General features: G+C 38.3%; 1 protein-coding gene and 1 long non-coding RNA gene across 3 annotated transcripts; both read right to left on the reverse strand.

Moving 5' to 3' along the window:
- Positions 1-6,415: 6,415 nt before the first annotated feature.
- LOC135310581 (uncharacterized) lies at positions 6,416-17,416 on the reverse strand. The gene is made up of 3 exons (XR_010370670.1): positions 16,774-17,416; positions 13,297-13,394; positions 6,416-9,515 (listed from the first exon to the last, which is right to left on the reverse strand). It is a non-coding gene; the product is annotated as an uncharacterized LOC135310581 (long non-coding RNA).
- Positions 17,417-35,198: 17,782 nt separating this feature from the next.
- Positions 35,199-108,884, reverse strand: CSNK1G3 (casein kinase 1 gamma 3). Of its 2 annotated transcripts, XM_064437956.1 has the most exons (14): positions 108,629-108,884; positions 89,817-90,163; positions 86,014-86,054; positions 79,169-79,238; positions 69,050-69,198; positions 67,573-67,807; positions 56,442-56,527; positions 56,226-56,310; positions 51,133-51,281; positions 50,016-50,111; positions 49,246-49,341; positions 42,312-42,418; positions 41,913-41,936; positions 35,199-35,385 (listed from the first exon to the last, which is right to left on the reverse strand). In XM_064437956.1, exons 2-14 carry the CDS (start codon positions 89,989-89,991, stop codon positions 35,331-35,333), a joined length of 1,368 nt encoding a protein of 455 aa, XP_064294026.1. In that variant the 5' UTR covers positions 89,992-90,163; positions 108,629-108,884; the 3' UTR covers positions 35,199-35,330. The 2 variants fall into 2 exon arrangements, with proteins under 2 accessions (XP_064294026.1, XP_064294027.1); XM_064437957.1 differs by lacking the exon at positions 41,913-41,936.
- Positions 108,885-140,053: the final 31,169 nt, after the last annotated feature.

Below are 140,053 nucleotides of genomic sequence, written 5' to 3' on the forward strand. Positions count from 1 at the left end.
ACAGGCTCGAGTTGTGCCACGGGAGGTTTAGGCTGGGTGTTAGGAAAAATTTCCTCGCTGCAAGGGTTCTCAACAGGCTGCCCAGGGAAGTGGTTGAGTCACCACCCCTGGAGGTGTTTAAAAGATGTGTACATGTGGCTCTTAGGGATATGGTTTTGTGGTGAATTTGGCAGTGCAAGGTTAACAGTTGGACTTGACGATCTTAAAGGTATTTTTCAACCCAGACAATTCTATGATTCTATAATTTCTGAAAGAGATGTCTTGCAAAGCTATCACTTTGTTATGCCCCGTAAAACAGTCTGAGAACTGCACTGTGAGGGTATTCCATCTTTCTCAGTGATAAAAAAGAAGGCATAAGAGCAATACATACCAGGGTGGGGTGGAGTGGATGGGGAGAGAAGAAAGACTGTGTAAATAGCAGCAAAAAGTATACTTGTAGGCACAACTAGCGGTCTCTAGCAAATTTAAAGGGCAAGCTGCCATCAGTATGTCTTGGAGGGATGTCAGAGGGGTGGGGGTGGAGATGAGACAAGATGGGATGGAATCTACATCCTTGGAGAGATTAAGGCTGACCAGTTATTTACTAACAAAAATACGTTAAAATATAACAAGGGCTTAGCTTTTGCAGGATACGCTAATCATCATTTTCAACTTCCACAGTTACAGCCTGGTAGTTATATAGTATGTTTTGTTGAAGAATAACTACAAAAATTTGTAGATATATACTTTAAGCAAAACTATGGTGCATAAATTGGTTTTTTTCTTACACAATAACTAACACTAAGAAAAAGATAGCCTGAGGTAGGAAGGGCAGTGGTGTTATAGGGAGTAAAAGGTCACAAACCTTGCCCTTCTCAGAAGAAGGGTAGGGATGAAGTTGGGGCAAGGCCCAGAATTAAATGCCTTGTGCTAGACTATGGATTCCATCAGGATATATCTTTGTTTCCCCCTCCCCCCAACTCTCCTTTGGGAAATATTCCAGCCACTTCCTTTTTTAACTCTTAATCAATGCATCCACGAGACACCTAGCCCCATGAATAGAGCATACAATGTATCGTGATATCCCATACTGTGTACCTATTTCTACTACTTATTATGAAAGTTATAAACAAATTAGATATGCTACTTTGATAGTGATGTCACCCTACATGCAAATATTGTAAAATTCTGGCCTTCTTATCAATGTGTTTATTCTTCCTGTCACACTTTTAATGAACTAGTATTTTACCATTATTTTACAGACCCATAGAATTGCAGAGATAAAAAATAAAACTACTGTTCTACATACAGTCCTCATTCTTTGTGCACTTCTGTTCTGCGGTTTCTGAACCTCAAGTGTTTGTGTGTGTGCGTGTATGCATTTATATATATTTGTGGCTTTAGCATTACTCTTTTAGTTCTTTTTAAGGGAAATTACATTAAAATTGAAGGCACACAAAACAAACATGTGTTCTGGACATGCAAATACAACACAGGTAATGCTTGTCAAGTGTGGAAAGGTAGGTACAACCAAAATATATATGAATACAAAAAGGATGCTTCCTGTTTTGCACTCCTTTTCAACTTCCTGATCTTGGACATTCTGCTCAAGACTCAAGACCATTTACAGTAGTTCCAAAATGCTGACTTTGTTAATGCACAGAACTCAGCAGGACAAGGAGTGCTGAGGATGATTGATTGAAATTCAGAACATCTTACAAAATGATTTGTTTGACATAGCCAGTAGGGAACTCTTGTTTGTTGAACTTATTCTTTATTCATGTATTCATGAAAAAAAATACAGTAAAAGCATAATCTCTCCATAGTGCCTGAATGATCACATTGAAATGAACCCAGAGCTTTGCAGTGCTAAGCAAGGTCTTTACTTTGCAAAAGAACAGTTTTATATTGCAGTATCGTTAGCTGAGCCTAGAGTTTACATTATATTTATAAATCAGCAAGGGAAATTTAACCTGCATTGTAATCTAGAGGCTATGCTGAAAATCAGATATTAAAAATACACATGCATAATAACAACTGCTTATGCGACTTTTTTGTCTTCTTCCTAAATGATTTAGCAATTTTTGTATTGAAATGTAACTAAGACTGTGAATCTGTCTGTATTTTCACAATTAAAATATGGGTAAAAAGAAATACAGAAATAACAAATAGGGTTTGGTGATTTGAAAGAAGTTCCTACAGTAAACCAGTATCATAGGAAAAAAAATGTTACTTGAAAAAAATTACTGACAAGATTTAACTCAAACTTTCCTGGGTTCAAAATATTGAAAAAATAAAGGACAACAATTTAAGGGAAAAAATCCTTATCATAAGCTCCAGCACTGAATAGTGTTTACATTCACAAATGTGAATGGCATATATATAATTTTTGCTGTACAGTACAATACCAAACAATGCTTGATTTTCCATTCCTTACTGAACTTTCCTGCTGCTCCTTTTTCTAAACCAAACTTTTGGATTATTCTATTCAGCTTGTGCTAGTTTTATGTTATATATTCACACCCTGAATTATCTTGAAAAGAAATATATTTACTCACTATGGACACCAGGTTTTGCATTACTAATCTCTGTAATTTGTCATTTATTTTCAACCACAGTAGATGCAGAGCCACTTGGCAACTTACTGTTACTGTATCTGACCTTGGTGTTGTCAAACCATTGCGCTAAACCAAGAGGACTTCTGGAAATCATCTTGACTAATTGTTTCTGCTTGCTTCAAAAAGAATCTCCCCTCCTCTCTGCTAAATGTTTGTAACTTGTGAGAGAAGGATAAGGAGTCCTCCCCAACTTTAAAAGGTCTGAGTCAGCTTTCCATTGAATACTTTCTATCAGTTTTGATCAGTCAGACCAAAAAGGTGAAATAGCCTTGAGTTAACAAAGTATATCTGACTGTGTAAAAAATTAATTAGTTTTTGGAAGGGATAAGTAAAATAATTAGGCCCAAATGCAGACTTTCAAAGCTAAGACTAACCAGAAGAGTAGGCACTCATCTCAGTTCTCACTAAGAAAGTTGCAGAACTCCTGTTACGCGACACCTACACTCATTGTCTTCCAAAAAAAACCTGCCTTCCCTTGCACTAATCTCTGTTCAGCTGGGCAAAAGACTTTGGTCATTAAAGGTGGTGTGGTTGCTCTGTTCTCTGTATGCAAAGAACTTTGACGAGTACCAAACCACATAAGAAGTTTTCAGGCACGGAAGACTTCCTCTCCATTCCTGTGATCTAAGCACAGGATATTTGCATGATGTCATCCCAGCAAAGGGAAAGGCAGGAATTTTCATCTCTGAATTGATGTACTTAGACAAAGTAGGACAGCTAAGCCTGTAACCAAGAAAAATTTCGGTCTTTCTGAATAAACAGGACCTTAGTACTTGAACAGAGAAGATCACTTAAGGTTGGCTTCAAAATAACATGCCAAAGACATTCTAACACCATGCATGGTCTCACTCTGTGTTGTAAAAAGTGTGGGATTTTTTTACTTGAAAAGTTTTAGATATTTCCTTTTATTTACAGTCAATGCCTCAACCTGCTGCGACTTCTGGTAAGCAATTTGCTGTGTTCATACACAGAGAGATTAATATTGAAGCCTAGAAGACAATAGTGCTATTTTTTAGGTAATGGTGAAATGACAGCCTTTTAACGAAACATTTTTATCAACTGGGAAACAGTGCCAATTTGTTATCAGCTTGTCATCACTTCACCAACTACTTCTGAAATAACTTACAATTTTTTGCATTCTTTTCTTCTGCATGTTATTAATGGTATGAACTATAAATCAAGAGGAAGCCTAAATGTATTACAAGCAACTATACGCCAGTTAACAAGACATTCTGCTAACAAGTCATTTAACAAAAAAGCTTCCAATGCATTGGGGACATCTAAAAATGTCATTTCATATGCAATATCATATAGTTCAAATGGTGACTCTGATTTGAGCCAAATTTGAAATTTTAAGAAAAGTACATCTGGTTAACAAGCTCATAAATTGCAGAGTTAAATTACAAATAGATTATTTCAGTCAAGTAAAAATTGGAAGGTGCTTGCATTAGAATTAAATGGTCAATAAAACAGGTAAAACTCAGTTTTCAGAAACATGTATAACCTCTTAGGAGCATCTGTTAACAGAATACAAGCTCTTTGCGTGACGGAATGGGAGAGCCCTTCTTCAGTTCGGCAGTAAAAAAAAAGTGCATGGCCTCTCCTTCCTCATCTGTTCAGAGGTAGGGGTCTACAACAAGGGGGTCTACAAGTGTCTCTGTCTTCACTCTACACTCAGCACCTTAAGGAGTTCCCCCATTGCTTTGCTAGTCCTACAGTAGTTTCAATTAGAAAAATACAATTTAAGTTCTCAACCTTCAGTCTCATGAGAAGGTTCTCTTCTTATCAAGGGCATTCAATTTTTCAGGCCAGTGTGTACCATGCAAAAATACACTCACACACAAGCCTACTGTGTCTACAATGCAGAGAATACTGCTAGGCACAGACAGTATCTCAGTTTGCAGTAGTATACTTGCATTCACCCTGAGAAGCAGATTAACTGGTTCAATACTACTGATTAAATAGCATTAATAGATGCAGCTATACAGCTTTCAGGACTTCGATTAGCTCATTTACCTTTGCATAACACCACACTGAACTGCACATCATAACCTCAGAGTCACAAACATGCAATATATACACACACTTACCAGAGACTTTCTACCAGTCCTTCTCCTTCAGCTAAAGCTCTTACAAGCAGCAGCTACCCAGAGCTTTTATTTGAAGGAATTACTTCCCTTTATTCTTAGGCTGCCTAAGCAGGCTTTTTGAAGTATCACTTTCTTAAAAGCTGGATCCCTCTCTCCTGTCTTAAAAGATGGACAATATCCATATAAGGAATCAGATGCAAGCTTGTCATCTAAGCCAAATAAGACCCCAAAAAATTAATCTTACTGCCAACTTCACACTGAAGCTGTTTTTTCTAATCCTTGCCTCTGGTAAGCTCCAGCTTTTCCCTCACACCTCATGTCATGTGGTCATTTTGATTTCACTTAATCTAAGTAAAGAGAAATTGACCTAATCAGCCTGTAAATGTTAATTATATATATTAAATGATTGCTTAATTTCTTATCCTATTCCATCTTCAATGGTTATTTTATACAATTTCCTCTGTCAAATCCTAGCACAGGAAATACTACACCTCCTATGACAGTTAAGAACAAGTGATAGGTCAACATCCCAGACAGTAACTGTCGCCTTTACAAACCCTCCAAAGTTTAGCATGCAGTCACTTCTTATTATGTACACACACACACCACCCCATCACTCATTTACTAGATTTCTAAACTTGTTAGAAAATTATTCCTAAAAAGTCTTCTGATGACCTTAGTGCAGAGAGATTAACGTTAAAGTATTTGTGAGCAGCAGTCTTTCCTGCATATGCCTGGGTGTTTCACCAGCTGATTTCAACAGGGTGTGAAAATGCCAGTGATTCAGCATGTGTAAGCCCCTGTTCTCATGTGAAGTTCATTTTAAGATCAAGGCATCAGTCAGTGTAGCCATAGCAATGGCCATTTTTCTGTAACCCACTAATATCCAAACTGTTACCATGGAACCGAGTTGCAAAGACTTGGACAATCAATTCTGATTATAACAGTTAAATGGTCATGACTTAAATCCTACAAATGGTAGTTTTCATACACATATTTGAATAAAATATTTCTGTTCATTGAGAACAGAACAAGTTGTGCTTAGCATTGTAATACCAGTGTAGGTCATTCAGAATAAAATTTGCCCTGATATTCAGACAAACTTATTTCATATTTTTTTAAAACCTTCAGTCAAGTATCATTCAAAAAGATAAACTCCTGCTGTCTTTGGAGATCAAAGAAAATCACAGAAATTACTTCCAACCTGATCATGAGCAACAAAACATTCAGCTTTCAATATTTCAAAAAGAAAACACATCAGCCCCAACTGGAATTGGCTTTTGCAAAGTAATTTTTTATCCTGTAGTTAAATAAAAGTACAATTAAATTTCCCTGTGAGCTGATTTTGGAATAAAGCAGAAGAAGGAGAAAAAGAATAGAACAGGATGACCCAAAGAAATTTTAAAATATAGATTATTAGTAGTAGTATTTTAGAAAGAACAAGAATAAAAGGCAATTTTTTTTTTCCTGATTGGTGGAAGAAGCAAGGAGAAGAACAGAATGAAAGAGCAGACTAAGCAAAATAAGTCCCCTTGTAACAGATGACACTGAATGCTTTAACAGCACATACCAAAACGTACTGTCTAGTGGCCAGAGAACCAAGTATCACTGCTAAGCTGGGAGCATAGCTGTTTTCTGGATTCTGATAGGAAAACAAGCATTCAGAATACTCACTTCAGCAGAACGAGTGCAGCTTTCTCCACTCACAGTCCAAGATACTTTGGGGACTAAACATAAGCTACACCTATTGCTCATCTGGACAAAAAGTCAAAGCACACAGAAATCAAAACAGCAGGTTGTTTATTTTGTGCCATCTGCCACCAACATGACATAAACTTGACAGCATAATCCATTACTGTTTGTGCAACAATAGCATGAAGGTGTTTACTGGTAGCAAGTTTTTTGTTGAGGAAGTGGATGTATTTTGCAATAGTTCAAAGAAGATTCCAACTTGCTTACATAATTTCTTGGAGGAATGCCATGTCAGTTGAGTGCTTAAAGTCCTATTCACCTGGAAAATCTAATGTCTGATAGGAAAAAAACCCCATGCAGCAGCATGACCATTATGCCTCTGCAAAGCAAAAAAATGCCTGCAGTAAAAACCACCACACTGATTTAAGCACTGCTGTCAACATTTGCTTCTTTTAGGCCCTAAGGACCAATAGACTCTTACAAGGAAGCAAATCTGGGTCTTACAGGCAGGCAAAACTCCTAGTACTGATTATTCACAGTCAGGTCCCCAGAAACTCTTACCACATTTCATATTTTTCAATTTGAAAGAATGCACTACTTATCTTGAAACCTCCTTTTCCCAGGAATGTGATCCATCAATAGAAATGTACCATCAGCACAAAAAAAACCCTGCACAACTGATGTTTCCCTCTGATTTTTCCTTAAGTGTTCAATAAATTAATATGACTACCCACCTCAAAAATCATTATCCAACAGTATTGTCCATAACCATAAAATAATACTATTCACTGATGTGAATCTAAGTTGGAAGCCTCTATAACTAGCCATAGCGGTGATAGCCATCACTGTCATGGCCTCCTTTTCCTAATTGCATGTGCATTCTTGCTTCTGGATTAAGCAAACGACACAAAGGAACTGAGTTTCATGGTTATGTTATTGTTACATAACCATAGCTAACCATTCACTGCCTCTAGCTGCTTTTTTTCTTTCCTTGAACTGTAAAATGAAAAGTCGCACCTTAAAAGTTAATTTTACACTGAGGTGAGAGAAAAAAGATGAGCAGGGTAGAAAAGAAATAGCACTGGCTCAGGAGAGACCTGAAAATTCAGAAACCTGGTTCAGAGACCTGCAAATGTTGACACACTCATATCTACGCTATTACAGTGAATTACCTTTATTGCCCTTCCTTTGTGATTAACATCAATGTTTATGATACATAAGAGCAACAAACCATGAAAAGCTACTCAAACAGCAAAGAGGACAGCAAAGCAATATTTACAATAATAATTGTTTCTCAAATCTAAAGAATTCAGACAGAACTTGAAAGAACTTCATTGATGCTTCTGATTTGTACAAAAAAAAAAAAACCCATGAAAGAGTTACTACATTTCTCTTCATATTACGGCACATAAAATTTCACTTCCCTAACTAATCTCTTCCTTAATTTCTCTTCACCACCTGTGACCATAATATAAAATATTCAAGAACTTCCCTTTATCTAAGCTTTCAAAAACAGGTTAAAACCATGACTGTTCACCAAGCCAGTAAGGTACATGGATACAGTTCGGTTTCTTTTCTGGACAGTGGCTCTATCTGGCTGTGGATTCCTAAATACTGACTCTACTGTTTATTCTGTCCAGCCAAGACACAGCCTTTATTCAAGCTTCTCTCTTTAACAATGTGAAAATTATCTGCAGAGACTTTTTTGTAGATATACATCTCGGTATATCAGGTAGGATGTCAGAAGACCTTAAAACATAATAGAGCATAGAGCCTTCAGACTACACCACATTATTCTTCAAGCAGATTGAAATGCAGACAGAACAAGAGATGGCTCCTTCCTGTAGATGTAGGTGCAAATATCTTATATAAAGATGCAAATGAAAAACCACGAAGAAAGTTCTTCTTCATAATGCTGCATCTTTAAAACTCAAGAACTTGGACTGAATAGAGGGGATGTGTAAAGAGGGGAAAGATGGGTATGCTGTTTGCATGTGACCTTATTTTTTTGGTGCAGAGTATTTTTAAATGGACATTGGTTAAAGTTAAACTGAAAAACATCAAGTAGCCTTGTAAAGACCAAAACTTTTGAGGCTTTGTTTCCTACAGTTTTCTCTGATCTTTCTTTACCAACAGTCCTGACCTTCATTCCAGTCCCTGTGTTTTAACTCTAGTAGTGAGGAGTGCGTGCTTGCTGAGGCTGGTGCCAAATGAATGGCTAATGGTTGACCTCTGCCTGCTGTTCCTGCCACTGCTCTCTTTCCATTGATTATCATGAATCTTGAAAGAATGTCATTATCTTTAAGAATTCAACCTTCTTTCAAATTTGTTTGACCAATTTTTGGAGGGGATGAAGGGAACTGACAAATAGATGGCATTATTCTACCATCTAGGCCTTTTAACAGTCACTCATGCACATAATGAAATGATAGAGAAGTATGGGTGTTAGCTTTTTTGCTTATCTGTTCTTGGCTTCCCGGTTTGTTAGAGTGTTCAAAATACCTAGGCTGGTACCTACTTTAAGATACAACTTTTACTGCTACTACTTGGAGGGATTAAGTTATTAATTTAGTTTGTCCTGACTTTTAATTCAAAATCAGACATCCTATTTTAAGAATATATTTTTAAACAACATCTCCATAGCTCCATAGAGATACACAAAGGCTATGGTCCAACTGCATTATGTGCACTAAAAACAACAAAAAAAATCCACTAGTTTGCATAATAGTGTTCAGTTCATGTTTGTAGGTTTAAAAATATTTGCATAGTACTAAGTGTTCAGGTGTTCTTGACATATTTGATATATTCAAAGACCATATTTTGGAGAATAAAATCTCAAGGGCAGTACTCTCTGAAAGAACTATTAACAGACATAGTTCATATATTTAATCTGGAAAGGAAGTACGACAACACCACAATAAATGATCAAAAGAAAGATATGAAAAATGTATCTCAATTTAGTCTTTCTCTAAACTGGCAAGGCTGAGAAAAAAAGCATCACATTCTCAAACACATACAATTAGGCATACTTAATTCCATCGAAGCAGTTGTTCTAATCCTGTACATACCAGTAGCAAGTGGACTGATTTGCTGTCCATTCTGTAGATTCAAATGCATATTCACATGCACAAAAAACCTGGGAAAGCAAAGAGATTCTATGGAGAGGATCCAAATAAATTGACAAGAAAAAATTAAATAATAGTGATTCATCAACTTCAGGCAATGCCAAATCCTTCTCAGCAGAATGATTTATCTTCCAATATCTTACTTTGTTATGGTTTCTTATACATCGTAAGAAAGGCCTTTAGTTTTATGAACAATAAATATTTTCCATACCATGAACAGTGAATTTAAATGCAAGTGTTTTATTATGAAAGATAAAGAAAACTGTTAAAAATTAGCCCAACTAAAGAAAAGTAAGCTAAAGAAAAACAAACATTTATTTTACTATGACAGATCAGATGCTGTGTTTGGGTCCGATCAAGTTGCATGGTCAGAGATATTTTCTTATATTGAAGGGCAGTAAAAATGACCTAACATACTCCATGGGTTCCTTAACTTTTTGGACCCTAGACCCATTTCAGCTCTCAAAATTGTTTCTTTTTTTTTTTTTTTAAAAATCATTAAAACAATATTGATGCAAGATGTTTCCTGGGATGAACTGAAGCCTGCCTTGAAGACCAGCTGTACATACATGTCCCTGAAGACCACTAGTGTTTTTTTGTATTAACAATGACTACAAGGAAAGAAAACCAAGTTTAGGAAGATAGTAACCATGCTCACATTAGATACAGACCATAGTTTGAAGCTGAATCAAAAATATGATCACATTTGGATTTGATAACACTGTAATCACAAGACTGTCAGTCAAAGCTGCAAAACTATTTTCAGATTTCAAGAGTTTCTTTTGACTACTTTCACCTTGAGGTGAAATGGCAGAAGGATATTTGGGTTTTCTGGTAATTTTGGCAATTGAATTAGTAATAAAGAAATAAACAACTTATATATGAAAGTACCTCTAACAAAAAATACTAATTTAATTAGGCTTTCAAGTTCAATATTTACCTCTAAAAAGTTCAGTTTTCCCAAAATAAAGTCTTTCTGCTGAAATGGCAGCATGCAGATACCATTTCAGTCCACAAATACAACTATTGCATAATAAGCTTACTTCATTCATTCAAAAAAACCTAAAACCACGAAAAACAAACCTGGTCTGAGTCAAATTTTCACTGAAATTATTTGTACCTCAGAATAACAAAGACATTAGCAAAATATTTCAGTCATACCTTCCAAATCTCAGTACTCTAAGTTGCTCCAACTTAACCACATTTTAAAAAAAATAAAACTCAGCAACTACAGTCTAAATCATACACTTACCAGTCTTTTTCCCACAAGCCTTGAAGCCTAAAAGTTACCATGGAAACAAATTCTACATTTCCACAAATTGGAAGAGCCAGTTAGAAACAAAACAAAACAAAACTAAAAAAGGATTAACTCATTGCTAACTATGCCTTATTCAAGGTATAAAGATGGCAATGGCTAACCAGCTTGTAAGCTGACAGAAATTTAATATAAAAATAATATATGTTTATATATATTTATATAAAAATAATAAAATAATCAGTGATCCAAAGTACCATGGCTATCATAAGACCTTCTTAAAAAAAAACTTAAAAATTACACTGCTTCTTCCAAAGAAGGATTTTTACAGTGTATTTACAATATGCCATTGTAACAGTTAATGTGTAATAAGAGTACCACTAAACCACAAATTATCCTTTAACCTAAGTGGAGGCAGAACTGCTGGCTGAAGCTTTAGATTGAAGTAGTGTATTCTCCAAGTGTTGCCTACATCAGAGAATTACAGAGAGATCTAATCTCTCACAGCTTTGGTTTCCTATCTATAAAATGGGGGTGGCAATGCTTGCAACAGCAGATAATACTTGGGAAGGGTACTGCTTGTGTTTATCTGCATGGCTGCCTAATCATGCAACATCCTAACATTGCCATATTGTGCTCTATTTATATTCCGTGATGGTTATCTGTGACCTTGAACAATACAAAGAAGCTGTAACTCCCAAGGTCATCTGTCTATAGAGTTGAACAGATACAACTCCTGATACCTATTTTATATCAAGTTTGATACGTTTCAGATTACACATGATCTAAAAGCATATGAAAAATCAAAACACAAGGGCTAGAAGCCAAACATGCACAACTGGGGATTAGTTACCCCTGTTTGACCGTAGTCCATGGAATTTCTACAATTAGATGAAATAGGACTGGAATTCTTCTTACTCCAGAAGTACTTTTTTTACCATAGAACATAAAAATATTCAGAAATAGTTCTGATATGGGAATTTGCTTGTAAAGTCTCCTGCTTCTGGGTGATATTATTCTCAAAATATCTAAGGTCGGGGGGCATCATCCTTCCATTCAGTTTGACATCTAATTTATCCTCTAAATCCTCATCATTCATTTCAACCTTGTTTAATCACTATATTGATCTTAAACACTGCGTCTTCTGGGAATGCCGACGAGTGTGGCAGTCCTGATAATGGCTTATGTCATGTGAGCCCCTGTCAATTATAAACCAGTTTCAAAGCACTAATGACACTGAAGTACATCAGATAGTGACTGTTCCTAACCTAAACCAGATTTGAAAACACAACGTAGAACAGTTTTTCACCTTTTTTTTGGTAGGTATTTCTAAGAGATCTTTGAAAGGTGGCGAGCCATTCATCAGGGGTTTTGAACTTGTACAGTAGAAAGTCACATAAACTGAAAAAGATTAAAATCAGGAGTTGACTAGGTATCAACAGATATTTGGAATGCATTACAGAGCTATCCTGACTGCATCAGAAAAAATATATGGGAAAAAATCCCCCATCTCATTTCAGCTTCATTTTTTTTACTATTGTTAAATTCTCATAGTTTAGAATGTTTCTTATGAAACAAGTGTTTCTTCAGCCTCAGTCATAAAAAAATAAAGCTACACAGCAAATATCTAAAGACAGCAAATATCTAAAGACTCTGTACATTTATTTAAAATAAAAAATAATAAATATTAAGGGGGCTAAATTTGTTTACTTTAAATTGTGCATTAGAGGCAGACTAATTTTTTCCAGTTCTCCTCAAAAATATGGCTACAATGGGAGGTCTTAAATCCTCAGTATTATTCCTCCATGCTCTTCCAGTGCAAACAGTGAAACTATTTCTAGAAATTCAAACCACTGTTATAGTGGCAGTAAGTAAAATCAAGCCTACTGTTAAATACTGTTTTATTCTTCTTTTGTCCTAAAAAAATTTCCCCTAATGAAAACCAACAAGGATTGTGCTAATATTGCTCTAAAATTGCTATATGTTATTTTTGGCTTTGTAAAGACCAACTATATTAATAAAGTTCATCAAATTTCCTAGCACTGTAAGCACTGGATAAACATTTGCTTCTCTCACTTAGAGATACACTTTAACAGTTTCAGATGAGAAAAACTAGGTGTTCATGTGGCTTTAAGAGATTCTCCCAGTTTCAGACTAGCTACTCTCTCTGGTCATTGAAGAAAGATCAGGGACAGGGCTTATAAGTAAAAGCCTTTTAGCATAATAAAAGAAAAACAAGAATAGATACTGAAGGAAGAGGGGAGAGACAGCAACAGAGAATTGCATGTTTCTCAATAGATATGGCACAGAGGACACTGGTTAACCAATACCATCAAAATCAGAATATTCTAAGGGTGTTACAAGTCAACCAAAGCTTTAAGGAACAAAATAACTTTACTTCTTTCTCTACTAAAAAGGTATATGGCAATCATGAAAAAAACCAAAACTAAGCAAAAACAAAAAACAAAAACCCTAACAAAAGAAAAAAAACCCACTCTCTGATACAATCTTCTTTGTTTTATAAAATTTTAAAGTACCTCTGTATTGCTCTTCTCAAGTCCATTCTCCTGTTATGGTTTGATCACCTGTAACCCTGTTCTCCCTCTGAGGCTGAAGACTCAACATCTATTTTTGACTACACATTTTGTCAAAGAGAAAAGAAATAGGAAAATCTTCAATGATTTATAAAGCGACTACTGTACTACTTAGAAAGCATTATTACTGTTTTTTCAAACAGCAATAGGGTGCGCACACACTTGACAGAACATTAAAAGTCATATGCTTTAGCAATTTAAGTCATTTATTTTGTGTCCCCTTATCTGCCATGACAATTGATGTACTGTCTAGCAATCAGTATACGTACTAGTTTACAATGCTATTTCTGTTGCTTTAGAAAAATCATCTAGAGTCAACATAGCTTTTGATTTTCTAACACACAAATCTCTGCCGTTTTTGGACTACAGTCTTGAAGTTACCTCACACTGATCTTCATATATAATATCATCATCAGTCTGCAACTTCATGGTTTTTCTTGACAGTTTGCTTCACCTTTGCTTCAAACTCATTTACTTACCCAGTAGAAATCATGTCTCCACTAAGATTAACGCATGCTAATTTTACCACAAATTTTATCAAGAAACATTTCACAGTGACTTCAAATAGTCAATTACAAGACATACTTTGATGCACAAGGAGTTAACAAAGTTTCCATTTAGGGTACTATAAGCATTATTTTACTGCTGACCCTTGAACACTTTCTAGAAATAATTCTTCTTTATTATACAGGAAATAGAAAAATGTCTTACTCCGTAAGTAATTCTTATTTATCTTTAAACAAAAGCTACAAAACTGTTTGTTTTCTTTCTAATATATTAACTTGACTGGAAGTGTATTTTTTGATCTGTGTTCTCTTGCTGCCACGAGTGTTCTTCACACAGATCCTTACACAGTAACCCTGTTTGCAAAGTGTAGATTTGTCCTTACAGAAGTCACTAACACTCTCCTTATGTCCATAGTACATTAACACAGACAATGGTATGTTGCCTTGTTTCCTTAGTTCAAGGCTTGTCTGATTATGTTCTGTAACAAGGAAAATTCCTATGCATTTTTAAGTTTAAAACAAGATGTTCTAACATCTTGCATATGTAAAAATATTGCACATCTGTCATACCATTCTAGTCTGTTAAGAATGGGAAAACTCTGAGGAGTTTACGGTTTTCATGTTTTGTGACTCATCTCCCTCTTTGAAAGGTTTGTACATGGGAGATACTTTTTGTGGTCTCGTGTACAGCCTGTAAACATGTTCACTTAAGTGAACTGCTGTAGATTTCCATCTTCTGAAAACTGCCTTTTTAGTCAGGATGATCTTAAGCCAGATAACTTCCAGCCATATCCCTGTTTTCACCAGACATAAATAACTTTCACCAACATGTGGGACACACCATAGACTATAACATCTTCCAAACGCTCAGAAACCAGACAACAAATAAAGAGGACATTAGCATCAAGCAACAGTTTTACAGACATTGAGAGACTGAGCCATCACGTCTCTGAGAACAGCTGACAGTTTGCTCTCATTTAAAGAAGCATTAGCAATGCCTTCCAACAATAGGCCCAAGTCTATTCTGCCTCTTTTCCACAGCTATATAAAGGGAATAGATCCCATATTCAGCTGTCTGTGCAGATCTTCTTAGTACATCTGAGATTGCCAATCAAGACACAAGACAAAACTCAATCAGGGTAGGTTCCACATTGACATGTTCCTGTCCTCATATCATTAAATTGCTGTGGAAACCATTCTATAACCATTCAAACTGTATCTACAGAGAAAATTGAAAGAGTGTCTCTTCTTTGAATCTACTGTCTACTATCAGAATACCTGCTTTAAAATTATGTCCCTGCAGAAAGGCCTTCCACAGTTTAGTATTTCCTTCCTTTGAAAAGCATCTGTTAGACTTACAACACACACACATATTTTAATCACTAAAAATGTAATACAATTTGAGAAGAAATTGAACAAAAAAATTCTATAGGGAAAAATTGGGTAGGCAAAATCTAACAAATATAAATACAACCCTGCAGTTATAGATTGAACTAACTCTTTTTGTTGCTATCCTGTGAAACGTTTAACTAGTGCCAGATTATTACCTTTGCCTTTTTATTAATCTTATCTGCACTGCTGTGTTCCCAGGCTACAACAAACATTGCATAAAGCCTTGTCTGTATGGTAAATAAGCTCTGTCTGGTTACCTATGCATGACACAAACCATTTTCTATGAACTGAACAAAAAATTAAGCATCTAAAAATGCAGACCTTAGGGAAAAAGGTTTTCTGCTAGAATATATTATTTATATTTAACATTCATACTCCCCTGTCAAATTTTCAAGCAATGAAAGTGAACAATATTTAGTGTAATTTAATATTAAATACTATGCTAATTGTCAGTGGCCTTTGAACTTTCGAAGTAGTGCTACCATCCACATGGCAAATATAATTATGGAATTTGATTTCCTATATGTTGTAAGCAATGAAACTGCTTTAATTGACACTAATATATATTTGTAATAACTTCTGTGTAAATTAAAAATCAATGCCAATTTTAGCTCCCTGGATACTATTTTTATCGAACTGGTTATTTCTTTGGAATTGGAGATATGCAGAAGCAAACATTTTCCAGAATGTACAATATATGTTTTGAATCCCAGTGTAGTTTGCATGCATGCCATTTATGTTTAAAGCTTGCATATCTCACACTTATGTACACACTCATAAAGACAAATCCCATCAGGTCTAGGCTGCCTTCAGGAGATTTTGCTTCCAGCTGATTTTTGATTGATTGTCAAGCATGCTTCACCAAGACTAAGTGGGATATCATTGTATTATCTGGTATCAGTGCTGCAGTGCACTGTAGATATCCAAAACAGGGTTACAAAAGAAACTAAAAGTAGAGTTATTCACTTTACTTTTTTTTCCCAATTTTTATAGGGCAATCGAGATTTAGCAAACCTCTCAGCCCTGATGTGATTTCAGATAAATTCTTGGCAAACATTGCTAATTTGATTCTTTCTTATTTTACCATTTTTTTCTTTGTCCCCATACTCACTGATTAAATGTTGGCAAGCAAACTACAAATACAGATATCTAAAGCAAAGTTACAACTTCATACCATGGATGGTGTTTTTATTTGGCATCAACAAAAATATTTTGCCATCTGGGACAGATGTTTTTATGAATTAGGTAAATTTCAGACTAAGCTTTGAAAAAGTCACAATAGCTGCTGTGTGGAGTAGAAGGTGGTCTTTGTAGTTTCAGCCCTCAAAACCAGCATGCTGAATTGTATAAAATATTTATCTATTGTCATAAAAATCACAATAACTTACAATTTTTCTGTAAAACTAAAAATGCCAGAAGTATATGTTGGAATTACTTTTTATGGTTAAATGGAGTTAAACATATAAGCTACATACTAAATAAAGATGGATTGAGGAACAATGAAGAGAATAAGAACACTCACAGCTCAAAGGTCTTGCTCTCACACACAGCACAGGGCCACATCTGATCTCAGAGTGGTTTATCCTGCTGTGACTGCATAGACTTCATTAAGCTTCATCCTTTATATAAACACAAATGAATACATAAATAGAAAGCAAAGAGTTGCACAGATTTTACACTAGAAAAGGGTGTGTGGGTGTGTGTGTGTGGAATCTCAATCAGGAAGCACCCAGCTCCAGATCCAGTTCTGTTTTCAAAAGCTGTTTGTTCACATTGTACTCCTTAGCAAGAAAGCCAATTTACATCATAGCTGCAAAGCAGCAAAACTAGTGCAATATCACAAAATATTAGGGAATTTTTTCCTTTCAAAGAAACAGCATTTCTCATCAGTAATAGAAATGCAATGTGACCTAAATTAGGTCTTTAAATTAGAAGCATTAAGCTATACCAGCCTTTTATAATAATTTCCATTTGCTCCATGTCAGGTAAAGACTCCCTTCTTTCCTCGATCCTTTCCTAGCAGTACTAGTCAGTCATCAGGATATACCTAGGACTTCCATTCCACACTAAGAACCATTACCACTCCTCCCACTCCAGGCTTTTTTGAGCAAACTGCATTTGGGAAGAAGAGAAAACAGAAAAAAATCAGACAGCTTCAAAACATAATTAATTTCTGTTAACTTGCAAAAACAAGCACATTTTTGTAATCAATTATTTTATTGCAAGTAACTTTTCATTAACTAATTCCTTTTAAAAATAAAGGCATGACAAGAAAAATTATATAAGCTAGATTTTGTAAATGCCACAGAGGCCCAGCATAACCCAACATACCTGTAGTTGTATTTTACTAAGCAAACAAACCTTCAACTTGTAATTTGCTTCTGATATAGCCTAAAAGCACTTTATTATATTAAAGCTTATTGATGCCTGTAAGGCCCTTTTACCTACAGCTATTTCAAATGTAGTGAAATAATGCAACACTAATCTCTAAGACTTTTATTCCATAATAGATGTTTTTCTCACTAAATCAATTCAAAGGCTAATTGGGGTGGAAGGTGACTATCTCTAGTGGTTATAAATACATTTGCATTGCTATCAATCTTTTACACGACTGATGTTTAACGAGGCTGAACAAGAGCTCACTCTAGCCTTAGAACAGTAAAACTCCATTCCAACACGTAGTCAATGCTCCCATCAAGTGGCAAAACTAGAGGTTGCAATACTTACCAGTTTCCAGCTCAGGCTTTCTCACACATACTTCACAGTGAGCACACACCCAAGAGGAGGAGCACGAGAAAAAGAAGGCAGGGACGCAAGGTTCTTTTGCTCAACTCCATATTTGTCCTGTGGTTTCCAACATCCATGCAGCTCTTCCAGCATGCAGACATTCCCTCAGCTCTGCTGGGCACCTGAAACTCAACCCATTAGCATCTACCACAGTCAGGGTGTAACAAAAAGCAGCGAACACCCCATGACAGTTTAAACCAGACAAGCCTGCCTCAGGGTCTAGACGGATCAGAAAAGGTTGTTGATTCCTTCAGTGTATCTTGGACCATAGTCTATGTCCATACATTCTAAGTCACTCAAAACCTCTATAAGTACATTTCATCCTACTGTCCAATGAAGAATCTCTTGTCACTTTCTGAAAAAAAAGCCTGCTCACACACACAACCCAGGACAAAAAAGGTAAATACTTTGCAGTTGTATTGGGCACATAATTTAAGGTGTTACATATACCCCACAAGTTCCAAGTGTCAGAGAGAGACAAGGACCCACAATACTCATCTTCTAAAAAATTTACAGTCAAGGCTGTTCACAATATTTCTGTAAGCTATGTAGAAAAGGATATCCAAACTATAGAAGTCCAGTTTACTTCCCCCCCCAAAAAATGAATTTGTTTGAAACAGGTGATAAGGCTGCCCTTAGAAAATAAATTTAAATTAATATTTTTGGACTGAATCATCTTTAAAAGCATTTTTTACAGCTTTACCTAATAAGAAATATAGAGATATGGGGGGAAAAGCAGCTGTTTTTCTACCAGAAAAGTTATCTGGGGAAAGAGCTGTTTTGTTTACTTGGTTTGCCTGTGAAGCAGTCAGATTATCTAAGTGAGCTCAGCGACTCTTTCCTCTGTGCATCATTTCTGCATGGACAGTTTGAAATGACGTGTATCTTCCTCTTGAAGAAAGGGTGATCTAAAACAATTACTTTGCATAGACCTGCAACTTTTAGCCATCACCAGCCAGACTTTTTCAAGCATTATCCATGGAAGGATCATACAAAGTGAATGTCAAATATATAATAAGCAAGCAGCCAATACAACCTTTATGAAGTTACAGCATTACTAGGTGCTCTCTAGAGTTTACATTCAGAAAATTAAAGTAACTGATATGACAGAAGACCTGGTTTACTGAAGCCAACTATAATGATTCCAGGATTATGCTTTTGTGTTCCTAGTATTGCAGTAAACAGGTCGTAAGTGAAACAGTAAGTTACATTATTGGGGCAGCAGGCAAGAAACGTGTATTCTGTCCATTATTACTGAGCATTTGTATGTATAGTGTCAGAAGACAATATTTCCTCTGTAAATATTAATGCTGTAGCATGGTACTTCATATTGCAAGAACAAGTCTTTGTGCCAATGAATATACAGGCTGAGTACTGAAATAGAAGTAGAAGCCTAAGGGAAAATAGCATCATGAAGAAAACAAAAATTAACAAAATAAAGTTAGATCAGTTACAGACACATATGCATAATGGTAGCTAATAGCACTTTCTCTAAATACAGTGTAAATTTACACTCTTGCTTAAAAGGAATTAGGGGATATACTTGTCAGATGGTTGGAAAAAATATGTTTAAAAAGCCTTCTCAAGACTTAAGCCAAGAATTCACACTGAAAAAAAAAAAAAAAAAAAGAGAAAGAGTCCAGAATAAAAGTTCCATTTAGGAGGCCTGTGGCTAAATAGGGAATGAGCATTACAAACAAAACCAAACTCCCCTCAAATGTGATGCATATGCTGCAGCATTAGTATTGCTCCTTTCATGTGTTCCAAGATCACAACTGGTGTCACAATGACAATTTTAATTTCAGCCTCAAGTACTTGTAAACAGAGATGTATATAATTAGAAGACAACTGAAGAGACTACATCTTCTATTTATTAGTTGCTCAGAAATCAAGACCTTCACTGTTTATTGAAAGTTCCAAAACATGATCAGTTGAGGACAAATCTAAGAGGTTTGCATAGAGTAAGCAGATGTGAAAAAGGAGAAACTAAATACATATAAGATATGCAAGATGTCAAAACAGGCATTCCAAATAGAAAAAATACAGCAATTGTCCATTCCAGATTATTTTCCTTGACATTGTGAAATACTGCAATGTATTATCAACAACAACAACAAAACTAGAACAAAAATAAACATGATAAAGGATGCAGTACTGTATATTAGGGCTAGTTAATGTGCCAGTGAAACCAAGATTATAATCAGAACCTGCCAATTCAATTAATGTTGCAGCTGTTTCTGAATTTCCTTACCACTGCCATGACACAGCAATAGAGGGGAGATCTGTGAAATTAGGCTCTATCACTGTGACCAGTCACTGCTAAAGTTGTTCAGTGCCAGTATAAGGCAAGTTTCTAAAATCCTAGGAGCATCACTACACTAGCGCACCTTAAAGCTTTCACAGCTACTATGCAGGAACTGAACCTGTGATAAGCAAAGTTGGATGTTTTACAGGGAACAGAACTATCCCAGTCAAGTGGTAGCATTTTATGATCTTGCTTCCAAGTATCAGCCTCTGAAGCTCTACAATTATTGGAGAGTTGCCAGTTCTTTCATACAGCAGGCCTAATGTACACTTTCAGAAGTTAAAAAAAAAAAAAAAGACTAGGTTTTGGATAAACTCTGATTAAGTAATCTAGAAAGGTTAACAGCAAGATTTTCCAAGCCTCCAGTGTCTAACAGAGGTACACAGCAGTTAGCATGGTATAGAAAATGAAAGTTGGTATCAAAGATGCTCTGGATACATGTAGAAGTTCAAGTTCAGAAAGCAATCTGGCAACTTACTGGAAGATAAAGTAAAATTCACTGAGGTTATTAAACTGATAAATACTTCTTGTGACTGAGAAAGTTCCTAAACTGTGGAACACTGAAAGAGGTGACTGCTGAGGGAAGTATTACAATAAGCTTTCATTTTCTCATATTTTTTCTTGGATATCAGACAGTGATCACTATGGTGACAAACTATTCTATTAAATATAAATTCAGTCTGCTGCAACAAAGCTGTTCTTGTAATGTGACTTTCAAAACCTTATCTGTTTTCACTCTTAATTTGAATTAAGCATATTTTGAAAAACTACATTTGAAAAAAGTCACAGAAATTCATTATAAGTGTCCTTGTAATCACCTGTCTATGCTGAGATGCATGTGGTTTCTGATAAGCCATGTTAGTTTAAATATAGTTCATTAAAAGCTTCACAGCTGTTGAGTCAGACAATCTTGTATCCTCACATGAAACACTGACTGCAAATCATCTGCTGAGCTTCCATGCAAACTGATTCTGTACCTTTAGCTCTGAACCATCTTTCATAGGTTACGATGGCTCACTGCTACACTGCTCTTACATTAGTGTGCTTGCTGAAGGCAAGGTACAAACAAGCACAGCATCAGCAATGATGATAAACTAACATTTTACTTATGCTAATAGGGAATGTTTGAATTTAAATCACTAAAACACTCCAGCAACCATGAAGTTCAGTGTGTGAGTATTTTAAAGGTAAAAATTATAATAGCTGCCTATTTATCTGTTTTCTTTATTTTGTTTTTATTTAGGAGCAGCATTCATTTATAAAAAGAAAGACAGGTTTTGTTGCACAGTACGATCATCTACATGGAAGCAGATACAGTTTTTCTGCTGAATCAGGCCCTAATGTAGATCACATTTTATCCAGCAGAAATGCCCTAGTTTTGTTGTACTATGTTACCATCTATTAAAGCAAAATTGGAATCTTTTCAGTCCAACAGCTTTCCTTAAAAGACTCTTATTGGCAGGTTTGACCTTTACATTATGAATTTCGTTTCATTGTAAGCCCTTACATTTATATTACTGCTTAACATGAACTCTCACTGAAATGTGACCTGACAATTTCTATCTATATTTATTCATGCTAAGCTTTCTGCTTAACAACCATCAGGCTAAAAGTGTAGTACAGTTACTGTAGAAATAATATTTCCTGCTATTTCAGACAGTGAAGGTCATACTAGCTTCACATAAAAGGAAATGTAATTTTTCATGTTTTCCAATTGTGGCATACATTTTAAATTCCTTGTTATAATCACCTATAATAGAGTGGTTGCCAAAATTGCTTTTTTCCCCAACTCCCTTTTCTTACCATCAGCACTGCCCCACCTACAGGATAAAAAATACCAAACACACAGATTCAAACTTACTGATCAATACAGCTGAAAAAAACCCCAAACCAAAACAACCAGATTCAGGCCTGTCTGTGCCTGAATTTTATTCATGGATTTTTTTTTTCCGATTGGCAATAAAATTTTACCTTTCTGGAGTATGCATTCAAAGACAGAATCCCAAAGAAGTCTATAAGCTGTTAAGCTTCATGTTCTTATTAAATCAGATCAATAAGAATAACTGCACTAGTCTAGGTCCATGATGAAAGATTTGATTGATTTCTAATTCAGTTTTATCTGGACACTAGATAGAAATATGCAGATATCACTATTTGTGCTCTGTAAGTATGCTTCCATGCTCACAGAAAATGCTGTATTGTACAATTTAAAACAATATAATTTCAACAAGTTGTAAAATATATACATATTTATAAGATAGTCCTTAAAAAACAACAGTCTTTTTTGTAGGCTAATTACATGAGACACCTATTGAACATTCCCCATTTACAGCAGTTGAACATATTGGACACAAGATCAGTAGCTGGGTTGGGGGTTTTTTGTGCATTTTAGCTACAAAATGGAGCATTTTCTGAAGCACTTATTCCATTCCTGGTTAAAGTGTATAAAGTGTACTGACAAAGTGTATTTTATTTGGAAATAACTGATTATTTCCGTTACAAAGTGCATATAATAATTTTCAAATGTTCGCTCTATGTGGCACCATTGCAGCACAAATACAAACACAAATACAAACACAAATTGCGGAAATAAAGTGTTTTAGCACCCATAGCAGGAATTCAGGGGAGGGGGAAGAGAAACACAATGCCATGGAAAAACTAATTCAGTGCAATGTTAGTTTTGTGTCTGCACAAGTAGTACAAAATGTTTTGGTCCAGGGCTCCTTCTCTCCCTCCATAACTCCATGTCAGTGATCCAAGACAGCCCATATCCTGTCCCACAACAATCCTGTACTCTTCCCTTCCCACAGGGAATTAACTCTGTTAGGAGACTGGAAATCTACCTGCTATGCAGTTAGCTTGGGAAAGAGAGAGCAACATGAGTGTCTGGTGAGGGTGGTTATACAAATGCTTACTGTCCAGGTGTTACATTCATACAAGGATAGAGATTAGCTGAGGTAAATATTGTATCTGCGAAATACAGAACTTGATAGAAAACAACTCAACACTAACAGCATGTCAGCACTAAAACATGTCAGATGTATCCAACGAAATCCAGCAATGTCGATTTAATACACTGTAGTACGCTAACTGAAAAAAAGACATTATATGGAGACAGGGGTTGGGTCATGACCATTATTTTGACAAGAGACAGATACACAAATTGCAACTAGCTGCAGAACACCGTTGACCATTATTGCAGTCACATGCAATCTATAATTACGATAGGTCAAAATGTAGGGTATATAGTCCAGACTACTGAATGCATAGTATTTGCAGCCCATAATCAAGTTTTGAGACATTGATTCTATTACTAGGTCCCTCAAAAGTTGCATCTAAAAACCTGCTAGCATGCTAACTGTGGAACCCAATGCTAATAATGAGTGCCACACATCCAGGATGTGGATATTCACTGTTTTACATGTTATTTGTAGACTTCAATATTGAGAAGCAGTATTACAGAATGATTACAGTGTGCTACTAGGCAGGAATAGAGAAACAGCCACATGACAAAACAATCTGGCTGCCACTGACGTGTTTATTGGCAGGGTTAAATTCTGCTTCATGGATGAAATTCAACACAAACATTAATGTAATAACTTTTCTCGAGAATATGTCCCTCAAAAATGATTTGATTCTGGAAGAATGCAGTCCACTGTGTTCTATATGCTATCATTTGCACTGATGATCTGCAAGATAGCAATTCCAACATTAAAAAAAATATATCATTGTGAAGTACCTCTAAGATGCTTTCTGTATTAAAAATACAGCAGTTGCACATGACTCTTAGAACACCTTCCACATCAGCTGTTACAGTCACATGGATTGTACTTGTTTAGTGTGCCAATAACTCATCCGAGTTCATTTATGATAGGCATACCATAAAGAAAACCTTTGCAGCCAAAAGCCTGAATAAAATTATCTTCACCAGAACACAAAATTACCTATCAATAGAAATCACTCTAAAATGCTTGGCCTTTAATACTAGTCCTAAAATATGGTATTGAATTGGCTTAACTTTCTGGATCATTCAAATGAACACTGGAAAATATCGTATTTTTTTTGAAAACTACATATATAAGGATTGGATTTTTTCTTCTTTTAAATATCTCAAAGTCTAGAAGGCTTTTAACCTACTGCTTCTTAATTTTTCCCCTCATATTCCTTTACGCACACTATGCTTAACTCAACAAGTTTTATACAACAATCACACTCAAGGTTTGTGCAGGTTTTTTGCCCTTAAAGCACCAATAACTGTTTGTGTTATGTGCACAGACATATATGAATTCTAAAACCTGGCTTTGATCACAAAACAAAAAGGTTTGACACGTTCCTCTCTAAAGTATGACAGCAATGTAGGAGAGGAATGGATCACCTTCTTGTATTACACTCCGTGTTATAAAGTCATGACTTTCTAAGGTACTGGAATTATGAAATATAATTCAGATCTCAGACCTGACACATGCTATGGCTACCAATTCATCAACTATGCAGACAAGATACACTTTTTAATTAGGTAAAACTTGCCGATATAAATTTTGTATGTTTATGATGAATAAAAATGTTAAACTATTAGATTGACTAAAATTACCTTAATGCATCATTAAACATTCTCAGCAGGCTAAAGTTAAGACTGTATTGTCAAGTGTAATTTTGTGCAGGGCATGCAGGTAATGTAAGGCAATACAGAGCACATGTGGTAAGGACTAACTCAAGAATATGGCTTCTTTGCAGAGACTCAACTCTTCTCCAGAATGCCACCTCGACTGTGCCACAGTCTTCAGACTAATCCATGTAGTCTGAATTTGTTTATTGGATTTTGTAAGTATTATTCTTCATAAAAAGTGAGGAACACATGTCTCTGTTAGGAGAAAGAATCTAGCGCTCTAGCAATCTTTGAAATAAAATCATTAATCCAAGTATCTCTAATAACAGGACACACAAGTCTAAAAACATCCATCATACTTTTTATTCAATCGATTATTCACTAGTGCTTTCTAACAGCTCTAAGATTAAATGGATCACTTCCATGCTGATCAAATTAATCTAATCTAAGCAATTGCTAACTTTGGAACTAACCAAGCTGATCAATGAAGCAAATCAGAGCAACAGCAAAAGAAAACTGAAAAACTGCACACATTTTCTCTAAAAAAATCTGGTTTTCTTTAATACAGGCATAAACAACTCAAAGTGACACTGAAGTAAAATATCCACAAATCTTAATAGCAGGGTTCTTGTGTTATGTCAAAAAATATTTAAAAAGTCCAAATATCAATGCTGAATTTGCATTTTTTGTATTGTCTTTTCTTGGAAATGTTTTAAGTCAGATAAGCCTACTATTGGTCTCTATTGAATTTGATTTAATTATCCACAGCTATCAAGTAAAATGTATTAATACTACTCAGAGGTATTTGATTTAAAGTATATTTTTTAAAGCCATTGTATACAGAATGGTCCTCTGAGCAAACTAGACATAGAATCATACTACAGAGTCACAGAATTGTTAATGTTGGAAAAGACCTCTAAGATCATCAAAGTAAGCTGGTTTTGGCTGGGATAGAGTTAATTCTCTTCACTGTAACGCCTGTGGCAGTCAGGGACCTTTCCAGCTTCCCACGCTCTGCCACGTGGGCAGGAGGCTGGGAGGGGCGGGGCCACAGCCGAGGCAGCTGACCCCGACTGGCCAATGGGATGTTCCTTCCATGCCATGTGACACCATGACCAGCACATTAACGGGGCAGCTGGTGCATGGGGAGGGTGGGTGCGGCTCAGGGTCTGGTGGCAGTGGGTCGGTGGGCGGCTGCGCCACGTGCAGCTTGTTTTGGTATTTCATCCTCGCTTCCCCCCCACACCCTGGGTTTCACGCCTCTCTCATTGTTTTCCTTTCCATTGCATTATTGTTGCTGTTGTTGTTATTGTTTTATTTTAATTATTAAACTGTTCTTATCTCAACCCCTGAGCGTTTCCCTTCTGATTCTCTCCCCCATCCTGCCGGTGGGGGAGTGAGCGAGCGGCTGTGTGGGGCTGAGTTGCCAGCTGAACCACAACCCAAGTCCAACCATCAATCCAACACCCCAAGCCTCCTAAACCATGCCCTGAAGTGCTGCGTCTACATGTGTTTTAAACACCTGCAGGGATGGTGACTCCACCACTTCCCTGGGCAGCCTGTTCCAATCCCTGACCACTCTTTCAGTAAATAAATTTTTCCTAGTATCCAGTCTAAATGTCCCCTGATGCAGCTGGCTGTCGACCAGAACCCCCAGGTCCTCTCCACGGGGCGGCTCTCCAGCCTCTCATTCCCCAGCCTGTATGTACATCCAGGGTTGCCGTGCCCCAGCTGTAAAATCCTGCATTTGTCCTTGTTAAATTTCATATGGTTGGTGATTGCCCAGCAATCCAGACTGTCCAGATCTCTCTGCAGGTGGAGTTTTTCTGTGGACAGAACAAACTGTCTCAAATAAGAAGCCCTTTCTAGCTGTCCTGTTATTACAGCCGAACCCCAGATTGTGTTTATATTTCACCAGTCAAAGCAGGAGCAACTGATCCACAATCAATCACATGATTTCTTGCAACAATCAAATTCAGATTCTGAGAAATCCCAGACCTTTCATCTAATCTGAGAGCTTTCCAAGATTGCATAAAGTCATATAGAAGCAAAGCAAGGTGGGAACATGAGTTCAAGTAAGGTTCAGAGGTGGAAACACATCAAACGTATCCAACAACATAGTTAATCTTGAAAAAGCTAAACCAGAACTGCAGACATCATTTGTACCGAGCCAGGTGTTGAACACTTCAGGCTTTGTAATGTGGTCCCCTGCAGAGGACATGGAGATCGCGTCTTACTCCAGTTTTCTCAACCCACGGGCTACAGTGCAGGGTGCATGAATCCAAGCAGTGAGCAAAAATATCCCCTGAGGTATGGGAAGGAACTAGTAGAACTTATATCTATGTTTAGTTCATAACCAAAAAGACTAAGAAAGAAATTAAGCTTTACTAACATTTAACTTACAAATTGACACTGGTGTTCCCACTCACTTCATACATCAGATCATCCCGTGTCACATGTGGTACCAAGATCTCCTGGGAGAAGAGAGGGTGCCCACAGAACAGAGAGGTTCACAGGTGTGCCCTCCCTCATTTTCTCACTTCCAGTGTATCACCACATAGTGCGGTTCACGTGTACCCGCTTAAGTGGACTTAGGGACTCTATGGTCTCGTTTTAACTTAACCACCCTTCACAAAATGGACACGGACCTTAGAGAGCTTCCTGTAAAGGAATCACAGATTGAAGATAACCCTGATAATAAAAGTGAACAAGAACACAAGTACAAGAATAGGAGAAGCTTTAGCCAAAGCCTAGCCAAAGCCAGGAGACAACTTAATTACTTTTGCTGAATCAAAGGAATATGCTAAAGAAAATGTTACTATTTAATCACAGTGTACCATTTGACATTTAGGTGTTGTAGGTCCCTTAATGATGTACTACACAAAGCTGATGCTCAGCTAGGAACCAGAATTAAGACACTGAAATTCCCAATACTGGTCATTGACACAGGGCTCATTTCACCTGGAACATTTGGCTATTTCTGAGAAGACTATAAAAGTTTACCTTGTTTTTTCCAGAAATGGTATTTTTTGTAATTATTTTATAAAGCATTATAGCATAATCAGGCAATAGAATAAGATTTTTAAATTTAAGAAAATAAATCTTTACTATAGGAACAGTATCATTTTGTCCTGCATGCAGGGAGGTTTATCAATCAAATTGGAGTAATTTATGTATGCTTCACTATCATCTAACTAACACTTCACTTAGAACTTTGCCTCCAATTCCTCTTGATCAATGACAGAGGGCACTGTTGCTGAAAACAAATCTATCACAGGGATCCTCAGGCCAACCCTACCTGGCTGAATGGAGATAGTTAGTCACCTCTGGGCAACCTGTTCCTGTCTCACCACTCCCAGCCTACATGGCTGAATGCAGATAGTTTGTCTAATCAGCCAGTTGCCCCAGCCTGTCCAGATCCCTCTCCAAAGCCTTCCCACCCTCAAGCAGATCAATATTCCTGCCCAACCTCGTGACATCTGCAAACTTACTGAGGGTGCACTCTATCCTCTTGTCCAGATCACTGATTAAGATATTAAACAGAACTGGCCCCAACACTGAGGCCAGGGGAACCCCGCTTTTGACCAGCCACTAACTGGATTTAACTCCATTCACCATAACGCTGTTGAGCTTGCCCATCCAGACAGCTTATTACCTAGCGAAGAGTACACCAATAAAAAGTTGGACATGAGCGGGCAACATGTGCTCGCAGCCCGGAAAGCCAATTGTATCCTGGGCTGCATCAAAAGAAGGGCAGCCAGCAGGTCTAGGGAGGGGACTCTGCCCCTCTACTGCTGTGTCCAGCTCTGGGGTCCTCAGCACAAGAAACAATTGGACCTATTAGAGGGGTTCCAGACCAGGGCCACAAAAATTATCAGAGGGCTGGAACACCTCTGCTGTGAAGAAGGGATGAGAGAGTTGGGGTTGTTCAGCCCGGAAAAGAGAAGGCTGCGGGGAGACCTTATTGTGGCCTTTCTGTACTTAAAGGGGGACTGTAGGAAGGATGGAGAGAGGTGTTTTACCAAGACCTGTAGTGACAAAGCATGGGACAACGGTTTTAAACTGAAAGAGGGGAGATTTACATTAGCTGTAAGAAGGCTTTTTTTTACGTGGGGGTGGTGAGGCACCGCAACAGGTTGCCCAGAGAAGCTGTGGATGCCCCATCCCTGGAGCTGTTTGAGGCCAAGTTGAAAGATGTCCCTGCCCACGTCAGGGGCATTGGACTACATGTTCTTTAAAGGTCACTTACAAGCCAAAACAGTCTGTGATGCTATGAATTTCCTGGACTTCTTCAGATCTCCTGTATGACAGACCCAGTTAACAGCTGGGAAGTTGAAGCCACCCATAAAGACAAGGGCAACTGATCTGGAGATTTCCCTTAACTCCTTCCAGAATAATACAACGGTGCCATTGCCCTGGCTGGCTGATCTATAGTAGACTCCCACAACAATAGCTGCTTTATTAGCTTTTCCCTTAATCCTTACCAGAGGCTCTCAACCATGTCACCCCCAACCACAAGCACTGTACAGTCCAACCCCTCCTTTACATACAGCGCTACCCCCCTGCCTCGCCTGCCCCTCCTGTCTCTCCTGAAGAGCCTGTAACCGTCCATCACAGCACTCCAGTCACAGGACTTTTCCCACCAAGTCTCACTTAGGCCAGCGTCGTCGTACCTCTGGGACGGAGCCAAAGCTCCCAGTTCCTCTTGTTTTTCCCTTGTACTGCAGCTATTAGTGTACAAACGTTTCCAATGTGCTCCACTGCATTTGGCCTATCGTGGAGCAGACTGAAAGCCCTCACTAGCACGCCGTCACTCAAACCTCGTCATGCTGTCCCAGAGCTTATCACTAGTAAACCTGTCCTGCCTGGCACCTCCGCCGAGTCACCTTCCCAAGCCGTGGCCATGGCCTGGGCTTCTGCAGGAGAGGGCAGCCAGCGCCTCTGGCACGTGGAGGGCTGCTACGCTTCGGTGCAACGCTTGAAGCAACAGAGCGCAGCACATGCCACTGCACTGAAGCTTCGTGCTTGGACCCAGCTGAGACCTTCGTCCTTGGGGGGAAAGGCTGTGCTGAGAAGGCGGGCCAGCCCTTTGCTGACTGCCACCTTGCACCAAGCCGCAAAGATGGGGCGAGGCTCATGTTTGTGGCAGCTCCCACTTGCCCCCATTGCGCAAACACTGTCTTGAGCGGCCAAGACTGGAGAAGCTGTGGGGATGCCGCCTCCTTGTTTCCCCCTCTACTCCCCCGCAAGCTGCGAGTGGCACAGGAGGGGCAGAGCTGGGAGAGTGGAGGAGAAAGGGGGGCGAGTACGTGATGTGTAGCGCGGCTCTGCCCAAAACCCCAGATGCACCATGCAAGTGCCTAAGCAGACCTGGATGGGAAGAAACACGGGCATGTGGAGCACCAGGTGCTGAAGGCAGCTCTTAGTGCACCCTTGAGGCTGAGCTTGAGTGGCCAGGAGGCAGCGGCTGAACATGCCTTGCACTCTGGCTGCTGAGACACCCTGACCCAGGGCAGCCAAGCAACCCTCCCGGCTCTGCCAGGGCGCTGCCAGGCCTCTGGGCATCAGCGCACATGCCATTGCTGACAGCTCAGCGGCAGGACAAGGCTCCCAGCCAAGACCAGCGCGCACGAGACATGAATGCAGATCAAGGAGAAAACTGCACTTTTATTGCATTCAGGGGCCTCTGCAAAGTGTCAGCTCCTGAGAGATCCAGGGCGCTCGAGTGTCTTTGTCCTGCAAGAACAGCAGGCACTTACACAAAATGGCCCAGAGGAGCCCTGGCAAGGAGCCATGCACAATGCAGCCAAGCAGGGCAAGAAATCCCCAGGCACCAGTAACCCATCTGTCCCAGAGGGAAAAAATCAATCCCTCCTGACCCCAGACCCAGGGCACCAGTGGTGTCTTGGTGCTGCAAGAGCAGCAGGCAGTCACTTACCAAAAAGGGCCCGGGGAGCCCTGGCAAGGGGCTGTGCTCAGTGCTGCAGAAGGGAAAAAAAAACCCGGGGACCAGTGCCAATCTGTCCTGGCGGGAAAAATTCCTTCCTGACCCCAGAGCTGGCGATCGTTTGTTCCCTGAGCGCGTGAGCAAGACCTGCATCCCAGCCCCCCACGGGGTGGTCGCACCTAGCAGGGATGCCACCGCTGCCTGACTCCTTCCCTCCTGCAACCCAGAGCCATCTCAGGGGCTTCTGAGAGCGGCAAAAGCCCCCAGACAGATCAACCCTGGGGACGAGAATCCCTCCTGTGCCCAGCAGGACACCAGTGGGGAAGCACTGGGGAAGGTGCTGGCTCTGATAGCCCTTGCAACATCTCTGCAGCCCATTCCTTAGTGCCGCTGCCGCTGGCTCTGCAGGGGATGAGGACGGTGAGCTCTGCAGTGCTCCTCAAGCACCGAGAACACATTCCCATGGTCTTGGCAGGCCACCAAGCCAACCTGTGCCACTGCTATCCAGCTGAAAAGGCCCAACAGCTATAGGCACCTCCAGGTGTTTGTGGTGCTTCTCGTCTCCCCAGGAGCTTGTCTCCATTCCCCAAAGGAGGGATGAAGCAGGATTTCCATCCGGCAGATGCAGACTTGAACATGGCCCTGCCAGGAGCTGGGATTGTGGCAGAGAACCTCCAGCAGCCTCGAGCGGCCTTGAACCTTTCCTCCTCAGCCTCTCCAGTTAATCCCACTGACACCCCCCCCCGCAAAGAGGTCCTCTCCCATGCCATGGGGTGGCCCCTGGCCAGCTCTGTCCCGATGGCACAGCCTGGCAGGCCGGCTAAATACTCAAATGCACTTCAGCACACAAGAAAATATGCATGTACACTGAAAAAATACTTCCAACTTGAACTAGTCAAAGAAGTTGGAGTTCATTTTGTTTTGGGTTTGTGGTTTTTGTTTTGTTTGGGTTTCGGGGTTTTGGTGGTTTGTGTTTTTTTTTTTAACAGCACTTTTCAATTCAGTAGTCTTTAATGACATGAGAATAATATTTCCAAGTCAAGTTGTGTGAAGACGTAAGTACCTTAAACATCTGATGTTACCGTATGTGTCACTACAGGAAGACCCACCAATATTTAGTAAAGCTGTGTTTTGATTAAGATTGAAACAGGTGCAGTAACAAGATATGTAACAGTCTATATTACAAGAAAAATAAGAATTAAGCATCTGAGAACTGAATACATCCTTTAAACTGTAACGCCTCAGTTACTATCACTCATCCTGAATACTTAGATAAGAAGATATTCTTGGAAAATATACTATTTAGTTTGATAAAACAAACAATGAAGCTGTACAGTGGCTTAATTCTGACATAACTAATTCTGCAATCTTCATGTTTGAAATATCCTTCAAAAAACATACTAAACACCTCTAAAATGCTCCTGAAGCTTACTGAAGCTACGAATACATGGGGGTGTATTTTTAAAGCACTCAGATGTTAAAGTTCCAAGTCTCAGAAAGAAGTTCTGAGGAAAACTCAAATTGAAAAAAATTTTTTACTTGCAATAGTTCTGTAGATATGTAAGAGCACAAGCAAATTAAAACATCTGCTTATGAGGTAATGTGCTAGTAAACTTAATTAGAAGTCTAGCAATCAATTTTGCCTCATAACATTGTTTTCAAGTAAATATGCCCTTTTTTCTATCATATCAAATGCTCTACAGCTAGGAACAATCATCTCTACTGAGCAAAGGTTGTGACTGAAGAACTAACTATAGTTCTTCCTTTTCTAGATAGCTACCTGGCAAAATGAAAGACATTTATTGCATATGTCACAGTATCTGTAATGACTTTTCACAGACAGCAGACTTTAACCCACCGAGACACTGAATAGATTTCCTAGTTACAAACATGTGCACTGAAGTCTCTTCACTCTATTGTTATTAAGTGTATTAAAGCATATAAGAGTAACATCTGTCAACTAGGCAAATATAACAAACTGCAATGTTGAGGCAGGATTTTGAGTAACATGCTTTCAAATTCCTTGCTGTCCAAAAAGATTAAAACTTTTCATCAATTGTTAAAATAGCTTCCACTACTTCATCCAAGACTGTAGGAATGGGAGAAAAAAGTCATGTTTTGAAAAACTATCTTTATTTTTTTTTTTTGCCTTACATTTAAACAGTGATGTATTTCATTTTTAGACATCCAGCCAGTGTTGACTTCATTAATTTAGACAAGAAAAAAAAGGATATAAACGCAAGTCATATTAGCATAAACTGAAAATACTTGCTTTAGTACTGACTGCTTTGTCAGAAGAAAACCTTCAACATCAAAATCAAGCACTACAGAAAAAATACTGCTGAAAAGCAAATGCCTAGATAGTGGTAATTTCAACAAATAAACAGCTTTTTTATATTCAAATATTTTAAGTCCATGATATACACACTTTGTTTATGGAGTTCAAATTTTACAAACACTGTACAGATCAAAACCTCTGAGAATAAAACTAATCAGGTGTGTGAGAAATATACATACCACACATACTTACAAATCTTACAAAGCAACAAATTTGGTCAAGTACTACAAAGAAGGATGTGTTTTCTAATAAGAATGCTCAGGTAACTTCCTACCTTTTCAGCTCAAACAAAAACGAAGAAGTAGCTTCATGAGTTTGAGATAATCAATAACAGACTGCTGGAGTGGAAACTTACAACCTGTTATACAGTATGTTTTTGTAGCCCAAGTTCAGGTTGTTGTTTTGTTTTTTTTAAAAAAAAACCAAAAACTTAAGATCATGAATAGTAACAACGACACAGGTCAAAGTATACATATAACTAAATAATCCAAACAATAAAATATACTTTTGGCTGTCAAGGAAAGATAAATTACAAATGACAACTAAAATCCTTGTAAATGCAATAATGAATTCAAAGGTGTGCATTTATTTTAATACACATTTTAAATGCTACCACAAACAGATGAAAAATAAATAAGTATGCCAAAAGGCATGTGTGGATAGAAAAAACCTACTAATTAGGCCTAGAAGGATTATTAAAAATTATAATCTGAGTTTTGGTCAACAAATCTGTCTAGCCACTTCCATCTTTCACACCCCTTCTTCAACAACTGGTAGCTGAACATAACAAAAGCACACCTCTGCCATTATGGCTTTAAACAAAGCATATATTTTCTGAAGAAAATATAAGGTGGGCTGCCTTGTCTACAGAATTGCTGGTTTGTTCATACTGCAGGCACTTCGTTGGACTGTGGGAAGCACCTGACACATCCTTGCCATCTTACTATAGTAGTGAGATTACACTGAAAGACAAGAAATATCCAGGAAATTTTGGGTGCTATGGGCTAGAAGACAGAAGGCAGAAGTCTAACTCACTTCCATTGCTTTTTTTTTTTTTTTGTACATTGAAGAGTGAAATAGCTTACAAAGGGATCTCTAACACTAGATGGTACATCCATATTTTCAAGTTAGAGATTTGTCAATCATCAGTTACCTTAGCGAACATACAAGCTTTAATACTTATTCCCCTTTAACCAGATTCACATTTATTTATTCTTTTATAATTCCCTGTAGGTCCTCTTTGAAGGCATTTCAATCTTACTAACATTACTGGAAGCACAACTTAGATTATACAAACTCCTACATTCTTTGCACACTCTTGCCATTTCCACTGTACTGCAATTCCATTGTAGGCATAACAAAAGCAGGTTTTCAAACCAAGAGGCTACTGGAAATATTTTCTGTTCATTAGTATCGCCACCATTTAAACAACTGTCAACAGTCAATCAGCCTCCTCAGTATCTCTAGACGGTGACTGTACCACAATACCACAGACAGGGTTTAATGATGATAGTTTGACTACAGTATCATCAGCAATATTGGAAGAAAACAAAAACAAAAACAAAAATCAATGCAGGTGTTAGAAAGTCTTAAGATTGTTTTTTCTATATGGTTTTGGATCTATATTTTTCTTCTGCATTTTTGAGAAAAACAGCTTTTGATCTGCTGTTACAAACTCAAATGACAGATTTATTACTTCAGTCTTCAGCTAAGACACTGCTAGTACTTCCTAGGACAGAAAAAGTACTTTTCAAGTTTAGTTTTGCTGAAAATACTGTTCATTTGTACCATTTCATTGGTCCATTTGTTGATGGTCATGGAAGCACTCTTATCTGACAAAAACTTAAAGCTTTCAGAATAGATGAATTAAAGAAATAAGATGGATGCAGGAGAACCAAATCAAAGCACACAGGCATGACATGGTTTTTAAGGGACTCCTTCGAAAATGTGGTCATTGCAGAGGGTTTGGTTGGGTCTTAATTTTGCTGGGTTTTTAAAATTTTTTTTTGTTGGGTTTTGGTGTTTTGTTTTGTTTTTAAGATCACAAGACAGCAGTTGAACAAACAAGCAATTTCCCATGTTCTGCTTGGTTTTAGTCATGTGGGGCGCTGAATACCTTTCCTTCTCCTCCGCTTGGAAAAACAGCAGCACCTGCAGGTGTGACATGAATTACATATGATATAAAAAGAAATCACAAAATGAAACTCCATTTACTGTATTTGTTTCACTTGAAGTATGGCCAGCACCACAAGCAACACAATAAGTTCTATTGCAGGTGGTTGATATATCTCTCCTTCAGTTTCTTTCACTAATAATTGACACATTTCACCTTTTTTGGAAAAAAGTATTAAATGCAAAAAGCTATAATAAAAATAGCTATTAAGTTTAGAGCATTGTGTGAGGGTATCAAAGGCACGGGCATTATAGGCTGACTTAAAAATGTATTTGTAATAATAAGGAGTGTCCCATTATCTGAGTACTCTTTCACGTGAACTGGAAACATGTTAAATACAAGCATGAGCTTAAGATTTTATCACCTGAACTGTGTACTTAAGACACTACTGTTGCTAATACAAGAAAACAATTTGAGCTTCCTTTGTCAACCCGAATTTGGAAAGAAACTTCCCCCAGGCTACTCTCCAAAATATTTTAGAAGAAAGTGTTCATGAACAAGATTGTTTTGATTCAGTGCTGTGATATTACTACAGTGAAAAAATCACAGCCTTAAGTATGTTGAACTATACTGACATTCTTCTGCTTTACTCCTTACTAGATGAAAGAAACTAAAACTGACAATGCAAATTTCACTTAGCAAATAGAGACAATCTGAAAGTAACTGAAAAAACACTACACACAAAAAAAAGAATTGGAGACAGAGATACATTACACATAGGACTGCAAAAGTCCAGTAAGTATTTTTGGAAATAGACTAGAGAGGAAAGCAACCAATATACAAAGAAAACTCCTTCATTTGCATGTAATGTTAGCCTTATTTTAAGCAACTCCCAGCTCCTCACCTTTAAAATTAAATCTTCCCCCTAGTAAAGTATTCATGATTTGCAACCAAAAGTGAATATGCAAGCTGTCTTCCTTAACAGAGCTTGCCCCAGGGAGTTCTGCAGTTTGGTTATTGAATTCTCACTTGCAGTGCTATATGCCCAAGAGTCTTAAGTTTTGAAATACAATGTAAGTGAAAATATAATTGTATGGCATCAATAGCCTTAAGGACTTACTGATAGTTCACCAAGCATTTTATATCACTAAAATTCAAAAGGAATCCTGCTGATTTAGTTTGGAATATGGGAAATGGGGAAAGCACTTAAAAAACACGGAGACTCAGGGTCTAAAAATAAGGTTCTACAAGGGGTGAGAACAACATCCAAAGTAAGGGGGAAGACAGAAGTTACCTTCTCAAAATATCCAAGGGCACCCTGTCGTTCAGTCACTGAAAAAGTAGCAGTGGGCAGAGACAGACCAGAGCTGCTCTGAGAGTTACATAACTTTCAGTAGAAAAAAAAAAAAACATCGGTTATCACTGGAGAGGAAGCCCAAAATTAAAATTCAATAGGGGAAACTATGAAAATATTTTTACAGCTAGCAGAAGTATCATACGGCATTTATTAGCTTTAAATTACTTCTAAAAACACACATAATTGTTTTTGAAGGCTAGTAGCCAGCTGAAATTCCCCCCATAAATACTAACCATTTTTCTTAGCATCTGTCTACAACCACTAACATCCATTATCACTTAAGCTTTGAATTTATATGCAGACATATGGAGTCCGATTTAGTTTAATCCTTCTTTCACCCCAATCTTTTCCCAGGTATTTGAAATGTGTATATACAACAAACATCATGCCAAAATAAAAGCGTTTTTCAGTGGTCCCTCCCTTTCACTGTGAATTATCCTATGATTCTGTAAATGAGGAAATCATACCCTGGACTGTGATGGTAAACCACTTTTGTACCTGTTTCAGATTAGGAGGCCTCAAAGAAGGTTTACAGAAGAATTTTGTCTCAATTTGTAATTTTGGTACATATACAACGTGGGTTACATTAAATAAGTGCAGGAAAATGAAAGTGTGTCAGATAGCTAATTTATGTTCTAGAAACACAAACCAGAATTTTAACTCTTAACTGTTTAACTATGTTTTGATTATACAGAGTATGTCGCAAGGAACAGCAGGTCACACTTAAGTGTTTAGGACTGCTTGGATTCTCTGTGAAATTCAAAGACACTTTAGGTTTTCATGCTTTCATTCCCAGACTATTTTAACCCATCCTTGCTTCAAATCGTATTCTGTCCTTTATTCCTTTCTCCATAGCCTATTTAAGTTTGCTGCTTCTCTGTCAACCAGAGGTGAATCATACAGTCATAGAATGTCCTGAGTTGGAAGGGACCCACAACGATCATCAAGTCCACCTCCTGGACCTGCACAGGACAACTCCAAATTCACACCATGCGTCTGAAGGTGTTGTCCAAGTGCTTCTTGAATAGTGTCAGGTTTGGTGCTTTGACTGCCTCCCTGGGGAGCCTGTTCCAGGGCTCCACCACCCTCTGCGGGAAGAATCTTTTCCTAACATCCAGTCTGAACCTCCCCTGGCACATCTTCCTGCCATTCCCTCAGGTCCTGTCATCAGTCACCAGAGAGAAGAGATCAGTGCCTGCCCCTCCTCCTCCCCTTGTGAGGAAGCTGCAGACCGCCATGAGGTCTGCCCTCAGCGTCCTCTTCTCCAGGCCGAACAAACCAAGTGACTTCAGCTGCTCCTCATGTAACTTTTCCTCTAAACCTTTCACCAACTTTGTGGCCCTCCTCTGGACACTCTCCAGTAGCTTTACACCCCTAATGTACTGTGGTGCCCAAACCTGCCCACAGCACTGGAGGTGAGGCCGCCCCAGCGCAGAGCAGAGCGGGACAATCCCCTCCCTCGCCCGGCTGCAATGCAGGGCTTGATGCACCCAGGGCACGGTTGGCCCTCTTGGCTGCCAGGGCACGCTGTTGGCTCATGTTCAACTTGCTGTTGACCAGAACCCCCAGGTCCCTCTCTGTGGGGCTGCTCTCCAGCCTCTCGTTCCCCAAACTGTATGTACAGCCAGGGGTTGCCGTGCCCCAGGTGCAAAATCCAGCACTTGCCCTTGTTAAACTTCATATGGTTGGTGATTGCCCAGCTCTGCAGTCTGTTCGGATCCCTCTGCGGGGCCTCTCTGCCCTCAAGTGTCAACAGCTCCTCCCAGTTTTGTGTCATCAGCACCGTTAATGAGTTTGCATTTAATTAATTAATTATTGAAGAAAAGCATCATGCAATGGGGAATTACCGAGTTCTATCTTTAACCAACATAAAGCACTGCTTTTTTTAATCTCCTGGTCTTCTGGAGTTTGCATAATATTATTACAAAAAGCAAAACTTCTATTTGTTCTAAGAACTATTCGACTGTATTCTAGTTCAGGGAACTTCACTAAATACTGAAGACTTGTTTGGTGTGGGAAAATAAATCCTTTATTAATATATTATATATCTAAAAAGTATTAAAGGAATGCAAATTCTATAGAGCATTATAAACCACATAACTGGCTTGGAAACTTACTGAAATGTGTATTTATAAGCCTAGAATTGGTAGACCTGTCAAACTTTCAAAGGCCAAATAAATGTCATTTTAAAATATATGCACATTTACATAGGAATAAGACAGGTCAGACTACATTGCCTGATAATAAATTCTAATACCGAAATGCAACCCTGAAATCAGCGTTCCATAGTACATAATCTTTTGAAGAGTATAATTTATAATAGAAATGCAGACATGTTCTTAAGAGTATTATAACAAGAGAGTATCATTATCACTTTTATATATATATATATAAAATGTATTACATTGCTGGAAGCTATTTTTAAAGGAACAGATGGGGCATTATTAATATGTATTACACCACAAATTTATCATATTATTCCATATGCATGCAAAATGCATAGAATAGATATGCTTTGAAAATTTTTAATTCTAGGAAAGGAACTTTCTTTTTTAAGAAAGTGTTTAATGACTGTTAACCTCTTTCTCTGTAGGGTATAAAACATATCCTAGCAGACAGTCTAATACTGATTTATGAAACCTGAGAAAACTTACTTTCCCTGTACAATTTGAAGTGACCTTTGAGATATTATCTAAGGTAACAATCTCAGTATTATGGTTACAGACATTTCTTGCCCTACTTAAAACATTTATCTTACTTTTTCCTGTTAAATACCCTTTCCTCTACCATTTGAGCAAAACACACTAAAGCAAATTCAGTTCTCATTTGTGTTTAGATAGCTGTGGTTTTATATTTGTCATCCAGCATGTGGCAGCACTTTACTGCAGAATTATTAAGAGCTGTTTAAAGTGGCAAAACAAATGCAAGATGCAAAAAGTACAGATAACATCTTTTCCTGTTTGCCCTTATCTGTCCTCCCATGGCAGAGCCTTTTGGTTATGCAAATTACACACGCTTCACAGAAGCAATTGCTCACATAGCTAGCAGAGTTAAGGAAAGAAAGGCTAATTGCTCAGTGATAACTAGAACACCATCCGTAAAAGATAAGATCTACAAGTGCCAGGGGACAGAGTGATCAGTTTAGTTTTCCCCCTGCTTTACAACTTCAGTAAGTAACAACTGCAATAGGGCTGAAAGATACTTTTCTAAAAAAGTTTTCATATGTACTCACATATGCACCCATCTAGAACAAAGAATGAAGCGTTTCTAAAAAATATTCAGATTTGTCTCCTCAGAGCATGAGGAAATGTTACAGACAGAAGATATCAGCAAGAGAGGTTAACTTTGTTTATATTTTCAGATAGAGAAAACATCATGAAAGAGGCACAAAGTGAGAATCTTTTGATAAAACAATGTCTCCTTAAAAATAAAAATGTCTATATCAGACATGAAAGATATTGATACTTGCATTTCCTTACTCTTCAGTAGTCTAAACCCTATAAATGGATGATTAAATGTCTCACAGTGCCTTTGATATTAAGGTTGTAACTATCATATTAAAATGTAAGACTACCTAAACCTTATATATCTTTTGTCAGTAACAAAAATTTTAGACTTAGACATTGATGTCTGATAGCAATGCTGGGGAGAGGGTGTGTGTGTGGATTTAATTGCTATAATTTAGTTGATTTAATTACTTCCAAAATGTAAAACAACTTCTACCCCACCAAAAAAAAAAAGTGAATGAGGAAACTGCACTTTAAATAGACACTGCTGGAAAACGAATTTGGGTGTTTCATATTGAAAAAGAGTAGGATGTTGAGACTAGATATTTCATCTGTAACAAAACCAGTAAAGACTGGGCCAAAAAGGTCAAGGATAGCATCAATTATTAATACCAGTGGATGTGAACTTCAACACTTTTAAGGCAGCTGCAGCATCTTAGCTTCTGAGAATTCTCTTACTTTCTCTAGATAACTAAGCATAGGTTTAATTGTACTAAGCACTACTCAAAACTTTAGAAATTTAATCTTTACCTGTGTGTGCCTAAACTGGGCATAAGGAAGGTTATCACTGCACTTATCCAAAGGGAGGGGATAGGGAATTTATATGTGGCCCATCAACATCCTTATATATATTTAAAAAGAAAGACCCAGAATAAGAAAACTGAATCCTTGCCAGAAAAATAATACTATCGTACTCTGCAAAGATGGCAGATAAAGAACTGATCTTCTCGGTGCTCACAGAAAGCTAGTGCACAACTGTGGCACAACAGAAATTAATTCCATTCATAATTTTTAACTACACATGCACATAAATCTTACCTACCAAGACCAGAACTTGCAGAATAATCACTTCAAGAAAAAACTCTACTTTGAGACATTTACCCTTATCTAACAGTTAGCAAGAAGTTTTGTAGGGCCCAGATTCCTATTAAGAAATGCTTACTGGATTTTTCTGCTACTAATTGTATCCTTCACACTTGAGTGCCTCTATTTTATCATAATAGATCCATACCCTTGTAAAATCCTATTCCAAGCACAATTATAAAAGAGAACATGTTGAAAGTTACACTGCCTTTAGCTATCAAGAAAATTTTTCTGTACTATTTTGCAATTCTGACTTTACTACTCAAATATATATACATTAGTTGTCCACCCCATGTTAACAGATTTTAATATTTTCCCCTTTCATTACCCTGTAACTTTAAGGAACCATGATGTCATGTTTTAGCAATTCGTTAGCAGATTGTCAAGAACTAGTACTCCAGTAAATACTATGTTTACATAGGTAACAGGCAATGTTCAAACATTTGCTAGCATTTATTGCTTGCTTATATAAGTGTGTTATTTTCTAGATGTTAAAATACTAGCTGAGTGCTACGACATGTGAAAAGAATGCCTCCCCTTCTAAAACAGGAGAGCAAGTAAGAAAAAAAATATTCTACTACCCACTAAAAAGGATTAAATAAAGCACACTACAGACTATACAACTTAAAAGCAAGCAAGATTTGAAGCAGAGGCAGGCAAAATAGTTCCTGACCGTGGCTGTTTGTAAAAACAGTTAATTGCTTCACAGTATTAAAAATTGTTTTGTGATTTCCAAATTGAGTTGTTATTTTAAAGTTCTCCGAAACTAGTTTTAAACCAAACAAAAAAGGACAAAGCCTTGGGAGCTATTTCTGCCTGCCTGTACTGTAGAACTCACCACATGTTCAATACTTTCTGGCAGCTACACAGAAAGACATAAAGGATAAAAAGAGAATCAGAATACCATACAGAGGAAGAATTTTATGTATTTCATAAATAGCTTCTGGTAGTCAGAAGACGATCTTAAATATTTTCAAAATTAGCTGAAATATCAAAAATGCATGCACTTCTCTAGTACAGAGAGATACGTTATTGAGGGCTTAGCTTATGAAGAACAAGCTATAGAAAGTCTATGATTTAAATATTTAAAGCCAAAATTAAGTATAGCACTATAGTTTTGCCCCCCACCAGTGGCTATTCAGTTTAGACAATATTGTTTAAGTAAGTGTAAAAGAAAAAAAAACTTTGAAGTATTTGAGCACACAAGATCCGAAGAACATAAAAAAAATGGACATACTTAGTTTCATCCATTACTTCTACTCCTGCAGGAGCTGTGATGGGTGCATTTGAATGGCCTGCAGTTGGGTCATCTGTGTTCAGTTCTCCATTTGTTGAGCTTACTACCTGAAATCACCAGAAATACCTGAAATTATGTTAGTGCCAGACATATATTTGTCAATTCCTAAAGTTACAATACATCTTCAAAAATCAGACATTTTTGTTAGTTCCAACATTTTTTTATTCCAGTAACAGTACCTTTTCCAGATTTTATTCCTACATCCCCGTATTCCTGCCATTTTTCTTTCATATCTGCTAGTGGAACTGATATGTACACGACAGACTCAAAATGAGTGGACTAAGCAAAGCAATTTTGTTGACCAGAACCTTAAGGGAAGGCACTAATCCCCTTTCCTGGTATCCATTCAGTCAGTCTTACCCTATTCTCTGCTTCTTCAGTGTATTTAACTTCCTTAGTTTCCTTCTTTTGTATATCAAAGAGTCCTCAACAGAAGAGTGGAAAAGGAAGAGATTCTCTAGTCCTAAGAGCCTAGGTAGTGTTTGGGTTTCTCTCTTAAAGCATGAGAACACTTACTGCAGTAAAAAAAAATTAGGTTCATCTTCATTCCCACTACTTTACTCTAAAATTCCTTTGTAAATTCTTGAGCCACCGGGACAGCTCCGGTTCTCTGGGAATGTTTGTTTTGTCTTTAAACCAAATGGAACCCAGTATTCTCTCTCTCAAGTCCTATCAGCTTTCCCACATGACAAATGGAGATATTCCAGAGTCTTCTCCCTTACTCACCTCATAGAATCTGCCACAAAGATTGTTAACTAGATACAGACAAGTGCTTATCTGGTCAGGGCAGCTGACAATGCTAACTGACCCATTAAACTATCAAGAGGTCTACTCGCTACAATACAGCAGCAAATGTCTGGCCACACAACACTGCACAGAAATATCATTCTAGCCAAATAATATAAGTGTTTTACAGATGTTTTCTACAGACTATCAGCTACAGGAAATTGGACCAATAGTAGTTCATAGTCCAAGATTCTTACCAGATGTTGCCTGAAGGTCAGATATTGAAGTAGAAGAAAGCAGAGGGAAGGAAAGTCGTCATCATCATAACGTTACTATTCCCCTCACCCGTCCAAGCTCTCCTCTTAATGTAGCAATTATGTCTTATCTATTTATAACCAGAGCTAATAGCCCTGCCTATTGAGGTTTGCTTTGTGGTTCCTACTAGCATGAAGTCCAGACCTTCAGAAATTTGCTGAACTTAAGCCTTTTTCCTTGCCATATGCCTACATCTGGCTGAGTTTTCTTCTTTGCCAAGTTTCACTAAAGTGGGAACCACTGTGAAAAAAGCCCTGCAGGCCAATAACAAAACAAAAGGAAGGATATCAGAGATTGCAAGAATCTAATTACTTGAATTTTGGTCAATATAACTGAAGGAATTCTGGGAGATTGGACTTGATTTCTGTGATGACATGTAAGTCAGTGGAGTTTTAACCACGTGGCTTAAGCTTAGTTACACAGCATTGGGGATGACAGAAGCACTAAACATTCAGTGACAGAAATAGGTAGGAATTGTGCTCTGACAAATCATAAGATGGTGGGTTAGGCATCTTAAACTAAACACTCTGGGTCAGTGCATTTTTTTTTTCACAAGTATCTTAATATTTGTTGCCATCATTGTCCATGTTTACTGGTAAGCAGAAATAGCATGATCCCAATCATCTCACCAGGTATCTTACTGTGCAGATAATTCCATTGCTTCTTGTGAAATACCCAGTTGTAACAGCGATATGCAGAGTGGAAACATACGGTGTTTGCATGGGAAATACATGCTAAATAAGACAGGATCATTCATAAAAACATAAAGGTAAAAAAATTTGCTCAGCTTTTCCACCAAATGAGTTTTGGATCCAAAGGATCCAGACCCAAATCATAAGTACGTAACTAACCACAACTACAGCCTGCACTAATCCATATAAAGCAACAACACCCAGTTAAGTTTGTAGCCAACCTTGCATGCAGTCCTAATCATTTAGGATTTTGGCTCCACAATCTAGACTCAAAATGAACTTCTCTAAAGAGATCCTCAGACTTGTGCTCAAGGTTTAGTAACAATGGTAATCAGAAACAGAAGCCTTTATCTTCAGTTTACCCAAGTAAAGGTAGGGTACCTCAAGAAACAAGACAAGGTATATGCCCCTTTCTGGATGGGAAGTGAAGCAATACACCTTAGTATTCCCAACTGTTGTAAAGAACAGGTGACAGTTTGCACAGGTATTTGTAAGAACTCCTATTTTCTTCTCTTTCCTACAAAAAGGAAATGAAAGCATTTATGACCTATACTCAAATATCAAACACAATGCCTAACTCCAGCATCTATGGAGCTTTCACATGGCATTCTCTTCACACTTCTTTCCCAGGAGTGCCTGTTCATTCACCTCTATCATCTTGGACAGAAGATTCAAAAAAAGTGATCAAACTCAAGCATATACACATCCTTCACTTGAACTTGAAAACATGAAAGTAGATATCTAAAAGTCCTTCCTACATTGATAATCTAGTTATAATATTTTTAAACAATAGGTTGAAAAAATCCATCTTTCCCTTTTGATGGGTAAAAAAGTTAGGAGAAAATGAAGACTTGACAGGAACAAAACTGCATCTAAGCACATTTTCGTAGCTTGCTCTTGTATCACTGCTAGTGGAATTCTATTTTGGAGTGGCAGGCAGATCAGCAAAAAAGATTTGCTACTCAGGTTCAAGATTCATGGATGTTTACAGAGGCTGATAGGAACTAAGTCTCTTCTGGTCTCTTTGGAACCTCTTCTGGCAATCGTTAAGAAAAAAAATTCTAATACTTGAGCAACTAAAAACCAAAACACTACCTCCTGGTTTATGACAAGGTTTGTTTGAGGATTTTGTTGTTCTTGTTGCTTTAAAGCACAGTTATTTAAAGTCATACTAATCTAAGATTACTTCAGCTTTTAAGGAGCAATAACAATTTTCTGCATTGGGTCATTGCACTGACATATGGTAAAAAGAACAAAGCTTGTTTCACGGTTTCCCAACATGTTTATATGCTTATAAAAAGAGGAAGCAGAGAAGCTATAACAACCTGTTTAACAATTCTTTCCTTAAAATTCTTCAAAATTACTTCAAAACTCAAAAATATTTCTTGACAGTGGTTTCCTTTAGTGGGAGAAGTCTTTCGTTTCAAGACAGCATTGTCCTAAGGTATATTATTAATTTAAGACGACTGTTTTTTCTAAGAAACTTTGACACAAACTTTGTAGAAACCTTCACACCAGATAACAGAAGACTGTCCTGCCTCACTCTGGTTGCTTTCTATCAGAGATCGAGATCAAAGAGACCTCAGTCCCTCCCATAGACGTACACCAGACACATCCACCAAAATACACAGCCAAATACAATCAAGTAGAACAGCCTGTTGTATTGCTTAGTTTAGATAGGAGGAAAACGAAGATCATCTTTCTGGAAAGAATTGTGACCTCTGAAACCACAAATTAACCAAAGGGTATTGGTAGTCTGTAAAACAGCATCAGTCATATTTCTCCAGAATCACAAATGCCCTGAGTTCCACTCTAGTCTACTACTGCTGAGAACAGCTCTAGAAACCAAGAATCAATACACCTGCAATAGATCAAGATATTTACCTTCAAAAAAAAAACCTAACAAAGGCTCATTTAAAGGAGTGCAAGAGATAGGCAGGAGTGCTTCAGTTCCACTATCGGTAAGGCTGCAACTGTATGATCTTATAACCGTAAATTCTGTACTTTGCTGAAATAACCTTTAATGCCAGAAGTTAATTCCATCAGTAAAATATTTTTCAATCTGACCAAAAAGTGCATTTGGTAAAAGACCAATAATGCAGAATAAATGAAGCAGTGTTAACATTTATAGACTCCTGATCCTGGAGGACTTGGGCTTAAGTTAGACCAACCATAGGACTTTTCTGACTCTCTAGATGACTGCATGCTAATTGTCTCAAAAGTCAACAAAACACAGGTAGAAAGGTATGGGAATGTAACAAAATTGAATTAGAATAAGTCACCTGGAAGACAGCTTATGCACCGAAGGTGTAGTACACCAAATTCTGTAGCCAGGATGTACAATAAGGCACAAAGAACATTTGTCATAGTGGAGCCACATAAAAGCTAAAATTTTAGGAGAGGAGAGAGAAGAACCAATATACAAAACTAACAGTGCTTAAAGAGAAACTTTTAATTTCATTTCTCTACTTATGACTGGAGTTGGACTGATAAAAGGTGAATTGTGCCTCCCATTTTTCGACAGATTTGTATGACTGTAGTGAAAAAAATGTGGATATTGAAGTATGGTTTTGAGTCTAAAAATTCTGTTAACAAAAAGTACATGAACATTTTTCCATGAAATAGTACAGAATTAGGTTTCTGAAGACTAATATTTTAATCTAAGTTTCAAATTAGAAGTCTTGCAACGTTGAAGATTAACTTATGCTACCCACCTATATACAGGTGGGAGATTAACCACTAAACTGAAAAGTTAAAACAACTCTAAGCATTTTTATAACAGATCTTATACTGGTTTAAATTTAGTTCCTTCAAATTCAAGCAGTTCTTTAGAAGTTTGAAAAGCACATATATAAACAAGCATACGCGTCACATTGGCTGTTCCTTGCTACCCTGGATGCCATAAGGCAAACAAAATACTAGACCCACTACCTAATAATGAGACATATTAATTGTGGAACAGATTAGTTTCTTAAATATATGGCCCTTTAGAAGCTTGGTAAAAGCCAGTTATAATAAGACAAAGTTAAGGCTGAATACCAGTTCCCCAAACAGTAACAGTAAATCTTCAGGCTAGCCCCATGTTTTGTTTTGCATTAGTATGTAAACTAATCTTTTACTTGCTATGTACAAAAATCAGTATTAGAGGTGACTAATAAAGGTGACCTAAAAAAATTCTGTTGCCACATTAAAATAAAATTATCTGCCAGATTTTCATATCTTGCAGAAAAATTGATCATTCAGCATAAAACTGATCTCAAAGATGAGCAATGACTCACCAATGTCACAGAAAAAAACACTTTTTAATTTCATACTTTAGACAACTTTCCTTTGAGCAATTATCTGTGGCACTTTTAGAACTTGTTTTCTTGGGGGCAGTTAGGAATCCAGCTAAACTAGCTAGATAATCATCCAATTTAATACCATGATTCAGCTAGTATGACTGCAACAAAGGGGTATTTGACAATTGTCAGGGGCTCCAACTTCAAAACAAAAGTGAAGATACTATGTAGTTTTATAAGTTACTTTAATGAGGAATCATGGCCACTCCACATTAAAAAGCAACCTGATTAAGCTGCCTTGCAAATACCCTTCTGTACAACACTTCATCTTCAAAGACACTGTCTGCAGTTTGGCACACTGTTCTTTTTACATAGCAACTCTTAGTCTCAACTGATCCAGGTGATCTGAACTCAGAATGCCCATACCCTTTGAGAAAAATGGAAGAACACTACATTAACAGAAAGGAATACTACTGTTATTGCCTACAAAACATTCTCCCTGCCCGCAAAGGGTATTTAACATATATTACAATGGAATAAAGTCTCTTGTAATTGTTACATTTTACCTGAGAAAGAAAAAAGGTTTCTTATGTGGTAGAGTTGCCAAAAGAGAGATATGATATACAATTTGAAAGTTCTACTAACTGGAATTTAACAAGTTAAACAACTATTTTTCTAACCTAAAAAAATAGATATTATTTTGGAAGACAATTTCAAATCCAATTTTCATTCCACATTGCTAAACCATTCTCAAAAGATAAATTACTACCTTTAAAACTGATGTTATTGAGTGAACTCTTGCAATCAAGTTAAATATACAGGTAGAGTTTTCAAAATATTTGTTAATGGTAAGCATAGAACAACTTCTAAACTTTTTGGTGATAATCATAATCTAAAAGCTTTTCCTATATGATGTATGACAGTAGTTTGTAAAGCAGCGAAGCGTAGAAAATGTTAAGCTTGAATTGAGTTTCAAGGCACTTGAAGATATGGAATTATTATTGTTATTAAAGAAGATATGGTGAGACTACAGCACTATTTTCTTTACCCTCGACTTCTCATTCTTTCTTCTGGCATTTACAAATTTTTTCCAGAACAGAACTTCAGAAAAAATATATGTAACTTAGTCAGAATCAAAAACGTAGCAGATGCAAATATTTTTTTTAACTGCATTTTGAATCCTTCTATATTAAATTTAGGCTTCCTTATGTATTATTCCAACATCACCCCTAAACATATTAAAAAATGCAAGACACCGAAAAGTAAAATTAAGAGCAAACTAGGGAAAAAAGCTCTTTGAAGATGAAATAAACTAATAATGAAGAAAAAATTGTTGGTTTCTCCTCAGTTTTCCAATGATAAGTGTGAAGTACTGCCCTAGGAAACATCCTTCTAGTGAACTATTGTTTGAACGAAAGTAGTAAAGTTTAAGCCAGAAACACCACTCAACACTTCTATTTGAAGTTTGCTTTAGGAATAAAAAACATGACTTGAACAACACTGGATTCAGCCAATAGTGTTTTAGTTGCTAATACAACTAAATAACATATCAAGTGTCTAGACTTCAGTTGTTTGCACTGACTTGTACACACTTGCATATTCCCTCAAAAAGAGAGAGGTCTGTTGTTTCAGGCTTTCACTAAGAAAAATGTAGCAGAAATTCCACCTTCAAGAAAATCCATAGTTTTCTGCACCTGTTTTAATATCAGTTTGGCAATTGCGAAGTAGGGAATAATAGGAACATTCTGAACACTACTGGAAAGTGAGCTTAATATGAAGAACAGGAATCATATCATCACTACAGGAAAGTAGTATTATATAATGCAAAATGAATAAGTCATGCAAAGAAGCAAAAAATACCTGTACCGAGCCACCATGTCTGTCAGCTGTGAGGTGAGCCCTCAAACGATGTGGATTGGCTTGCTGTGAGTCCCAAGCTGCCCTATGGTCTGTTGACTATAATTTTTTAATGCATTAGGAATATATGCAAAAGAACAAATAAAAATTCAAAAAATAAACAATACATTAATTATTAGATATTATTTTTAAAAAGCACAGAAGCACTACATAGTTAACTCCTATATAGATTGTACATCAGCATTATCTGCATACTTACATACGCCTACACATACGTTTTCACAGAGACGTCAAGTAGCTAACACTCAGAATTCCTAGTAAGAAACAGTCCACCAACACAACCCTATAACTTAGCTTAGGTAAATGGACACAGATTTAAATTCCTAACATTTTTACCACCTTGGTCATTATCCTGGCTTAAAAAAAAAAAAAAAGATAAAATGTTATGCATATTCTTTAGAACCCAAATAGATGATACAGTATATGGGGAAGAGACAGTGATTAAAAAAAGAGAACTAGAAACAACATGTAAAGAAGCATCAGCAGAGAGAAAATTCACTACCGATGTAAGTTACATTGTATCTATAGCATCAAAGCAGCAACCTTTTAGGACATATTAAGGTCTACAGATGTAGAAATACATTAACAAACATTTATTTAAATCAAAGAAAACCTGTAGTCAATTTTGTTTTGGAATTCTAGTAAAAGCAACATAACACAAGTCATTAGACAAAACACAAAGTAATGCTGATAATCTTAGATGAGCACTTTACCTGATTTTTGGATTGATGTATTTTGTCTCTGGGCTGATATGCGTCTTTGTTTGATGACAGTGCAGGGTCTGAATGTACTGAACCCACCAGAGTAGGCTACAAATATAAATAATAGGTAGCAACTAGTAAAAAAAGTTTAGGTAAGTCTTACCAAAAGCTACTAGACTGTAATAGAAATTAATCTTTAAATCTGACAGTTTGCCATAACCCAAAATTAAATTAAAGCAAAAGCTTCACTAGATATTTACTAACAACAAAAAAAGTCAAACCAAAACTTAGACAATTTCATAAAGTAGCAATTCTGAGTATTATCAGACATGAATTTTCTGTAAGACTTTAGGTTGATATTTTCTGCAGTTAGCAGTTAGGACATTCTGATGAAAGTCTGAAGAAAGTCTGAAAGTAATTTTTAATGTTAAACACTGAAAAAAGATTTAGCAATAAAATACTATGATTATTCCAGAAAAAGTCACTCAAGGAACGTCAGGGTAAAATATATAATCCGAAGTTCTCCAACTTACACACACAACCCCTTCCCTACTTATTAAAAAGAAGCAAGAAAAAATTTGAGGTTCTGCAAAATTCATCTTTCACCCTTTCTTTAAAGAACACATATACAATATTTTTTGTAGTTTTAGATGCACTGTGATGGAAACTGATATTCTACATCATGCTTCTTTAAAACTGAAAATAAAGTATAGACTGTTTCTTCATAATAAACTGATAAATACCTGGACTATACCTCAGATGCTGAGGAGTACATTTTAAAAACTACTGGGAGGACGAAAGTCTCCAAAGAAAGAATATACATGTGACAATGACAATCACCTGCAAAGTTTTAAATTCCTTCAACTCAAGAGCCAATCTGAATTCTTACAACCTCATTTTGATTTGAACAGAGATTTGCTTTGATATTAAGAGTATATGTTTGGAAAGAGACTTCATATGAAAAATCTCAAGCCAAAAGATAATGTTTGAAAATGCATCTGAAAACAGGTTTGTAATAGCAGCTGTTCACAACTCAGAGTAGCTATGAAATAACGCATGTATTCTGAAACTCAAGACTAACACCGGCTCAAAACTGATCATGCAGAAAACCCAGCTTAATTCTACTCACCAAGTGTTTGCCAATCCAGTCATATTCATAATCAAATGTATAGCCTTTCCGATCAAGTAAGTCTGTGAAGAGCTTTCTTAAGTAGTCATAGTCTGGCTTGTCAAAAAAATCTAGCCTTCTTACATAATGTAGATATGTAGCCATTTCCTCTATATAATAAGAAAGTACATAATTGCCATACCTTTTTAAATGTCACTCAAACAGAACTATTACATTTTAAAGCAACTTCCACAAAATCTGAACAGTTGTTCACCATGAATTTGTGAATTACCAGAAGGGAAGGTTACCTAATAGTAATAATAGCCAAGATACACTGCCATATTCTAAACACATCCTACCACGTGACCCCCAAAACACACTGCTTTCCCTTTTGACAATCCCTGTCGAGATCTTCCATTCAACCTTCCAATCCTGATCCACAGTGTGCCAAGAAAGTGGGGAGAGAAATGACTGTACTTTTCAATTTATATTTTTTTTTCCAATTAATTGTTCAAAGACAAGCCTAAGGAAAGGTAAACAAGGACATATATAAAGTAGAGGGTGGACTACATCCCAAAGAACACCTGTTACTGGAATGTAACCTTCCTTTCTTTAAGAGAGGATCCACATGTATGGTCTAAGGACAATTGGAGTTGCCCACTTGACAAAAAACACTCAGTATAGGTTATGTGGAGCTGTAACTGTAGTGTGACTATGGAAGGCTGCAGCAGCACTGAACACTTCATGCATCATGTTACGTGAAGGTCTTGAACAGAAGTGGCAAATATCCTGAACAGAAGAAATACTGCAGAGAAGTATTGAGATTACCTGAGCTCTTGTAGAATGACTTCTGACCAGTGTCAGTTTAATATCAGTCTTTAAATACCATGTCAGCATACAAATGGAGGTTCATTTGAGTAGGTGTTACATGGAAATTATAAGATTCTCCCAGTAGCAGTGCAGACAACCAGGGAGATTTCTGAAAGAACCTGAACCTGTAAAGATAAAACTAAAGAGCTTTCCTAGTCGTTAAAGGGTACGAAGTACAGACTGCACTCTAGCAGCCAGAACCTTCTACTTAAGACAACAGTTCTAGCACAAACCTCCTGGCAGCTGAGTAGAGCATACAGAAGTCCCATTCTTGATAATGGGTATAAGCCATGAGAGGCTTCTGAGGCAACAGCTGTAAGGAACAAACATCCTTATGGACAGAAGACAACAAGAATCCAAGGGCTGAAAGGGAGGACCCACGAACATCTGAAGCCCAAGCTTCAAATCCCATTGAGAAACTGCTCAGCATGTGACTTCATTTGCAATAACTCCTTCAGGAGTCAGTGAAGTGAGTGGTATGTGGAAATACAACAGTATGAGAAAACAGCAGATGGTAAGAAGAGATAAATGTTAACAAGCTTTCACAAGAGACTGAGTCCTACAGGTCCTTCCACTCCAGCAGGTGTTATAAAAGAAAGAACTAATGTACCGGAAGAGTGAAGACAGCAACAACCTAACCATACTGAAATTCTTGTTAATTCAGGCTGCATCCATCCATACCTTCCTGTTATAGAAAGAAAAAAAAAAAAGGGGGGGGTGGGGCAGGGAAGAAATCCACTGCAGTGGTTTGGAATAGAGTAATGCAGAACTTCTCACAATCTGATATGGATCAGGTGAAGCACTTGACTTGAGTCCTGGGACATGAGTTCCAGGTAGATCGAGCTCTTAGAATCTAACTTGTTTAGGAACCTTTGTAGCTCATGAAGAATGAGAAACAACCCACTTGCAAGCCATTCTGAGAAAAGCAATGACTCCTCACTTTCAAGCCAAAAAGACTGTTCACATGGTCCCAAAGTACATGAGAGGTCACCTCTATATGACCAGAAAGTCAGAGGATGAAGGTTAAAAGTAGACACCATCAGCACTCAGTGATCCTATAAAGAGATATGTATGTCAGAAGCAGCACAACAGTATCACTGCATGCTCACCCTGACCCACACATCACATCCCAGTAAGTTTGGAAAAGCTGACATATTGGGGTACAAACAAGGTGCTGTAAGAAGCCTATCTTATGTCAGAAGATGGCTGAGAAGTGCAGAGGCAGTGCTAAGACTGAGCTACACTAAATTAAACTCTTTCAGAGATAGTGGGGTAGAGAGAGGGAGAAGAGAAAGTTTGCGAACAGCTTGATAATGAAAAGCTGTAAGGCAGCCTCATATTGGTCCTGTCAAGAACGCACCACAGGACAATGGTGCTGAGACATCCCAAATTACTCAGTTCTGGCAGTATTAAATGCTATGTTTTAGGCATGAGAAGATGGAGCAGTGGATAGGAGGAATTCCTTGGCACCTAAGGTCCAGCTCAGCAGACAAGCAACACTCTTCAACAGTACTAGCCAAGGAGATCAGTGTTTGAAGAAGGTAAAAAGAAATGTTGGCACTTTGCTAGGGACCTCTTTAATCATACCCTCCCAATGTAAACCAGAGCCCAAAGCACATAAGGCGTATCTTTAGAGGTATGAAGGCTGGATCTGAGCCATTTAATGCAGCTCAGTCTCTTACAATTGACTAACTCCAAAAAAATCAAATACCACCCTTATCATGCATTTGAAGAGAAATTCTAGGGTTCAAATCCTTCCTTGTATTTTATACGAGGTTTGAAACAGCAGTAGCGTTGCACACTCAAAGACAGTACAGTTCCACAGAATGTGGGATGAAAAATGTGTTTCATATGTGACAAAGACCAAAGTACCTTTCACTTATACTACAGAGTTCTCTTGCTTTATGGAACATCAACTAGCTCAGTCTGCAGTTGGACTGAAAAGAATTGAAATGATGGTGATGTACTTCTCATTCTATTCTATGTCTTAAGCAACAACAAGGACAATAAAAGGTAGAAAATGCTCAGATATTTGACATGCAAAGCCTTCCACATACAGGAATATATTTGTTATGAAAAGGTACATATGTACCACCAAAGAAGTTTATCTTTTGTGTTCTCCAAAGTCATATATCTTTTCCCCGTTCCACTTTCAGATCCAATCTCGTCAACAAGCATGTACTTCATTAAATTTGGTGGAAACAGTCCACTAGATATATGGAGCTACTTCATGCATAATTATTTCCAGGAATTGCACCATGTACTTAAATTAGATATTAATTTTTTTGAAAGGATTCTAACAACTACATAAAAATAAACATGCAAGACATGCATGCATTACTGGATGGAAAAGATTTACTCCAGAAAAGGTTCCCCCCCCCCCCCCCCATTTAATCTTTTGTCAATTCACTAAACGTATTATGTTCATACAGACCTTAGAGCAAATATCTGAAAAGTCAGTTTCATTTGGTTTTACTTTTTTTTTAATGCACAGAAGAAAAATGAAAAACATTAGTCCATTATCAATTTCTTATTTTTACCACAGGATTGGGAAAAATTTCAAAAGGCCATCCCGTACACCATCTTATCCCATAGCAAGTTGGTTATAGCCTTGTCTGCCTAGTTTTATTTCACATGACTGCAGTGAACGAAACTCCATAGTCTCTCAAGCAACAGCAATCCCTTCATGCTCTTTACTATATTTGAAACACGGGAGTTCAAATCTAAACTTAACTGTTAGGTATTACATCCATTACTTTGTCCTAGCTGCTGTGGCTGTAGCAAATAGATTCCTTTCATGACTGTAGTAGTCAAAAGGCACAGGAGAACTTCTTTCCCTCTCAATCTTGACTAAATCAATCTTTAGTGGTCTGCCTAGCATTTATAGTGTATAAGCACTCCCACTTCTTCATGAGATACCCTTAAAATAGGATACATTTTCTTGAAGTACGGTCCCCAAAGCTGAATGTACTGCTTCAGTTGTACAAAGAGGCTTTACAAAATAAGTAGAGTGGAAATGGCAATTCATGTGTCTTTCAGGCTATATCCTGTTTAGTAAAGGTATGTTTTTAAAAACAAGCAAACAAAAAATAGCAGCATTACACTGTTCACTTGCATTTACTTTGTGACCGACCGACTTTTAAGTCATTACCTAATGAGCCTTTCTGTACCCAACAATTCTTAATTTGGATTTGATCCTAACTTTGTATACTACCCTGAATATGACTTACTGAAGTGTAACTTATATTTTTAAGACTGTATTTGTAATCTGTCAAGATCCCTTCATTCCCACCCCACTGTCAAGCCTACAAATCTCAAACTTATCATTTGCAAGTTTAATAAACATTCAATTATACAAGGCACTCAAAAATACTGAACAGACCAAGCACAGATCTCTGTGGAATACCATTTTGTATTTCAAATCTGGCAACAACGTACTTAACTACTTCAAATCTTTTTTTACACTCTTCTTCCCATAGCAGATTCTTCTTTGATTATGTTTTTAAGATTACTTGCAAGAATATTTAAAATGAGCATCAAAAGCAAAAGCACTAAGTTTTCATGACATAAAACATGTACTTCCAGTCTACATGGCCTGCCTTGGACAGGATTTCCTTTCAGAAGAGGAAATCAAATCAGTTTATCATGAGCTATTCTCAGCAAATCCATTATGCCTATCAATGATATTGTGACTATTTTTTTAAGGTTTGTTTTTTCTTCCAAAATCCTGTCCATGTCATGTGCATGTCCCCTGTCCTGCACTGACTAGTCCAACTTTTAGAAAAATGTCATATTTGCTTCTCCCCAATTTTTCAATACCTCATTGACTGTCTGTGCACTTAAGGAGAACTAGAGTGACACCTGAAACTACTTGCAAATTATTTTAAATATTATTTCAAGTTGCTCCTAGTGCAGCTTGTTTTAAAAAGGCATTTGATATCTTATTTGAGCTGAAAAGGCTTACAAAATTTTATGTGTGAAAATACAAGCATAGATTAGTTGATCGCCATAAGAATATGATTCATAACTTTTTTAATGTTTCCTTTACAAGAATCTATCTTTGAAGAACACCAGCATTAGCTTAGTGCTGCTTCAAAGGATAGTGCTTTTATCTATTACCATAGTACATAATACATGTATTTGGAAGCATTATTTTATTTTTAAAAACAGATATTAAACAATTATCTATGCCATTTTCATTTTCTAAATCAATACACAACATTTTTGTTAACAGTAGACGTTACCTGGGAGGTTTTCACACAACAATTCTACAGACGTTACTCGTTTTGTGTCTCCAATTTTCTGATAACGTTCTTTTAATGTTTCAGCCTATGACACAAAAATAAAACAAGCTTCTGAAGTTATACAGTTTGCAGATAAACTCTCAGAAAGTAAAAGATAATGGCAAGAAAAGCTGGTTATCTGAAAACAGGACAGAGGAAGATATAAAAAGCCATTACCTTTAAACCTTGCCATGGAAGGCTTCCTCTGAGAAAATACATAAACATATGGCCTAAAGCTTCCATATCATCTCTTCTACTTTGCTCTGAAACAAAATTCAAATATTATGACAACATTCGATCTGCACAATTTTATATTATATTTAAAAGGTTAGCTTCAAAATTGCATTAAAAAATGGGAGGTATAAAGTACTTGAAATCAAACTGAGCATGTGGGTGGGGACTTGTGTATTATGGACTCCATTAATAAGACAGCTAAAGCAAAAAAAGCAGATTCAGAGTGCAGGTATATTAATTTCAACAGTACTTCACTTATCTCGCTATAAGAAATTGTTCTTATTTTAAAATACATTTTGACCTTTTACATACATAATCGCATTTTCATTATGGTATTTTTTTATCCATTAGTGGGGAACTTGAAACAATTTAAGAAAGCTTTATTTGAACACATTTTTCCACTGTAAAATCATGGAAAAGATGGTCTGTTTCTTGGGACCCCTTGAGGAATTTCGAGTAAGTTAGAGGTGGATTGAAGAAGGCTCAGAAGTCTTATTATCTGATCAGAAAGCAGCATGAAGAGGCATGTACATACAGTCTGCTCTCAAGTCCAGCTGACTTAAAAGCTAAGTTACAGAAGTCTATGTATGGCATGCCTACAATTTTTCATCAGTAGTAGCGCAGCAGCAGTCTTTGAAAAAGTTCACAGAAGGTTAAAAAGGAAAGTAACACGCAAAATGCAATGCAAATTTCAAAGTTCTCAAAGTACATTTCATATAATTTTTAAATAAAATCCATTATTCTTAGGAAAACTGAACATAACAGAATAGTAAAAGGCTTCAAATGACTAGTAGAAGAGAGATTTTTACATTTCCACCTGACTTCATTCTGTACTGCTGTTGAAACTTCTGTTACACAGTGTATTATGTGTTGTAGTAACAGGTATAGTTTACCTTAACTTTTATTTCCTCCCTGACATAAGGCAGAAAACCAGAATATTAGCATTGTTTCTACTCAGTATTTTCACAAAGGCAAAAATCACTATGCTTTGACAGCAAAAGAAACGGAGAAAAGTAAGTGAAAAAGTGTTTTAGATTTTGAACACAGGAAAGTTAAATCCAACCTGGCTTTGATCTGATCAACACAAAATATCGCCACAAATACACTGCATCTGAAAAACTCCTGACCTTCATTAAAAAAAAAAATTTACTTATTACTCTGTTTTCTTCAGCTATTTTCTAATTTGAACATTGATTAGACATATACTAGCAAATCCCTATGAAAATACAGAAAAAAAGTTTGGTAATTCAGAGCACAGGCTACATCTAGACCCTTCACGGCACATCTGCCAGCCATATGAGACTCAGTCATTTCTCTTTCACTTGTTTCCACATTTCCAATTCCCTTGCCAGCACTCTTCTTGTTTGTGTCCACTCCACCACTCTTTTTGTCCATTGCTGCCACTTTTCTCAGTGAGTACCCTCCAGCCAATCTGGTCTTTGAATTTCTCTGCCAACCCTGCAACATCCCATTTGCTGACCATGCGCTATCCTGATGCAACCATGCAGGTTAAGAAGAAAGCAGGAATAAGCAGTAGAGTTCTGTGCATGTCAGGTTTCAGTACATGCAGGAAACACTGATTCCAGTTGCCTGGAGAAGTCCTGTGCTCTTTACGAGACAGGGTAGATACGAAGATAATGAATACTTCATGAGCACTGCTCATGACAAATGCTTTCTGCAATGCAGTGTGTGTTTTATGCAAGACAGATCAGTGGTAAGAATACAAAAAAATGTTAGAAGTGCACAACAGATGGCCCATCTATGGGCAACACTAAGGTATGGCCCACAAAAAGGTATTGGAAAGTTCAATTTGGTCTCGCTAAGGAACAATAATTCCTCTCTTTTGCATTAACTTTTACATGTCATGCTGATAAAAAAAAATTAACCTCTTCTGAGTCCTGTGACTAGTGTGCCATGATGGATGGTTACAGACTCTTCAGGAGGGATAGGCAAGGCAAACAAGGTACAGGGGTGGCATTGTATGTAGTGGAGGAAATGGAAAGAATGGATCTTCCAGCTGAAGGTGGCACAGCCGAGAGCCTCTGGGTACCGATTAAGGGACAGATAAATAAAGCTGATCTTGTTATGGGAGTCTACAATAGGCCACCCAGCCAGGAGGATGACACCAATGATTTATTCTTTAAGGAACTAAGGGATACCTCTAAGTCATCTGCCCTTGTCCTTATAGGGGACTTCAACAGGCCAGATATCAAGTGGGAATACCACGCACTGGGACAAACAGGTCCAGATTGTTCCTACACTATCTGGACAATAACTTCTCGGTACAGATACTAAGGAAACCCACTAGGAAAGGTGCCTTCCTCAATTTATTACTCATTAACAGAGGATCTTGTGGGTGAAGTGGCAATTGGTGGCTGCCTTGACCACAGCGACCATGAAGCCATTAAGTTTAAAATCTATGGTAACAGCAGGAAAACTGCCAAGACAACTTCAACTCCAGATATGAGAAGAGTAGACTTAAGGTTGCTCAGGGAACTTAGTGAGGTCCCCTGCGAAAAAGTTTTTGAAGGTGCTGGGGTCCATCCATGATGGTCACTTTTTAAGTACCACCTCCTAAGAGCACAGGAGCAGGCAATTCTAAAATGTAGGGTATCAAGCAGGTTAGGAAGAAGGCCAGATTGGCTGAACAGTGATCTTCTAAAAACAAGTATATAGGCAGTGTAAGTAAGGTCAGGCAACATGGGACGACTACAGTGATGTTGTTTGCCACTGAAGGGAGGAAATTTGTGCAGCCAAAGCTCAATTAGAGTTGAAGCTGGCCAGTACTGTGATAGACAATAAAAAGGGATTTTTAAAATATGTTAATGGCAGAAGGCAGGCTAGAAATAACACTGGCCCGTTACTTGATGAGCATGATCACAAACAGGGACATAGAAGAAGCAAAGACATTTCGAGCTTTCTTCACCTCAGCCTTCAATACCAATGGTGGGCTCTGGGAACCCCAGAACCCTGGGCTAGAGAACCATGACTGTGGGAATGAAACTCCTAATCAACCCCAAACTACTGCAGGACTTGCTGCTCCAACTGAATCCTTATAAGTCAATGGGGCCTGATGATTCACCTGAGGGTACTTAAAGATCTGGCTGATGTCATAGCAAGACCTCTCTCAATGATTTTTTCAACTCTCTTGGGGATCTAGAGAGGTCCCAGTTGACTGGAAGCTGGCAAATGTTAACCCAGCCTTCAAGAAAGGCAAAAGGGATGAGCCCAGTAACTACAGGCCTGTCAGTCTCACTTCTGTGCCTGGTAAAATTATGGAGAAGATTATTCTGGGAGTTTTTGAAAAACACCTGAAAGACAACAGTCTTCTGCAGAATCATGGTTCTGGTCAACAGCAAGCTGAACATGAGCCAACAGCGTGCCCTGGCAGCCAAGAGGGCCAAACGTGCCCTGGGGTGCATCAAGCCCTGCATTGCAGCCAGGCGAGGGAGGGGATTGTCCCGCTCTGCTCTGCGCTGGGGCGGCCTCACCTCCAGTGCTGTGGGCAGGTTTGGGTGCCACAGTACATTAGGGGTGTAAAGCTACTGGAGAGTGTCCAGAGGAGGGCCACAAAGTTGGTGAAAGGTTTAGAGGAAAAGTTACATGAGGAGCGGCTAAAGTCACTTGGATTGTTCAGCCTGGAGAACAGACTGAGGGCAGACCTCATGGCGGTCTGCAGCTTCCTCACAAGGGGAGGAGGAGGGGCAGGCACTGATCTCTTCTCTCTGGTGACTGATGACAGGACCTGAGGGAATGGCAGGAAGATGTGCCAGGGGAGGTTCAGACTGGATGTTAGGAAAAGATTCTTCCCGCAGAGGGTGGTGGAGCCCTGGAACAGGCTCCCCAGGGAGGCAGTCAAAGCACCAAACCTGACACTATTCAAGAAGCACTTGGACAACACCTTCAGACGCATGGTGTGAATTTGGAGTTGTCCTGTGCAGGTCCAGGAGGTGGACTTGATGATCCTTGTGGGTCCCTTCCAACTCAGGGTATTCTATGATTTTATGATTCCTTTAAAGAAAAAAAAAAAAAAAACCACACACAACACAGACCTTGTTGAGGCAATTGCTCCTTCACTGATAGTCCTTTCTATGAAGGGAGGAACTTCCAATCTCTTTACCCTGAAATGATTTCAGATTAAGAGGAATTTTTTTTTAAATGAGCTTTGGACCACTGGAGATACTTCTGTAGGATAGTTCTGTGGGAACTACTTCTAGGATATACCAGCTGAATGTAGAATGCCCTCGAAAATCTGCTAAAGGGGTGGGGGTTTTTTTGTTTGGATTTTTTTAATTTTGGGGGAAGTGGATTGTTATCTAAAACCCACTTGAGCTCTTCACTGATCACTTTCGAGTAATTAAAAAAATAGTAATCAAATATCCTTTTCTATGGAATTCAAGATAAGCCTGAGAAACAGGAAAGTCAAAGATTGTATTGCTATTTTTAGAAGAAGGGCCTCTGAAAACTGGAAGAAATCTAGCAGCGCGCTAGCTGGAACACAAATGGATTTCAAGCATCAGCTGGAGGAAGGGCTCTTAATGTACACTGATCCTAGTGCATCACAATTTAATGAGATTGAGAGAATCTGTTGCTTAAAAGGCAGTATGATCATAAGATGACAAACACAAAGCTTTAGGGCACATGGCCTCCTCTCTCTCAAGGAGTTCACCTGAAGCTAGCTAAATTACTAAGAAACGAATAGCTGTTTAGTTCAGAAGCTATAGATAAATTAATCATCATGATTCAAATAGTTTGATTTTAACAAAAACTAGAGCATCATTCAGAAGACTATCTTTTTTTTAGCCCACAAGGAAAAGTAACCATAAGACAGGTCAAACAACAGACATTCAGTCTTCAGTAAGTGTGTATTATAAACAACTGCATTCCCCTCCAAAGAAAGCTCCACTGCTTGCTATAGGAATAATGCTAAAACAGTAGAAACATACTATTTGGATCAGAACACACAGTATTAGCTACCTAGATGATTGCAAGGTTTGATACACAGATTCATTACTGCAATCAAAGTAGATGGAAAGTGACAATCTACATATCCTGAACCGTCAGTCTATAAAATTTAGCAAAAATAAATTTTAAAGTGGCGACTGAAAGTTGCTAGGACTCCTGGAGGGCATTCACCACAAAGCACAGCCTGTAACTGCAGAAAACTTTTTTTTTTCTTTGTGTTTCTGGAAAAACTCCAGTATTTAAGCTAATACAATCTTAAGTCCAAACTTTTATTGTTATTACAGTAGGAAATGCATTTAAACCAATCAAATGTAGAATTATTTTTTGCTGGTTTAGATTACAAAAAGGTCTGCTCCCAAGAAAACCAATTTGAAATCTAGAACATATGACAGCTCCCATAACAGAGGAGATCTACTTTAAAAGGTAAGGGTAGGGTGGGTGGGTTTGGTTTTGTTTGAAGATAAGTACTGTTTAAAAAAATTTACATAATTTGGCCTTTCAATTAATATTAAAGAGCAGAGCTGTTTCATTCCCAAAAGTTTTCTTCAATGAATACCTGAGACCCTAACTTCTGCCTCTTCAACAGTTAAGCACTACCAAGAAAAGACCAATAGAACCAAGGATATTAGTTGTTTTCCCAGAGAACATTACAGATAGCCTTATTATAGCAATTACAACTTCCTGTGACTACATTTCCTGTAGCAAATAACTTAGACAACAATTCAGTGTGCTGCTTTCCTGAATTTAGGGAAATCCAAAATCAATTCCCAATTTAGATTTCCAGCAAATACAGGAAACTGTAGAACTTTTTACAGATGCAGGTTTGTCTTCCCTAAGCTTCCAGTCAGAATCTACATTCTCTGGGATCCCTCTCTCCCTTCCTGAAAATAAAGGAGACTAGAAAATAAGCATAGAGTAATTTTATCCCCCAGAGAAGTTACGCTTAAGAAGCAAGCGCACCAGTCACATGCTGATAAGGCCTGAAGAACATTTGTATTCCCTTCAAAGAGCTATCTGAATAAAGCCACATTATTTCTCACATAGGCAAAAAATATGTTCTATTCCAGCTTTGCACAAAACTACCAGAAAGCCCTGATCAAATGTATGTTTCTGGAACAAAGTATTATTGAATTAATTGTTACTGAACATCATGTAGCCTATATATCACCTTCTATATGCACCTCAGAAGAGTGGGCCTTGGTAGTTTTGTGCAAGTTTCAAGTAAACATATGCAAACATTTAAAGTCTTTCTAGTTACTATGTACTCGTTATGACACTTTAAAACACTGTGGATCCTAAAATGTACTTTTGATCAAAGAACAACATACTTTCTTCAAGTTACAGTTCAATAAATGCATACTTGAAATCAGCCTATAAGAGAATGTGAACCTGACAGGCTCCCACTTTACTGAAAACACACTTGTTTTTCACAAGGGTCAGCTGACACCTTGGATAGTCAAGAAGCAGTAATTCATGCATTAGTTTTGCTATCAGACCATTCAAGTTGCTAGGAAAATTGCCTACAGGCTAAAAATATTGCCCTAAAAAAGTATATCAGCATCAATATCCTCCATGCTGAATGTATTCTATATGCCACTGTCTCTGCAACCAAAGGGACAACAGAGCTTGAAAAGCTCCAGTGTTCTGTAAATCCCAATGCACCCATTAAAGGAACATTACGTTTTTAGAGGTGCAACACAGAATATACAGAAAAAACAAACTCTGCTTAAAGGATAGGCTATGAAATTAAGAGCACCAGTGTTTGTTAGACCTAAAAGATCATGATGAATAATTCTCTGTCACCCAAAGAAATGCATGCAAAATAATAAGGTCAAGAAGAACCACTGCTCTGAGTCTGAACTGAAGCAGAGTTATTACATGAGGTTGTGCTTCTTTGCTTAGCAACATTACTGCAAAGATTTCAGAAAGGCATTCTAAAACTTTTCCATCTGTGTTTAACAATAATGTATATATTTGGGAACCTCCTGTGACAAGGAGACTTCCTACAGTAAAGTGAGACAAGCTACTGAGTATTAGCTTTGTCACAGCTACCTTTTCAGAGGAGCCAGTATATAACTATCCACTCTTTCTTGTGGCTTTGCATCATGCTGAAGGCTACAGAACTATAGAATACACAAGTTAAATTTGGCAGAACTTTCACATGTATTAAACAAGTTACCATTACACAAAAATAAACCTGTCCAACCAGAGATCAAGGTTCTACTTAAGGACTGGAAAAGTCTCCCTTGAAGCAGAAGTGTCATTCTTGTGTTAATGTTGGACATGTAATCCCCTCAAAATCCAGTTACGTTCTTCAAGTAACTACCAGTTCTGCATTTTCTTTTATCTTCTTAAGTTTTATTGGTGGTGTGTGTCTCATTTAAGAATGACTGAAAGAGCTTATTTGATTTTAAAATTGGTTGTATCACTTTAAGCTAACACCAGCTTGATATACCATGCCTGAAAAATAAAGAGAATCATTCCTTTACTTGAGGAACTTGCATTCTAAGAATTATGTTTAGGAAGCTCCAACCCTGCTATCTAATCTTTAAAAATGTTCCCAGTGTTAAATATTCATGATACGATTAGGAAATACTAGTATTTCTACTATTGTTCTTTAAATAAGAAAAAATAATTTAATCTAACCTTACAGCTCTTTGGCCCTAATATGCCTTAACAATGCAGTTTCAGCCTTTACTTGGTGAAGAATAATAAATCCAGCAAACATGACATACTTAGAATAATTTGGTTGCTTTTTACACATCCTTTTACTATGTGAATGAATACAGAATTATGGTCAGCTTCATATACAATGCATTTTTGGATAGTTAAGTGGTATGGGGAGGCTTTCATGATATAATAATAACTTAAATATAAAGTTAATAATAGCATATATTTAATATGCTATTACAGCCTGCTTCTTATCAAGAATTTCAAAACCCACTGACATCAACAATGACAAAGCTTAGAGTCATGACAAATTTGTCAGTGTGGTCATAACTATAAAATATTGTAGCACTCTAGTAAGTGTTGCTATAAAGATAAAATTCTTCTTCCATTTTCAAACACTAAAGAACTGTTAAAAGAAAGCTGGTATATTTAATTTCTAACACAGGGGAAAGGCCAAAATGTACTAAAACAGTAACAACGTAGTGAGAAAGTAGGGAACTTTTTCTGTTCTGTATGCATTACAGGAACAGATATTACTGGCACAAAGAGGTGGTGGAGTCACCCTCCTTTGAGATATTCAAAAGCCATCTGGACATGGTCCTGGGCAACCATTTCTAGGTGGCCTGCTTGATCAGGAAGGTTGAACAAGGTGACCCCCACAGGTCCCTACCAACCTCAATCATTCTGTGATTAGTCCACTACTGGAATATTTCTTTACTTGTCAAGGGTCACCAGACACTTCTGTAATAAGGAAAGGAACCACAGTGGCCACTTTGCTATGGCAAATATGAATGCTAATACTTAACCTGTCCACTACTGAAACATGTAACTGGTACCTTCTAATTCTAAGACATTTCCCGAGACTAAAGCCAGCAGTTGAAGATGTACAGAACAGGATGAGCTCTTTCACAGCTGCTCTGTTACATATAAACCCACTTACTAAGCTTAGCCAAGCAAGCAGTATTCTAGGATGCTCACAGAGCCAAGAGTCTCAATTGCTGTTCACATGATTTGGTTATATCTAGGTATTAAGTGTGACTTAATATTGTTGGGAATTGTGCATTTCTGATGCATAGCTACAAAGAATTACACTGGTGCTTCATATACTTAGCAGAAACTTATCTCAAGTATCTTTTACTTACCTTAATTCCATACTTTCTACAGAAGCAATTCCAAAAAACTGAAAAGACAGGCACAAGAGGCCAATCTCCCACCTTTAAAGAGGGAAGCAACTATTATTTTGTCTTATTTTCAGAACTTCCCCCTAAAAGCATGCATATATAGAAGGTAGCCACCCTGCGAATGTTTCCAAGATGTGAGACTACCAATGACATTTTAAAAGCAACTCAAAAGGGTGCCTCCAAAATCAGGCATCAGATACAAAGGCAAGACAGTTACATGTTAAACAGCACTTTTTCCATCTCCCTAAGAAAATATGCAGTGTGTAAATATGTAAAAAGTTATTAAAATGTATGTGTACTGTACCTAAATATAAATCTTATCAAGTGACTGGGATCACCTTTCAGCAGTTACCCAATTTAGTCCTTTCTGACCATAAACTTCTAATAATCTGAGGACCTTAATATGCACTGATAATCTTACATATGGATACATAACATAGCTATAGTTACACCTGCTTTTTTCTCCCTACTTAATGGAGAGATCAGAGGTTGTTTTAGGAACCTGCATGGAAAAAGCACGATCAACTCATGCAAAATCTGAAACAAATGGTAGAATTGGTTTGCACAGCATGAAATTAAATCCTTCAGCTTTGCTTGTGAAGAAACAAAGAAGCCAGAAAATGCAGAGATGCAAGTCATGTGAAATACAATTCCAAATGAATTTTAACTTATCAAGTAATGTTTGGCCATGTGAAATCAATACCCTTCTGAAATGTCAACATAGAAAAACATCTGGTTTCATCATCAGTTAAATGCACCTGCTTAAGTCTGCCTCCTTTCTGTTTAAGATTTACAGGTTTTGTTTAATTTGAAAAAGCTCCACATTCTTTACCTTGCCTGGAGATGCTGCAAATTTCCCAAGTCTGCTGTCCTGAAGTTAGTTAGTCCTGAAGAAAGTTAGACAGATCCTTCATCCCGACTTATTTCGAGACTAAGGCACCAAGAGAAAAGCAGAAATAGGAAGACCCCCCTCATACTGACTAAGTAAAAAAAAAATTTGCCTATAGACGACGTTAACAGCTGAACACACATGCCTAATTATTATCCTTTACAGGAAATCTATTATGATTTTATTTTTAAAAAATATATTAAATTTAATTACTTTTGAAGTGCTGATGCATGTCCAAAGAGCAATGAAGCTGGAATTGTTTAGCCTGGAGAAGAGGAGGCTGAGGGGAGACCTTATGACTCTCTACAAGTACATGAAAGAAGGTTGCAGTGAGGTGGGCGTCACTCCCAAGCACCAAGCAACTGGACAACAGGGAACAGCCTCTTTAAGATCCTAAAAGGATCTTTGCTAACATAAACGTTTCTATGATTCTACACGTTAACATAATTTCATCAGCTACAGCTGCTAATCACAAGCCACTATGGTCTGATTTTATTGATAAAACACCTTACTACTCTCTGGAAAACGTGAATGGTTCCTCATTTGCCTTATTAACATGAAGTACCTTTGAACTTTAAGTATTGTGCAACATTTTTAATGATCAATTCAAAGAGAAACCTAATTAGCAATTACCATGCAATGACATGCAACTGGTTTACACAAAATCAAAGGTGTCAAACCTGTTTTCAATAGAAAACCTCTATAATAATTGGAATAAATATAAGCTACTTTGAGTGCTCACACACCTTTTCCCAGCTGAATTTATTCATTCAATAATAACAACTTACCTCTCAATATATCCTGTCATTTCTTTAGCTCATCATATTCACAACAGGATCATAATCTTTAACTATTCTGACAAAGCCTCAATATAAACTTTTACCTTAATAGTATAAGCATAAAAAAAAAAAATAAATCGGCATCAAATATAAACTACTATTATTCCACTAAATGGTGCATTTCAAAAGGATCAAAAACTGTCAAGGTAGTATTGAAAGTCTATGCTGTTGCAATCTGTTCACTTTCATATCTTTAATAAAACATATCTACTTTCCACCCATCCCACCCCACCACGGCATACTTCTAACATGAAGATGTGATGATACAAAAAGATGCACCTCATCTTTCTTTTATGAATATCTAACAAAAAATAATTCTTTGCTGAGACATGAACACAATGATCAGAGAACCAGCGAACCATTTTCCCATAAACAGTATTTCCATAAGGACAAACTATGATTTTGAACAGTACAAAAGACTTGCAGCTCTTAATGACTACAGACAGAAAAATTATAACTTGAAAACAAGGTGATTTCAGACAAATGAAAGCTGTTGAATTCTTGTTCCTGCACTTAAAAAGCACACGTACCTCTTCCTAAATGTGTATTTATACTCATGTATCTAGCTGTTCCTGTAAGGCTCTTGTGTTCTCGATACGGTATGTGCTGCTCTGTTTCTGGATCTATATACTCCTTTGCCAAACCAAAATCTATAATATGAATAATTTTCTGGGTTTTGTTTCCAGGTCGTCCTATTAAGAAGTTCTCAGGTTTTACATCTCTGTATATCAAGTTCTTTGAATGGACATATTCCATACGAGAAATCTTTAATAAAAGGAAAAAACAACAGAAAGTTTAGTTGAAGCTTCAGGTTGCCATATTAAATTGTGGCAGAAGCTAAATATCTTACATTGAGTTTATATTTAGAGAAAATCACCCCGTATATCACCTTAAAAGCAAAGGGCTATTGCTCTTAACAAGGTATCTCCCAGTTAGAATCAATTAAAATTGTACACATCCCCTAAACAGATACACCACATAGTGTGTTGGAAATTTATACACTGGACATTAGACATGAATTAGTATATAACAGAAGTTATCTTTTTTAAGAACAGCTGGCACCAAGTATGTTTTGTGCATGTTAATATTATAACCAGAAATTACATCATCAAGCAGTGAGCACTGATGTACAATGTCAATCTATTACATATTAAAAGTAAAAATGAGAAAAGCACTGGAAGTTGACCAATACACATATAACCTCCACTCTAGCTGGATCTTTCTATCAAAAGTTATATATTCAGAAAGGGACAGCAAGTATTAAATAAAGATAATCTTTGATCTGATAATTTGAGCATTTTAAAAAATTAACTTTGTCATTTTGACTATAAGCAAGCTGAATATGTCTATACGTCTATAGTTGTAGGCCTGTTATCCAATTACAGTTGTGTTTTAAACAGCTATTTTTACCCTTCGTGGGTAAAAATATCACTAGCTATTTAGGGAAGTGGAGGTTCAGTATCATTAATATTTCATAAGGACTTATTAAAAACACATTGAATCAAGGTAAACATGCAAAGCTTTATTTCTCTTTCTCTCTGCTTCCACCTATCCTCAGGTAGGAACCAAATCAGGAAGTCTTCAGCAGAAATCCTTCATCTAACAATTTCGTACTATTTTAGTATTTCTAGAAGAGTTTGAGGATTTGTTTGCTTGCTTGCTTTCTGATAATATCCAGGAAAAGTATTTATGCTATTCATTTTTATTTCATGAAGGTTTTCTCTTAAGAGTACATCAAACTAAAAATTCCTATCAGGTTGTGATTATGAGAACTCAGAAGACACAATGAAACTACATTAATGCAATGATTCTTGAAAAACTAGAACAAAGTAAATGGAAGTGACATAACACAGTCTTCCTGATAAAACTATCACAGGCTCTTTAGAAGCCACCAACACTTGTTTAAACACTAGAAGTGCAAATCTCCTAAGTGACATAAGCGTTTAATCCATTGAACCGACTCAGTTATTCCAATGAAAACTCAAATTAACATCTAATTCTACTTACCAACTGTATGGCTATCATAAGAACGGTTTTAAGAGAAAATGTCCTACCACACAAGTCAAATAAATCTTCCAGACTAGGTCCAAGCAGTTCTAGCACCATAGCATTATATTTGCCACATGGGCCAAAATAGTAAACCTGAGGTATTCCATCTGTAAAATGAAGATACAAATAAATTATAAGAGGTTAAACAAGATTAATGAACACACCAATAAAATTCCTACCCAAATTCAAGTTGATCTGAAGTTAAAAATCCATTTTTCACATAAAAGCAACAATAAAACCTTGTAAAAACCACAGGTAGAAAAATACAACAGAAGTAATGAATGTAGCATCAGTTTCATTAAGTATTTTATGAATATTATGTGTTTGACTTGTGAAAGATTTAAAGCTTTTTGTGAAAAAATAAAAAACAGAACCTATCTGTTAGGTTTTGTACCAGTAAATTGAAATAGGATTTTAAAAACATATGACGAGAGCTTTAAATAAGCTTCTTTTTTAAAAAAAATAGGCATTTAAATTAAAGTTTTTAACTTAAGGCTATGACAAACATACATTCAGGAATAATAACACCTTATTATCTATAGAAATAATTTAAAAATCCAGAAGAGATTAATGAACCCTCAAGTTTAATGAGATATTAAGTCAAGTTTTAGATGCATCACCAAAACAAAAATACCATACATGAAATATTGTTACAGCAATCACTTGTTAGTACTGGGTTGGTTTTTTTTCCAAATACAAGCATTTTCTACTTAAATTTGCACTGGAAGGCTTCTCTTGTCTTCTCTTCCTCCATTATTTTTGGTTTCTGTTTAGATAGCATATAAAAGAAAACATTTTTCTTAAATAGAGTTAGCCCATTAAAAATGTAAGCACCACAGATTGGAATATGGGGGGCGGGGTGGGGTGTGTTAATCCAGAGTTCTAGTAAAACGCATGGTAGATTAGATTTATTAATTCAAACCACATGAAGAACAGGGACTTGGTTTAATGCAATCATAAGAACAGATAACAAAGGGAATTTTTAGAAGTCTCTGAAGTATCACACCAGACACTACTCTTAACTTCCTAAATTTTTTCCAAAATTGATCCAGAAAGAATCTGTTAAGTCATATTATTACTGTCAAATCATTAAAATGATTTAGAAGAAACGGATATTTGAATAAAATATAATTTCACATTTGAAATTTTATACTAACAAGCACAAATTTATAAGTTTTAGTTGTCAGGTTTTTTTTTTCTACTTAGAAAATTAAAGTAAAAATTAAGTTCAGAACAAAACATATCATTTCCCAACACAATATTTGGGAACAAAAGAAGCCAAAAACCATCTCACTGTATGTTCAGGTAAGAATTGATTAAATCCTCTGTAAACTAGTATAAAATACATCTACTTAGGAAGGCAAACAGCAAATTTAGCGTTAAAGCTACATTTGTTTTCAAATCATGAATAGCCTAAAATGTGAACTGTCATGTGAACTGGATATGTTCTTTAATATTCTCAAGCACTACATTTACCATTACAATAGCAACAATGCCACATTCTATCTTCGTGTTCATATAAACACATATACTTTATCAACATTATGAACAGCACAAATTAAAAAAATAATACAAAAGTATTCTGTACTTCTGGACTTTATAGCTTAATATAAACACCTCCCTTAAGAAGTCAGGAAATCAAGGAATTTGAAAATATAAAATACTTAAAGCCTTATTATCAAATTTTACTTTCTCCTTTTTGTACATATCCACTGGTTGACTACATAATTAAAAATAACTCGATATCATTGCCTTAATTTATCTTGTACTTCCTCATATGCGCAGGACCTCTTCCTCATTCGGCAGAATAAATTTTGTTCACTTAAGATAGTTACTCCAGATTTTTTTTGCTCTTCAGTATATATCCTCTGTGTGTTACTCTAAATATTCAATACTCTGAAAACTTATTTTTCCTTTTCATGTGAGCTTTTTCTATGGTGTTTATTGTTACAGTATTGTACTATACCAGAACTACAAAATCTATTTCCAGAATATCCTAACAAAATACTGGATTTCACCTTCCTTCTTGGTAGATCAAATGATAAGTTTAAAAATGAAAACATCCCTAGCTCCAGGTGGGGTTTTTTGAGGTACATCAAGCCTCAAGTTTCCCATACCTTACTACAGTGCTACTTACACTCAGGTCACAGATTCGTAATTGTGTCTGCTACAGTTTTCAGTAAAAAAACAAAACAAAACCAAAAACCAAACATCATTACTGTTTTAACAAAACTAAAAACAAATGAATACAGCATTTAAGAGCATTTTCACTAATCTCTTTACCTACAAGTCTAAGTGAGAATGAAAACATAACCTCTAAAAATCCACTTTAACTGTTCAATTTTCTGAAAACTAGAGCTTCCATTTCTTTTTTAAATATCCATAATCATACCCATATCTCTACTAATATACTTAACATGCATAATCACATGAATTTCAGAAAGGCTTCAGAAGAGTCACTTATTGCTACTAATGAAGGAGCATAGATCACATTGCAGACTACATCAGAACACAGTACAAGACAGCATTTTGTTTCTTTTAAATATCATCCTTGTTTATCAAATAATGGATCAGGAAAGTTATTGGTACACTAAGGGGATATCATAACTCTAGAATTTTAAGCTTTCTGCCTCCACTTTCTGGTATGGTGGAACTACACATGGAAATGTGGATGTATTGCTGCAGCAAATTAGGTAATTCAACAGATGTACAGAAACATAAGTCCTAAAAAAAAAAAAAAAAAAAACCACACAAAACACCTGAGCATATAAAGAGAAAGAAAAGCACTGGGAATTTGGAAGAAAGAACACCACTTGTAAAGGCCTGAGACATATTCTGAGAATCTCTGTTTGTATATTTGCTTTAGTAACATTATAGGTATGGCTTGACACTGGACCCTTCACTCAGTCAGATGGCTGTATCACATACAGTACACACAGGAGAGATCCTGGCAGAAGAATGCGAATGCGCAGATGACAGTGTACTTGTTTGTTTGCTCACTTTTGGATTATTCCAGTTTACATGTGCCCAGCTAAATGGATTTATGGATTACATTGTCTAGTTTTCACTAAACTACCTCTCACAAAATGGACAAATGTCTTAAAATGATTCCTACATGGAAAGCACACACTAAAGATAGTGCTACTAATGCCAGCATAAGCAAACAAGAAAACAGCAGAGCTGAAACTTCTACTCCTTGTACAAGCTTATTTTCAAGAATGTCTTGGAAAGCCAGCTACAGAAGAGTACCACCTTGTGTTTATCAGATCAAGAAAGCTACATTAGTTATTCCATAGAAATTGTCATCTGTGATAAAAATTAGGCATCAAAATATTGAAATAAAAAATACTATCAAAATATCAAGTAAGGGACACATACCCTCCAGTTAGTATTTTTTTCCATAACTGTATTGCAATCCCTCCAGTATTTTACTAAGTCAGGCTTATACTTTGTTTTATACTCAGAGATTAGAAAAGGAAAACAAGTGTTGTTTTCTTTTCTCCTGTTCCCAGTTTCTTAGCACTGAGTAATGAGTTATTTAATAGAGCCACATCTGTCACCTGTCAAGACTGGTTTATCACTCAAATGCTTGAGTCCACCATGTTGAGGCACATGTTGTCCAGAAAGTTTTTAAAGATGACAGGTCTGACTTCCTCTATAACAATGACAGGATAAAACATTAAATAAAGAAAATATTGGTAGATTACAACTGTACCTGTCAAACATCTTTAAAATACAGAAAATGAGGTGAAGTTACTTCTACTTGTATTGGGTTTGTGTGGCCAGGTTTTGGTAGCTACACGGGTGGCTTCTGTGAGAAGCTGTCAGAGGTCCCCCCATGCCTGATAGAACCAGTGCCAGCTGGCTCCAAGACAAGCCCGCCGCTGGCCATGACTAAGCCCATCAGCAATGGTGGGAGTAATTCTGTGATAAGATATATAAGAAGGGGGAACAAAAAAAACCCCACCACTCTGTACAATAGCAGCTGGAGACAGTAGTGAGCATATATGAAAGGAACAACTCTGCAAACACCAAGGTCAGTGAATAAAGAGCAGGGAGGAGGTGCTCCAGGCACTGGAGCAGAGATTCCTCTGCAGTCTGTGGTGCAGACCATGGTGAGTCAGGCTGTGCCCCTGCAGCCCATGGAGGATAATGGTGGAGCAGATATCCACCTGCAGCCCGGGGAGGGACCCACACCAGAGCAGGTGGATGCCCAAGGCAGGCTGTGATCCCATGGGAAGCCTGCACTGGAACAGTCTCCTGGCAGGCCCCGTGGCCCCATGGAGAGAGGAGCCCACGCTGGAGCAGGGTTGCTGGCAGGACCTGTGACCTCTCAGGGGACCCACGCTGGAGCAGTCTGTTGCTGAAGGGCTGCACCCCCTGGGAGGGACTCACGCTGGAGCAGTTCATGAAGAACTGCAGCCCATGGGAAGGGCTCACTTTGGAGAAGTTCATGGAGGACTGCCTCCTGCGGGAGGCACCCCATGCTGGAGCAAGGGAAGAGTGTGGGGAGTCCTGCCCCTGAGGAGGAAGGGGCAGCAGAAACCATGTGTGATGAACTGACCACAACCCCCATTCCCTGTCCTGCTGCACCGCTGTGGGGGAGGAGATAGAGAAAATCAGGACTAAAGTTAAGCCTGGGAAGAAGGGAGGGGTGGGGGGAAGGTGTTTTAAGATTTGGTATTATTTCTCACTACCCTGCTCTGATTTGATTGGTAATAAATTAAATTCATTTCCCCAAGTCTCATCTGTTTTGCCCATAACAGTAATTGGTGAGTGACCTCTCCCTGTCCTTATATTGACCCATAAACCTTTTGTTATATTTTCTTTCCTCTGTCCAGCTGAGGAAGGGGAGTGATAGAGCAGCTTTGGCGGGCACCTGGCATCCAGCCAGGTCAACCCACCACACTAGGTCATGACCATTACCCACATTGGCTGCCCTCTTCTTTCAAGAGCTTCAGCATCAAACCTGATTTAAGCCTGAGGCTACACACTGTTCACTGCAATTATCTAATGCAATACACATAAGGTCCAGCATGAACACTGATCCATATCTTAAAGCAAAAATTCCAGCTACTTGCTTTAACACCGATACTACATAGTAGCCTCAATTATTGCATAGGTGCACCCTCATTCAGGAAAAATTAACTTGATAAACAAGCAGCAGAGACTGACTGTCAAAGAAATATGTAACATGTACATCAATGGCAATCCCACTTGTACTTATCCTTGTGTTCCCAATCTACCACTGACTTAATTTTGTGCCATATCTTGGCAAAATACCTCTATAAATACAGCCTAAATTTGTAAAGCTTTTAAGCAAGGCGGCAGCTTTTCAGTGCTGTTCAGTTTCTTGTAATATTAGCTTCCTTTTAGAGCTTCCTCTAAGCCAGTCAAGAAACACACCTACTGATACAATCTGCGCTATTGCTTAGATTATTAAAACAGATCCTTAAATGCCAGTAAAATACAAAAGACTGCACTTGCAGAACAAGCTGTTCCGTATTCAGCTTCCCATACCCCATTGCCTTTTATTTGTAGTTTTAATTTTCATATATGTGGCAATTCACTGAACACAAATGAAATACCCTGAGTAGATCAAAGATTTGCAGTTACAGCCATATTCCATGGCACATTCATATTGTTACTCTGTCAAGCCTGTAGTTCAACAACCTGCCACAAACACAAATATTCCCTACTAAGTCTACAGAATCTGGCCTTTATACTCTGAAAGTAAACAATTACAAAATCCAGGATAGTGACAAATGTGACTTGAATTCAAGCAGCATATACCGAAGGCCATACAATCTCAGGAAATGTAGCCCTTTATTACTACTGAAACTATGAACCTGCACTGTATAACTCTAAACATGGAACAAGCCTTCAGCACTGCTAAAATGCCATGCTGGAGGCCCACACCACAACACTTGGACTACATTTCTTATTTACAAATATAAGAATATGTTTGCAAATATAAGAAATACTAATGTAACAATTTTTTCCATTAAAATAGATCTAATGTAACTAGTTATTTACATTACTAAAACAGAATTTGTCATGCATTTTTATCATGAGCCTTATGAAATAAAAAATCCATTTATCTAACATTCAATGTTCTATGAACTGTACCATGAAGCCTCCATCACATTTACAGCTATCATGTTTTACACAAAAACACTGCTTAATCTCCAAAATCTGTGTGAGATATCATATTCCAAGATTAATAAAAATTTTTATATACAGCCAGGCTTCTTATGGTCAGTAATTATTGCTTCTCAGAAACACCTACAATTTACATTTAAGTTTATGTAGCTGCCGTTCTTACCAGATTTCTTGCACTTATTCTAGGGAAAAAATACTTCAAATATAAATTGAGAAAATTCTGTACATTTCATTAAGCCACAGGCTAGAAAGGACTGGCATAAAACAAGAAACGTTGCTGATAATTACAAACTAATTAAGTATAGTCTGACAAAAGCTTTAAGAAAAACTATCACCATCCTCCATTCATTTAAACATAAGTTGATAGTATATTCATGTTAACAGTTGAGCAGCTCAACCTTCCTGTTAAACTGTAATCAGCAGCAACATAACTCAAAACTGAGTCAGCTTTCCCCCCATACAACTCACAAAACCATAGCTGTCATCATTGCAGATTAACAGTTTATTGTATACACCTCTTCACTTGAGTTATTTGATTCAGTTTAAATGCTTTTTACAGTAATTTTTAAATTAGAGTATAGAGCGTGGTTTTCTAAGTTCACCTGCCCTGTATATTTATTATTTAATAGAAGTTAAAAAATACTTCAACTTATTGTTTATCCTCCTACTTAATAAACCCAGAGTAGAACACAAGTAATAAAGCAGGACAGCATTATTAAAAAATAAAAACAGTTTTCAGTTTAATAGCAAATTCTCAGCTCCCTACGTAAGAGAATAGCTCAAAGCAATGTTTGCGTTTATACTGAATGACTGTTAGCAAGATATATGGACAGGTTATGAAGTGAGACAACTAAGAGACACATACATAAGAACTTCTGAAACATTTACATATGTAAAGCTAAGTCTACTCTGAACTAAGTAACTTGTTAACTCTGTAGTCAACAGCTAGGTATTTGTCTTCAACTTTCATTGTTACTGACTCTTAGAAACATAATGCGCTTGTTTTAGAAGTGAAATTATATTCTAAAATTTAAAGCCTCAAAAAAATTATTACTGCTGTAATTAACTACTGGGAACATTCAATTAATAAATATGTTTGCATATATACCACATTAGAGTCTTCTTGTGAAAGTTGTCTTTTCAAACTCACTTCAAACCCTGGTATCTTCCATAATTTTTATCCTATAAGAGCAAATGCAGAATGCCAGTCCCAAAATATTTTTAATAATATAGAATGGAATAAGTTATTTTAGATTGTTTCTATAAAATCCATGAACAAAATGATCACTTGTCACATTAATCTAACTACTACTATCAGACTTGTTGAGATACTTCCTCAGGATATCACAGAATCACAGTATGGCAGGGGTTGGAAGGGACCTCTGCAGATCATCTTGTCCAACCCCCCTGCTTGAGCAGGGACACCCAGAGCAGGGGGCACAGGAACGCGTCCAGGTGGGTTTTGAATGTCTCCAGGGAAGGAGACTCCACACCCTCCCTGGGCAGCCTGTGCCACCCCCACAGGAAAGAAGTTTTTTCTTATATTCAGATAGAAATTCCTGTGTTCCAGTTTATGCCCATTGCCTCTTGTCCTGTCATTGGGCACTGCTGAAAAAAGCCTAGTCCCATCGTCCTGACACCCACCCTTTAGGTATTTATGGGTATTTATGAAATCCCCCCTCAGTCTTCTCCAGGCTGAACAAACCCGGGTCTCAGCCTTTTCTCATATGGGAGATGCTCCAGCCCCCTGATCATCTTGGTAGCTCTCTGCTGGACTTGCTCAAGCAGTTCCACATCCTTCTTAAGCTGAGGGGCCCAAAACTGGACACAGTACTCCAAATGTGGTCTCACTAGGGCAGAGTAGACGGGGAGGATGACCTCTCTTGACCTGCTCGCCACACTCCTTTTAATGCAGCCCAGAATATTGTTGGTCTTCTTTGCCACAAGGGCACAGTGCTGGTTCATGGTCACATTGCTGTCCACCAACACTCCCAGGTCCTTCTCAACAGAGCTGCTTTCCAGTAGTTCAGCCCCCAGCCTGTACTGGTGCATGGGGTTGTTCTTCCCCAGGTGCAGGACCTTGCACTTGCTCTTGTTGAATTTCATTCAGTTCCCCTGGGCCCAGCTCTCCAGCCTGCCCAGGTCTCGTTGGATGGCAGCACAGCCTGCTGGTGTATCAGCCCCTCCTCCCAGCTTGGTATCGTCAGCAAACTTGCTGAGGTTACACTCTGTCCCTTTGTCCAGGTCATTGATGAATATGTTGAACAGGACTGGACCCAGCACAGACCCCTGGGGAACACCATTAGTGACAGGCCTCCATATACTCCATATAATGAAGTATACTCCATATACTCAGGTATAAAGCTATCAGCCAAATTGCAAGAAGTTTTGTGTAAACAAACAAAAACAGCTAAGGAAAAAGACTACTTCACCATAATTAAGGAAGCCTGCACACTTGGATTTTTAGAAGCTTAGAAGCCAGAAATCTCCAGACAACTGGAACTGCTAGTACAGTGAGTACTTACCAGAGAAACCTCTTATCTGCTCACAATGACTATACTTCCAATTTCTTCCAGCAATAACAGCTATTTTTCTATCTCCTATGATGGACTCTTCTGCCACTTGCACAATGAAGATACGCCTCCTTCAATTTACTCTCTGACAAAAGTCCAACCACTGCCCATAAAGCAACTCTATCTCTATGGATAAACCTGGCATAAGATTTTTACTGTCTCCTGTTCTGTGTGGGAAGGATTAGCTGCTTCCTGAATTAATCGCTTGGTCCATCAACTTTCCACCACTGTTTTCCAACTGTTTATGTGATAAAATTTCTTAAACATACACCTGACAGTAAACACATGTCACAAAAAAAAAAAAAAAAAAAAGGAGTGAAGTAAAACCAATTGCCTCAGATTACGTGAGAACAGAAATTATATAATTACACAACTTTTTTTCTAAATGAATCTTAGGCTGGGTAACTTCCTGGGCTTGAAGGCACAACTCCTGCGAAGATGGAAAAAAGGGAGACTACTGCAGAAAAACAAGGAATCAGCAATTTTAACTTCTCTCTAAGAAGACAGGAGCATGAATATTACTTTTTCATGACAAGTCATTCCCACAAAACCCATCAGAATGAGTCTCAAGTAGGGTGCCTGAAAAGTCAGACAAGACTCAAAAAGGAGCTTCAGGGTTCTACGCCTGCTGGGGTGAAGCTTTCACTTTGGAATAAAAGTAGGTAACTTCAAACACAGATGAGGTCTATAACAAGGTTCTTCGTAAATATTGAAGATGGCTAGTAACTGATCAGCTTTATCATCTTGTTTTCACCCCAAAGGTCTCCTCATCTTCATGCAAGGAATCAGAGACTCTCCCTTAAAGTACTTCAATAAGGCAACAGGGAAAGCAATAAAGTTGTTGTAACCCTTTCTGTTGGTTGCAAAGACTGTTCAAAAAGTTTCATTTAAGAAGCTTAAAACTAGTGAGCTGCAATATATTCTGTAACAATGGAAGTAAAATAAAACTGAGACTGAAAGTATTTAACTATTATAGCAACTTTAAATAAAAATATGTGACTAATAAGATTAGCAGTTTGGTAATTTATAATGTTTATTCAAAGAGAACTCACTGGGAATACTCTAAGACTGCTTAGTTTAAGGTATACCTATATGCACACAAATTCTATGATATTTAAGACTTATTTAATAGTCTTAGAATTTCATAGACACACTTTAAAGAGTAGAACAAGAAAGTCTTACAATATTAGAAAAATTTATACATTAGTCCACTGACTCATGGAGCTTTTTTTCTGCTTCAACTAGGGACAATTTAATAAATAGATTTATACCCCTCAAAAAACTTCTGTGAAAAATTTATCCTGGATTACATGACAGTAAAATGCATGACACTGCTTTTTACCTCCAGATCCTAGCTGCTTGTAGAATCTGTATTCCAAATGTAGCTGTGGTGCTCTTGCCTTCATTGACTCCTGATTTAAAAACAAAAACAACATTTAAAACAAAGCCTAAAAACTAATACACTAACCTACTACCAGCCAAACTAATCCTACTGCTTCCAAGCCACATGGAAAGTTTGAATGTTTCTTCTGACTGATAATTAAGAAATTAATAGATTTGTAAATCTTAGTCAGGTGAGACTGGGGCATATAGGGACATTTACATCTTGTATTGCTCCATGGGACTGGGGTATATTATGCAATCCCAATCAGAGACCCAAAACGGAATAGCTAAAAAAATTTGTCTCTCCAAGGCATGGGGGTGATATGTCTTGCAGCTCTCAAAAGGTGGCATTGATATGCAGCTTAGCAGATCGAAAATACAGTCCACATACCTGCTATACATAATAGATGTATCTTTACTAAAAAAAATTTTATACTAGGTTCTTGACAAAATATATCAAATACTTCCACCAAATAGTAACAGCTTAGCAGAAATTAAGTAGCAACATTCTAAACTATAAATTTAAAATTAAAGACCACCAGAATAAGTTTGTACTTTAAATCTTTTTTTCCAACATCATTTACATAAGTTAATGAAAACTTAGTTCTGTGGTCTACATACCAATGTTGGCAAGATCTATTAGAATAATGTGACATGAGATCAAGCACAGGAACACACAAGCAGCCTAAATTAAAGCCCTAAGTTGAGTATGTCCCTTTACAAAGTAAAGGTACTTCATAAGATTCTTATAGTATTTTCCTAGAGCATCTTTTAGAAGATATGCCCAGTTTCTTGCAATACGAAACATCTTCAAATATATCAGTGATAATTTTGACATTAATTGTGCATTATTGCTACACAGACTACTAGAATTGCAGCACATAATTAGATTAATAAACTTATCGGCAATAACCGATACTGCTGGATGTCAGTTTTCAGAAGAAGTTTGGGCAAGATGTTCATCTCTTTCCTCACGACTGCCTTCTCCAGAAGCTTGTTAGCTTCTGGTTCATTAACCCATGTTGTTTCTCAGTGGCACATCTAGCCATAGAAAACATAAGCCAACATGCAGTCATGAGAAATTTGGTCCTTTTCTTCAACCCATCTCCCTCCAACACTCAGATGCTCCAAATTCCTGCTACTGCTACAGCCAAAGTCCTTGCCATGGTACAGTTATGCACTTGATTTTGCCAGAATGCCAAAGGCTGAGGACCAAAAGTAAAAAGGGGCCAATGTAACAGTTTCTACAAAAAACAAGTAGGATTTAATATATGCTTTTTGTGTGTTCCAGAGCACTCATAGTAGCTGAACATTGGAATTCTTTACATAGAAATGAGCAAGAACTTTCTAAAATGAAAAGGGTGTTGATCCGTCACAGACTTAACTACCAAGCAAGAGTAACAGGGCCTGCAAAAGATCCTAATTACATCTTATGAGGAGAACACACAAAATTTATTGTCAGGTATTAAACCCAGATATCCCTTAACAGAACACTTTACTGTAAATGTGAGCCTAAATCAATGCAACTATGAGCCTTTAGTACTCAGCTTTCAGTTTCAGTTTAGTGTAACTAAATACACTATGAAGCATGCTACTGAAATGTTTTAACCCTCTTACAAAGTCACCCAAGTTTAGCTACTACTTTGCCTGCAGTAGCATTATACAAGTCTATCAGTTACAAAATATACCACTCTCCACATAGTCTCTAATTAAGGCTTATAATAGTGCCTGCGAAGAAGGAAATATTTTAGTCCTTAAAACTGTGCACGTATGTGGAATATACTAAGAAATGACACTGGCTTATTAACAATTTCATTTTGTTCAATTATGCAGTTTTGCCTTAATTGATAGTATATTAACAACTTGATCACCAGTGTTATAAGATGCTCCCATAATAAGGATGAAAAATAGTTTGTATGTATTAAATTTACATGAACAGAAAAAAATATCTTGGGGAAAAGAAACAACTTCCAATTTTTGGCATACATATCTACACTTTTTCAAATGAATGCTGCTTTTTCTAGTCATCAGTCAACGGTTCTGACAAACCTCCAGAAGACAAATGTTCTCATACAAGTCTAACAACTGCACACATGCCAAAGACTTAAGTTAAATCCTGTCTAGCAGGGAGACACCAGTAATGGTGAAAAAGATGCAGTAATACGTAGTTGTAGTCCATTTATTGGCTGAATCTTCTGTAATTGCCTTATTTTTGTAAGGAGGCTTAGGTACCTTTCCTGACTGTTCAGTAACTCCAAGCATACAAAGCAAATACAACCTTTTGTTCAACAGAACTTGTGAGAGGGCAAGCACAATAAGCTCTTCACATAAAATTTGTTTTCTTCCTACACATCCTACTTTGCAGTGTGCAGTGAACTGCTGGTAAATAATTCAAAGTAGATAGATAGATAGATAGATAGATAGATAGATAGATAGATAGATAGATAGATAGATAGATAGATAGATAGATAGATAGATAGATAGATGTGGATAAATCAAGACAAAGGTATGGTAAGTGTACTCTTCTACCATAAGTGAACACCATTGTAACTACTTTCATGAATAAGTCTAAAAAGCATATTAATGAATAAAAAAAGAAATGGAAATCAGGGTTCTTTATTTTCATAAATGTTTCAGTACATTTCATCATTTAAGAATAAGCTTGGGAACACAACCGCTCGATCATCATATTAATCCCAGAGAACTTTGAAGCCAACTTCTCCTCTTAACAAAAAAGATGACTACTTTGTTTATTTAAAAAAAGCTCAGGTATTCACTAGAGCATCCTGAAAGAACTGCTCCAGGATTTCTGCAGTGTTCTGTAAATGACTTTCACATTCAAGTCTAATTATTTCAAAGCTTCTATATCAAAACATGGACAGCTTCTTTCCCCTACAGAAGAGCTTTTCTCTCTCTCAATGAGGGACTGGGGTCTTGATGCCAAAGAATTAATGTGCAGCTTACTAAGCACCAGTTACCTGAGCAGCAGAAATAACAGCTCCTTAGTTCAGAGAGGTTCTTTTGAACCAAGTTTTTTTCCCTCCTTTTTTTCTTTGGTGGGATGCTTATAAATTCAAACAAAAGGATAAAGAGATCAGAAATGTGAAATCCATTTCAAGTTCATAACGTGGGTTTTTTTCCAATTATTTTTGTGCCAAATAGATGGAGTAAACTACTATACAGTTTAAGATATGCCACTTCCCTTCTAAAGGGCTTTGAGAAAACATTTTACTTACCCTAAGCATAAGGAGAAAAATTTAAGAACTCTGATGTTTACCCAAAGCACAATATAAACATTCAGTTATTACCTACTTTTCATGGTTTTACTAATCCCCTGAGACCTCCTGTTTAGTATATCTTCTGTCTCTGCTTCATATTTTCTTAAGGGAGAGCAAATAAAAGCTCTTTTCAGAAAAAACTCTCTAATAGGTAAGGCTCTTGTTACAGGAAAAGATCAGTCTATTAAACAGAGTTGCACTTGATTTGGATTTACTACAACCTTCTAGAAACGTTCTGAAATGGTATCATTCTAGACTGCAGGAATTCTTTAAAAACAAAAGAGCAGGAAAAAAGACATTCCAGCCTTGGAACCAATGGCAATCTTCTTTCCACACACACACAACTTACAATTTTAAGGATTAAAATCTAAACAGTTGAATTATTAATGAATCAGTGAATTAAAGATTACAGATTAAAAGCAGCAGTGACTACCTCATAAGTTGCTATCCTTCACACAAAGACAGAAAGAAAAATTGACTTATTTCCAGAAGCAGCTCAAGCAGAAATTGTTTTAGTTGGTATTTGGTTAGTGGTTAAGCATCCTGCAGAGGAGATAAGTTTGTGCAATGAAGAAATTTGTCAAAGGGAAAGGGAAGAAGAATGAAAGAGAGGGAAGAGCTGAATAGGGAACAGAAGATTTAAGTTAAATAGAGGGTCATGTAATAAAAGAAGTAAATCTAACAAAAAAAAAGAAGAGGTAAGCAGGAAAGGTACAGTTCATGTATACCAAATGGTTATTGCTGAAGAACTACCTGATCACAGGATACCAATTTGTATACTAACAGACCAGCAGAAACATACAAACACACACCACTAGGCAGTGCACAACTGCCTAGTGATCTCATTCAGGAGGGCTGAACTTGAACTACAACATGTGCAAAACAGTGCACAACTGCCTAGTGCACAACTGAAAGCCCACTGCTTAAAAGTTTCATTCCAGTTCTCAAAAAGGTCCATTCCACCTTTCAAACCTGAGTATCTGCCTAACCAGAATAGGCCATAATGCAGGAGGCCAGATCAAGAGTAAGATCCTGGAACTGTAGCCATTTTACTAGAATAAATATGCATTCATATACAAGATTTATACACTAAAATTCATACACTGTATGACCCTCAGGCCTTTCACAGTAAAATTGTGTTTAACTATTTCCTTACACAAGTAAATCCCAAAGTTGCCATAAGCATCAACAGAAACACTTGTATAATTTTGTCCATAAGGGAAATATTAATTCAACATAATAAAGAGTTTAAGTCAAAACAGTGGTTATAAAATCTATTTACTTTTAACATCAGAAGCACTCCTGCAAGCTGCTGTATAAATGCAGCCATTATAACACATGGTCTTGAGAAAAACCCATACAATCCTCCTGCACTACAGTATACAGTTACTGTTTACACACAAACTATCCGGCACATGCTGCTCACAAGAAAACAGCATGTCAGCAATTGAATGCTACCATGAGGAATAAAATATAGTTTTAGGATACTGCAGGAGAGAGATTACCACAGCTGTACCTGCCAAGGGTTACTACTCAAACTAGAATACATACATAATTCAAGTGATCTCATTCAGGAGGGCTGAACTTGAACTACAACATGTGCAAAACACAGAGGAAATTAGGAGTGCTTCATTTAGAATAATAAACCTAAGACTGAGCATGCTCACAATGACTGCTCTCAAAATACAAAAGGAATAAGTACCAGAGATAGGGAAAAACTGTTAGGCTTACATTTTAAAAGGGAAAGGATGGTGTACAAGCAAGTACCATTTACCTAACTGCTGGAATAAAGTCCTAGCACTGCCTCTAATAGGAGAAGAAAAACAGCAGGAAAAGCAAAATTCAACTAAATCCTACAATTCGATGCAGGTGCTTTTAACAGACTAAACTCTGTGACCCAAATCCCATCCACTTTGGAAACATATTCAAAAGAGCTGAAAGATATTGTAAAAAAATGAGAATCATTAAAAGAACCCACTAGTTCTACCTAATAGACATATTTTTACCTTACAATGATTATGCAAGGTCCAGTGTGATTTTCACTGTAATTCCTTCCATTTGTCGTTTATTGCAAAGACGCTGTAGTTTTTGATATCACCAACATAAGAGGACAACTGAAAGTTAACTACCTATTCAAAGTTCTTCAAGCACTAGTAGTAAATTACAGACATACTTTACTATACTGATTCTTTAGTGTAGTTCAAAGTTATTCAGTAATGATACTTCAAGCGTTTTGCACAAGCTGTAAATGAACTGCTGGAAGATTGAGTAATTTGCAAACAAAGTAACAGTTACCACTGAACAGTATCTTTGAGAGTTAAAATGGATTGAAACAGTAGCCGAGTTTATCAATAGTTACATATATAATTAAAACTGTTTTACCAAAACCCATTGACCAGATTTAAAAGTTCTCTGGCTCTACATCAAGTAATTGGAACTTAAAAAAAAAATTGCTATCTTGCAACTTTTTTCTGAATGTGCTTTATAGTAAACTGCCTTTAACAGAAGGAACTCGCAGTCCATTTCCAAGTTTTACCAGAGAATAAGTTCAAGATGTTAAAACTAAATTACTTCAAATCTGGTATAACACACACACACACGATAACCCTCAAAACTGCATTCAGTGTTGCTCTTTCAAACCACAACTTGTATGTTTTTAAATCTGTAACTACTCCTGAAGTAGATATTTTTCTAAGTAAGAATTGCAGTACAACTGTTTTTCAGTTTATTATATACATTTGTAATACTTTAGACTCCCCATCTAAAGACATATATTTCTGTTTCCGCATTTTACCTTTCATTTCATGGAACTAGAAATTCACCATAATACACTATGAAAAATGTTCTGTCCTACTACAGCAATAAGAAATTAACAGGAGTCCTAAAATTGCTTCAATGACAACAAGTAAAAAACTGAATTTCATCTTGAAATACTTTGGTTACAATAACAGTCATTTACCAAGAAGTTAAAAGTATCCAGAAGCAAAACATGAAGTAAACTGAGTAGGTCTGATGAAATATTCAGAAAAAGCAGAACAATGATGTATTAACAAAATATCTACATTTGCCATGTTTGTAAGCGAAGGGAACATTTTACACAGCATTGCAAGTAAAACGTGTATACCAAAACAGATGTGCCAATACCAATGACTACAAATGAAAAACCGTCTGGAGCAGGAATAAGGGTGTTAGGTACAAGCAAGTCTGCAGAATTTCTGGAGCATCTCTGTAGTCACCAATATCAGATTCACATTAAATCTGGTGTTCCTATACTTGTTGCACAAAAAAAAGCAGCAATCATCACCGACTTTACAAACATAGATTTAGCCCTGAGAACAGTGACAAGAATTAACACTGGTTTTATTCAATATGGCCAAAGCATACAATTACATCTATCCCCAATTGCTTTAGTCAGTTGGAAATACACATGATTAAAGATTTCAATTAAGGAAATCAAACAATTATATAAGAAAGGAAAATTCTGATTAGTTTCTCATCACAAATCCTTAAAAAAAAATTAACTTACCAGCTTAATTGCCGTATATTCATTTGTGTATAAATTTTTTCCTGGAAAAAAGAAAAAAAGAATGTGAGACATTGGCTTTCCTGTTCAAGTAAAATGCCATTTACACATCAATAAAGTCTCTGAAACATTTTTGATCTAAGGTACTAGGTGTTCTGGTAGTGACTTAAAAATGGCTTTATTAGTTTGGTACCATAAAGACAACTAACTTTGTTCTTGAATAGTGTAAGAAGTGTCAGTTTTATAGAGAGAGTTTCAGCTATTTCACCAAGGTTGCAAAATTTTTTATAGAGTAGAAAAGCTTGAAAATTGGTAAATTACTACAAGTGGAATGTGATATTCTACATTTTCATGTTTATTGCTGAAAACTATTTAAAACTTATTTTTGAAATATCATACGGTTTTGAAACACCAGACACTAATTAAAGTTAGAATTAACTAGGACTATTTTTCTTCCTCATTTCTGTAATTTAGTAAGCTTAAATTTAGGACAAGCAGGGCAAGAGCATTACACATTAAATGCTTACACTATTTGGAAAATTTATCTGCTGCTTTAAAAGTGATTCTGTAACTGAATAAGCATATTTCAACAAGCATTACTTCAAATTGTATACAATGACTAAAATATTCAACAAGCTTATAACTGTAAAATTAAAAAATAGTAGGTAAAAAAAATTGTCACTTCCAACACTTTGTTTCTTTACAGTTTTCAAATGAGTTTAGTGTCTATTTTTAATGACAATCCTAGTTTTTCTCTGTAGTATTACTCAGGTCTGAATTTCCCAGATTTAGCTCAGTTTTGCTAAAGAAATCAAACAGGAAAAAGATACGGATCAAGACAAAAAGACTCCCTGAGAAGACAGTTACATTTATAGTCAAAGACTATAACCTGAGCTGTAATCCTTATTTTTAAAAATAGAGTACTCCTGGAAAGCTTGAAAAAAGATATATTAAAAAAATCACATCTGTTATAAGGGATCAGCTTTATAAAAATCAAGTTACTTGAAGGTCATACAATAATACGTACAGAATCAGCATGGGCAGCTTGCCCTAATCTGACCACCAAAAGAACGGATAATTCCAAGACCTATCCCAGGACTACAGTGGAAATCCAGGCATCTTAAACAGTTACTACTTATCTTATGATCATTTGAGTTGTTCTTGATAAAACATGTACTTAGTTTGAAGTTGCTTCTGTGTTTGCATGCTACTACAACACAAAAGACATTAAAAGAAACTCTTGCAGTGGCCCAGCTCATTCAGTCTATTAGATGTATAAATCAGCTACTGGAATAGCTAATAAATCCAGTAACAGTTAAGATACTGCATATTGGGTTTCAGTAGCCAAATGCAGTAATGACAGGCTTATTCTGAAGAAACATCAGAAGGGACATTGTAACCTTCCAAGTGGTGATGCAGGACAATAGTCTCTTTCAAATATGGAAGACGGCAGATTTGCCACAACTGTTGATCTATCTGTGAGCACAGAACAGGTATTGTGTAGTGCATCACATGCAGCAGCAACAAGCTTTGTTTTACTACCCCAGTAGTTTGTCTTAACTGTAACTCAGAATAGCCTTAAGATTAACAGTTTAGTCCTTTGCAAGCTAATGGCTGGCTATCAGACACTCATTTGCTACATATGGCCAATTTACCATTTGATCCACAAGCTAGTACAGAAGTCTGGCCATTCCTTTCTTCTCAGGTGGAAGAACTACAATGGCTACTGATTCATAACTGAATTTCTATCTCCTGAGCCATAACTTCACCACTCTAACAACTTTATTCCTCCTTTAAGTCTTTTAAGATACAACCCTAAAACAAATGCTCAAAATATATTCCAGTTTGCTCAAGCACATAAAACAAATTAAGTGCTAGTGTACATCTTTATAGGTGGGATGTCCACTTTACATTACTTGCTACTGTAGTAATGTAAATCAAAACCAACAAATTTAAATCAGAATCTAACACCGAACTCCTGCTTTCAGTAACTTATATTTAAAACATCCTACCCCATAAATAAATAGGATTTGAAATACCTCTACATATGCAGAAAAAGCAAATGTTAAAAAAAGAAAGCCTGTACTTGTCCTGGTGGCTGTTGCAGGACAGTACGCTACACTGTTAACTTCCTTCTATTTTACTTGTACGTCCTATTTTATTTGAGTACTATCAGACTTTAAGTCTTAACTACTTCAATATTGTATTTAGAATGAAATAGGTTATTTCACTCTGTTTGCTGCAAGTAAATACGTTAATCTGACACTCATCCAAAATAGATATTCAACTCTGTTGTGACCACTCCAAGACGACAAGAAAAAGTTTAGCTTTATTAGTTTACAGTTGCCTTCAATAGTACATGTGACATTAATTATACTGTTTTCACTTGAGTTCATGGAGACATTTAAAAGAAAAATAATCATTCTAAGCCAGTTCAGAAAACTTTAGGACAAATTGAACCAGAGTTTCAGCTTGATTTATATGTGTGCCTCTGCAGTTCACAATACTGTTAAATTATAAAACTTGTTTAACTACTATTAGGAATTTTAAAAGTACCTCTTATTGAGACTACGTTAAATTCAGTATCCTCAGTCAGAGCTCTAGCAATGTTGCCTTTCATCACTCTGCAGTATTAACATGCTAAAAGCTTGTTTACATTCTAATTAGATACAAGGCCCCCAAAAGCACAATATTAAAAACATGTTCTATTTTATGCATGTTTTTAACACACATATATAAACATGTTATCTTTTATGCAAGCACTATACAAAAACATTGTCTGAAGGATAATAAGTAGTAGTTCTACTAGAGGCAGAAGACCAACAAGAACACAGCACCTACATAGCCCACCCTACTCTTAAATACCCTACTTTCAAACCCATCTCTCTTTAAACCTCGAAGCAGTACATTAACTCTAGCCTTCCAGGAACACTGAAGTGAATTCTTTCCGTTACGTGTCAAGTTTTATTTGTTAACACTTACAGAATTCCTGGATCTTGAAAACCCTGGCTAATGATGCTGTCATCACAGAAATTTAAGTGCCCAAAGCTAAATACGTACTCTTCCAAAAGCACATCATTCAGTGTCTATTTTAATAAATGGTAAAGTTTCCACCTCAGCTGCCCAATTTCTTCAAAATTCCACAGGTCCTTCTTTATCTGTTCCTTCTGCACCGTTTGATTTTCATCCATCTGTTCAGCAGGGAACTAAGTGACTGAATTACCCATCTGCCAGATTCTCCCTACAGCAGGATTCTCACTGCCCCTGTCAAACAGCAGCTCACTATTTAGCCTCACTGCACTGCTGCTAATGGAAAGGAAACCAAGGAATCTAAGAGTTTGCTGCTGATGAAAACACTGTAGTGCCCGGTACACCGTCTCCAAAAGATCTCCACAGTACTATAAACTAGACCTACAGGAGGAGGATGTGTTTCACGTACACTTAGGACCAAATCCATCTGAATAAACTGCTTCAGGAAGCCTGGAAAGGTAGTGAAACATAATAACCATGAAGTAATTTCCAGCATCTTGGAAGATACTACTAATGGAATTTAGAATAGCACTGCGCACAGCTATGAAACATTATTAGTCCCAGAAAGTCTCCTGCTACAGAGATTCCTAATACGTGATAGAGGTTACACGGGCTGGGGTCAAGGCACAAAAGATGTGTAAGGCAAATTTAACCTATCTGAAGTCTGAAAGTAGTTTGAAGAGCTGTATGGTGCATTTATGTAGACATTTTCATGCCTAGACCACATACAATGTCCATGAATAATGTAAGCTGAAACAAAGAAGCAAGAATCTTACCTAACCGTAGTTCTCCAAAATTACCGCATCCAATTTTTTTGCCAACTCTGAAGTTAGGCCCAACCATTAACACTCCAGAATTTGAAGAACCAGTTCCACGTGGATTATGGCCTGACCTCCCAGGCCGTGGCATTCTTTCATATGGCTTGTCCTTGTCTTTCTTTTTATTATCCATGTCAATTTTACAGTGTTCCACCTTGATTTCTTCCTCTTCTTAAAAATCAATATAAGCAAATTCCAACTGGAGAATGTGAGAATAAAATCATCACTGGGGAAGTCTCCAGCTGGTTACTGTCCGTAAGCAGTCAACAGCAGTGAGTTCATGCCACTCAAAGCCTTGGTAGTATCTGTAGCAAAAAACAAAAAAATCAGCAGAAGGCACAATATCAGCAATATTTACAGGAATTCTGTTAAAGAAAAAAGTTAATCAATATAGTAAGATTCCTGTATAAAACTACCTCTCCCTTCAACTAGTCATACAATTAGGCTATAACTAATAATATTTGCTTTCCTCTATGAAAAGTACTACTGTAAGATTAAAGCCTCTGATTCTAGTGCATAATGGCAAGAGATATTGGCATGACTGAAGCGAGCTAAAAAAAATGAATCAAGGCTTAGTGCAACAGATCTTTTCAGAAAAAACTAAAACCCTGTAAAATTACTATCTGGCTAGATAGACACACTTCAAGTTGACATTTAGACACTTGTTACATCTTATGCCAGCTCTGCAAAAGAAAGCATTTTATTTCTGGGTTCCCCCCCACAGTGTTACCTGTTAACCTAAGGAAATGCTCAAGCTGCACAGTTATTGAAGTTATAGAAAGATATTCAAACTTAAAATTATTCCATTATCTTTTCTGAACCATAATTTTTGATACACACAATTTATAAACTCATGGCAAGGACATTTCAGTTCTTTCAGTAACTCCTACAGTCTGAAAATAAAATGTATTTACTTATTGCCCCCCTGCCCCATTTAATTATGTCAAATTTCCTTCCCCACTCCCTTCATCTACCATTTAGCATCATTGCCCAGACACTAGTTGCAACATGAATTTCAGCAAAAACATGTTAGCTTACTACTTCAGTAAAGATCCCAAGAAAGCTTCCATTTTTATCTTACCCATAAGAGCAAATATTGTTTTCTGTTTGACAACAGTGGCTTCAAAATCCAAAATTCATAGGATAGTTGGCCACTACTTAGCCAAAATTTCAGGGTGAGTTACATATCTGTTCAAAATTGTTTTGCTACATTTGCTGCAATGTTAGGAATACATTGCAGCAGAAGAAAACAAACTCTGGAAAAATAACTTATTTCATGTGCTACAGCCTATTTTAAAGATAGTCATCACAAGCTTATTTTAAACACTTTGAACTGAAGGCACTTTCATTTCTTAAAGCCATTTCTCTATCACCTGAAAAACAAAGCACATAGAAATTTGTTTGGCAAAGAAACATGATCACCGTATTAGGAAAGGGGGAATGAAAGACTTTTCTGATGACAATCAAAAAACCCATAGATGCAGGTTCCAGTCCAAGCAGACTTGCTTAATTCAAGGGAAAAGGACTTCAGCAGTAAGTAATGAACTCAGTCGTGTGGAATGGTATAGACAGAGGCATTTAAAAGGAAAAAAAAATCAAGCATAATCTTGCAGGGTCAAGCACCACTACTTAGATACCCTAAAGTTACTTTCCAAACCACAGACCTCAGAGGAATAGACTCAATGGGAAGAAATAAGTAGTTTTTCCTCACCCACTCTGCTACAAAAGCTGGAGAAGAATAAGAAAACTAGAAATGGAGTGTGCTGAGGTAAGACTTCAAGGGCACCATTTAGTACTTAGAAAGTATATTTGATGCAACAGAATGCATAAATATTTTAAGTACCAAAGAAAAAAAAGACTTATGTTCCATATCTTACTGGTTCTCCAGTGAGAAAAAATAGTGTAAAAAATCCTAGAATTTTTAGTGCTAATATACAGGCTTCATGGCAACCAGAAGCAATGCACCTAAGCACGGCATATTACTCCCATCACCGAAGAGTAAAAAAGCATAGACAGGTACTAACACAGTGCTTTGGTCATCTCAGCAGCAGTGTAAGGCCAAACTTCCTGGATCTATTTTCCACATACCAAAATCTTCATACTACCAAGTCCTGAAAGACATGTCTCAAAGAGTGAAAGGCTAGAAAGGTGCTAATAGTTCATACCAACATGCTCCACAACAGAGTACTATGACTACAGAAGGGACTGGATATGCAGGCAAAGCCAAATCTGATTTCAGAGTTGACAGGATTCTTAGCTTACAAGTTTTCCATAGCTCACCTGTTGACACATATACAGTATCTAATCACATGGCAAATGAGTTTAAGATTGTATTCTTCTAGTGCATCACAACCTCATTTTGGAAGGACAAGACAGTTCTAGTTTTGTTATTTATTTCAGATTTCCTCATATTCTTTTTGTATTTAACTGTCACCTGAGCATAGCACATAGCCCTGCTAACTAAGCAGAAAACTTAGCCATAACAGGCTGGGTTCTGAGGCTGCCAATAAGTAAGTCATGATGCACAAGGAGCATGGAATAACAAGCAGGCAACATGAGGACAAAGGGCACTAGAAATTCAGTAGCAGCACTAAGGCAACAGTGAACTCTAAAAAAGCAGTTGATAGCGAAAGTAAGTCCATCATCACTAGAAAAGCTTCCAATCTCACACTGTTACAGCTCATGTAGCAATAAAACTGTACCAGAGAATTCAAGCTGGGAGCTCAAGGACAGATTATTTAGTATTTATGCAAAGCATATTAGCTGCTCCGTGTGCAGGCATGGCCAGATGAAGCCTAGAAGTTAACAAGACATTGAAGTTTTGCCAGTGAGAAATCAATCTGCACAATACATTTTTAACCCATCTATAATCATAGGAATCTCTTTAGGAAAGTCAAAATAATAAGACCACTCCAACAGTATTAAGTTACCAGAGATTAAGACTTGCAATACCTTTAGGATCTTCATTTTAAATACATCCTATCTGCACACCCAAATACCTTTTCCTACAATTTAACAATATAGTATTTTAGATACCAGTTTACTAGGCACTAATGGCAACAGACTTGAAAAAGTCAGTTTATACTAATATTACAGTCTTCATCAAGAGAAGATGTTCCCTGATAACTCACACAGCCTCAGACACTGAAAATGGCTTATTATAGAACACTTCACACTTAACTATCAAATTAGATGCTCTTTTAAGCTATTTATAAGTTAATTTATTAATTGAAAGAGCCAATCTGGAACAGAATCCTGTCAAATAAACTATTGCCAGTATTTTTTAATTCCAGTCCTCACTCTGAAACTGAAGTTACAGCAGTTTAAGTTTTAATTGCTTTCAAAAAATGAGCTAGTTTATGATAAATCTCTTTTTGCCCCTTTTCTTTTTGATCTTTTGCAAGATGCTCACCCAGATGCTCTCTCACTCCACCACCTCAGAAAAACAGTGGGAATAAGAGAAGATGAAAAAGCTCATGGGTCAAGACCGAGACATCACTTATCAATTACGGTCATAGGCAAAAGAAACCTAAATGGCAAGATTAATTTATTGCCAGTTATTATAGGGCAAGATGGTGAGAAACAAAGACAAAGCTAAAAACACCTCTCCCTCACCACCCCTTATTCCCACACACAACTTCCAACAACACTCCTTCACTTCTCACTCCTCTACCTCTTTCCCTCCCCTGAGGGGCACAGGGGAAGAGGGAAAGGGGGTTGTGGCCAGTCCATAACAGCTCCTGTCTGCTGCTCCTTCCCCCTCATGCTGCTTCCCTGCTCCAGCTTGGGGGCCCTCCCAGAGGAGTCAGCCCTTCATGAACTGCTCCATCATGGGTCCTCACCACAGGACACTGTCCTCCAGGAACAGACTGCTCCAGCATGGGTCCCCCATGGGGCACAGGTTCTGCCAGAAAGTATGCTAATGCATGGGCTTTTCTCCACAGGGCACAGCTGCTGCCAGGAGCCTGCTCTGGTGTGGGCTCTCCACAGGCTGCAGCTGCCTGCAGGACGTATCCACTTGCTGCCTTGTGGGGTCCTTCATGGGCTGCAGGGTGGATGTGTGCTCCGCCATGGTCTTCTTCATGGGCTGCAGGGGCACAGCCTGCCTCACCCTGGTCCTCACTACAGACTGCAGGGGAATCTGCTTTGGCATCTGGAGCACCTCCTCTCCCTCCTTCTTCCCAGGCCTTGGTAACTGCAGGAATGTTTCTCTCACATATTCTCACTCCTCTCAGGGTAAAAAAAGCTGCACAGCAGCTCTTTTTAAATATGATTTCCTGGAGGCACCACCACCTTCACTGCTGGGCTCAGCTGTGCCCTGCAGTGTGTCTGGCACAGGGCAGCCCCAGCCTCTCCTTGAAGAGGCCTCTGCAGCACCCCAGCAGCACCTGGGCACAGACACCCAGTGCATTTATAAAAGAAACACTCATGTCTTTCAAACTTGTGAAACTTGGGAACACTGTAGGTCAGTAACTTAAAGCAGCAAGTGCTTCCAGGAGAAATAGCCTACCACTAGGCTTTTTAGGAAACCACTGCTTCCAAAACTTTTGTGTCCACACACAGACCCACCACAAGCTGTTTCCCAGATATCATTTTAAAAACTGAGAATGTAGGAATAGAAAAGATAAGTTACAATGGATTCAAGGCATAAAGATAAGCTTGAGTATAAGCTTCAACATTTAGCAAGTACATTAGTTTTGTAAATGGTTCTAGCAGTTTGACAGCAAATCACAAAGGAGAAAAAAATAATAAAACCCAATCAAATACTTTAAACAGTAAATAAACTTAATTCCTTCTCAATAGTTTTTTCTCATAATGTTTAAATAATGCTTTGAGCATTTTACTGAAATTTAAGGCAACAATGCATGAAACCAAACATTATTGTGTTTCAGTTTCTAAAAATGCCTCTCATATGGATGACACCTACTACGTGGCAACTTATGCCCTTCCATCTTCTGCTGTTGAGCCAGCAGATATGCTTTTTTATATAAGCTGAAATTAGCAATGAAGCAGCACGTGAGGACAACTGCATTTGTTGGGTCCACAGAGGATTAACTATTTCTGCCAGTACTGGTTTTACCACATTTTACATAAGAAGTCAAAGACAAAACTTACTAGCTTGGATTCACCAACACACTGGTGTGGCTAAACTGCTAACTCTGCAACTACAGTAGTTACTCTCAGCTCAGGAAGGTTTACTCAGTTCTCTGCTCTATTAAGTGAACAAGCTATATATAATTCACCTACATGCATTGACTTTCAAGCTTTCGTGCACTTGACCTCACAAATTAAGTAACGTTCTTTCTGAATTACAATAGGTGATTAAATACTTCAACAAAGCCAAGGCAAGGACTAAACAGTCCATTCCCTAAAAATCTCTACTGTCTAAAGGTTAGATGAGTGATTTTGTTGTGTTTGATGGGGACAAAGGGGCAACTATTTCCTTGAAGGGACATTTTTACTCTACAGAATATGTTTTACACATGGGTGATTTGCACACAAACCTTGCTTAATTAATAGACACGGCGATTCCAAACCGGACAAGCCAGCTTGTTTGAAATGTTTGTTTAGCACTCTCTGCTGGATAGAATTCTACAGAGAGCAACTGAATGAGTTTCAATGGAACTATACAGATGTTTTAAAAAAAGATCTTTCGATTCACCACTACACTCGAACGATTTTTTTTATTTAAATTCATGTTGTGCAGTTGTATAATCCTGAAGAACTCAGAACACTGGAAATCTTAAGAACACATACAGAACTAAGCACGTAGAAATTAAAGGTAAGTAAATATCTCATTTCTGAATGAATTCACTGTGCGAAAGCTTCAGTACTTTTTCCCCTAATAAATAGATGATCATCCCTGAATGATTTATACTTCAAAGAATATTTGCCTAAACATCTAAAGAAAACTGTTTAAAGAAAAATACTGTAATACTATATACATGGGGCAAGTTTGAAAAACATATTTAGGCTCTATTCTGTCTTCTATTCTATTATACACCCAGTATACTCAACAGCTTTGCTGCTATTGTTCCAAGCTCACATTTCACCCAAAAGAACACATTAGACATTGATCAAACTTAACGCTGCTACAGAAAATCCATGAAGCAAAACAATCTTTCCCAAAACCTACATTGGAGAATTTTTCCTTTAAATCCTCCTAACCTTTTCCTCCTTGATTCAGCATTCAAAACCTAATGGAGCGGTTATAGCAACACCAGCTATAATAAAAAAAGGATAATTACACTAGGCCACAAAAATTTCATCAAGTAATCTAATCACATTTGTATTAAAAAGTTCTCCTTTTTCAAGTACCCTGGAAACACCTGCCCGTTCTTTATGTTGTACCACTACCAAAGATCATGCACACACACTCAAACACAGTTTCTTTCACATCTACCAGTGGAAAAAAGAACCCAAAGCCTCAGTTGAGCTGGCAATTTTAAAGCATCATTGAGTTTTGTTATTACACAAGTATTTGTAATTTCTTGCACAGCCACACTCACATAAGAACATCCCATTTAAAGTTTGCCTTAGGGTCAAAGTCAAATTATTGTCAGAAAGTGGCAGGCTGCTAGAGTTCAAATTCTAATACAGGTATTGGCACAGAGGAAGAAGTGACACCTAGAAAACATTTTAGACATCCGTAGATTACAGGGATATATATCTATACATCGCTCAGTCTCAACTGAAAATGTCCCAGTTAACACTACCAAAGACTATATACCACTTAACGAGAACCTTACTCTGCAACAATACTGTTGAGGACCCTTTGTAAGGCAGGGTAAAAAGACTAACTCATTTAAGCACCTTTATTCATACATCTCAAATGGCTGAGCCTGCTGCAGCAGCACCACCGTAACTACATGGTAGTTTACATATTCCGAGGTGTGTGTCATAACAATGTTCACATTCAGATGTGCAAGTCACCTTTAAAATACAAACTTACTAGCTACTTCATCCCTTTTTCATGTTCCAGATTTACTCTTAAACAAACCTATTAAGAGAATATTAAAGCTGCCAAATAAAATATTCTGCTGTCCAGAAATGCCAAAGTTAAATGAAACATGCAACCATAACTGCTCCCTCTGGTATCATATGCATTACCTTCCAGAGTATAATTACAAGATCCTATATCACTGCTAGTATATTAAGGTTTTAAGTATATATATTAAGGTTTTCCCCTAGGTTTAGAAAAAGCATACAGTAGCATTAGAGATAGGGAGGAAGAGATTTCATGAAACAAACCATTTCAACACACCTTCAGTTCTTCTCACCTCTCAAGCTTCTCTTGTTCACATAATTCTATTCCCAAGGTCTCAAGGTTTTTGGCACTGACACTCATCTAGCAGCAAAGCTTCTCCTCACACCTTCTAGAAGCGGGCAGAGAAAGTTTCTAGTGCCTCTGCCGAAGATTTCCAAGAGCCTTCCTCTAATGTTACACATAGTTTTTATGGAATAATTTACCTACTAAGGACCCCTTATTTCAGACAGAAAACAGTCACATTCAATTGCCAATATTAATTCGAATGTTGCAAATATATTTGGACCACAGATAAAGTAACATGGAATTTTATTCAGCAAAACTCCTTTAGAAGTATTTAACATTAGAAAAATTAATTCATACAAATCTGAAATCAAGCTCAGGATGAGAGGTTCATTCTGAGGTAATCAATACACAATTATCTAAATATTATCTAATATTACCCACACAGTTTTCTACTTACTATCTAAAAATATCTAATCAACTATTTCTGGTATTGTTTGTATGCCTCATGGAAAGAGTAAGCTGTTCTTTCTAGCCTAGCTCCAAGACAACTGCACCATTTTCATTCATTTTTATATATATGTGTCTCCATGCAACAGATGACACCTGTGAAACTCCAAATCCACAGCAAAAAGTTTCACAACTGAAGGACCCTTGGAAGTTTAAGACAGCAGTTTTTACCATAGAAAAACTGTTGGTTAGAATTTAAGTTGGAAAATATCTCTAAATTTATATAAAATTTAGTAAGATTCATTGTTTACTTAAAGTGAAAAATAGATCCACCCTTTAATCATTAAATATTGTTATTTTCAATTTAGTCCAGTGAAAGAAATTCCAACCTTCACATGATGGTCACATGAACCAAAAAGATGGAGTTGCTATTCCAACAATTTATATGACAAATAAATTTGTCTGTAGCTTTATATTTCATGCAAATAGATGCTTATAATATTGGTATCATATCACTTTGATGGTTTCCTTTTATCACTAATTTGAGCCTGAAAAGAAAAATAGTTTCATGTACAAACTCCAAAATAAAAACAGATATTAAAAGAGTCATTGCATAACTCAAACGTAACCAACATTCTTCTTTGACTTAAGAATATTACTTCATCATCTTCCAGATTTCAGAAGCAGGAAAAGGCAAAATCATTAGCACCTCAGTCAAAGCTAAGGACAAAATGAGTGCTGAAATATTCAGTATGTAGAGCTTCCACAGATGTTACACACTCATGACGTGAGTTTGAAAAGCAAACAAAAAAATTTCCAAATTTCTCCTGACACAATTTATCTATCTAGCTGTCAGGAACATGTATGGAAATTGCTCATTACTGTATCACATTACATTTCTTAGAAGGTGTTCTCTAAGTGTAACCTGAACATAATGACCACTCATTAACCAGTAACTCATTTTGTTCACAACCATGTAATCCACTTGATATATACAGGGAACTTTAACTTTTCCAAGTCTAACACAGCCTAATTTTTGAGGTTAAGTCTTTTAACATAAAAGACAAAATACAGCTTGGCACTATCTGCTTTTTCCTGTCTACCACTTCTATCACACCTCAAGATTCATCAGACTTTCAGATATTAGTTGATTCATCTAAAAATGCTTTATTCTCCTGTTTCATACATACTTATCGTTCTGTCTTCAGTCAGTCAGCAACTACCTTGGAAGCACTCTAAAAGGAACATGCAAATTCTCTGAAGCAATACCATTCTTCCCTGAAAAACCCAATAATTTTTTGCAGCTGATGTGAACTAATCCAAGAAACAAGGGTGAATTTTTTCAGCCTACTGTTCGTTCTTTCCCAGCCAGCTGGCCTTTCAAATTACTGAAGACCAGATCCCACATTTGGTACATTAATTCCACCACGTAGGCAATGTATCAATATGCTCAAAATCCTTCCTAATTTTCATCAGCAAAGGGGGGAAACAAGCAATGCAATTACTACTCCTTTATCACATGCAGATCAAACTCTTTGCACTTCAGAAGATACACACCATTTTAAGAAAGCAAACATAATACCCTAATTTCAAAGGCAAATGAAATCTCCTTATAACAGATCACACAGGAGCTCAGCTGTGCAATTTGTTTCTCAGTATACATGGCCTCAAAACACTTTTATTTTTATTTGTGCTCTTCAGCATTCCCACACATCACAAGGACACTTAAGTTTTGTTTGCATTACCAGCATTTCCAACAACGTGGCATTTGTATCTCAAGGTCTATCTACATTACCATTTCTTTTTTACTTAAAAGTCTACATTTTCCCGATTCTTCACTTTCTATGACTACCTCAAGCATACTGTTCAGGCAGCACCCAGTCTTGTTCTGCTTCTACCTTCTGTAATAACAACCCCATTCAAAATCCACAGAACAGTTTTGCAAAGCAAAACAAGAACAGAATTTATTAATTTTGGCATGCAAATGAGATTATCAGAATTTGTGAAAGTAACTTTTTTAAAAAAATCTATTTTACTTTTACAGATTTCTAAGATACTCCCCATACAACATTAAGTTTTATGTATCTGAATGAAGTCTACATACACACAGTCTCAGTCCACAAACACATACAAATGAGACTCACTCAAATAAGCCGCATAATTGAAAACGTCAAGGTAAGTCTGAGTGGCTTTCTCATGAATAAAATTTACACAACCAAACCTTTTAAAAAGCCACATTTTCCGGTCAAGTTGTATATATGTATATATAAAAAATATACTCACATGTGTATATATATAAAAATAAAAAATTAAATTTCCCTCTTACAGTATCAACTGCCACACCTTTTCAATGAACGTAATTTGTTCAAGATCCTAGAATGAGCTTTTATATAATATTTACTATCTATATACAGGCAAATGTAATATAAATTATTAGTATATAGACTATAATTTATAATATTTATTAGCTAGAAGTAATGCATTCAATTTTTAATAAACTATTAGTAATTATACTAATATATTGTCACTAATAATATATATATAAACCAGGGAAAGTTCATCAGCAAACCACATATGGCCATGGATAATCTTTAATACATAAAATCTAATTAAGGCTTCCTCTGTACAAAAACTAACCAAAAATATATCTTTATCTTTATTGAAGCTTGTTTTAAAAGTCCATTCTGGTTAAGCTACTGTAATTTTTCTCATACCAAGGTTTAAAGTCACATGAAGTAATCTGAGGGCTATCAATATCCAAAGTTTATCTGATCCATACATTTAATTTTGTCACTTGAAAGCCTGCTAGCTAAGTAAGAATAACACAGCCTTCTCCACCACCCAATTGCCTGTTCTGGTCAAAATCCTGTCATATCAGAAGACAGGAACAGTACTCAGGGTCACCCTGACTCAATACAGTTTTTCCCCAAGTGACAGATTGGACTAGCCACATAACAATTAAGATCCCCAAGCAATCTCTCCATCTCTGTAAACTTAAAATGAACATCAACGAAAGACTGCTATTTTCTGTTCAGTGCATAAACACTTCTATTTTCTCACTGACCTAGAAGAAAAGTTTGGCCCTAATCCACAAATCACACTTCATTATAGGGTTCCACTGCAAAATCCCACCAACTTCACTTTAGGATTCCATGTAAGTGAATGCATTTACTTGGTTAAAATTTTTTTGTGTATTCACCCTTCTTGCAGAATCATATAACCACCATTTTAGAGCAACAGTTGAAACTGAGTTTTCAGAAAGGAGTGGTATAACACAATGAATAATTCATAAATCTAATAAAACAGTATTAAGCTTGTTTACTAAGGAGCAGAGAAAGAAGATAACTGATGCTTAAGCAGCATTCCAGTAATTTGCTTTTTCACTTTTCCAACACCACCCTCCCACACACACTTAAATGGGCTATATTGTCCACAGCTGACAGAAAGCTAATGCTGAGCTAGCTAATGCTACATAATGGATGCTTCCATTTTCTACAACAAGCATTGTACCATCAGCACTAAACTGTTATAGCAGAGCAGCTGAAAGGTACAGATTAGCTTAAAGCTAGGCTAAAGAAACTGTAAGCTGAACACATCTAAAAGTTAGAAAACAAAGAATAGCATTACCTTTGATCTAACACCATAACTATGTCTGAAGACAAAATTAAGCATGATGGTGAAGCCCTGCAGTGCTATGTGGGGGAAAAAAGACATCTTCTAAAAGCCCAAAAGAAACCAATTCTGTTTTCAGGTTAGCATTTGGTTAGGATAAAGTACATTGTGCGCTCTAGCAATTGTGAATAGCAGTTTTCAAAATGAAACGTCTATTTAATTCACTGAGACCAATTCCTCCTCACCCCTATCTTTAATTACATGGTCATACTCTACTGTAAGCACTTAAAAGGGGAGCCAAATTCAAGTTAAATGATTTCAGCTCTGGAATTTTTCGACTTGCAACTGCAGTCACATCAAACATTAACTACTGTGCTCCTGAAAAAACAAGCTAGAAAGTAAGACATCACATGCTCTTGCCTGACAGATCATTATTTGATCCCATAAGACAGTCATCTATTACCAGTAGTATTGAACATTATTTCTTTTTAGGAGGCCAGACCTCCAGATGCATGTACTTAAGTTTCACAGGGTTGACAACACAGAACTACTGGGAGCATGTTTAAGAAACTCCACCTTTCCTCATTCTGACCTTACCAAAATTCATTTGCCCTCTCAGCTGTTCCTGAATCACTTGGGGTTTTTTTTCCCCCCCTATAGCTCTCCTTTTACTTTAGTGAAACTACAACTATACTGAACTGCAGCTCAAAGGGTGTTCTTCCACACCAGGCCAGCATGGATATGTGCACTGGGATCCAAGAGGTGGGAAACACTCCTTTGACCCCCAGCTCAGGCAAAGCCCAAGTCACAGTCTGAGTCACCCACGCACTGCTGGAGTCGTGTTTTCTCCTTTTCCTGGGTAGAAGCAAAGAAAGTGCTAAAATCACATGCTGGAAAGTAACTTTTTGTTACATTACAGTGCCCAGCAGCACAGAGATCTCCCATCAACATGACAGAGCAGGTTCCAGGAAAAGTGTTGCTCTGTTCATGCAACCTAGACGTGAACAGAGTCAGGACTTTATTTTTGTAGAATTTCTCCCAGACTGTCAGCTCTGTTGGTGTTTCCAAAAGCCTCAGACCTCAGCAGAACTTGACTAAGTAACTGTGAAGATATTGATAAACCACTGCATCAAAACTAGTACATGCTTTAACTTAACAGTACCAGAACTTATCAGCAAGTTGGTAAGTTGAGTGAGAGTTTTTCTTTGGTTTTGTTTTGGGTTTTCTTCTCACCTCATAATGGTAGGTCTTTCCCTATGTTTATTTTCCAAATCAGCCAAGTGGTTTAATCCAAACTATTCTGTCTGAGGCAGAAACTAGCATGAAGGACCTCAGACTTAATTAGACCATGTTTTTGCCACTGCAAATACACAATCTTACAACAGATGTTAACCATAGATGTTCCTGTCAACTCTGCACATAAGGAAAGGCATAACCCACGGTACAGGAAAATATCTCCAGAGTAAGTTCTGCAGCTATGAATCTGTCAAAGTTCTGACAACAACAAACTATATTGCAATCAAATGATTCTGCTGTTTTAATAGTCTCCATAAATTAGGTACTTTCTACAGCAGCAAATTCCAAGTACTTTACTAACATATACTTGCAATGCCCTGCCTCCCCATGCATGGCTTTCACTGCAACAGCTACCTAAAATGTCTTTACTTAAATTAAACTACAGCGTAATATTTTCAAAAAGGCTTCTATAAAGTTTTCTTCTTGCTTTATAAGTTTAATATGGAATAAAATGTTAAAGATAAAAAAGCCTGACACCACAAATCAGAATCACGCTTGTCATCTTTGTATTGAACCCATAAGATGCATAGGGACATGACTTTAAAGAAGAGTTAGCCACAGTTAAGATCTTAAATTCCTCATTAGTCATCTAATATAAATTACACTTAAACCACTGACTTCCTATGAAACTCAGTGGAAAAAAACAGGTCTACCAAAGTTTTATACAAAACCAAACAATACTGAACATTAAATCATCTGGTGTAAATAAAAAGATCCGAGAACAAAATAACCTGCATGCTGCTGACATCAGTTTTGCCAAGGTCTGATGGCAATTAACTAACTACACCAATTTTAATTTAAAACAAAGTTCTCATGCACTAAAATGAGAAAATGTCACTATCTTGATGCCGGCACTGTGTAGTACACTCTTAATTTACTCCTTACAGAGGCTAAAATAGATGCAGACTAAGAGAATTGTTCCTCAAAAGCAATGTTAGCTAAGCTTTGCTCTCTACAGATTAGTGTTCAATGCCCACACAACCTCATTGCAGTAGCTTCAGCTTGTTGGATATCTTCCATGTTTCCACAGTATTCCCAGGCCTCCCTCTGTTACATCTTGAGCTCTCTTTTTAGCTGACACCAACAATATCAGTAATATCTGAAAATAATTATATGCTTCATTTTAAGCTACTGGAACTCCTCTAAAGCAACACTGAATACTTTTCTAATATTGTTTTATATCATTACAATAAAAAAAAGCTGTTGAAACTTGAAAAGTCTTCCATGTCTTCACATGAAATGCAAGCTGCTTCATTTAAGTCCAAATATAAAGACCTAAAATGAAAGTGTTTAGTGCCTTAAATACAGAAAGGTACTCAAGATTTTTCTATACATAACAATACAATTTTTAAACAGTACTTTCTTCTAGGCTACAAAGGTGTGTCCTACCCTGGACTAAATCACAAGTTCCAGCATCACAAAGGTAATCTGCCAAGGAGCCCATACTTCTGAAACACAACAGTAATTTTCCTCAAAAATACATCCCATGCAGCCTTCCAAACATAACAGATGAAGGTTTACTAGGTAATTAGCACCTCAAGCCCAAGGACAAACTGAACCAAAGAGAACAGATTTAAGGCTACAATACAGACAATCCAAGTCTGAAATTTTGTTTTGAAAAATGCAATCAGACAACATAACAGGTCAGCATGATGGTGCTCTTTTGCTGCTGCATCTGGTCACAGATACCTGCTGGTCACTTTAGACCAGCCTCAGCGCCTCTCTAAAGCCATTCACTCGCTAACCTAGTAGAAAGTTCACACACTCAGCAGTAACTTGCTACTGAACAGAAGCTGAATCAACTCAGCAGAATATTCACGAGACAGATCCAGAGCAAGAGTGGAGGTACAAAACTGCACAGCCAGGAATGGGGCAAGGGAAGAAATATCTGGTAGGAGAGAGGATGTCTTTCCCAATAGCCTGTGATGCAATTTCAGTGACCGCTGTTTCACATTCAGATTAGTGCACTTCAGAAGACAGCACACCTCCCAGTGACTTCCACAGGCTAACCGCCACACAAACATCACCATTAACTATGATTCTGTTTGAAACTGTTCCATCTGCTTTCTGTTATTGTACACACTTCCCTGAATAAAGAGCATGGCACCTCAAAAATTATGCAATGAATAAATACAGAAACTACAAGAAAGTGTGACAAGCCACATACTTTGAACTGGAATCTAAGCCCTGTATCATAAAACCTCTCAGTATTTTTGTACTACTGCAGAGGACATTATCCTCCATCGCTATAGTCCACATCCCATCTTAACTGAAAATAGGATAATTTAAGCATGTGATTGATGAAGAATATAAATTCCGACACAGGCAATTATATTCACATAACCTGAAAAAAATCCTTTCTAGGAAAGTTACATTAAATTACCAACAGATTTAGTTATATAAAACAGTTATTTAAAAGGTCTTGGTATGTTTGAAGTTAAACAGGCTAGTAAGCTTAAATTATAGGAAAACACTGGTGTACTTACATTAATGATGTTCTACACAAAGTCAGATTAAGTAATAAACCTACCTGAAGTATGCAAATCTTACCTGTGGGTATGTCATGGACTTTGTCACCTAGAGTTACCCGAGTAAATTTTTTTACAGCAACAGTTCTGATTTATTATTATGTCTCTTCCCATTCCTAAATCTACTGCACAAGGCAGCAATAGGATACTAGACACACAAATAGCAAAAAAAAATTGTCTTCTTTCCATACCTACATGGTACACTTACTGCATATAAAATACCCCTCTCTGATCAGCCAAAAGTAGGTATTATCTACATTGTATTAAAAAGCTTTCCTAAAATGTATGCTGAGCTTTTACATGTAGCTATACTGAAAAACATCAGATAAAGGAATAAACAAGAGAAAGAAGAGTGGATGAAGGGAAACTACCGTGAAACGTGTTCCAACAAAAATGCTCTATGCAACAGATGAAGGATAATGCAGTTCAATAAACATCCTAGGAGAATGCACTGGTAAACATATTTGTAGTATTGTGAAAGTGTTGCCTATTTAATATTTACAAATATTTCTGCACTTTTTCTTAGAAAGGATCCTCCTACTCATTCATTTAAAGGTAATGAACATATCTACTGAACACTAAAACTAAATATAACAGGTAAGCCAAATCTGATGCAAACAAATTCACCTATATTTTTGGAACATAGCTGAATACCACTTACTAAGAGTTTCAGAACTTCCTTTGAAAGAACTGTTTTAAGAAAGCTCTCTAAGCAACAAAAATCCAATTCTACTGCACTGACTGGTGTGTAATGGCTCCTCTTCTACATTCTCCCAATGCCGAAAGAGGACATTAAATTATAAAGTGGCTTACCTAAGGTCACAGAGAGGGACAGATGTTCCAGTCACTGTCTTTATCTGTGATCATCAGCCTAGCTTTTAATGACTTTCTTACTACTCTGCTTTAATTTATGCAACTCTTTAGCTTAAACACACAACTTTTTTTTCACTGAACTGTTTCAGCTGTGGCCCACAAACCCCTAGAACCCCAGTGACAATGTCTAGGAAGCTACTCAGAAATACACTCGGAAAAACAAGCTCAGTAGCAGCAGGCTTGATTTCACTGCATTGGTTCTGCAGCAGCACTGAGGAACCATTAAAATGCCTGCAGAGCAAAAAAAAAGAAAAATTAAAATTAAGGATTTCCAGGAAGTACATACATAACAATTAGATAAAAGTTACTTTTTAATAGATCATGGAAAACAATTATATAGGAGTCACAAACACCTTTGAAAGAACGTTAAAGGCCCAGAAGCAAAGCAAACATTATAATTCTTACGCTTTTGCCTACTCTTCCAGGGTACATTAGTTGCTCCTTGGGAATATACCATCCCATTTTCATTGCTAAATAACACACAGGTATCCTGATCAATTTAAGATCATCTAACCACAGTCTGCTAATGAAAAGCATTGTCCCACTCTTCCCCTAAGCACTGCGTCAGCTCTTTTGCACATACAACACTGGGTGGGGTACATAGGATTGACTGAAAACCCTTCTAGTTAGTTTCCAGTTGAATCAGTGAGCTTAAAGTGTGAAGAACCAGCATCCCAAACTCCTTCACGACTTCGTTCTTTCTGTGGTTTGCGCGTGCCTTTATGTTATTACTTTTGTGTATGCTATTACAAAACAATCAGTTAAAAGTAAGAAGAAAAACCTAAGGAACAAGAGGTAGCTATATGTTTTGCTTACAACAGACTAGAAAAAAATCTGTTTAGCTAGTATGACTCATTAAGAAAGTTAGATATAGTTAATACAGCTGATCAGTACTCTGTTCTTTAGAAAGCTGTTTTTTATAATTACTGGAAAAAACTACTGCCACTTCCCTATTCCTCACATTTGATGTATTGTTGTCTCAAAGTCATAACTAAAGTAAATTCATCTTAAACACCAGGAGACTTCCCAATATTTTATTAAAACACAGTTTTAAGACAAAAGTAAAGATGTTGCAAATACATGTAACTTTGATACCTCCAATCACAGAACAACTTAGTATAGTCGCCACTGAGGCATAAACAATCCTATTTTCATAGGATACACTTTGCAGATGCAGTTGGTACACTAAATTTTGATACACTGCATCAGCTTTAAAAATGTATTTACTCTAGTTTTGAGACTGTTAAAAAGTGAAAAGTTACCACAGGACATAGATTAGGTCTGTTAATTGTACAAAGGTAAATTGGGTGAGGGAAAGCTCTTTTGCAGAATCAGTGACTTTTTTTCCTTTAGGGAAAAACAACTTCAGAAAGGTTATTAAAACAGGGCCTGCAAGTACTCCAAACAAACAGGTAATCTTAATCACACAGGAGAAAAAAACTACAGAAACGTGATGTATTACTGTATTAGAACTGGTATTCTAGATTCTGAAATTAATTTACATTTTATAAGCAAATACATCTATTTGATTCAAAAGTACAATAGCAAAACAAGAAGATTCATTTCATTAGCTGAAGGTCATTCTCAGCTGATGAACTAATCTGCTCTTTGCCAGGTAATTTGTTTATTTCAGGCCAGCACAATAAAATACCACTTCCACTGCAAATACTGTTTCACTTGTTGAAACTCCTCCATTCAAAACAAAACGACAAAAGGATGTTGATGTCAGTAGAAAACATCTCCTAAAATACAGTTAACAAAGAAACCTCGATCTCATCTCTTCCCTCTAAAAGGGAAAATCGCATTACTCCCGTCTTGGACTTTTACATCCCAGCGCAACTCAGGATAAAATGCACCTGGCTGTCATTGATCAGTGTTCACAAAAGGTGTGAGTGTACAGTGCAGATAAGTTGTTTATCACTACAAGCAGTCATAGCCCACGTAACAACGCTTAAAAAGCTTAACAGTGTGCTTCACTTATGATCATGCTTAAGAACATGCAAAATAAATTTTGCACGGCATATAACTACACACCTACTTACAAATAATCTTACATACAAAACGCATTAAAAAGATTCCAACTCCTTTTACACATAGCACATCACTAACACCCGTTAAACGTTTGCCAGCAAAGTTAACAGTGAAGCCTGAAAATAAGGTATGTAAAAGTTTCACACCGAATCACCTTTAGTATCACCCTTAGACACTCTCATGAATCGAACCCAACAGCACTATATTCAGAGTGTTTGCGAACAACTTCAAAGGAAAAAATCACCACTGGCAGCTCAGGTTGCCTCTCGCCTGCTAGCCAAGGCAGTACAAACGCGCTCCAGCAACCTGCTTCTACAGAAGAGGAAAACGAAGTTACACACTTGTTCCTACAAAACCGGCTGAATGCTGGGCCGGACTAACCACCGCCAGCACCTCCGAAACCGGCCATTAGCCAGGAAACCACACAAGCCGGCAGCAAGGCTTCTTCAGGCAGAGAGGGCAGCCGCAGCGACGGCTCTTCCCATCCGGGAGAGGGAGGGTCCCTCTTCCCGCCGCCGGGATCCCCTCGGGCCGCCCCCCGGCCGCGCGCCGCGGCGGCCCGCGCCTCAGGCGCTACCGCCCGCCTCCCCCGCCGCGGGGCAGGCAGCCCCGTCCCGCGGCCACCGCGGGAGGGAGCCCGGTCGAGGCCTCGGCCGGAGGGGTGCTGCGGACGGCGACCCTCCCAAGGGCGGCTGGGGACAGCTACCTACCAGCTGGGCGGAGCGGCAGGAGCCGCTGTGGAGGAGCTATGGGGAGCAGCTCCGCCGTGAGATGGCCAGCAGGGCCGGGGCGAGCCCTTCACCTCGGGCACTGATCCCGCACACTGCCCAGCCCTGGAGCCGCTCGGTGGGGCCGGCCGCGGAGGTGCCGAGTAAGCCGCGCCGTCGGCCGAACGCAAAGCGGAGCAAGAAAGGCGCCCGCTCGGCCAAGGGCGACCGGCTTCTCTCACCCTTCGGCCGAGAGATTGACAGGCCAGCCGGCCACTCGGGAGGCGAGAAGCGACGCCAGGCACACACCCCGGGGGCGGGGCTCGCTGGTGGGCAGAGAAGGTAGCCAATGGGGAGGGGATGGGCGCGGCGGAGCCGTCGCCGCTGGGTCCCGCCTCAGCGCTGAGGGGCGGGTAACGGTCAGCAGCGGCGGGAGGGTGTGCGGCGGGGCGCCGTCGTGGGCAGCGGGAGGTTCTTCACCGCCGGTCCACGGCCGCGGCAGCCCTGCCGCTTCCCCGCAGAACCTTGGAGGTCCGGCTGAAGGGAGGGGCGGCGGGCGGTGCGCCGTGAGCCCCCCCGCCTCAGCGGCTCCTCTCCCCTCCCGAAGCCTCGGTGAGCCGGTGCGCTTTGCCCCGCGGGGCGAAGGTGGCCGTTTTACGCGGGAAGGGCTGGCTGCCCGAGTCTGCTCTGTGCCCGGGCGCGGCGGAGCCAGCTCTCCTTAACCCTCTGCTGGGCTCCAGACCCAAATCGCCAGCATCCTTTGACGTCGGGCTGCTGACGTTTGGTAGTTTCTCCAGAACGGCACTGCCCGTCTCGTAGTCCCCGCGACTGACGGGGCCGGCGGCGCTTGCTTCGCACGGTGCTTAGCGTGGGCGAGGTTGCACGCCGCTGGCTTCGCTGGGCCTCGGGCGTTCCCCGCGCACCCGGGCGGGGAACGGGGAAGTCGGAACCCCGCGCTCTCCCTTGATGGCTGTGAGAACTACCACGTAAACGTTAAAAAACAGACCTATGGATGGTATATAATACGCTTCGTGCCCACACCTGTGCAAAAAAAGTCTTGAGGCCCTTTTCTTGTTCTCTCATCAGGCCACTGAGGGTCTAAGGTTTTAAGTAAAAAGAATTTTTTTCCACTTTAAAAATTAAAAATAGCTTTAAAAGTTTATGAACACCTTGTTTTACAGTCATTATAACTACGGAGGGGAGAGGATGCTAAGGTTAAATGTTGGAGCTTCTGACATATCTTAAGTATTGCTTTCCCAGATAGTTTTTCAGGGAAAGTTTGCATCTTTCCAGGACCTTCTAGAAATCCTTGCAGAACAAAGAATTAAAAACAATACAGCTGCAAAAGACTTTTAAGAAGTCATTCGCTCAGTCTTCTTTTCCCCAGCTGTGCATTTCCTAGTCTCAGTAGACATCTAATTACCTTTGCCAAAAAACCTTCAAAGGCAATCTGTGCTGTTACTCCCATTACAAAAGATTTTGCTGATGTTTGGCTGTGATCTTGTGACTTAAGCCCATTGATAATTGTCCTGTATTTATGCTAAGTATTTTGTAGTGTGCTGGTGTGTAAGGCAGTCCTCCATAACGTCATTGTCACTCATTCACAGAAATGTGTAACACTTCATTTACCACGTGGAGCACAGATTCACCTTCAGAACATCTAACTTTCTTCCAGTAATTTACCTGATCTTTTCTAGCATCATACAGGATATAGTCTTGGGACAATGCAGAGAGGTTTGTGTTGTTTTGCATTAAAAGTTTCCCCTCTGTAAAAGATGGTTTTATCAGAGGAGTGAGCATATACTTAGTTCCGACTAGTATTGCAGGATCCCACCAGACATGTAAGCATTCCATAGTTCCTTAGAAGCAACTATGCAGAGGCAAAAACAAGTCTTGCATTACTGTGATTCCAGATATATTTTGTAGGCTCTGCTCTCAAATTTTCCATAAACCTTAATCAGAAATGGACACATTCTCACTAATACTAATATTGCCTTTCCTGACCTTTTCTAAACAGGTTGTTGTAACCTAACAAGTGCATACTTAACTTTTATGTAAAAGCTGTAGGGTATTTTTCTAGTTAAGTTATGATTTCTGATTTTTTTTAAAAAAAAGGCAATTAATTGGCCTTTAGTTCAACTCAAGAGATTACATAATAACATGCATGTAATTGTAGAATTTAGGCGAAGAACATAAGGCAAAAGGGAAAGATGTCTCCCACACCTCAGAATTTTAAACAAAAAGAGCATCTGTTTGGGGTGGTTAGAAATACGGTCAGCTAGGCTGCAGTGGTGAAGAAAGTACACATGTAAAATGTGCTTCTACTCTTATCATGTGATCCCTGAGCCCTCTTTCAACCTGTGATTTTGTGATTAAGAACATGACAGATGTACCATGCTGCATATCAAGTACATAAAACAGGAAAGGAATGCTGTGACTTCAACTTTATAATGTGATGCACCTTGCAATGTACATGCATGAATGCTTTCCAAGTGAAGGAAAAAGTACTTCCAGTATTTAAACCTAGACTAAGCATTATTGCCTTCACGGAATCATTTGAAAATTCTTGCACACAGCAAAATAACAGAGCTTGCCAGATACCATGCCTCCTAACTTTTCAAAGTTTTTTATTTTTTAGAAGTACTTTAACATAAAGTTGGAAAGAGATTTCAATCCCTGTGAAATTTCAACTTTCATTTAAATAGTCATTGTTTTGCACTGAGATTTCAACATCTGTTTCTAGAAGCCTACATAATTTCATTTATACAGTGTTTTTTCTGATGAACTTATTCCTCCATGACACGTTAAAATATTTAATTACTAGATACTACTAAATCAAGAACTTGCACTAAAAATCCCTACAGGCATAACTTTTGCCTTTTAAGCATTACAGTTCAGATTTCCCTTAATAACTTAACAGCTATCCAGTTTGTTAAGATCTTTGTTCTCTTCATACATGTGGAAGAAATAATCGTATGATTCGTCCTTCCATCTGATGTTTTAAACTCATATTCACTTTTAAATATTGGTCTTTTTTTCCACTGTTATATGACTTGAGCCAATCAAGCTCATTTAGATGGTTGCTCTCACTGCAGTATCTCGACCACAGTCCTTTAAAATTTCTGCCATCCAGGATTCTGTAACTTAATCCATGCACCTAAGAAGATCTGAACACCTAAAAATAGAGCTAAAGAGGCAGTAATATAAGCTGCTGCAGTAAATTAATTCCTTCTTATGGATCATCTAAATTCTGTTTGACTAAACTTTAGCTTAGGATTTTTGTTCTAGACTAAGAGCTCCCAGTGTGTGGTACAAAAATTACTGCAACACATTAAACGAGAGAGTCATGAGCTAGCACTTAGCCAACTTTTAGCCCTATGTGGAGAGACAGTGGAGGGAATCTGTTCCTGGCTGCTGTAAATGTGTGCCTGCAAACAGAGAAAACAAACAACACTGAGTACTCTTCATTTGTTCTAAAGTTCATGCAGTTTGGCAGCACTCACTGTTTGTGAAGGAGAAAGCCTTACCTGGCTGGACTTAGCAGTATGCATCGCAGATTGGGGTTGAGGCACACTTGTAGGTTCCAAAATTTCAAGACCACAAGGAGCCTTTTGCAGTCCTCTACTGAATGTAGAGAGCACAGCAAGGAACCTGGACTTGTTAATACCGCAAGAGAGAAAGGTGGGGCTTGCCTTCTGCAGTGCATGACTGGGGTAGGAACTCGTGCAACTGCTAGTGTAGTGCTGTCATTGCTAATGATGGTGGCAAAAAGCATGCCCTGTTTGAGAATCCCTGTAATACATCATCCTCATATGTCACAAAACATTAGGCAGTTGACAGAAAATCATTACTTTAAATAAAAAACCAAAGCCTGACTCTGAATGTATATGTCATCTGACACATACAAATGTTATACTACTTCCTCTTCATAATCCTGAAGTTGTTGGTTGAGGTGACTTCTCAGCAGTTTGTTGTTCTCAATTTCTCTTCAGAAGAACTCCCTATAACCTTGGGCGGGGGGGGGGGTGTGTCTCTTACATGGGGGAGAGATGTGAAAAACTGCTGTGCTCAGGTTGATCCCTTCCAAATTAATGGACAACAATGAGCTTTTAAAAGCTGGTAGAAATCAGAGTTGCACAAAAAAAAGCAGGAAGAGGACATGTAGATCTTCACCAGTGCCATGCCTCAGCTGCATCAAAGTCTATTTTAGTACAACTGGGGAATTAGCCTGTTAAATTGCACAATGAAAAAATTATGAGTCATGTCAAATGAAAGGACTGAAAAGGCAACATGCATGAGAACTGTGTGATGAGGTACAGAAACACAGGCACTTTGGCAAAATATTAGAATTCTCAACTTTAAGGTAGTGAAAAGTGATCTGATTGTTAATCTAAGGCTGCTTCATGACAGAGAGGATTTTATGTTTTTTTAAGCATTTAATCACAGACCTGCTTCAACCAATGGTAATCACTTTGTCATTTATCCAAGAGGTTGAACAGAAGCTATGTATTTTTTCATTTAGGTGAAAGTGATAGTCAAAGCTCAAAATTTAGGGAAAAGAAAAATGGATTGAAGGATTTCTGCAAAATTTTAAGGAGATATTTGAAAAGGTTTTCTGCCCCGTAAGCACTTTCAAAGTTAAACTTCCCAGTAACTGTTGAAAATAACACTGGATCCTAGTGTTAGAATATTTAGAAATAAATTTATTTATTTCATTATAAAGCTATTTCTTTATTTTAATTCTATGATTCCAAGTGTAATTAAATTTAAAGCTGATACAGACTTTCACTAATGGAGCTTTCTTTCATTAATATAAAGAGGGTTTTTTTAAAGTAACTTTTTTCAGTAGTATAAACTTCCTTACATTCTCTTTAACCCATTTTCTGTTTTCAACGTCTTAGAAATGTCTCCATAACTCTGCAAGTTGAATTTAAACAAAAAAATAAACAACCAAAAAAATGGAAGAAATACTGCTATGATGTAACTGTTTTCAATACCTTTTCAGGCACTGCATCTTTGTGTTTATTTTCCTCAATGTTACAGTCAGGGAGTACAAATAAACTATTTATGTGTTTCAAGCTATTCTGCAATATTTCCACTTCCTTTCATAACAGCAATTAGTCAAGTTCCAGGGTTTTTAATGCTGCATTTGCTAATATATCACAAACTACACTATAAATTGTATTTGGTTTTCATGCCATCTGCTAAATGATTCATGATGTGGCTTCAGCAGTATTTGTAGTTCTTCCTAACCCTTTCCCTTGAAGAGGAGCAATGAATAGTCCTTTGCCTGATTCTAGATTTTTACCCTTCTTACCCTCAATATCCTGCCTTCAAATCCCACTCTCTAGTTTATGAATTGTTTTAATTCAATCTTAGAAAATAAATAGTGAATTAGTCACAAAGCACTAACTCTTAGTGCACTAAGAGTACTAACAAGGCAACTCTTCTACACTGTAAAATTTACATTTTCCAACCATTGTTCTAACTGCTGTTCTTCAGTAACTGACTCACCCACTCTGCCCACTAATCATTTCCAGAATAGGTTATGTGAACAAAGGAAAAAGGGAAGGTTTATTAGAAGCAGCTGGTAAAAATGCAGAAGAAACTTTTTTTTCTGTAGACACTTCTGCCTCCCTCTCTTCATCTGTTGGAGCTGTTGCTCTTTCCCACATGTCAGATGATGGCCTTCAGTGTTTTCCAAAGGAAATCCCACCACTGTCTGTATTCTGTCTGCTTCCCATGAAACTCTTTCAGTCTGAGAGATGGTACAAATTTTTTTGTAATAGCACCACTTTAATTTGTGTGCTATTGTATTGAGTATGGTCAAAGGTCACCAAATACAGTAGGAGATCATTTAGATGGAAAGTATGTGGGGGAGCAGAACTGTGCTCAGATGAGGGGACCCATTAATTAGCTTGCTGAATCACTGCAGCTCTTTCCCAAAGCCAATTAATTTTCCTTCAATGTCATATAACATTATTAAGGATATCCTGTTAATTATTAGGGGATCACATATTCCGCAATCTCTGTACGCGAGATTTCTTGCACACGTCAAGGGCTCCCTCTGTTTCAACAGAAAAGCCTCCTGTGTGCCACCTTTCCTTAGGAACCTTTTGGACTCTGTATCTGCCATTAATTCTGTGTATGCCCTAATTTTGACTCTCCAATATCACAAGGGTTCCTTTTGTCCTTTACCCTTACATACCGAAAGCTATGCCATTTGTGTTCCATATGTACATTCTAGGAGTCATTTTCCAGCCTTGTTATGAGTACATTTCCATCTTGCCTTTTCTATAAAACTGGTTGGTTGATTAATGGAAAATGATGAGGGTGCTCAAGTCTGTCACTCTACTAAACAAGCAGAACAGATTCTATAGGTTTTCCATTTTCCCCTTTTTGGCTTTCTAGTTGCCCACCCAATCAATAGCATTCTGCCCATTGACGCTAAATTTTTTTCCTGAAATTGAGGAATTGGTCAGATAGAGAGCCACACGGCAGAATTATGGCTGTGCCACCTAGACCAAGTGGGTTTTGTATAGTAGAAACTAGAGAATTCACTGACGATTTGTGTCCCATTGTACTGGCTTTTATTAAAATGTTTGGGAATGCATATTTCTCATTGAAATATTAAAGAGAAGGAAATCATATCCATCATCACCTAAGTCTTGCTTTCCTGTTGGAAATAATTAGTTTTACAGTAGTAGAATTCATATCCAGATTTGCATTGCTTTTCTTTAGTTTTCCAGATTTAAATATTGCACTGGATTGATCACTGTATTTTATGTTTTCTCTGAAAGTTGAGATCAATTGAGATAGGAAAGCAAGGCAGAATCTGGCCCTAAAAAACAACTTTGCTGCTAACTTGCATTCAAAAGGAGATTTTCTTGGCTTTATTTATGTTTCTACCTCTGCTATTGATTTCTTAAGAGTTTCTTCTACTAGTTATGAATTAGAAAGCTTTGAACTTTTATTTTATTTGAGCATTAACCCTAAAGCAGCCCTACAGATCTTTTTAAGATATGACTATTAAATTTCTGGAAATTGGATTCACATGCATTTGGAGGGCAAAATAAGATTTTTGTGCTCCATCCAGAAATAGAAAGCATTTATACCATCAGGTGGAGCATAAAGGATGAGGTACTAATTGCCTGGCTTCCTTAACATCATTGCCTGTTCATTAATTCAATAAAAGTCTGTTTTTAAGTGCTCCTTATGTGCCCTGTGTTACTGCTATGATATAATTTGCTCCTGGAAGTCACTAATGATGTGCTGAAAATCTGGCTATTTCCACAGAACTTGCCTTCTTTATTCATGAAAAGTAATAGTATAGTCAGAAAAAATGCTAAGCTCAGGTGATTACTATGACAAGATCAAGGACATTTCTATGAATTGCTTTTCTGTGAAAATCCTTGCATTTGTAATCTACAGATTCTGTCAGCTGCTCTATAAAAAATTGGATTGTGTGGGAAGGGTAGAGAGGTAAATACAATGTAAGCTTTTTTGTACAAATAGGTTGCTATACAGAAATTATTAGACATTCTATTATTTTTATGGGGGGGGTGGGGTGTGCGGTTGTCCCAGGAATTTAGGAATAACTTTAATCAATCAGATTGAAGAGAGAATTTTTTGTCAATCCAAATTGCATATGCAAATTTCTAGTTCTACAGATCACATTTTATCCATAGTGATATTCTGCCTCTAAAGGTTGCAAAGGTAAAATATATCCTGATTTATATTCCTATATGAGCAGATGAGGCACTGGAATATAAATGGCTTGAAGCAGCTAGTGGATGCCTGAACTGACTAGCTCATATATTTCTTAATTTTCCCTCCTTTTCTTTCAGAAGACAAAGATGCATCACTGCCCAGAGGTATTACAACATGCTTCCCATTTTCATCTGATAAAAAGAGTTCACTTTTACAAAACTGCCCCATTCTGCTAGGAAAATTACTTTGATAAGCTGCATCACAACTGCTTTCTATTCATAGCAATCCTATCTGAAGAAACACTAACAAAAAGATAACACCAGACTAACTTAAAGACATAATGACGCATTTTCACTGGAACCAGCAAGCCTGGAAGCCTGCAGAACCTTTGGAAACAGTCCCTTGGCTTTTACATGAGAACAAACGCAACCAGCGTTCCACAGCTATTTCATTATTTGTTCAAGGGACTTGAATGAACCATCAATGCCCAGGGATTAACAAGAACATAGCAATCATATATGAGACCACCCCCATGTACTTTCCCAGTCACTGATTGCTTTCAGGTCAAGGAATTCCTTTGCTTTTTCCGTTTAGTATCCCTCATAAATTTCCTTCACAATGTGAATAGTCCAGGCTCCACTTGAATTAATGTCAAGTTTTTGCATTGACAACATCCTGTAGTGAGGAGATTCACAGAAAACTTAGCTGCTTTCTGAAGAATTTTGCTTGTTTTGAACTTGGTTCCTCCTGGCCTTAGCTCTTTTGTTAGAAGGTCTGCAGACTTTATGCCACCAGTGATTTTGCAACCTCTGCCATAATCCTTACTAAACGGCCTTTTTTTTCCAGACTGCAAAAATCACACCTTACTCAGTTGTTCTGGGTAAAGAAACTGTTCCATGCTTTGGTCATCCTTGCTACCAATCTCTGGATCTTTTCTAGTTCCAATACATCTTTTCTGAAATAAGGGGATCAGAATGATCCCCCTGTTTTATTTCATGTTACTTTTCAAATAATTCCTAACATCCTAACATCCGATATTCTTTTTTGGACTCTGTAGAGCATTAAGCTGAAGTTTTGCACAGATGTTTCATAAGATGAGGTCCAGCTGCTACATAATTATGCTCAGCCCACCATTTTATATGTGAACCTAGGATTGTTTTTCCCCATGTCCATCACTTTACTTTTTTCTGTCTTGAAGTTCATCTGCTATTTCAGCTGCTATGTGATTTAGTCTTATAAGGTGCAGTGTTGTCCAGGAAGTTTTATCATTAGATCATTTAAAAAATCAGATCAGTACACATTTCTAAGATACATTTAAAACATAGATCAATCTTGGGTTTGTAGTTATTTTTTGTTTTTAAAAAGTGAAGTGGCATTATAAAATGAAAAAGTAAATGGCAAGACATTTATCTTAAGAAAATTGGAAATTCCTTCAGATTAAGTTTGGTACAGGAAGTCAACGTACCACTGAAGATTTCTCTCTGTGTGTCCGACCCCAGTTTACTCTTTTAAAAGTGTAAACAATTTACTCTTTTCAAAACACTTCATTGAAGTTAACTTTTTTTCATTCAAATTGGCCATAAGTCCATATCTTTGTTTTTCTCTGTGGCAAAAGAATACCCTGTGTTGCAGTTTTCAGTGGAATCCACACTACATAAGGGCATTTAATCCCAGTTCCACTACATACCTTAAGTGGCAAACAAAAGTATGAATGTCCACTTCATGGACAGTAGAACATAGAAGCTATCTAGCAAGATGTGGCTTTCTAAGGTTTCTGAAGTTGTTAACTTGAGGAATAATGAAAATAAGTGTTAGGACAAAGAAAGTATAGGAAATATTTTCTGCTGGGAGAAGAGAGAGAGGAGAGGAAGGAAGTGTTTTAAGGGGTCTGGACCAACATACTTTTGTTGGGAGAAAAGCATGGCTTATCTGTTCTTAGTGCAGTTAATAAAAGCTCTGGCAGTATGAAATGTATGCATTCTACTTCTTGCCTCCAGAATCAGAAATGCCGTGAGCAAAAAAAAAAAAAAAGCGTAAGGGTCTGAGTTACCAATGTATCACTGAAGTTCACGAAATCTAAACAAGGAACTATATGACTAACCACACAAGCTAGAATGAATACCATACACCCCTGAATTAAACATAATGAACTATCCTTATACCTGAACCATCTCTCCAGACTCCAGAAGAAAGGTAATGAAGACAAAGCCTTGGATTCTATCATGACATACCTGTAGCTGAAAATAGGTGTCAAAGGAAAAAGAATGAAATTACTCTAAGAGACCACCCTGAGCCTTGAAAAGGTGTCAGAGATAACATCCTTCTATTTTAATATTTTCTTGTCTTTCCAGAATGCATTTGTGTGGCTCTGTCCGTGGGCGTGACATCCTCCAAGTTTTATGATCTGATCCGCTTTACAGCGCTTTATTCCTAACATAAATCCTGCAGAAGTAATTTCACAATTTTCCTTCCAGTTGTAGTTTTAGTAACATTTATAATTATCTGTCAATAATGCTGTATTTTTCAGCAATATCAATTTAAATGTGCTGAGTTATCTTTCCATTCTAATTTCTCTACTGCTATTTCTAATACAGTAATTTTATGGACTACAGCCTTGTAGAGATATAATTTGGAATCTGTAGAAAATTTATTACATGTTCCTATCAAGCCATAGGCTGTAGGACTGCTAGTGGTATATGCTACATTGTATATTGATAAATGTGTATTTTACATTTATCCTGAGATGTTTATTTCTGCTATTATTATTCAAAGTATATAAACTTCTATATAATCTACACAAACTCTACTTACATAGAGTGAATTTTCAATTATTTCACTAGTTATGTGCCTCTTATTTTTTCTCTGGCAAAGATAACGTAATTGCACCATAAGAATTTGTAGAAATTATGACATCTTCTCTTATTCTTGCTATTCAGTTAATATGCTATCAATTTTCAGGCAGCCCACTGTAAAAACTTTTATAGCAACTCTTAGTAGACTACTTTCTTAGTCGTTTAGATCATTGTGAAGAAAAAAAAAACCCACACAAAAAAAAACCAACCCAAAGATCTCGGCAGTTACAGCAAGGGGAAATATTTTTGTGTCCACACACAATGTTTCCAAAATTAGTGTGTTGCTTACCCAGTGTATTTTTAACATTGAGCCAAAGGATAAAAGAACTGAACATTCTTTTATTCCCCGTCTGAACAGTACTACTATTCAAAGGAATAATTTCCTCCCCTCAGCTTTTTAGCTTTTCAGAAAAATATACCAGCATTTTATCCAAATTTCTCTAACACTGCTTTATCACTTCTGATGAATTTGTTCCTTATTTTTGTGACCTATACCCATGTAATTTCTTGAAATTATAAACTACTTAAAACTTGAAATCATCAATTTTAGATTGTCAATACAGGTATTGTAGGCATCTGACAGACACAGTTAAATTTAAAAATAATGCTCTAAGAGGCCGACAGAAAACATGACTTCCAACTCCCTGTTTCAAGACTGTACCTACATTAATTCAAGCAGATGTTTGTCTAATCTTTTCCTAAAAGATTTCCAGTGGCCAGGTAATTGGGAATATAGGCCAAAAATCACTCTTGCATTTAGTACTATGTCAATCTGTTATATAATATAATAGAACATATATAATGTAGTAGTGTCCTGGTTTCAGCTGGGATAGAGTTAATTTTCTTTTCAGTAGCTAGTATGAGAATATGTTTTGGATTTTTACTGGAAACAGTGGTGATAACGCAGGGATGTTTTAGTTGTTGCTAAGAAGTGCTTACACTAGCCAAGGACTTTTGCAGTTTCCCATGCTCTGCCAGGTGCACAAGAAGCTGGGAGGGGACACAGCTGGGAGAGCTGACCACAACAGACCACAGGCATATTCTATATCATCCGACATCATGCTCAGCATATAAAGCTGGGGGAAGAAGAAGGAATCGGGAGACATTTGGTGTGATGGTGGCTGTCTTCCCCAGTAACCATAACACGTGATGGAGCCCTGCTTTTCTGGAGATGGCTGGACACCTGCCTGCCCATGGGAAGTAGCGAATTAATTCCTTGTTTTGCTTTGCTTGTGCTGTGCAGCTTTTGCTTTACCTACTGAACTGTCTTTATCTCAACCCACAAGTTTTCTCTTTTACTCTTCTGATTCTCTCCCCCGTCCCCCATTGGGCAGCAGTGACTGAACAGCTGTGTGGAGCTTAGTTGCTGACTCCACACAGTATATTCCACATGAATTATACTGTTGACTTCAGTAGGACTGCCTACATTTTTCAGGCTCGGCAGGATGATTGTAATTTTTATCATGTTAAAAAATCACTTAATAGGATTAAACCAAGACAGAAATTTGTTAGTATTAAGAAATCACAAGAACTTGTCAAATTATATCCAGAATATAAAACAGAGAAAACCCACTGCAAATAAACCAGACTTAGCTATGCAGGTATCCAGTAAAATGAAACATTTTAAAATTGCTACTTTTTCAGTTTTAGTATCGTCTCATAAGCCAACATTCCCCAGTGTATCTTTTGTTGTCAAAGCATGCTTCACACTAACATACACTTCAGCCTTTGATTCTGAGGTATTAATGTGGTCTTGCATACTGCCTCAGGTGGAGTCCGCCACCCCTCAGTGCCAATGGGAATTGCACCCTTCACTGCAGTCCTAGAAATTCCCATCTGGAGTCCCGGTTACATGCAAGTAAAAGGCAAACTATTCTATTCAAGAGACCCATCCTTAATGTGAGGGTGATTCACATTTTAAAACAGATAAAGCAAAAACACATGGTGCTGATACTCTATAATATTCCATGGTTTTCTTTATAATGCACAGCACCAGTAAGAGTTTTCATCAGATTCTTTGGATGAATAAATTAGGAAAAGAACAAATCAATGTGCAAAATTCCTCCTTTTAAAACAAATATTTCTAGTACCATTTCAGTATTTTCAGTGGATTGCTATAAATCTAAAACTGCAGATTAATTAAAAAAGAAAAGGACCACTGGAAATAGATCTGCTTCTGTGATTTAACACTCTCATTTCAGCAATACAAGTAAAGTTTTCAGTCACTTTAGAACATGCTTTTAGATGTTATTTGAATTTACACTGCTAGATCTTTCACTTAACAATTTCCCATTAAAATCTTATCCAAGAAAAGGACAAGTACCAGAATATTCTAGAAATACTTTCTGAATTAGCAACTAATGGAAGCTTCTAGAATTCAAAATAAATATATTAAATACTTAAACAAATATTTTTTTTCAATCACTGAGGACATATTGTTTTTCTGCAGAGGTATTTTGGGGGCTTGGAAATCTTAACATACAGCAGAAGGTATTAACTTGCAAATTCATACAGTATATTTATTGACCCTGTAGGTGGAATGATATGGAAGTCATCTTCTCACAACTCTGTACATTACTAAAAATGCACATCTTGGGAGCAGTGTCCTTTGCAATCTAGGTATTTGGATTAGTATGATCCCAGCAAAGTCATTCTAATTTTTCCAAGGTTATTTAGAGGATGCAAAAGAAGAAATAAAGACACTGCCAAATTTTGCTTATCTGGACCTGTAAGTGAATATTATTGATTTTTACACATCACTTTTAAAACCTAATAGTGTTTAGATTGAAGGCAGTGGCAAACTAAAATCCCATGTGTCAGTAGTGTACTAAAGAGGTAGAAAAAAAAGCAAAATATTCCAAAATAAATTTTATATTGTTTAGTCTCTGAACACTGCCCAGCTTAAGCAAAGGGTTTAAGCCTTTAAAATGTTTCTCTGATACTGCTATGAAAGCAAGAGTGGAAGGGAAGAATCCAGGCTAGATCACTTCAAAAGCATTAGAATATGCTAGCAAGATAAAGTTCTTAAGTTTTCAAGGGCAAATTCTTCGGAGTGGGAAAAATATGCAACATGCAGGATATTCAGTAATATAATGTCCTATAATAACATAAAATTAAACACTCATTTGCAGTAAGTAGTCTTTAACACTTATCCTATGTTTACAGTTAAGTGAGGATTCTTGTCATAAGAGTTCTATGCCTGCCAGACAGTTGATAATTGATTTACCTTGGTAGTGAAGAAAAGAGCAAGAGACATTTTTTCCTTTAATATATGTCAACATTTTGTAGAAAGGAATCTTGATCCTTCTTTGGAGCATCAAGGAATTAGTACCAGTGAAAAATAACTATGGTTCCTTTATAAAAGTTCTACAGTAGCTCTGAGTCTGTGCATTCTCATGCTATATTAGATTCTGTTCAACACTGTAAGTATTTAAACAGTTAATACTCATGGCCATTTTGTCACAAATGATGATTACAATGGACACATTTTACACTTCATCTCATGTAGGTCCAATAATAGTGGTATTTGCTTTCTAACAATGGTGAAAGAAGGAGGCCTCAGCCAAAAAAAAAGTAATTGAACCAACAACTCTGTAGTTTGTAGAAATACAAAGGCAGAGAATGAAACTTTTGATAAATTGTATTATATGTGCAGAAATATTCTGTGGTTGTAGACTTAGCATTTCATCTAAACAGCTTACCTGGACTTTACTTTTCTTATTAAAATTCTATTTAGCAGAAGTCATTTGCAGTATGGTTCAGCATCACTTTATGCATTAAAGAATATGTTCCAAAAAAATATCACAATGCTCACATGCAGTATGAATTTATTTATTAGGAGTTTTTTAATGAATAATATTGTCTTAAAATGGGCATGGTATAATGTATGAAGTAGTAGTAGTAGTAGCAGTAGCAGTAGTAGTAGTAGTAGTAGTCATTGCATGAAGATCACTGAAAATAAAGAGCTATGTGTTTATATTCTTTTGTTTCAGTTTCCTGTAAGATTTCTCGAAGACTGAGTGGATGCTGAAATTCTTATAACTAATACTGAAATAATATTAAAAACAATGTAGAAAAGTAAAGATAAGCTCCTTTGTCTCCCTCTGAGACGTATTGTAATCCATTGTCAGAAATCCTAAGGACAGCAGAAAAGCTCTTCACAGAGAACACTACTGACCATAACTCCAGGAAGAACCAAGGCAGAAGGTTATACATGGTACATTTACTTAAGCAGAATTTATAACTGCCGGCTCATGAGGGACAGCTATGATTTTTTCAAAATACTCCACCCTCACGAAAAATCAAAGGGATCTTTTTTTAACAAGACTAGGGAAAAAAACCCTGTGTCCCCATTATGTCTTGTCTGCAGTTCTTTTTGACAACCCCTTTAAATATGGGTAGCACCTCTGGCACTGTCAAGCTGGTGAACTTTGCAGTGGCATAAAAGGAACATGTGCTTGCATCCAGTGTAGAGGCTAATTGCTGCCAGCTTTGGGCCACTGTACTCGTAACTGGTTAAAAAGCTAATCATGCAATGCAGCAAATAATTGGCCTTTTCTGCATTTCATTTATACACACTGCACAAAAAGCACACTGCTTCAAAAGTGATTAACTTGTTAAAAAGAAGACAGTTTTTTCATTGCTATACATTCTGTTGCACTTCCACTCTTCTTCAGATATACACCAATATAGTAAGGAGTTTTTGAGAGATGTCAAAGTGGGCAACTGAGTCAAGCTTGTGGTTTCTGTGTCCTTATAGACTGGCTTCATTGAACACAGATGTTTTGAGCTCCAAAGGCAAGGTCAGGAACAAGATTAGTTTTCCTCTTTGGGTATCTTAGGGGATTTCACTCCATGTCCCTTGATTCTGCCTTACTGCTGAAGGAAGGTGGGCAAAACTGCGAATGGTGGTGAAATTAATATGCTTATAAGAGATTTATATCTTTGGAGCGCACCATGTAGAAATATAAAAATGCTCAGTGGATGAGGCAAGCCAGATAAAACACTTTTTTCTCCATGGGTTCAAGTCGTAATGCTGAGAACCCACATAGCTCACAGTCTCCAGTGGCCCCCATAGAGCTGTTTTCAGCCTCAGGCAGGATCATATTGCCAGATTTTTTTAAACATGTCAGAAAAATGCAAATACAAGATGATATATTAATGGTTATTCATTATGTGGTATTGTCTACCCTCTGAATCAGTTTAACTAGTGCTATAATACAACACCTAATGTGGGTGATAGTGTAAAAGTTTTTGGATATTATGTTCTTAGAATAACATAAAATCAAATTAAGCCCATTAATAGTCACTAATAGTATTTGGGAAACTTTCATAAAATCTGTAGAGCTAATAGGGAATTTCTAGCAAAATGCTACTTTGCTAAAAATCAAAAATTACTTTCCAAACACCTATAAAAATATTATTTCTTAAATAAATATAAAAAATACAGTTATAATATACTACTTATTATGTCATTTGCATTGCAAACTTTATGGCTAACTAAAATTCTTTCTGCAGTGCTAATCAGGAAGGTATTACTTTCATATCCAAATTGTTTTGTAATGTTCATGCATATTGTTGAATTGCTTCTCATTTTTACACTGCATCCAGTAGTATGACAGCAGTTGGTGAAGGATTCTGGATGCAAATTGTGTGTTACATTGTAGCGTACTGCCAGATGTGATAATTTATGTAAGGCCTGTTGAAAAAGAGGATCATACACACAAGCCATAGAGCATACTTGTAAGCATAGGTCTGTCTCCATTTCCAGTCTCAAACAGACCCGAAGACAGAGGGCATCTGCCACAAATAAAAGATAACAACAGAAGTCATGGTTCCACTGCTTTAGAAAATTTATCTCTTAAGAACTGATTTACAATGTTTTAACAGATTTCCCTTGAAATCATAGTTGTTTTCCCAAAATTATTCCATTAAAGCTGAACACTTCTTTTACCATTAAACATCCAGGAAAACTTAATAACAGATATTAAAAAAACTGAATGCACTCATACCTCATGAATATTTTTAAAAAGCAGAATAGCTTTTAAATATGTCTTTTAAAATAATTATGGGACAGTCTCGTTCTGAGCAGAATACAGTTGGCCTAGAACAATTCCTACAAATTTAACTGAAGTTGGACCAGAATTTTAGAAACCTTCTTTTAAAATTACTGGGAGTAGATCCTTGCAGCAATATCACAGATGTAGTGTAAGACAGCTTGATACAAAATGTGAAAATTAAAAATCCAAGAGAGCATTAGAAAAAACTGCAATACCATACCAGTGAAAAATAATATTTGTAATATCATCTAGTCAATTTATGCACAATAGCCTGTACAATGTGGGTAATTACCCAATTTTATTTCCTTTTTAAAGGTGAGGCAATTCAGGCACTTATTTTCAAACTTTCTGGCTTGTGGATCATTGAACAATTCCAACTGAAATCAGTGATAGTTGTGAGTTTACAATACTACTGAAAAAATCATGAATAATATATTTTAAATAAGATGACCAGAAAGCAAGATGCATTAAATATATTATTTCTGAAAATGTGTCCATATATGATACAAGCTGTGCTCCAAAAGGTTCAGCCTTTAAGCTGAAGCTAAAATGGAAACAGTTCCAGCTTAAACCACTACAGTCTGTAATGATGGCATTAATAGAAATAACTACTAGGTTCCTGTGGTTTTGTCTCGCTGACATTGAATTACCAAAGTGAAACTATGGCACAATACACATTTCTTGTACATTAATTTTCTACACTTTCATTATGCTCAAATATTGCAAAAATAAACAGCCATTTCTCCATTACTTAATTCTCAGGTGATGAATAAATCCTTATTCTTCTGTAGCATGGTGCTGTGGTGGGTTAAACTTGGGTGACTGCCGGATGCCCACCCAGCTACTCTCTCACTCCCCTCTTCACTGGGACAGGGAGAAAATGTAAGAAAACCTCATGGATCGAGATAAAGACAGGGAGATCACTTACCAATTACCGCCATGGGCAAAACAGGTTTCACTTGTGGACGATGGAACAGATCCTCCTGGACGCTATGTCAAAGCATAGGGATGACAGGGAGGTGATTCAAGACAGCCAACACGGCTTCACCAAGAGCAAATTGTGCCTGACTAATCTACTGGCTTTCTATGATGGAGTGACTGTACTGGTGGATAAGGGAAGAGCTGCTGATGTCATCTGCCTTGACTTCTGCAAGGCCTTTGACATGGTCCCACAAAATATCCATGTCACTAATTTGGAGGGATATGTGTTTGGTGGATGGCCTATTCAATGCATAAGGAGTTGTCTGGATGGACACATCCAAAGAGTTGCAGTCAGTGGCAGTATCTCCAAATGGGAATCAGTAAAAAGTGGTGTCCTTCAGGGCTCCATACTGGGATGAGTACTCTTCAGTACCTTTACTAAGGACACAGACAGTGGGACTGAGTGCACCATCAGCAAATTTGTGAATAACACCAAGGTGAGTGGTGCAGCTGATTTGCTAGAGGCAAGGGATGCCATCCAGCAGGACCTTGACAAGCTTGAGGAGTGGGACCATGTGAACATCATGAGGCTCAACAAGGCCAGGTGCAGGGTTCTGCACCTGGGTCGGGGTAACCCCCAGTATCAATACAGACTGGGGGATGAAGGGATTGAGAGCAGCCCTGTGGAGAAGGACTTGGGGGTGCTGGTGGATGAAAAGCTGCACATGAGATGGCAATGTGCACCTAGAGCCCAGAAAGCCAATCATACACTGGGCTACATCAAACGAAGTGTGGCCAGCAGTTTGAGGGAGGGGATCCTCCCCCTATTCTCCACTCTTGTGATGCAGGAAACCTTGGAAGAGTTTCGTAACACACTGCGTAAGAACGCAGCAGAAAAACAAAAACAGTTCCAGCATGAAAAAAACACTACTATTGAACCGGTTGGGTCACTTCAGGGCAAAATATGCATTTTATAATTTCACACAAAACTAGGAAATTAGACATATGCATGTGTAAAGGCAAAGAGAACTTTTTTAAAAAAAAATTTCCTTAAAGTAATTCAGCTTTAGTATCGTTATTGCTTAAGTATTTATCATGAACTCACCTTAAATTTCTGACCCCAAATTTACCTCAACCTTGCCAGAATCAATGGAGCTGCAGTAATGTTTTATGGTTTGCTCAATCATTAGCAAACTACACATTAATTACCTTCATCCTGCTCTTCAGAATCATATACTGAGGAATATTGTTATATACTGTAAAATATATTAATTAGCTTAATATTATAACAGAACTTTTGGCTAACGATGCCAAACCCACTCCAGATTTCACATAATTTATAGATTTCTTTAGTACCTAAATTAGCAAATTAAAGATATCTATATTGACAACTTTCTCTTAGCTGTCTACCTTTTATACAATAACATTTATGTTTCATTTAAAAATACCAGCATTGAGAAAAGAATCTTTCTTGAGTGTATCCTGTCCTGAGTGAATCAGACATTTTATGTCATAAACACCTGAGGACAAAACTACAAACATTTCCTTCTTGTTAGATAAGGAACACATGAATACTTCTTTACAGGTCTACTTTGGAGACTGTTCAACATGGTAGAAATCAATTAACATAGTGAACACTAACCTGGCTACTAAATCCCTAGATTATATAATAATAACATAGAAGCAGGAATAGAAATCTGGGCCCCTTGCAGCACCAGGACCCCCAGGTGCCCTGGGACCGGGGTCAGGGAGGAATTCTTTCCCCCGGGGCAGACAGGCACTGGTGAGGCAGAATAGGGTGTATCCCATGCTTTCTGGTCCAGTCACTATGCGTTTTGAACAGGACAAGCAAAGCAGGAGATTACTGCAAGAACTCATGGTTGTGGCAACTCCTTGGATGATGTCCACTGCTCACAGAAGCCCTGGAGAAGAAGCGTAGCTTGCAGAAGGAGTGCCCAAGTCCTGTGCTGAAGGGGGTCTCCCCAGGTCCTAGTGGGGAAGGGCTCTGTTGGACTCCTCCAGGCTGAGGGCACAGGCAACGTTGCCCTCAGCTAAGTAGCTACCTGGCTGTTTGTGGTGCAGCAGGAGATGCCCCTGGCCAGGGCCAGGCTGTGACCTTCTCTCGGCCCTGCCACGGTGACACCAGGAGCCTGCTGCACAGGGTCACAGGGAGGGAGCCCAGCAGGCTGTCCCAGCTGTGCCCAGTGCATGGCCACCAAGGGCAGGGACAGCCCCCAGCCCCTGGGCACAGGGACCGCCTCGGGGCCAGCACCCCAAATGCCTTCCTCCTGTGTAGCCCTCTGCTGAGATATGGGGGGCTGCCACCCCAATGACACAGTGCCACCATGCGGCAACGCAGCCATCACCATGGACGGGCAGGATAAAAGGGCATCCTCCCGTGCCCCACCGCCAGCCTGACAGGCTGCGTCATTGGGACAGAGCTGGCCAGGGTCACCCCACGGCATGGGAGAGGACCTCTTCGGGGGGGGGTCAGTGGGATTAACTGGAGAGGCTGAGGGGGAAAGGTTCAAGGCCGCTCGAGGCTGCTGGAGGTTCTCTGCCACAATCCCAGCTCCTGGCAGGGCCATGTTCAAGTCTGCATCTGCCGGATGGAAATCCTGCTTCATCCCTCCTTTGGGGAATGGAGACAAGCTCCTGGGGAGACGAGAAGCACCACAAACACCTGGAGGTGCCTATAGCTGTTGGGCCTTTTCAGCTGGATAGCAGTGGCACAGGTTGGCTTGGTGGCCTGCCAAGACCATGGGAATGTGTTCTCGGTGCTTGAGGAGCACTGCAGAGCTCACCGTCCTCATCCCCTGCAGAGCCAGCGGCAGCGGCACTAAGGAATGGGCTGCAGAGATGTTGCAAGGGCTATCAGAGCCAGCACCTTCCCCAGTGCTTCCCCACTGGTGTCCTGCTGGGCACAGGAGGGATTCTCGTCCCCAGGGTTGATCTGTCTGGGGGCTTTTGCCACTCTCAGAAGCCCCTGAGATGGCTCTGGGTTGCAGGAGGGAAGGAGTCAGGCAGCGGTGGCATCCCTGCTAGGTGCGACCACCCCGTGGGGGGCTGGGATGCAGGTCTTGCTCACGCGCTCAGGGAACAAACGATCGCCAGCTCTGGGGTCAGGAAGGAATTTTTCCCGCCAGGACAGATTGGCACTGGTCCCCGGGTTTTTTTTTCCCTTCTGCAGCACTGAGCACAGCCCCTTGCCAGGGCTCCCCGGGCCCTTTTTGGTAAGTGACTGCCTGCTGCTCTTGCAGCACCAAGACACCACTGGTGCCCTGGGTCTGGGGTCAGGAGGGATTGATTTTTTCCCTCTGGAACAGATGGGTTACTGGTGCCTGGGGATTTCTTGCCCTGCTTGGCTGCATTGTGCATGGCTCCTTGCCAGGGCTCCTCTGGGCCATTTTGTGTAAGTGCCTGCTGTTCTTGCAGGACAAAGACACTCGAGCGCCCTGGATCTCTCAGGAGCTGACACTTTGCAGAGGCCCCTGAATGCAATAAAAGTGCAGTTTTCTCCTTGATCTGCATTCATGTCTCGTGCGCGCTGGTCTTGGCTGGGAGCCTTGTCCTGCCGCTGAGCTGTCAGCAATGGCATGTGCGCTGATGCCCAGAGGCCTGGCAGCGCCCTGGCAGAGCCGGGAGGGTTGCTTGGCTGCCCTGAGTCAGGGTGTCTCAGCAGCCAGAGTGCAAGGCATGTTCAGCCGCTGCCTCCTGGCCACTCAAGCTCAGCCTCAAGGGTGCACTAAGAGCTGCCTTCAGCACCTGGTGCTCCACATGCCCGTGTTTCTTCCCATCCAGGTCTGCTTAGGCACTTGCATGGTGCATCTGGGGTTTTGGGCAGAGCCGCGCTACACATCACGTACTCGCCCCCCTTTCTCCTCCACTCTCCCAGCTCTGCCCCTCCTGTGCCACTCGCAGCTTGCGGGGGAGTAGAGGGGGAAACAAGGAGGCGGCATCCCCACAGCTTCTCCAGTCTTGGCCGCTCAAGACAGTGTTTGCGCAATGGGGGCAAGTGGGAGCTGCCACAAACATGAGCCTCGCCCCATCTTTGCGGCTTGGTGCAAGGTGGCAGTCAGCAAAGGGCTGGCCCGCCTTCTCAGCACAGCCTTTCCCCCCAAGGACCAAGGTCTCAGCTGGGTCCAAGCACGAAGCTTCAGTGCAGTGGCATGTGCTGCGCTCTGTTGCTTCAAGCGTTGCACCGAAGCGTAGCAGCCCTCCACGTGCCAGAGGCGCTGGCTGCCCTCTCCTGCAGAAGCCCAGGCCATGGCCACGGCTTGGGAAGGTGACTCGGCGGAGGTGCCAGGCAGGACAGGTTTACTAGTGATAAGCTCTGGGACAGCATGACGAGGTTTGAGTGACGGCGTGCTAGTGAGGGCTTTCAGTCTGCTCCACGATAGGCCAAATGCAGTGGAGCACATTGGAAATGTTTGTACACTAATAGCTGCAGTACAAGGGAAAAACAAGAGGAACTGGGAGCTTTGGCTCCGTCCCAGAGGTACGACGACGCTGGCCTAAGTGAGACTTGGTGGGAAAAGTCCTGTGACTGGAGTGCTGTGATGGACGGTTACAGGCTCTTCAGGAGAGACAGGAGGGGCAGGCGAGGCAGGGGGGTAGCGCTGTATGTAAAGGAGGGGTTGGACTGTACAGTGCTTGTGGTTGGGGGTGACATGGTTGAGAGCCTCTGGTAAGGATTAAGGGAAAAGCTAATAAAGCAGCTATTGTTGTGGGAGTCTACTATAGATCAGCCAGCCAGGGCAATGGCACCGTTGTATTATTCTAGAAGGAATTAAGGGAAATCTCCAGATCAGTTGCCCTTGTCTTTATGGGTGGCTTCAACTTCCCAGCTGTTAACTGGGACTGTCATACAGCAGACACAAAAAGGCCCAGGAAATTCCTGACGCACATTGAATACAACGGTTTGGTACAGGTACTAAGGAAGCATAGAGGCAAGTGTTATGTCTTTTCTCTGGCATCCAGTGATAGGATGCAAGGGAATGGATTAATGTCAGGGGAAGGTCAGACTGGATATTAGGAAAAAGTTCTTCACTAAGAGGGTGGTCAAGCACTGGAATAAGCTCTTCAAGGAAGTGGTCATGGCCCCAAGGCTGTTGGTGTTCAAAAAGCAGACAGTTTATCTTTTGGATTTGGACTTCAAGATCCTCATGTGTCCCTTTCAACTCAGAATATTCTGTGACAGTATATCCTCTATTCAACTGTCTCATCAGTACTTTTCACTCAAACAGTAACTTATATAAGCTTTCTGAGAGAGGAGGAATGAGTATATTCATTTATATGATAGTTGCAAATTTTTTACATCATTTTGGTGATTTAGGAATCTAAAAAAGTAGTTCCCTTGCAACCTGCACAATTAGTTAAAAAAAAAAAAAAAAAAAAAGGAAACAATATACAGGACAGAGCATATGCTGCCTAGGATGTAATGAACTTCACAATACATTGTAATTAGCTCCAAAAGTAACTTTTCAGAGACATTACTATGTTCTGGATAGGACACCACAATGGAATGTGGAAAAGAAGACTATATTAATGGCTTTATCATTCCTATGCACCCCTGAGCATATCATTCAATCCTTCTATTACACAGTCTTCCATCTCCATAATGGTATTAAAAATCCTGTCTCTAACTCTCTGTTCATCCGCTCCATCTAAGACCAGATGCTAACTCACCCTGGCACAGAGTTACCAGTTACAGAGATAGTTTCTGTGAGTAAATGTGTACAAACGCAAGTATAGATTACTTCTTGCTAGCCTGTAAACTCCCTGGGACTTAGACTCTTTTGCCGTGTATCACTTTCTGTGATCTATACAGATCACCACAATGAAATCATCCCTGCCTTAAGGACTGGCTTTAGCATACTTTCAGTATTCTGGTCTTTGGAGCTAGGATATTCATACCTGTTAAATTTTTAAATGGATGTTATATATATATTCTCTATATTCTGTTCTTCATACCATATAACAAAGACTAGTTTCTAATTTAATGCTCTGTAAGGACCTATTATACACATATGCAGATAATTGAAAGCAGATCCCAGAATGTGACTTGCATCACTTGATTTTAGTGTCATAATCACTAACATGTATTTGATGTTCACTTGGGTATTTTCTATGTACCTGAGTGCCCCAGAATATTAGTGAATTTGCCAAGGATGTTATGTTGTGCAACTGCACAGATAGAATCTTAGAAATCAAGTATTTATGGGTAGGAATATAATCCCTGAGTTGGAAAGGTGACTGAGTGCCAGCAATCTTTGATTAACATCATTACCTCAGGGCAGAACAGCACTAATGCTTCTTGTCATAAGTAGTTTATTAAGACTACATATCTATATTTTTCCACTGATATAACTATTATACCCATTCTGAATCTTCTGCTTGCCTCCTTATAATTAAATTTACATTGCTGCTTGTGATAGTGAAGAAAAGAAAAAGAAGTACATTCAGTGCAACAGCTTTTTTTCCCAGTTTCTCTAACACCTGAAGAATACTTAGGGTGTAACCTTAGCACAGACAAGCTGATCCAAAATCCTGCGCAACCTCAAAGTCATCCCTGAGTCCATGATCTCTTCTGGTATTTGTTGGATGTGCTTGTGCCTACTCTTAACCTACCAAGTCTAAATTAATTAGATGCATACGTCCCATTATCCAAGGCGGATCTGGTAGCAACCCAAATGGAATTCCAGACCCATGTGACTTTTTCTTAAAATGCTCTAAGAAATATCTCATTTTAGCATCCTTGTGGTCACTGACCACAGACTAAAAAATTATTCTGGTGGTGGCATCCTGTTACAAGTGGGGTCCCCAAGGGATCGACATTGGGCCCAATGTTATTCAATATCTTTATAAGTGATCTGGATAACAGGATCAAGTGTAGCCTGATGAAGTTTGCTGACGACACCAAGTTGAGTGGGGAAGTAGACACTCCAGAAGGGAGAGCTGCTCTGCAGGGAGAGCTGGATAGGCTGGAGGAGTGGGCCAGCAAGAACCTTATGAAGTTCAACAAGGAAAAGTGTAAGATCATGCACCTGGGGAAACATAATCCAGGAGTGCAGCACAGACTGGGATCCACCTGGCTGGAGAGCAGCTCTGTGGAAAGGGACCTGGGGTTCCTGGTGGACAGGAAGCTCAGCATGAGCCACCAGCGTGCTGCTGTGGCCAAGAAGGCCAACGGGATGCTGGGTTGCATCAAAAAGGGCATCACCAGCAGAGGTAAAGGAGTCATTATCCCACTCTACTCAGCGCTTGTCAGGCCACACCTGGAGTACTGTGTGCAATTCTGGTCCCCCCTATACAAAAAGGATGTGGACAGAATCATTAAGGTTGGAGTAGACCTCTAGGATCAAGTCCAGCTGTCAACCCAACACTACCATGTCTCCTAAACTATTCCCTGAAGTGCAACGTCTACACATATTTTTATTCTCATTTTCTCCCTGCAGAACCTCACAACCTCCTTGTAGTTATCCTGAGTGGCCTACCCTTTCTTCCAAAGGTCAAAAACTCTCCTTTTTTCCTCAATTCCAGCCAAAGCTCTCTATTCAGCCAGGCCAGCCATATTCCCCGCTGGCTCGTCATCCAGCACATAGGGACAGCCTGCTCCTGTGCCTTTAAGACTTCCTTCCTGAAGAATGTCCAGTCTTCCTGGACTCCTTTGCCTTTCAGGACTGCCTCCCAAGGGTCAACCAGGCTCCTAAACAGGCCAAAGTCTGCCATCCAGAAGTCCAAGACCCCGCTTCCTTACTTATCCAAGAATCAAAAACTCTATCATTTCATGATCGCTGGGCCTATAATTGGTCTGGCAATTATCACATCACCCACAACTCCCTCTCTGTTCGCAAAAAACAGGTCCAGCAGGGTGCCTTCCCTAGTTGGCTCTCTCACCAACTGTGTCAGGAATTTATCTTCCACACACTCCAGGAACCTCCTAGACTGTCTCCTCTCTGCTGTATTGTATTTCTAGCAGACATCTGGCAAGTTGAAGTCCCCCATGAGAATAAGCCCAAGGCATTGTGAGACTTCTCCTAGCTGCTTATAGAATATTTCATCTGCCTCTTCATCCTGGCTGGGTGGTCTATAACAGACTCCCACCGTGATATCTGGCTTGTTGGCCTTCCCCTCACTCTTACCCATAAATGCATGACCCTTTCATCATCATTGTCCAAGCTCTCGACAGCCAAAACTCTCTCTAACATACAGGGATACCCCACCACCCTCTCCTTCCTTGCCTATCCCCCTGAAAAGTATATAGCTATCCATTGCAATGCTCCAGTAGTGTGAGTCCTCCCATGTTTCTGTGATGACAACTATGTCACAGTTTTCCTTCAGCACAGTGGCTTCCAGGTCCTCTTGTTTGTTGCCCATGCTGTGTGCATTGACATAGGTGCACTTCAGCTGCTATTGATCCTGCCACCTTTTTTTTGGGAGAAGCCCTAATTCCTATGTGACTGTTTTCAGGTGCTTCCATGGTTTCTTACACTTCAACAACCCTTATGTTTTTGCTGCTGTGTGGATCTCCATCCCCTAGCTCCACCAAAATAACTCGGGTGCTGTACCCATTAGTACAGGGACATTCAAATTTGCTCCAGTGTACTCAGCACATCATGAAGCAGACCAAAGGACATGGCTAGCACACTGTCCCTCAAACACTGGTGTCCCGCCCCCAGGCTTATCTCTAGTAAGCCTGGTTTTCCCCCTTCCCCCTTCAAATCTAGTTTAAAACTCTTTCAATGAGCCCTGATAACTAGTGCACAAAGATCCTTTTCCCCCTTTGACACAGGTGTACCCCATATGTTGCCAGCAGGGCTGGTGTCATGTAGACTGACCCATCATCAAAAACCCCAAACTTTTGCTGGTGACACCAGGCTCAGAGCCAGGTGGTGATCCGCCATCTTCCTGTTTCTTCCCTCATCATTTCCTGCAACTGGAAGGATAGAGAACACTACTTGTGCTCCTGATCCCTTAACCGTTCCCAAGGCACTGAAGTCTCTCTGACTGCCCTTGGATATCTTATTGCAACTTCATTGCTGCCTACCTGAAAAAAATGCATAATAATCCAAGGGCCGTACCAGGGTAGGAATCTTTCTCTTCACATCTTTAACCCAGGCCCAAGGAGGCAGAAGACTTCCCTAAGAAGTGGGTCCAGCTGTCATACTGGACCTTCTGCTCTCCTCTGAAGAGAGTCTCCTATGACAATGACCTGTCTTTTTTTCTTTATGGAAGCAGTTTTGAGGCAGGGCATAGGCTGACAACCTCAGTGACACCTCCAACCCAGCTGAACCATCGTCCTCGTCATTCTTCGGTTGCACTTGCAGAGCCTCATACCTATTAGGCAACGGCAGCTGGGAAGGTAGGGTAGTCACAGAGGAGACATGCCTGCTGCACCGGGCAGGAACTTGTTGCCATTGCCCCCTATCCTTCTCTTCACCACATTCCGCTGGGTGAAGAGAGGATAGGGAATCCTTCATAGTCTCCGGTAGTCTCTCTCTGTCTCTCAGACTCCCTGATGCTTAACCTCCTCACCTCCTCCCGAAGAACTGCCACTAAGCAGAGGACTTCCCCTACCTGGGTGCACCTCACACAGGTGTGCTCACTGCTGTTGTCCAGTACTGGCAGAAGAGCAGGGCACACCCTGCAGCTGTACAGCTGTACAGCTGGGCAGGCAAATGCATAAGATGAGATAAAACTAGGCATGGATGAAAACATGTGTTTTTGAAAGTGTAATAAGAAAACAGTCTTTGGTGGTGATAGGAAGATTAGAGAAAAACTTGGTGTACTGCAAAACAAATGAAGCTGAGCAGAACAAGGAGGTCCTAACATCTTCCTAATGTCTTCTTTCTTTCTTCCCCCACCCCCTTGTTTTTTTAAAGTCTTTACTGGAAAAGGTTAATGGCAATGAGGCTCTTGGCACAGTCAAAACCTGTAACATAAAGATATAAACCAGGCTAGGGCAGGGAGAGAATGTCTAAGGATAAAGTTTCATGAAGTAGGTGACCTGATTTAATGGCTTACTGTTGCCAAAAAGGGAGATCCCACATGCTTTGCTGTGTGCAGCCACAAACACGCATAAACCAGCATTGTTAGCCACATGCTCTCATTCTTTTGTACTGGCTTTGGCATTTGTCTGACCCTGTGCTGAATCAGTACAGCTTGATGAAAGGGTAGAAAGCGAATCCAGGAACAGTTACAAGAAGAAGCAATTGTTTTTCCATCAGTAGCTGAGAAGAAGAAGCTGAAGAACATGCAGGAAAACACGCAATAATTCTGTTGTCGAAAATACTAAGGCAGCCTTCCCTGCTGTAGTCTACCCACCTAGAGACACTGTCAATGAATAAGGGTGAGGGCTAAGTAACAGTTCAGAGAAGGGCAACAGAAATTAATAAAGTCACAGAAAACAAAACTAACAGAGAGAATGTGAGACTTGAGATTGTTTATTCCAAAAAAGTATGATGAGAAAAATTACAACAGTTTTGTTCAGTAAAGCAGTATATAATAAAGCAAAAGGAATTAAAAAGGAAAGAAACTGACCGTGAAGACTATCCCTAGAGGAAGATACCAGTCTGGGGCTTTGGGCTGCAGAGAAGGTAAGAATGAAAGTGGAAAAATCTTTCATGGGATTGGAAAGGTTAAAGAGGCAAAATATGGGAAAATATAAGTGAAGAAAGGCCAGAAATAGAGGGAACAAAAAGTGATTAAATATAGTTGACTTTTGTGACGAAAAGGAGAGGCCCATTGCAGGATAACTTTTAACCATTTTTTTCAGCCAGAAAGCACTACTGGCTTTAACTTCTAGAGTAACAATTTATTTGTTTTAAATCTTTATTTACTGATGCAGTAGTTTATTCTAGTTACAAACTGCAGCACTCTGATATGGAATAAACTCATGTGATCCACCAGAAGACGACATTATTTCCAGGAATCACACCAAGATAAATCAATTTTCAAAGAAAAAAAAAAGCTGCTACATAAAATGTACATTTTTGTCATCTTCTGTAACCATGTTCCCTCCCTAGCCAAAATCACTGACTTTTCAGAGGTCTGCCTCCAGGTCTTCTTTAAAAAGTACCTAGAACCTGGTTTGCAGAAGCTGGCAGCGATAGAAATTTAAGAACTTGGAGTATAAAGGTAGAGGGTTGTCATGCCAAATGTAGTGTTATACAATAGAAGATGCCACAACAAAATGAAGATGCCACGGCCAGAAATGAACACAGGCAGGTTCAACTCAGAAATAAGAAAATGTATTTAACAGTGTTTCAGAACCAGAATAAACTCCTGCAAAAGGAAGGGGCCTCTCTCTCTCCTGATGTTTGCAAATTGTCTGGAATATGTGTGTTACTGAAACACAAGGATTTGATGTCAGTGTAAAATTTTTGCTAGGCTACTGAAAAAAGAAAAGACTGTAAACATAAAACTAGTTTCTTTTGCCTCGCAGTCAAGGCATACGTGTAATCTGGGATGCCACGGGACACTAGTTCCTGGTATTGTTGCTTAACTGATTATTACTTCATCTGAAAGATAGAATGCCTTAAAAGTGGTCTAAGTATGGCAGAGCTGCATTTTGCTAGAACTTGATTCAGATTGTCCTGCCCCGCCACTCATCATAGTGGGGGAAAAAAAAAAGAAACACCACTGTTTTAATAGATAGGATGTCTTTAAAGTAGCTGGTATTTGTCAACAGGCAATGTGAAGTGCTTGTGAGAACTGCAACACCATGTTTATGTTTTTATTTATGTAAATGAGGTTTTTGACCTCTTGTAATGTAGAGTCGCACTCTACATTAAAGAAAACCTCAAGTGTATCGAAGTCAACTACGGTGATTGCGACTGCTCTATCAAATGCCTCTGGGTTAAAGTCAAAGGGGTCATCTCCAAGCAGGACCGCACAGTGGGCATCTGCTACCAACCTCCTAACCACGATGACAATGCCGATGAAGCGATCCTTGGGGTACTAAAGCAAGCTTCTGGCCAACAGAACCTGGTCTTTATGGGTCCTTATGGGTGACTTCAACTACCCAGACATCTGCTGGAAGAACAATACAGCAGCTCGCATGTCACCCACCAAGTTGCTGGAATGCTTAGAGGACTGTTTCCTGATGCAAATGTTGGATATGCCAACCAGGAATGACGCACCGCTGGACTTACTATTCACAGACTGAGAACACCTGGTTTGTAATATCTTGGTTAGTGATAGCCTTGGCTGCAGTGATCATGATATTGTGGAGTTTGGGATCCTGCTGAGCAGGCTGAAGGTCAGTAGTAAGACAAGCATTCTAGATTTTAGAGGAGAAAACTTCAGCTCACTCAGGGCTCAGCTGGGAGGGATTCCATGGGATGCTTCCATGGAAGATAAAGGAGCTAGTGAGTGCTGGGAGTTCTTCAAGAACTCTCTCTTGAAAGCACAAAACCATTTTATCCCCTGTAAAGGAAAGGGAAGTAAGTGGAGCAAAGGGCCCCCTTGACTCAACCATGAACTCCTGGGCCTACTCAAATCCAAAAGAGAAGCATACCAGAGATGGAGAAGTGGAGGATTATCAATTGAGAACTACAAGTGCATTGCCAGAGTGTGCAGAGATGCAGTTAGAAAAGCAAAAGCCCAGCTTGAATTGAAACTGGCTGTAGATGTCAAAAATAACACAAAAGGTTTCTTCAGGTATGAAAACCACAAGCAGAAACAGAAGGAAAACACAGGCCTACTGTTAAACAGGGGAGTCAGTCACCAACGATGCAGAAAAGGAAGAGGTCCTCAACACTTTCTTCACCTCTGTCTTTACCAACACTGTTGGGTCCCAGGGTTTGGGAATGAAATTCCCGGTTGATCCAAACACCAACCCACCATCAGTGAAGGAAGAGTTAGCATGTGAATTACTACAGGAGCTTGACCCCTACAAATCAATGGGCCCTGACGCCATCCACCTGAGGGTGTTGAGAGAGCTGGCTGACATCGTTGCAAGGCCACTCTCCATAATCTTCAAGAAGTTGTGGAGAATGGGGGACGTCCTGGAAGACTGGAGGAAAGCAAATGTTACCCCCACCCACAAGAAGGGTTCAAGGGAGGATCTGGGTAATTATAGGCCCATCAGCCTTACTTCAATCCCTGGGAAAGTTATGGAATGAATCCTCCTGGGGGCCATCACAAGTCAAATGAAGCACGTGACTGGGAAAAGCCAACATGGTTTCACTAAAGATATATCGTGCTTGACAAACCTGGTGGCCTTCTATGACAAAGTGACTAGCCTGGTTGACATGGGGCAGGCGGTGGACATTGTCTACCTGGACTTCTCCAAGGCTTTTGATACAGTACCCCACAGTCTCCTCCTGGAGAAATTAATGCATTATGGCCTAGACAAGTGGTCTGTGCAGTGGGTGGGGAACTGGCTGACAGGCCACACCCAAGGGGTGGTGGTAAATAGCTCTTTCTCAAACAGCATCCTGTTACAAGTGGGGTCCCCAAGGGATCGACATTGGGCCCAATGTTATTCAATATCTTTATAAGTGATCTGGATAACAGGATCAAGTGTAGCCTGATGAAGTTTGTGGATGACACCAAGTTGAGTGGGGAAGTAGACACTCCAGAAGGGAGAGCTGCTCCGCAGGGAGATCTGGATGGGCTGGAGGAGTGGGCCAGCAAGAACCTTATGAAGTTCAACAAGGAGAAGTGTAAGATCATGCACCTGGGGAAACATAATCCAGGAGTGCAGCACAGACTGGGATCCACCTGGCTGGAGAGCAGCTCTGTGGAAAGGGACCTGGGGTTCCTGGTGGACAGGAAGCTCAGCATGAGCCACCAGCGTGCTGCTGTGGCCAAGAAGGCCAACGGGATGCTGGGTTGCATCAAAAAGGGCATCACCAGCAGAGGTAAAGGAGTCATTATCC

This window comes from Phalacrocorax carbo, chromosome Z (genome assembly GCF_963921805.1).
Source record: "Phalacrocorax carbo chromosome Z, bPhaCar2.1, whole genome shotgun sequence".
Taxonomy (NCBI): domain Eukaryota; kingdom Metazoa; phylum Chordata; class Aves; order Suliformes; family Phalacrocoracidae; genus Phalacrocorax; species Phalacrocorax carbo.

Bases quoted from the DNA above. Each gene is read 5' to 3' on its own strand.
- CSNK1G3 (XM_064437956.1), bottom strand. From the start codon at position 89,991: ATGGATAATAAAAAGAAAGACAAGGACAAGCCATATGAAAGAATGCCA. The intron at 86,055-89,816 runs GTAAGATTCTTG...TCTTTTTTCCAG, and splicing joins TTTTGGAGAACTACGGTTAG to GAAAAAATTTATACACAAAT. The intron at 50,112-51,132 runs GTGAGTAGAATT...TTATATTTGTAG, and splicing joins ACTGGATTGGCAAACACTTG to CCTACTCTGGTGGGTTCAGT.